The following is a 144,179-nucleotide window of genomic DNA, read 5'->3' as shown; positions in this document are numbered from 1 at the left end:
AGGAGGAGTACTGGCAGATGAGGGGGGCTGGCAGAGGAGGGGGACTGGCAGAGGTGGGGGGCTGGCAGAGGAGGGGGCTGGCAGATGAGGGGGGCTGAAAGAGGAGGGGGCTGGCAGATGAGGGGGGCTGGTAGAGGAGGGGGCTGGCAGATGAGGTGGGCTGGCAGAGGAGGGGGGCTGACAGAGGAGGGGGGCTGACAGAGAAGGGGGGCTGACAGATGAGGGGGGCTGGCAGAGGAGGGGGGCTGACAGAGGAGGAGTACTGGCAGATGAGGGGGGCTGGCAGAGTGGGGAGCTAGCAGAGGGGGGAGCTAGCAGAGGAGGGGGCTGGCAGAGGAGGGGGGCTGGCAGATGAGGGGGGCTGGCAGAGGGGGGAGCTAGCAGAGGGGGGAGCTAGCAGAGGAGGGGGCTGACAGATGAGGGGGGCTGGCAGAGGAGGGGGGCTGTAAGATGAGGGGGCTGGCAGAGGAGGGGGGCTGGCAGATGAGGGGGCTGAAGGTTTGGGGGGCTGGCAGAGGAGGGGGGCTGGCAGAGGAGGGGGGCTGACAGAGGAGGAGTACTGGCAGATGAAGGGGGCTGGCAGAGGAGGGGGACTGGCAGAGGAGGGGGGCTGAAGGTTTGGGGGGGCTGGCAGAAGAGGGGGGCTGAAAGATGAGGGGGGCTGGTAGAGGAGGGGGCTGGCAGATGAGGGGGGCTGACAGAGAAGGGGGCTGACAGGTGAGGGGGGTTGGCAGAGGAGGGGGGCTGACAGAGGAGGGGTACTGGCAGATGAGGGGGGCTGGCAGAGGAGGAGGGCTGGCAGATGAGGGGGGCTGGCAGAGGAGGGGGCTGGCAGAGGAGGGGGGCTGGCAGAGGGGGGCTGGCAGAGGAGGGGGGCTGGCAGAGGAGGGGGCTGAAGGTTTGGGGGGCTGAAAGATGAGGGGGCTGGTAGAGGAGGGGGCTGGCAGAGGAGGGGGCTGGCAGAGGAGGGGGGCTGACAGAGAAGGGGGGCTGACAGATGAGGGGGGCTGACAGATGAGGGGGGCTGGCAGAGGAGGGAGGGTGACAGAGGAGGGGGGCTGGCAGATGAGGGGGACTGGCAGAGGAGGGGGGCTGGCAGAGGAGGGGGGCTGGCAGATGAGGGGGGCTGAAAGAGGAGGGGGGCTGGAAGATGAGGGGGGCTGGTAGAGGAGGGGGCTGGCAGATGAGGTGGGCTGGCAGAGGAGGGTGGCTGACAGAGGAGGGGGGCTGACAGAGAAGCGGGGCTGACAGATGAGGGGGGCTGGCAGAGGAGGGGGGCTGACAGAGGAGGAGTACTGACAGATGAGGGGGGCTGGCAGAGGGGGGAGCTAGCAGAGGGGGGAGCTAGCAGAGAAGGGGGCTGGCAGAGGAGGGGGGCTGGCAGATGAGGGGGGCTGGCAGAGGGGGGAGCTAGCAGAGGAGGGGGCTGACAGATGAGGGGGGCTGGCAGAGCAGGGGGGCTGTAAGATGAGGGGGCTGGCAGAGGAGGGGGCTGGCAGATGAGGGGGCTGAAGGTTTGGGGGGGCTGGCAGAGGAGGGGGGCTAAAAAATGAGGGGGGCTGGTAAAGGAGGGGGCTGGCAGAGGAGGGGGGCTGGCAGAGGAGGGGGGCTGACAGAGAAAGGGGGCTGGCAGAGGAGGGGGGCTGACAGAGGAGGAGTACTGGCAGATGAAGGGGGCTGGCAGAGGAGGGGGACTGGCAGAGGAGGGGGGCTGAAGGTTTGGGGGGGCTGGCAGAGGAGGGGGGCTGAAAGATGAGGGGGGCTGGCAGATGAGGGGGGCTGGCAGAGGGGGGAGCTAGCAGAGGAGGGGGCTGACAGATGAGGGGGGCTGGCAGAGCAGGGGGGCTGTAAGATGAGGGGGCTGGCAGAGGAGGGGGCTGGCAGATGAGGGGGCTGAAGGTTTGGGGGGGCTGGCAGAGGAGGGGGGCTGAAAAATGAGGGGGGCTGGTAGAGGAGGGGGCTGGCAGAGGAGGGGGGCTGGCAGAGGAGGGGGGCTGACAGAGAAAGGGGGCTGGCAGAGGAGGGGGGCTGACAGAGGAGGAGTACTGGCAGATGAAGGGGGCTGGCAGAGGAGGGGGACTGGCAGAGGAGGGGGGCTGAAGGTTTGGGGGGGCTGGCAGAGGAGGGGGGCTGAAAGATGAGGGGGGCTGGCAGATGAGGGGGGCTGACAGAGAAGGGGGCTGACAGGTGAGGGGGCTGGCAGAGGAGGGGGGCTGGCAGAGGAGGAGAGCTGGCAGATGAGGGGGGCTGGCAGAGGAGGAGAGCTGGCAGATGAGGGGGGCTGGCAGAGGAGGGGGCTGGCAGAGGAGGGGGGCTGGCAGAGGGGGGCTGGCAGAGGAGGGGGGCTGGCAAAGGAGGGGGGCTGAAGGTTTGGGGGGCTGGCAGAGGAGGGGGGCTGAAAGATGAGGGGGGCTGGTAGAGGAGGGGGCTGGCAGATGAGGGGGGCTGGCAGAGGAGGGGGGCTGACAGAGAAGGGGGGCTGACAGATGAGGGGGGCTGACAGATGAGGGGGGCTGGCAGAGGAGGGGGGCTGGCAGAGGAGGGGGGGTGGCAGAGGAGGGGGGCTGGCAGATGAGGGGGACTGGCAGAGGAGGGGGGCTGGCAGATGAGGGGGCTGAAAGATGAGGGGGGCTGAAAGATGAGGGGGGCTGGTAGATGAGGGGGGCTGACAGAGAAGGGGGCTGACAGGTGAGGGGGCTGGCAGTGGAGGGGGGCTGGCAGAGGAGGAGAGCTGGCAGATGAGGGGGGCTGGCAGAGGAGGAGAGCTGGCAGATGAGGGGGGCTGGCAGAGGAGGGGGCTGGCAGAGGAGGGGGGCTGGCAGAGGGGGGCTGGCAGAGGAGGGGGGCTGGCAAAGGAGGGGGGCTGAAGGTTTGGGGGGCTGGCAGAGGAGGGGGGCTGAAAGATGAGGGGGGCTGGTAGAGGAGGGGGCTGGCAGATGAGGGGGCTGGCAGAGGAGGGGGGCTGACAGAGAAGGGGGGCTGACAGATGAGGGGGGCTGACAGATGAGGGGGGCTGGCAGAGGAGGGGGGCTGGCAGAGGAGGGGGGGTGGCAGAGGAGGGGGGCTGGCAGATGAGGGGGACTGGCAGAGGAGGGGGGCTGGCAGATGAGGGGGCTGAAAGATGAGGGGGGCTGAAAGATGAGGGGGGCTGGTAGAGGAGGGGCTGGCAGAGGAGGGGGGCTGACAGAGAAGGGGGGCTGACAGATGAGGGGGGCTGGCAGAGGAGGGGGCTGATAGAGGAGGGGGGCTGGCAGATGAGGGGGGCTGGCAGAGGAGGGGGGCTGGCAGAGGAGGGGGGCTGAAAGATGAGGGGGGCTGAAAGATGAGGGGGGCTGGCAGAGGAGGGGGGCTGGCAGATGAGGGGGCTGGCAGAGGGGGGAGCTAGCAGAGGAGGGGGCTGACAGGTGAGGGAGGCTGGCAGAGAAGGGGGGCTGTAAGATGAGGGGGCTGGCAGAGGAGGGGGCTGACAGATGAGGGGGCTGGCAGATGAGGGGGACTGGCAGAGGAGGGGGGCTGGCAGAGGAGCGGGCTGAAAGATGAGGGGGCTGAAAGATGAGGGGGGCTGGTAGAGGAGGGGCTGACAGAGAAGGGGGGCTGACAGATGAGGGGGGCTGGCAGAGGAGGGGTCTGATAGAGGAGGGGGGCTGGCAGATGAGGGGGGCTGGCAGAGGAGGGGGGCTGGCAGAGGAGGGGGGCTGGCAGATGAGGGGGGCTGGCAGAGGAGGGGGGCTGGCAGATGAGGGGGCTGGCAGAGGGGGGAGCTAGCAGAGGAGGGGGCTGACAGATGAGGGGGCTGGCAGAGGAGGGGGGCTGTAAGATGAGGGGGCTGGCAGAGGAGGGGGCTGACAGATGAGGGGGCTGAAGGTTTGGGGGGGCTGGCAGAGGAGGGGGGCTGAAAGATGAGGGGGGCTGGTAGAGGAGGGGGCTGGCAGAGGAGGGGGATGGCAGAGGAGGGGGGCTGACAGAGAAAGGGGGCTGGAAGAGGAGGGGGGCTGACAGAGGAGGTGTACTGGCAGATGAGGGGGGCTGGTAGAGGAGGGGGACTGGCAGAGGAGGGGGGCTGGCAGATGAGGGGGGCTGAAAGATGAGGGGGCTGGCAGATGAGGGGGGCTGGCAGATGAGGTGGGCTGGCAGAGGAGGGGGGCTGACAGAGAAGGGGGGCTGACAGAGGAGGGGGGCTGGCAGAGGAGGGGGCTGGCAGAGGAGGAGTACTGGCAGATGAGGGGGGCTGACAGATGAGGGAGGCTGGCTTGGTGCTGGGGGAAGAGAGCAAACAGTGAGCTGCAGCATTCAGGATTCAGCGACGGTGAGAGGGACCAGACCAGGTCCGACTCACCACTGTCATCATTCACCAGTGGCAGTGAAACTGCCAAAAATCATTAGCCCTACTGAAGCAGGGGAAGGAGGGGGGCCCGGGGGAGCGTGCTGCTGGCGGGAGAGGCTGCATTTGCCGATCGGTATTAACACACTGAAGGGGGAAGAGGTGGATGGAGGGGAATGCTCACCAGTGAAGCCACACAGGACAGGAGCCGTAGAGAGGGGCAGGTGATGTTGGAGAGTGTGTATCACTATCCAGCGACAGGAGGGGGGCACGCTGCTGCCGGGACACAGGACGGAGTACAGTAAACTAAAGCAGGGAGGGGGCTATGCTGCTGGTGGGTGGAGGTATGAACACCCACTTCCCACACTCGCTGGAGCCTATGCTGCTGTGTCCGGGTTTCAGGAGGAGAGAAACCCGGGCATAGCTATCAAAACCCGGACTGTCCGGGTCATTCCCGTACAGGTGGCAACCCTACGAATGGCGGCAATAGTACGCCGATCAGCCGAAATTCGCCGCGAAACGACGCCGGGCGAACTGTTCGGCCATCCCTAGTCACCATTGCTCCTTAACAGAGTAGAGTCCACCTAATGTAGGAAGTTTATTTATCACAAGGTAATAATAAAGGAAAAAAAAAACGAAATAAGGAAAACTATTGCAGTCACTACATATATGTATTTGTAAGCTGCAAAATACACTTTTAGCTATAATTTGGGGTTTAGATGCGCTTTATGATGAAGCTCAAAGTGAAACTTACATTTTGTGAAAAAAAATCTACTGCATGTGGATTTTAGCAACTTTATGGAAGAGTTGAGCTGCTTCTGTTCTTAGTATATTATATCCTTTCCCTATGTGCTACTGAATTTGAACTACAGGCAAAAAAGTGACATTAAAGAGGAAGTAAACCCTGATGAGTTTACTTCCTTTTTCATTCCCTGCAAAGGTAAAGCATAATGGACTACTATGCATCGCATAGTAGTTCATTATGTGTCACTTACCTGACACAGGAGCCAGCGAAGTCACCGCTGTCCCCTGTAGTCCTCCGCATCCATCTTCTCGATGGGTCTTGCTGCTCCGCCGCTGTCATTCGGCGAAGCCGCAATGACGTCACTCCTGCGCATGCGCACGGGAGCCGCCACTCGCGGCATATCGCTGTTGAACGCGGCGCACTCAGTGCGGTGCCTGACTTTCGGCAAATATCTCCTAAACCGTGTAGGTTTAGGAGATATTTCTTGGACCTACAGGTAAGCCTTAATCTAGGCTTAGCTGTAGGTCAAAGTGTGTTGTAAGGGTTTACTACAACCACTTTAAACACTGAAATACTTATATGGGAGCTGTTTTTACTGCAATGTGTTTTTGTCCATCCAGTCCTGGGATAATTACAGTTGTTCCAGGACTGGCACCCTGACTGCTGCCATTCCAAATGATATTTTGTCACTTCCCTGCCCCTGGCCTGTGAATGAAATTTATATTTCAATAGTTTTTTTTATTGAGGGTTTACAATACAGAACAAACAGAATTCTCATCAATGCGGTTCATTATTACAACTAGTACAGTGCACAAATCAGTTATTCATCAGTCATTTCTTTGAGACACTCTTTCGGTAACATTGCAATTTCTACAATACCATCCAGCGTCCACTACAACAACCCAGCGGGGTCGGCAGTGGACACCAGTCCGTCTCCCACTATGAAACATAATTCCAACCTGAAGAAAGACAGTGGTGATTCAAGCTATCAACACCTCCGTACCCCGGGAAGGTTTCACCCCCCTCACATCAAGAGTGGTCCTGGGATCTACCCCGGGCAAGTACCAATTACTCTCTGTCACACAGGACTTAACCTGCCGATGATCATTAACCATTTTTATATCTGATCGTGCAACTATCACTGCTCAATAAGAGATGAGTAGGGAGCAAAGAGAAGAGGAAAAAGAGGGGAAAGTCCAATAGAAAAGGGGGTAGAGATGAGTGAAGAACAGGGGAGAGTGGGGGAGGAAAAGGATTGGAGGAGCCATGGTCCCGTGTCATAAAGCCCATACTGCTGTAATACGATTAATCAATACGTGTCCTGGGGTCATTATTTAGGTAAGCAATCCATGGGTCCCATATTCTGTGAAATAATCCCATCTTGTTCTGTGACAATGCTGACAACCACTCATTAATCATTACCCATGACATCTTATGTTTGAGCTGTGCAATCGGCAAGGCAGCAGACCTCCAGTTTTGTGCCATGGTAATCTTGGAGTCTCTTCTGGAACTTGGAGGCCTCCACCACCTTGCCGCCCAAGAGGGCTTGCTTAGGCGACTACTTCAGGTTCAAGCCCGTGATTGTATAGACAAAGTTATACACTCTAATCCGGAACCTTCTAACCTTCGGGCATGACCACCAAATATGTTAGGTGGACCCCACCTGGCCGCAGCCCCTAAAACATTGGGACGTTGCCCCTGGTACAAAGGTGGCCAATCTGGTTGGGACCATGTACCACCTTAACAAAACCTTATAGTTTGCCTCTATCATCGAGAGATTGATAAGTGATCGATATGCTGTCTCAGAGAGTGCATGCCAGTCATCTAGATCAAAAGTTTCCTGAAGGTCCTGTTCCTATTGGATCATATAATTCAGCTTCCTCTTGGTACCTCTTAGTATGATATATATAGCCGATAAGTGGCCCCCAATTTTATCGTATTGTCTACTTAGCTGTTCCATGGGAGTTAGGGACACCAAGTCCCCCGTGCAGGCCACAGTCTGCACATAATGGTGCAGTTGGGCATGCCGATACTTCTCTGAGGGCGGCATATCGAATTTGTCTATCAGAGCACGTTCAGAAAGCATACCCCTATTGTCACATAAATCGGCAATGCGTAGCAACCCTTTATTCGTCCACCACCCAAATTGTTGAGGAGAGAGGCCCGGGATGAACTCCTTATTGTTTAATAATGGCACCAGTGGATTGTGGGGTGACTTGAATTTGTGTAGTCTCGACAGTCTGTCCCATATAGCCAATGCTAGGGAGAGAGTGGGACACAGTATTAGTGGTCTGTCCTTAATTGGAAGCCACATGATCTGTGAAATCTGCGCAGGACAACAAGAATAAGATTCCATAACCATACATATAGCATGTGGTTGGTGAGAGTGGTATCTGGAGAGGTGGGCCAGCTGAGCCGCATGAAAGTATTTGTGCAGATCAGGCAGGCCCAGCCCCCCATGTCTTTTTAGAGTGTACATCGTACTTCTGTTCACCCTGGGCCTCTTATTTCCCCAAATGAACCGGAGAATCCCATTTTGAAGCAACTGAAGATCCCTTCGTATCAAAGCCACCAGCAAGTTGCAAAACAAATATAATATCCTGGGCAACACGTTCATTTTAATGGAGTGTAGTCTGCCGAACCACGATGGGGGATGGACCTGCCATTTCGCTAGATCCTCAGTGATTTTTTTATAAAGTGGGGGATAGTTTTTCCTATACAACGTCTGAATCTTCGGGGTCAAATAGATACCAAGATATGGTAATGTCTCGGTTTCCCATTTGAATTTATATGACCGCTCTAGCGCCTTCTGTGTGGTGTCTGACAATGAATTGATAAGATTGAGCGCTCTAGATTAATTTTAGCCCCCGAGATTTCAGAAAAGGGTTGCAAGATCGCATGCAAATTGGGGAGGGAAGTAACTGGCGATGTCAGCGTTAGCAGTAGGTCATCCGCAAAGCGTAAGCATTTGTGCTCCCTGTCTCCGCAAGCGATCCCCTTAACATCCTGGCACTCCCTGATCTTGATAGCTAATGGCTCTATCGCGAGGACAAACAGCAGCGGGGACAGTGGGCACCCCTGCCTCGTGCCTCTTCTAATCGGAAGAGGCCGAGAGGAGTAACCCCGGAGCATCAGTGATGCTGACGGAGTATCATAGAGTGTTCTGAGCAGAGTTAAAAAGCGTTCTCCAAATCCATATCTGTGTAATACATCAAATAAGTATTCCCAAGAAAGGGAATCAAACGCTTTCTGAATATCCAACGAAAGCAACATACCCCGTCTAGGGCCCCCACCATCCCAGTCCGAATGGAACTGCTGTTATGAGATTAATTAATCTACGGGTTTGGTCTGATGTCTGTCTGTTTGGGACAAAGCCTGCCTGGTCAGGATGAATATAGCTTGGGAGGAAGGTGTTTAGTCTAAACGCCAAAACTTTAGTTAAAGTTTTTAAATCTGTGTTTATCAAAGAAATCGGGCGATAGTTTGCACAGTCCCCATGATCCTTATCAGGTTTTGGTATGACACTGAGATATGCTACATTTTCATGAGAAGGTATCTTGGTTCCTCTCCGAAGATCATTAAAATAAGAACATAGGTGAGGAATCAATATATCCTGATATTTCCTATAATAATGACCCGTAAAGCCATCTGGTCCGTGGGCCTTGGAGGGGTGTAAAGATTTGATCGCCATTTTAACCTCTAGGTCTGTGAATTCATCATCCATCAAATCAGCGTGGGCACGTGTCAACTTGGGTAGGGGAGTTTTGCGAAAGAACGCGTCCGCCTGATGTGGATCATATTTGGTTTGTGAGCCATATAGTTTGGAGCAGAAATCGTGAAATTCTTTCAGAATGAGTTCGGGGTTTTGAGTGGAGTGTCCCGTAGAGAGCCTCAGTTTAGGTAATGTGGGTGGATGGGGTCGGGGGACTAGTTTCCTGGCTAACATTGTGGTTGGTTTGTCTCCCATGGTATAATACCTATGCTTAGACCAGCTGATGTGTTTTTCTGCCTGAGTCGTCAAAATCAAGTTCAACTCCAGTCTAGCGTTCTCTATCTTATGCCTTATGTCGTATCGCGGGTTTGCGTGTTGTTCCTTCATCAACCGGTCTAAATTAGCTTCTAGTTGCTGTGTGAATGAAATTTAAAGAAGTAACAGTGCAGTGATGGTCTCATCCCCGTTGTACTTTCAGTGCTCCTTGCCTGCTCATATGCACTGCACTACACGTGGCTGACTCCTACACTGACCCTCAACCCCCCCCCCCCCCCACCCTTTCCCCACTGAGTGCTACTGTCCATTGGATTACAGTAGGCTGATATCCAGCCTAATTCTGAAACGTAAGGAATAATAGTGTAATGGTGCAGCGCCCCTAAAACTGAATATTACACGCTTAACCACTTAACAACCGCCCATTGCCGATTAACGGCTTCAGGGCGGTTGTTTAACTCTGAGAGGCCGTTAATTAACGGCCTCCCAGAATTCTGCTCTCGCGCGCCCCCTGGGGCGCGCACACGAGAGCATCCGTGACCGCTGGGTCCAGTGGACCCGGCGCATCACGAATCACGGTAAACGGCCGCTCATCGTGGCCGTTTACCACGTGATCGCTCCGTCAAATGACGGAGTGATCACTTGTAAACAAGCCGGCGTCATGTTATGACGCCGGTTCCTCCCTCCCCTCTCTGTACCGATCGGTACAGCGGAGGGGGAAGAGATCGGTGTCAGCAGCGATGTGGGCTGCATCTGCAGTGCCCACATCGCTGCTCACCGAAAATTAACCCCTCAAATCCCTGCAAATACTCTGCATTACTCTGCAATTCCCTGCAAATACTCTGCATTACTCTGCAATTCCCTGCAAATACTCTGCATTACTCTGCAATTCCCTGCAAATACTCTGCATTACTCTGCAATTCCCTGCAAATACTCTGCAATTCCCTGCAAATACTCTGCAATGCCCTGCAACACTCTGCATTGCCCTGCAACACTCTGCATTGCCCTGCAACACTCTGCATTGCCCTGCAACACTCCGCAATGCCCTGCAACACTCCGCAATGCCCTGCAACACTCTGCAATGCCCTGCAACACTCCGCAATGCCCTGCAACACTCTGCAATGCCCTGCAACACTCCGCAATGCCCTGCAACACTCCGCAACGCTCTGCAATACCCTGCAACACTCTGCAACACTCTGCAACACCCGCCAATACCCTGCAACACTCTGCAATGCTCTGCAACCCCCGCCGATACCCTGCAACACTCTGCAATGCTCTGCAACCCCCGCCGATACCCTGCAACACTCTGCAATGCTCTGCAACCCCCGCCGATACCCTGCAACACTCTGCAATGCTCTGCAACCCCCGCCGATACCCTGCAACACTCTGCAATGCTCTGCAACACCCGCCAATACCCTGCAACACTCTGCAATGCTCTGCAACACCCGCCAATACCCTGCAATGCTCTGCAACGCAGTACTCTGCAACACCATGCTCTGAGATACCCAGCCATAGTCGGTGATACCCTGCAATACCCAGCCATAGACATCTCCCGCCGCCCTCCGCCCTCCGGTGCTTCTACCGAATCGCTAATACGATCAAAGCCAGAATCTTTTTTTTTTTTCAGGCTTCCCAGCTTAGAGGTGAGATGTGGGTCTTATTGACCCCACATCTCACTGTAAAGAGGACCTGTCATGCCATATTCCTATTACAAGGGATGTTTACATTCCTTGTAATAGGAATAAAAGTGTTTAAAAAAATTATTTTTGGGGAAAAAAATGTCAAACTAAAATAAATAAAGTAAAATGAACAATAAAAAAAATGTTTTTTTTAAAGCGCCCCTGTCCCCATGTGCTCGCATGCAGAAGCGAACGCATGCGTAAGTCCCGCCCACATATGAAAACGGTGTTCAAACCACACATGTGAGGTATCGCTGCGAACGTTAGAGCGAGAGAAATAATTCTAGCCCTAGACCTCCTCTGTAACTCAAAACATATAACCAGTAAAAAAAATGTAAATCGTCGCCTATGGGGATTTTTAAGTAGCGACGTTTGCCGCCATTCCACGAGCGTGTGCAATTTTGAAGAGTGACATATTAGGTATCTATTTACTCAGCGTAACTTCATCTTTCACATTATGCAAAAATTGGGCTAACTTTACTGTGTTTTTTTTTTTTTAAGCACAAAACAGTTTTTTTTCCAAAAAAAAGCATTCGAAAAATTACTGCACAAATACCGTGCGAGATAAAAAGTTGCAAAGACCACCATTGTATTCTCCAGGGTGTTTGCTAAAAAAACATATATAATGTTTTGGAGTTCTATGTAATTTTCTAGCAAATAAATGATGATTTTTACATGTAGGAGAGAAATGTCAGAATTGTCCTGGGTGCTCCAGAACACCTGATGGCGCTCCCTGCATGTTGGGCCTCTGTATGTGGCCACGCTGTGTAAAAGTCTCACACATGTGGTATCACCATACTCGGGAGTAATAGCAGAATGTGTTTTGGGGTGTAATTTGTGGTATGCATATGCTGTGTGTGAGAAATAACCTGATAATATGACAATTTTGTGAAAAAAAAAAAAAAAGTAAAAAGAATCTTGATTTTGCAAAGAATTGTGGGAAAAAATGACAACTTCAAAAAACTCATCATGCCTCTTACTAAATACCTTGGAATGTCTTCTTTCCAAAAAGGGGTCATTTGGGGGGTATTTGTACTTTTCTGGCATGTTAGGGTCTCAAGAATTGAAATAGGCCGTCAGTCCTTCAGGTGTGATCAATTTTCAGATATTGGCACCATAGCTTGTGGACTCTATAACTTTCACAAAGACCAAATAATATCCACCAATTTGTACTTATTTTTACCAAAGATATGTAGTAGTATAAATTTTGGCCAAAATTTATGAAGAAAAAATTACTAATCTGCTAAATTTTCTAACAGAAACAAAGAAAAATTCGTTTTTTTACAGAATTTTCGGTATTTTTTCTTTTATAGCACAAAAAAAAAAACCCAGCGGTGATTAAATACCACCAAAAGAAAGCTCTATTTGTGTGAAAAAAAGGACAAAAATTTCATATAGGTCCAGTGTTGCATGACTGAGTAATTGTCATTCAAAATGCGAGAGCACCGAAAGCTGAAAATTGGTCTGGTTATTAAGGGTGTTTAAGTGCCCAGTGGTCAAGTGGTTAAATCATAATGTGCAAAAAACATCTGCAATGTTTAAAAATAATAAAAAAAAAATCAGTGTAAATAAAATCCAAAGCAAAAATATTCTTTTTCTAATTTATTTATTTATTAATAATTTTTTTTTTTGTTTTAGCGCTGATCTCTTTCTTATGTTAATTCTAAAACATAGTAATAAAAATACATAAAAAAATACATACATACATTTTGCAGAACTGCATTAATTGCTGTTTTTATCTGCCTTCAATTCAGCTTTAAAATGACAGCTGTCCAGTGTAGGGAGGATAAGACAATCAGCCTGTTGTTCTATGTGTGTGATGATTCTGCAAACTCATTAATTTGTTACTCTTGCTATGTCATGACTTAAAGGAGAAGTACAATCAAAGCTCATTTAGCTCTACTTCTCCTGTGGATCACAGGGTTGCAGTTTGTCCTGCACTCCTGTGACCCATTTTCAGCAGACAACGGGCTGAAGCCTGCTGTCTGCTGAAGTCACAGAGCTGGTCCTGCTGTCTGCTGAAGTCACAGGCTGGTCCAGCTTCTCCTGCCCCCTGTACAGCCCAGCTCTCCAGTGAGCGTGGCTCTCTGCTCATGGAGTACTGAGATCTGATCGATCAGCAGTGTTTGATTGCTCGGTTCTCAGCCTTATAACCTCCGGGGGACAGATGCAGCATTGGACTGATGCTGCATCCACCTAGTAAGTATAATTTTTTTTAAAAACATTTTTCATACTTCTCTTTTAAGCTGTCCATACATTATACAATTCCTATGTTCAATTTCCTTTAGATCTATTTTAAACATGTAGTACAAGGGCAAGTGGCAGCTGGTGCTAAATATTTCTGAGGGGGGGGGGGGGGGGGGGTTCAAACTAATGCCAGCCTCAGGCAAAAAAAAAACCATTGGAATCTATGCGCTAGGATTAGGGGGGCGCCCTTTATGGATTGGCGGCCACTGACAAGGGCCAGCCTGAGTCCACACACGATCGGATTTTCCGACAACATAATCCGATCTGACTTTTTCCATTGGGATTTCCGACCGTGTGTACCGGGCATAAGTCTAATGTAAGTTATTACAATAGAAATACAAAGGATGCATCAAGGTAACAATCTTCCATCACTCATGACTTTGATATTCCCTGGGAGTAAGACACGGAACTGGTATAATAATTAACATCTATAGGGTATTTTAAGAATTTATTGCCATACAACATGTTTTTCAGGTTTGTTTTTTTTTATTTTATTTTTATGGACATATGACATGTTTAATTTCTTTGCAAAAATGTATATTCTGCATGTATTTTTATTGTAAGTACACAAATTGACAAAAAAGTAAATTGTCATATTAGTCTATTCTATGGTAACAGGTTTCAGTAGCCTATTTTTCTGTCATCTTTCTCCAGAGATTCAAATGTGTGTAAGTTTTGGTATGTTTGATGTTAGTAAGAGGCCTTTTTCTAAACATTTTCACCCAAGATTTACACATTTTCTAGTTGGATTCAATTGGACTGGTGAAAAAACAGAGTGAAAGTTGTGTGAGCGTTGTCTAAAAACATTATAATAAGACCCTTACGTGTTATGTATTTTCTCACACCATATTTTCAGTTCTGTGCCTCTAATTCACCGGCATTAAAGCGTTCTTATAAAAAGAACGTATCTAGAAAAGTAGACACAGCGGAGTATTCAGTACATAGTATACCATAAAGCTGAAGCGTCTCTCTTTTTATTCAAAACATTTCTTTTCAAAGGGCAGAATCATTTTAAAAATCTTTAATCAATTCCCCCACCAACACAGTCAGTGTTGATGGGGGAATCGCTCCCGCAATGCTGTTGTGTTCTGGTGGCAGGGAGCCTTCCTGGTTGGCAGAACACAATGATTACTATTAGCGGGTTGCAGAACACAATGCTTACTGCTAGCGGCTGGCAGAACACAATGATTAATGCTAGCAGCCGGCAGAACACAATGATTACTGGTAGTGGCCGGCAGAACACAATGCTTACTGGTAGCGGCTGGTAGAACACAATGATTACTGCTAGGGGCTTGCAGAACACAATGATTACTGCTAGTGGCTGGCAGAACACAATGTTTACTGCTAGCAGCTGGCCGAACACAATGCTTACTGCTAGCGGCTGGCAGAATACAATGATTACTGCTAGTGGCCGGCTGAACTGAATGCTTACTGGTAATGGCTGGTAGAACACAATGATTACTGGTAGTGGCTGGTAGAACACAATGCTTATTGCTAATGGCTAGTAGAACACAATAATTACTGCTAGCAGCTGGCAGAACAAAATGATTACTGCTAGCAGCTGTCAGAACACAATTCTTACTGCTAGCGGCCGGCAGAACCAAATGTTTACTGCTAGTGGCTGGCAGAACACAATGATTACTGCTAGCGGCTGGCAGAACACAATGTTTAGTGCTAGCGTCTGGCAGAACACAATGATTACTGCTAGCAGCTGGCAGAACACAATGATTACTGCTAGCAGATGGCAGAACACAATGCTTATTGCTAGCGGCTGGCAGAACACAATGTTTAGTGCTAGCGTCTGGCAGAACACAATAATTACTGCTAGCAGCTGGCAGAACACAATGATTACTGCTAGCAGCTGGCAGTACACAATGATCTCTGCTAGATGCTGGCAGAACACAATGCTTATTGCTAGTGGCAGTACATCCGACAGACTGGTTATAGTCAAGTCGATCATTGGACCCGGCTGCCCATAAATGGACTGGTCCCTGCTAAATCGGCCAAGATTCGATCCGTCTATGACCAGCCTAACTTTAGGCACATTAAAAATAACAATCTGTTGCTCTTTCTTGGGAATAGGTTAGCACATAATGATATTTGTCTTATTCTGGTATCATTGTGTGTCTGACTCAGACTCCTACAATCCTCCATTGATTTAAATAGAAAACACATTAAACACAAAACTGCAAAGATGAGTGATTAGAAATCAATATTACAAATGAACTCCACACAGTGCAATGCATCAGGGGTTATTTACTAAAGGCAAATACACTTTGCACTGCAAGTGCACTTGGAAGTGCAGTCGCTGTAAATCTAAGGGGTATAACGGAAATGAGGGGAAGCTCTGCTGATTTTATCATCCAATCACGTGCAAGCTAAAATGCTGTTTTTTATTTTCCTTTCATGTCCCCCTCGGATCTACAGCGACTTTACTTCCAAGTGCACTTGCAGTGCAAAGTGGATTTGCCTTTGGTAAATAACCCCCATAGTGTACATAGTTAATTATTTTTACAAAATAGCAGCATCCGTTATATCAGCTTCCTATAGAAGGACTTGAACCTTAAATGCTCCTCCAAACACTGAATGGCATGATCATCTACCTTTGGGTCAAATTTGTTGCCAAAGAAATGATGCTGCTGGAGCATCCAGTGCAGATCCCCAGTGCCATACACACATACATCTCTTTTGTGCTTCCCAGTGCATGCGGAATAAGGGGCTCCTTTCTTAATGTCCCCTTCATGGCCTCCCCATTTCACCAATCTTGCTAGTGCATTCAGGTCGGATGTGTCATATTTTCTGTGCTGGGGGACAGATCCAGGCATCGCTGGAACCCTATGAAGTGTAGCCCAGAGGAACTCATCAGGACTGTAAGTGTCCTTTGCCCAGTCCATAAATTCTCTTGCAAAGTCTGTTTTAAACAAAGATTTCACAAATTCTCTGGTGACCACTATATATGCATTGCCACTGAATATAGGCACATTTAAGGGTGGTGGATTTTTCCTAACATCAGTCCTCACAATGTAATCTGTAACATCAAAGTGGTATTCCCATCTCACTGTTTTATGTCCAGGTGGTTGTTCAGACTCCATACTGTTTTTCCCCTTCAATAATTTTAAGGCTGTGACTATTTCAGCATTGGTCTTCAACGGGAAATCTGCTCCGCAGGTATTGATAAGGTATTTCCATTCTACAGTACTATTCAGTAAGTCTTCCATGCAGTTCAGATCAGCCTGGACACGCGACCATGAAGCATATACTACCCTTTCCAACTTAGATGCAACAAACACATTGTCAAAGCAGGAAGCTATGGCTTGTACAGCCTGGTGAAAAGTGTCTGGAGATTTCCGATCTACATGCACACAGTAAATATTCTGGGGAGTATAAATTGATCTTAATAGTCTCTCAAACATTTCAATGTCCCCATGGATCACCATGGAGTAGGCAATGGGGTAATGCCTTTCTTCGTCGCTCAGACTAAACTGAACATACTTCTTCAATTTTTTCAATGTTGTGCAGTCTTTGGCTAGATTTATGTAGTCTGTATCATTGCTAATAACTTTTTTTTTTGTAATATCCAAATTGTCGATTAAAGTCTTTCTTACCTCATCCCAGTCACCTTCAATAATTTTAGAACAGTTCTTTCTACCATTGGCTGACAGGTTCAAGGCCATGTAGTATTGTCCCCTACATTGAGCAATATTCAGATCTCTAGTTTGGATGGCTTTATCCAGGTCACAGTCCAAGGAGGAATACTTTAAGACCATAGTGAAGACAAATAAAAAGCACACACAAGATAGACCTTGGCTTGAATACAGTTTCCTTAGTTTCTTCCTAAAATAGTTGTACATTGTGGTTGATGTTAATATTTCCTTCAGGCTCCGGTAAGCACATCACATCTTGCAGCACAAAAGACTAAGACTGAAGCAGCTTGTTCAGAGGCTTTTGATACATGTGTAATCTCGAGATAACTGTCCAATAAATAGGTAGGAGGCGTTGTGTCTATTGTAAAGAACCTGTACATCTGGCTTTTCAGGTTTCCAGCCTTATCTTATCTTATTTTACCAACTTTCAAACTCAGTGGCTGCTTTACATAGAAACATTGAAGCTGCATTCACACCTGAGCATTTTCAGTTCATAAAACGCTCGTAAAACATTAAAAAAAACGCCATAGAAACACCCAACAATCAAAATCCCATTCATGTCAATGGCACTTGTTCACATCTGAGTGTTTTGTCACCTAAAGCAAAATACCTGAAAAACACCTTAGCCCTGGTTCTCATTGGTGCAATTTGACATGCGAATTGACATGTCAAATCAGCGGGCAATTGTCGGTGTTCTGTCGAGAAGTGCCCCCCATCGAATCGCAGAGCCGCACTTCAGATGATTTGCCGATCAGCTGGAGTGACGTGACCAGGACGCAAGCGCACATCGTAGGAGGCATCTCTTGATGGGAGATACCATTTCATGGCCACAATTGAAACCTATACAAACAGCGTGGAGGGTACTATAGTTCTCACATCGTACCTTGCTGTTGCGGGGCAGCTTTACAGTGTGCTGATGGCCCGGTTTTGTCTGTGTTGCAGGGCGGATTTACTGTGTTGAACGGCTGGTTTTGCTTGTGTGAAAGTGCGGGTTGCAACACAAGACAAAACCACTACTTCAACAGCCACTAGCTGTCCCCCCAGCCAGCAGCAATGCACAATCTGAGTAACTATGGTCTCCCCCACTGTTTGTATAGGTTTAAATTGTACCTGTGAAATGGTATCTCGCATCGAGAGATACCTCCAACGATGTGCGCATGCACCCTGGTTACATCAGCCCAGCTGATCGTCAAATCAGCTGTTGTGCTGTTGCGTACGGCGCATGCGCAGTACATACCGAGCACTATTCGATGGGGGGCACTTCTCGACAGAACACTGGCAATGGCACTGTCCTAATCGGTACAACACTGCATTTGCGGTGCCACACCAATTTTAAAAAGTAGTTTCTGTACTATTTTTTGCAATTTCGGCCTGCGATTTACATTGACAACTGTGCAGAAACCCACACAGATTTCTCTGAAATTGTGTCCGAAATCGGGACAAACACGCGGGAGGGAAATTGTGCGAGTTCATCTGAACTCGCACGGCTTCATTCCCACAGCTCCGTATGAACCTGGGCTTAAAGGGGTTGTAAACCCTCGTGTTCCTATGCATTAAGGTGAAAAAAACATTGGCTCCTGTTGCTGTCAATCAAATCCAATGATGTGGGTGCCGGAGGGGGGGGGGGGGGGTGGCGAGTTCGGCATTCTGTGTCTATAAACGAAAATGCTCGACTTGGCAGCACTCCCACAAGGTAACCCCCCCGGGAGAGTGCTTCTCCTATGGGGTTTACCGATGCGAGGCGGAGCAGCGAGTGCCACCGGGGGACCCCAGAAGACAATGATCAGGGACACACTGTGCAAAATGAACTGCACAGTGGAAGTAAGTACGGTATGACAAATTTGTTATCCAAAAAAAAAAACGAAGGTTTACAATCACTTTGAGCTCAAAAAAGAACATGAGCTTCTTTGAGGCAAATTACAAGTGTTTTCCTGCTTTTTACATTGGTGACCTGTACAAAAAGCAACAAAAACATGGCAAAAACGCTGTAAAATTGCAGCACAATCGCAGTAAAAACGTGCGACTTTGAAGCGCTTAGGTGTGAATGCAGCCTGAAAAGTGGCAGGAGGAAAAGACCAAGTGTTCCACTGAGTTTGTCTCTTTTCTAATTATTTATTTTACTTTTGTCTAAAATATGTTTTATACATGGCATTACCCAAACCTGGTTTTACAGCCCTCTAATTTTTTTTTAACTAATCTGGTTGCTTTAATAAGAATGCGTTGTGACAGGGTATGAAAATTTGTCACTTCTAAACTGCTTTTCATTTTTTTTTACAGTTTTTTCACAAAAAAAAGTGAAAAAACTAGCCTAGCCGAGAGGTAATGCTGGCTTAGAGCTCCATTCTCAGCAGGACAACGGAGCCATATAACGGCGGAGGTAACTTGATCCTCCGCATATATATCATACCAAACGGTAGATAAATATCCCTACCTTACATTGGTGACATTTGGGGGGGTCAGAGGAGACTCATGAGGCAGAAAATTAACAAGAAAGCGCCGCGCACACACACAGCAGTATGGCACTGAAACCCTCCCCCTCTGAGGGGAGACACAGTGAGGAGAACAAACAGACAGCCCCTTCTGCTGCTTTACATAAAGATGTTCTCTCATTAAAAGCACATAGTCTCTCTAACCAAATACCTGAGAAAAATATGTCAGTTCTGGAGAATTTAGAACTTTCCACACAAAAAGACTTATCCCCTCCTGTAACGCTGAAACAAATAGAAAATCTGCTTCAAAAATCACTAAAAACCACTGCAGATATCATCACCACAAACCTTACCAAAGAAATTAGAATACTTGGTCAGCGTACATCAGCACTGGAAATTAGAGCAGACGATCTGGAAAATTATACATCTAACATTGCCTCAGAAATTGATTTTCTTAAAGAGGAAAATGACATATTACAATCCAAATTGGAGGATTTCGAAAATCGTGCAAGACGCTCCAATATACGTATTAGAGGAATACCCGAATCTGTGACTGATTTAAACGGTGCTATTACTGCACTTTTTCAAGAATTACAACCAGCTATCCCACTAGAGCGTCTTGAAATGGACCAGGTTCATAGAGCCCTAGCAACAAAGAAAACAGATGGTCCTCCCCGTGACATTATCGCAAAATTGCATTTCTACCGCACTAAGGAACTACTGCTAAATACAGCTAGAAATAAAGATCCCCTAATTTTCCAGGGTCATAAATATCAATTATTCACAGACCTCTCACAGATTACAGTCAACAAAAGAAGAACCCTGAAACCACTACTGCAAATATTACAGCGAAATGACATAATCTACCAATGAGGCTTTCCTTTCTCAGTGCGTTTTACTTTCCAAAGTCGCAAATATATGTGCCGAACAGCTAAGGACCTGCAAACTACTTTACAGAAACTAGGGATGATAAACACATCAAGAGATGCTAAGGACACTCGCCAAAAATCATCCTCATATGTTGATACTCCCTCCTCTGCTTCCAGAAGAGAAGAAGACTGCAATCCACAGAAAAGAAGTCGCATACAATCTCCACCTCCAGATCTGGCTGACACTATGGACTGATAAACACTTGTACTGAAGCTACTATCTTGCCTTTTCAACAGAATGGCTACTGCCGAGTTTTTTCTCTGACTTCCAATCAATATTTTTATCATAATCTTATTTAAGAAATGTTCCTAATAATTTAGGCACCTTATTATAACTTTTTTTTCTCTCTCTTCTCTTCTTTGTTTCTGAGGTTGCCTTAATCTTACATTTTTATTTTTTGCTTGAAAAATGAAATTATATGATTGGCTCTTGGTGTCCTGCAGGGAAGTTCCTTGCACCCTCTCTTGCTACCCTCAGCAGCTCGGTGCACACCGGGCAGTTGACAGTGGCTCATGTACCCTTGGAGGGAGAGTTTTTCTCCTCCCAACGGACACATTAAGAACATAGATATGTTAAGATATATTTCAATATTGTATATTAATTGTATTTTCTTTTTCAGTCATTATCTCCTTTCCCCTCCCTCCCTCCACCCCTATACTCTGGAGACAAATAATTTCTTATATGACAGGCGTTCTAACCTAAACACCAACACATATTTACTTTTCCCAACTCCATGGCCCCATTAAACATCATATCATTAAATACTCAGGGACTAAACGTTCCACACAAACGCACTAAAGCCTTCCGCACATTTTCATCCAAGAAAGCACATATAGTTTGCCTCCAAGAGACTCATTTTGCATCACAATCCACTCCCAAATTTTTCAGTAAAGACTACCCCCAAGTATACACAGCTTCGGCCTCCTCTAAAAAACGAGGCGTGCTTATAGCTTTCCATCGCAATACACCATTTTCACTAATGAAGCAAATCAAGGATCCAGAAGGTCGTTACTTGATTCTTAAAGGACACCTACTTGATACCGCTATCACCATTACATCATACTACGCTCCTAACAAAAATCCTATTTCTTTTCTTTCTCATTTATTTCAAACTATAGAACACCACAAAATAGGTACTACAATTCTATGTGGAGATTCTAATCAGACCATATTCCCATTTTTGGATAAATCACCAATCCCACAGTCACATACAGCAGACAAACAACTCTTATCAAAACTAATTACAAAACATAACCTAGTAGATACTTGGAGAGAATTGAATCCAACCAAGAGACAATACACACATTACTCGTTCCCTCATCGCTCATTCTCTAGGATAGACCATATATTTATGTCCACAGGGCTAATTCCAGAAATAATATCTACAAAAATTATTCCCATCCCATGGTCCGTTCATAGTGCAGGCTACATTACGGTTGCCTCTATAATTCCAAAAAAAAAAAGATCCAACATGGATATTAAGAGATTTCCTACTCAAAAATCCAGCTCATAAAAATAATATTGAAATTGCGCTCAAAGATTATATAAAATATAACTCCACACCTGACGTCTCTCCGACTACATTATGGGAAGCACACAAACCTGTTCTCCGTGGCATATGTCTACAGCAAGCAAACATATTCAACAGAGAGCGGAAAATCCTTTGTCAGACTTTAGAAACAAATTTCAATAAATGTCACACAGCATTCCAAAATAACCCTTCTTCTTTATCTAAAATAAATCTTGACAAAGCTAAATTGGAATTTGATCTATTCCTTACTGAAGCAGCGCATAAAACCATCAAGAGATCACAACACAATTTCTATATCAATGCGAATAAACCTCACACACTATTAGCCAGGGCATTAAAATCCTGCCAGAACCCAACGAAACCAATACGTCTGAAAATCTCTAGGGGGGTATACACAAATAATCCTTTAAAAATATTACAAAAATTCAAAACACAATTAAAAAATGTATACTCTTCTAATAATGAATTGGACCCTTCTAGAGCAAATGATTTTTTCTCTCTAAAACACAAATGGAAATGATGGAGGAACCAGTGTCAATTATAGAGGTATCTGAAGTTATCAAAAATCTGAAACTAAATAAAAGGCCAGGTCCTGATGGTTTTTCTGCGCTGTATTACAAAACGTTTGTAGACACCCTATCTCCAGTCTTGACAAACACTTTTAATTCCCTTTTGGAAGGTCATTCTTTTAGAAGAGAAACCCTAACTGCAATTATCTGTATGCTCCCTAAACCTCACAAAGACGATTCAATATGGTCTAATTATCGCCCTATTTCGTTATTAAATTTGGACATAAAAATTTTAGCCAAAATTCTAGCTAACAGATTAAATACTATTATAGGCAATCTAATACATCGTGATCAAGTGGGCTTCATTCCATTACGTCAAGCAGGAGATAATATTAGACGTGCAACACTCCTGTCACATGCCGCTAAAAAAAGACGTATTCCCACTTGTTTTCTTTCTTTAGATATTATGAAAGCTTTTGACACAGTATCTTGGTCATATATGAACTATACCCTTTCCAAATGGGGATTCGGCCCTCATTTTTTACGATGGATCTCTAGTTTGTATCAAGATCCCAAAGCTTATATCAGATATGCAGGGTACAAATCGGACGAGTTTAATATACTGAGGAGGACTCGTCAAGGATGTCCACTTTCGCCATTATTATTTGCTTTACTCATTGAACCTTTAGCACAAAGAATTAGGATGGAACCCACTATAACAGGTATTGAAATGGGTGGCTTTCATCATAAGCTCTGTTTATTCGCAGACGATATTCTCCTTTTTCTATCTTCTCCACATGTTTAGGCCCCAAATCTTATGGTTGTACTACAAGAATTCTCATTTATTTCGGGCCTTAAGGTCAATATTCAAAAATCTTCAGCATTAAACATTTCACTTGTCGAAAAAGATAAACAATCTTTACAAAATTCATTACCCTTTAAGTGGGTAGATCATAGCCTCCCATATCTGGGTGTGCAGTTTACTCCTAACCCCTCCGATTTATTTGCAGCTAATTACCCAGCTCTATTAAAAAATATTACAAGGTCGTTATCTAATTGGTCATCAATGCTGATAGCATGGTTTGGGAAAATCAATATCATAAAAATGTCTGTTCTTCCGAAATTTTTATATTTATTCAGAACTCTCCCGATTCATATTCCTGCATATTTTCTTAGGCTGATTCAACAAAAAGTAACGAAATTTACTTGGGGGAAAATAAAACTCAGACTTCACAAAAAAACACTTGTTCTCCCCAAAGCTTTGGGTGGTTTGGGATTCCCAGACTTTAACATATATTATAAGGCAGCTCAATTATCTCAATTAACAAAATATCACTCTTCTACAGAGATTCCTTTATGGGTCCTTATTGAAGCTGTAGACTGTGATCCTCTTCCTATAAACAATATATTATGGTTACAACCTGCGGATCGTAAGTCTATAAATAACCCCATTTCTAAGCACTCTCTATCTATATGGGATAGGTATAGAAATTCACATGGTCTGCAATCTCCACAAAATCCGCTATTATCTTTCCACAAGAATCCGACTTTTTACCCAGCCTGGAAATATCCCAAAACCTTTAAAGCTTGGTCTAAGGCTGGTATCACTTGTCTATATAATTTAACTTCAACTACATCAATAAAATCTTTTACAGATCTATGTGAATTATATAAGCTTCCACAATCAGAAATATTCAGATATCTCCAAATCAAAGATTTTTATACTCCTCTTCTCAATTTAAATGTAAACTTACATAATATTTCTCAATTTGAAAGATTTTGTCTCAAGGAACCACATGCTAAAGGTCGTATTACATCATTGTATACACAATTGATATCTAATTCTAATACTGTTATACCTAAATATGTGGCCAAGTGGGAAAAAGATTTGGATTGTACGATCGATTCTAGGTCTTGGTCCAACATATGGTCTTTCACAAAATCTTCCTCTATAAATATATTGGCGTCTGAATCATCATATAAAGTTCTCACACACTGGTATTTGGTTCCTGCGAGAATCGCCAAATTCTCAACAGACAACACTGGCCTCTGCTTTCGTGGCTTTCCAGAAAAAGGTACCTATATACATACCTGGTGGCATTGCTCAATTGTACAATCATTTTAGAAAAAGATCTTTCTGATAATTACAAAATTTTTTGATCGTCCAATTTTTCCAGACCCAATTATAGCTCTTATTAATTTAAAACCAGCATTTCTGAATCAGAAACAATTCAAATTAGTTCTTACACTCCTGATAGCCGCAAAGCAGACTATAGCCAATGCGTGGAAAACAGATGTGGTGAATATTGCAGAAACCAAACGTAGAATGAATCAATCTTTCATCCATGCTAAAATGGACGCTATAGATAAAAACCAGATGACAAAGTTTGATATCATATGGAAACCCTGGATTAAATATTATATGTCAGATAATATTGACAACCGAGTTTTATTGTTATGGTGATTAAGATTGTTTATAGAATTACAACATTAGATGATATATAAAACCTCCACCGGAGAATTATTCCCTCCCCTTCCCCTCCTATATACCTTTTATGTTCTTCCCTTACTATATAATACTTACTATAAACATACTTTAGAAGTTATGGTCAAAACTTTAAAATCATATATTTTCTTTTAGACATATTTATATTTTCTTGGGATTAAAATGTTTAAAACTCAGCTATAAGAATGTTTTCAAATTCTAAAATATATAAAGGCCATTTATTGTCATTCCCACGAGAATATCTTGAAATTCTTCTTTGCTTTGTATCATCCGTACTTCAATATGTTTACTTTTTATTTCTGGTATCACATAATTTGTCTTATATTCTGTACATGTAATTTATTTTAACATAAAATAAAAATTTTTGAACGAGAAATTAAAAAAGTACCGTATATACTCGAGTATAAGCCGAGATTTTCAGCCTCTTTTTTGAGGCTGAAAGTGCCCCCTCGGCTTATACTCGAGTCATCGCCACCTGCCTGCCCGATCAGCGTGTCGAGCAGACAGACGGCGGACATTCTACTATTCAAAAGCCGCGCCTCCGTCTGTGATAGGCGGAACACTCAATTTCCCAGCAGTCAGTGGTCCGCCTATCACGGACATCCGCTCATCCTCATACTACGGACGAGGATGAGAGGATGTCCGTGATAGGCGGAACACAGACTGCTGGGAAATTGAGTGTTCCGCCTATCACAGACGGAGGCGCGGCTTTTGAACAGAGGAATGGCCGCCGAGGCGCCGACGAAGAGCGGCGATCCTGGCATGGCAGAAGGACGGAGGCTCGGCACGGGACGGAGGCACGGGACGGAGGCACGGGACGACGGAGGCACGGGACGGAGGCACGGGACGACAGAGGCACGGGACGGAGGCACGGGATGACGGAGGCACGGGACGGAGGCTCGGGACACAGGTAGGCTGGACACACAAGGCTGCACGGGCACACACACAGGGATGGATGGACACACACACAGGGATGGATGGACACACACACAGGGATGGATGGATGGACACACACACAGGGATGGATGGATGGACACACACACAGGGATGGATGGATGGACACACACACAGGGATGGATGGATGGACACACACACAGGGATGGATGGATGGACACACACACAGGGATGGATGGATGGACGGACACACACACAGGGATGGACGGACACACACACAGGGATGGACGGACACACACACAGGGATGGACGGACACACACACAGGGATGGACGGACACACACACAGGGATGGATGGACACACAGGGATGGACGGACACACAGGGATGGACAGGCATGTCTCACCCTCGGCTTATACACGAGTCAATAAGTTTCCCAGTTTTTTGGGGGTAAATTGGGGGCCTCGGCTTATATTCGGGTCGGCCTATACTCGAGTATATACGGTATTCAAAAACAACAATCAAATACTCAAAGAAAATCGAACACAAAACAATGAACTGAAATCACATAAACTAAACTAAATACACTACTTGGAACACTATGTATTTTCTTAACCACTTCAATACCAGGCACTTAGACACCTTCCTGCCCAAAGCCAATTTTCAGCTTTCAGCGCTGTCGCAATTTGAATGATAATTGCGTGGTTATGCTACACTGTACCCAAACACATTTTTTATCATTTTCTTTTGGTGGTATTTGATTACCTCTGTGGTTTGTATTTTTTGTGCAACAAATAAAAATAGACCAAAAATTTTGAAAAAAAAACAAGTTTTTCTTTCTTTCTGTTAAATTTTTTTGTGAATAAGTATGTTTTCTTCTTCAAGAGAAAGGGTTAAGGTTGCGCTATGGAGCAAATTAGTATAATTGTGGTATGAGCGGCCTCTATTGAATTTCCATCCAGTGTGGGTGAAACAACTAATGAGATAAGAAAGGGAAATAGACTTGGCGCTATACCTTTGGTTTGAAAAAAATATAAATTATAATTTGTATAAATTTTCCAGCATACTGGTAAGGGATAAAAACTATCTATTCGTGCCCAACAATAGTCTCTAGTGATTATTTATATATAAAAAAACAAAAGGAAAGAAAACATATGCATCTATATAAATGCCATAAGGTGCAAACAAACCATAAATGAACATGCAATTCCTATGATTAGTATTAAAGTGCAAGTGCCAATTATGTAAAAATCACACGTGAAATTTGAGTATTAAAATTCACAAATTCAAAAGCATTTGAAATAAATATTCCTATAATTGATTTTCAGGTTTACGTGTCATATATCAATTAGTGAACAGATCTTACTATTGCTTAATCAATGTGCTAAGTGACACGGCTAAATAGCATGTGACTAATGACCAGTGAAAAAATGGAAAGAAATAAGATATATAAAAGTCAGGATCGGCTCTCCTCTACTCGCTTTTGTCAGATGTGAGTGAGGAAAAGCCGATCAATGGCTTTTCCTGTTGACATGGTGATCAGCCATGATCGTACAGGGCTGATCACGTGGTAAAGAGCCTCCGTCAGGCTGACACACCACACCACCGATCTCTGCGATGCGCACCCCCACAGGCGTGCGGCGGATGTTATCCAGGCGGGAAGTGGTTAAAGAGGAACTGCAGTCTGCTCACATAATTTGTAATAAACATATCTTTACCATTCTGAAGCTTCCCTTAAACCCAGAGGCATAACTAGAACCTTCAGGGCCCCGGTGCAGGAAACCTTGGAGGGCCCCCTTGCCCCCTTTTCATTTCATTGGTCCCAGGCTCTTTTCTCTGGTCCCATGGCACTCCCCACTGATCCCGGGGCCCTTTACTCCTCTATTATGGTCCTTCAGCGGGACCCTTTTGCCGCGCACACGTGGTCAGATTTTCCGACGGGAAATGTTTGATGTGAGCTTGTTGTCGGAAAGTCCGACTGTGTGTATGCTCTATTGAACATTTGCTGTCAGAATTTCCGCCAACAAATGTTTCTTAGCAGGTTCTCAAATTTTCCGCCAACAAAAGTTCATGCATGCTCAGAATCAAGTACGAGCCAGAAGCGATTGGTCTTGTAAAACTGGCATTTATAATGGAGATAGCACATTCGTTACATGGCAAATTTTGAAATCTCTCAATGCAGTGCATTCTCTTCTTCTTTATAATACTAGCATAATGTTTTTTTGTGTTGTTGCTGATAGTCACAGAGTTCTGACAAACTGAGTTTTTATTTTTTCTCGTGATCTCATGGATAATCTTTGTTTTTTTTTCTCACAATCTCCATATTTTTTTTTTTCTCGTGATCTCCAGAATATATGTATTTTTTTATTCTAGTGATCTCCATAATATTTTTTGGCGTCTTGTGTGTCAAGTTACCACAACACCATTATTGTATTTTTTAACCTCAAAGAGATACAATTACGTTGGTGTCCCTTGTTCATTTGACATTGCATTTTTGAAATGTACCTGCCTACTCACAAACTGTCCTTTTTAAAGTAAAACACATAGGCAAGTATTTGTCAAAAAAAAATAAATTAGATATTTAATAGGGGTCCTAACAAAATAAAGAGGAAGGCAACGGTGGAGAAACAGTTGGAATTGGTGAAGCCTTTGTATCCCAGGGCAGACATCAATTATTTGACTGGCAAAATTGGTAACCTGAGGAGTACATTTAATAGGGAGCACAATCCAGCCCAGGACTGAGAGATTGGGAGCAGCAGCAGATGACATATATGTCCCAAGGTTGTAGTCTAACAACAGTGTGGTCTTTTGCCAGACCACACCAAACCCAGGCCATTACTATCAACACTTCCTTCCACGCTTCCTTCCTTGCTGCTGTGGTGGGTTGGGTGGCTGTGTTGTTGGTGGTGTTGCCGGAGGTGGTGGTGGTGTTGCTGGAGGTGGTGGAGGAGTATGGTCCAACTCACAAAGGTGGCTTTTATTTGTGAGTTGGCCCCTCACCCCCTTGTTTAGGGCCTGAAGAATGATATCCTCACAGATGAGGCGTTGGCCCTCCTCCATGCATTCCAGTTTACTCACTGTCACACAGCCAAATGACTCGGGCCACCAAGGGTCATTGTTAGTACCGCAGTAGCCTGGCAAATTAAAACAGTCGCTGACTCCTCCAGGTTCCTCGCCTTCCTGGTCCTTTTGGTTGGAAGGCGGAGGGGAGAAACCTGGGATTCGGTCAGTCTGCTGGGCACGGCCACCTCCTGGCTGCCACTTTCCACGGCCATTTCCTGGCTGCCACTTTCCACAGCCACCTCCTGGCTGAGACTTTCCTGTATATGAAAATTGTACATAGTTTTAGTTTTTTGTTCATCAATCACACACAATTTTGAGCTCACGACTGTCGCAAATCGAATGTTAACAAATAGAAAAGCGTATCATTCTGACCCCAGCATATTTCATTCCCAATCATTTTTGGCCACTACTGTCTATTGATATGTAAACTACTTTGTTAAATCAGAAATTAGTGACCAATAACATCTAGTTAACATCATTCAATTTTTGACAAGAAATATGTTCAACAATGCTATACCTGGCTCATGCCGGGCTCTTGCACATCTTCTACCTGTGTGGAAGGCCCAGGTGGCACTTCAGGAGCCTCATCTGATGTTGAAGGAAGTGTAGATAGTGATGGCCTGGGTTCACTCTGGTCTGACAAACAACGCAGTCTGTCGTAGTACCACAGCCTGGGTACATATATATGTCATCTGCTGCTGCCCCCGATCTCATGGAAACCTGGACCTTTTTGCGCTCCCTATTATATGTGCTTTGCAGGCTACCAATTTTGGCCTTCAAATAGCTGATGTCTGCCGTGGGATACACAGGCTTCACCAATTCCATCAGTTTCTCCAGCGCTGCCTTCCAGTTTTTGGCTTACCAGAGACATGGCAGCTCCCTGTACATGTCCAGGAATCTTGGCAGGAAGTCTGGGTCAGTAAATTTATTAACCATTTTCTCTGTAATACACAACACAAGACAAACCCTAATGTCAGGCTAAACTCTCCCAATCTTGTCCCAATATAGGCCTCAATCTCTAAAGCAGTATAGGCCACTAACCACTGATGCCTCATGTTAAAATGATACCTTCGTTTGCATGATCGGCGCTTTACGACCCTGTCAGGGCTGGGCTCACCCTTCCTTCTCTGAGCTGACTGCACAGCTGTTGGCTGATTTCCAACTCCCATCTCTCTCCACAGTTACCCAGCTGTTGTTGATTCTGCTCGTCAGTCCTGCCTACTTAAAGTTGTCCAGCTCACTTGATCTCTGCCTTCGCCCTGGTCACATCACAAGAAACCATCTCCTGCGTTCCTGTTTAAAGACTGGCTTTACTGACATCCCTGCTGGCTCCTTATTCTGCTTGATGTTCCTCTACTTGGATCCCTGACTTCTGGCTTGGCTGATTACCTGATCTGGTTACTGAACACTGAAATATCCTCATAACATTACTCAACGTATGAGAGACAGAATGAAAGTCTTATAGAAAAGGTAAACATGGATAGCAGCATTCAACAGTGATGGATTCCTCTATGTTGAAAAAAAGCGCACATAGATGTCCTTATAGTGTCAACAGACTCAGTGATTCCACCACCAGACAGCCCAACTGCTCAACTCAAATAATAGACCCCTGATTCAACAGATAGGTCAAACATACATTCGCCACTTTCAGTGGACCCACATCAAGATTCCAATGTTTCGGACAAATGAAACTTGACCTCCTGGGTAACGTTATGATGTCATCTATGGTAACTCGTATTCCAAAGTGCAGTATCATAAAAATCTGAAAAAATATATATAGTGCAGACCGTATGGATAAAAAAACACTAAATTTATTAAAATAGACAGGTACTCACATACGGAGCACTAAAGCCTAGTGCTGGTTTGTAAACATGGACAAGAACATTCCATAAAGTAAAGTGCAATAAGGTGGTTGCAGTGACAATCCAGGGTCCTCCCGTACGCGTAGCGTCCTAAACGGGACTTCATCAGCGGATATAGAGGCCCACCCAACCTTTCACCTATTTATAGCCACCTCCTAATTAGTATCACCTGATAGATTGACCAATTAACCAATCAAAAAACAGACTCAAGCAGGTCATATACATCCTTCCTATCCGACCAACCAAGCAATCAGAAAGCAGGCTCGCACAGGTCATTTAACTCCTTCTTAACATGAAACTATATGCCAGTGTCATCCCACATTGCACTATATTGGCCACCTCCTAAAAAGCAGTAAGGCAAAACTAGTAGGGATTAAATGTCAAATCATACTCTCATTTGCTGAGATTGATATTGTTACTTACATTAGCAATCTGCCATTAATGGTCCATGTATGCTTTGCATAGCAGACTCCCTATCGTCATGTGACGAAATCACATGACAAGAAAGGGGTCACCTAAAGCGCTATCATCACGTCACCGTGCTACTCAGCCAATAGCAATTACCCATGCTGCATCGCCAGCGTCATTAACAACATGACGCAATGTAGTGCAGCAAGATGACTGGCTCGCGGTCACATGATACAAAGCAAAAACGTGACCGGAACCATATCTACATCACCAATCAACATCCGCCTGGAAGAAAATCACCTGGCTTTTAGGAAAAAACTCAAGACCTTCCTCTTTTAGCAGATGATCAAAGCTCGCCACAGCGCCTAGAGGCGATTCAGTTCGCATTGTGCGCTATATAAGTATTTCATTCATTCATTCATTCATCACATCCGCCCTCACTGCACAGTCAGCGTCAATCCATACAAGGCGTGACGGAATGCTGACTGGGGCGGCCGCCTCATCACTATTCATATTTGTTTTCGCCCTTATAGCTATAGCCACACCCATCCGGGCATGACACACGGCATTAGTAAACAAAGAGGCGGAATCCACACCGGCATAGCCTGATATTATGACACACGGACAAACTACCCACAGCAAATAAAAAAAGGGGGGAAAACATCATCCTTACCCTAACGAAATACAGTATACTTAATAAAAGCAGGGAGGAGGACAGGCACATCCATACCTAACTAAAACTCCTCAAAGCTGATTAGAAAAGGACAACAATATCACCCTTAATATAACACAGCACAAAAAATAAATAAAGACAGGGAGGGGGATAGGCGAATCAACACTTAACTCACAGAGCATCTCATAAGCCCAACCTTCCCCAAACTCATAAATCATGTTACATTCCCTATCACGGTCAGCGTATGTGTTCAATCAAATGTCATCATCACTACAGATAAACATATTAATTAAAAGATATATTTCCTGTACTGTAATTACAGATTATGGGAAAAAAAATTCCATCAACAATCTAGAATTAAATTCAGAAATTCATAATATAGATACTCATAAAATTAAAATTCAAGACCCGGTGTCACTGCAACCTCCTTTTACATCATAAAGATAAAAACAACATTTTACATACATTAACGGTCAGATATAAAACAGTTCAAGTCAAACTCCACGTTGAGTCCCGTAGGGACCCCCACTTGGGTCTCATATACCCAAAAGGACTCCCGGCGACTCAACTGCCTTATAAAGTTACCCTCACTCCAATGGCAGGTAACCTTCTCTACACCCCAAAATTTTTGTCATGGAACAGCTTAAAATGCTTAGAAACATTATGTGTAACCTCACCTTTTTTGATGTTATTAATGTGTTCTCCTATTCAAATGTGCAGTGGTCGCGATGTTCTTCCCACATACTGCAGACCACATTCTCATTCCATCATATAAACCACTCCAGACGTGGAGCAGGTAATCAAATCTTTAATCTGATACATTTTATTGGTCACTGTTGCTATAAATTCTCTCTTTTTCTTCATATTGTTCCTAGCTTTCCTACTCGGCAGACATTGTCCAAATGCGTAAAAACCACTTAGGCCGCGTACACACGGGCGGACTGTTCGCCCAACTTTGTTCGTCAAACAATCCGACAAACAGTCCGCTCAAAATTTGCATGAACGGACTTGACCACACACGATGAACGAACAGTCCGCTGAAAGCGTGCGCGATGACGTGAACGGCACGTACGATGGGACTAGAAAAACGACGTCCTATACACTGCAATGCAAGCTTCGGCCGTGTAAACCCTTTCTGAGTATGCGCGATACTTAGTCCGTCCAACTTGCCTACACACGAGCAGACTGTCCGCTGAAACCAAGTTTGGACGGACAAAACCAAGTTTCAGCGGACTGTCTTACGGAAATTCCGAAAAACTTTGTTCGTCAGACTGTCCGCTGAAACTGTCCGCTGAAGCCCACACACGAGCGGACTGTCCGCTGAAACACTGTTCAGCGGACAAAGTTGGGCGAACAGTCCGCCCGTGTGTACGCGGCCTTAGGAAGTTAAAAATCCTATTCCCATGAAGAATGGGTGGATCCACCACTCCAGGAGCCAATCTATCTCAAAGGGACTGTGCTTTTTTGTGAACAAATTGGGGAAAATCAGAAAGAGCAGGTCCTAATATTTTATCCTGTTTAAGAATGGGCCAATGTTTACGCACAATTTTTTGAAATTGTTTGTGCTGCACATTATAATCAAGCACCATTCTGATATTATTAGAACTGTTAATTCTATCTTTGGAGCTATCAGATACCAATAGGACCCTATCTATTTTTCTAACAACTTCCACGTCCTTATCTACAGTAGATTTGTCATACCCTTTCTGCATGAAACGGGCTGATAGAACCTGGGCCTGGGAAAGATAATCCGATTCGTACGTACAGTTACGTCTTATACGTACAAATTGTCCCCTTGGGATATTGCACAACCACTGTTTGTGGTGGCAACTCCCAAGGGGAATATATGCATTGCGGTCAGTAGGTTTAAAACAGTTAATCGTTTTAATATTATGCCTATCTTTGGTAATATCAAGATCTAGGAATATAATCCGATCTGTACTAACATTACAAGATAGAACTATATTCCTGTCATTACCATTTAATCTCTCCATCAAACATTACAAATTCGATTTTTCTCCATCCCAAACCATAACGATATCATCGATATATCATTGATAACAAATGAGCTCAGGGGGTCTATTTTTAAAGATAAGGTCTTCCTCCCAGTTTGCCATAAATAAATTGGCAACACTAGGAGCAAAACGAGCCCCCATAGCAACACCTCTTGTTTGCAAATAAAACTGTCTGTCATACCAAAAATAACTCCAAACAATCTAAAATGAAATTTTTATGCCTCCTTGGCAAACCCGATGAGCAAAACGCCCATTTAACTGCAGTCAAAGCATCCTCATGACTAATAATAGTATATAAGGAGCTTACATGAGCCGTGATAAGGAAACTAGTTGGAGAGATAGGGAGGGCTTCTAAGATTTTGATCGCATGTTTTGTGTCTTTAAGAAAAGATTTAGTCTCTACCACCATAGGTTGAAGAAAAAAATCGATATATTGACCCAATCTCGATGAGACCGAGTCAATACCATTTACAATCGGTCGACCAGGGGGGTTTATACTATCCTTGTGTATTTTCAGAAGGAAGTAAATTACCTGGGTACGGCAGAAAAGGGGATCCAAATATAATGCTTCTTTAGAATTCAGAACACCAAGATGTTTACCTCGGGATAGCAGAGAATGTAGTTCATTTTTAAATTCCATCACTGGGTCATTATTAAGTTTCACATAGGTATTATAATCTTGAAGTAAGTTCTCCATCTCATTATTATAATATGCTTTACTTAACAGAACCAAACCCCCTCCCTTGTCAGCAGGTCGTATCACTATATCCTTTCGTGCAGACAAGGATTTAATACCCTTCTTAATAAACTCTGGGTCTTTAACTTTACAAATCTTCAAACATTTTAGGTCCTTATTGACCATATTTTTGAAGACTTCTGTATGTTTAGAATCTAGATTTGGAGGGTTAAAAACTGACTTATTCCGCAAAGTGGAATGTGAACCTGACGTTAGAATTTTGTCAGATTCCATCCTAACATTAGTGTTTGATAGATGGTATTTTTTTATATTTAAATTCCTAAAGTACTTTTGCAGACTAATATATGTCTGGAAATTTATTTAAATTACGAACAGGAGCATATTTGAGACCTTTGCCCAAGACCTTGATCTCATTTTCATCAAGGACTACCCCACTTAGGTTATAGTTCCCTGTGCCTACTGGGGTTTGATTTTTTTTAAATCGCTTGCCTCCTCTCCTACCTCTCAGAGTTTTCTTTTTTGCATTGATACATTGTTTGAATTGTGAGTGAGAGGGACCATATCTATCCTTCCCCCTGGGTTGGGGGGGACAAAAAGGGCCCCTCTCCCCATGCCCCTCCGTGCCCTGTGAAAATCCCCACCCATTTGGTGGCCAGTTTGTAAGGGTGCAAAATGGTTATGGAGGGGCACAGGGTTAGGGAAGGGGCGCCTCCATCCCCCTCCGTTGTTATACATATTAAAAAGTTGCATGTTATTTTGTTGTTCATTATAACTGAAACCTACAAAATCACCATGTTGGCCCCAATCAGGATTAACCCTGTAACCATGACTCCCATACGGGCCAGAATCCTCATGTGTGGGATTCCATGGGTATTGTCTACATGGTGATTCGAAATCACCTCCCTTGCGCAATTGTCCTCCTTTATGCTTGTCTTTCTTATTCTGTACAACCTTATACCTCCCTCCATTAGGAGGGGTTTCAGTGCCGGAGTGGTCATAGGAAAAATCTATTTCAGTGGCCTCTCTACTTGTGGCCAACGGTATATAAGGGGGATTAGAATTGGAGGGGCCAGGGAGAGAGTGTGCTTTGACTGGATCATTAGACCCTAACTGCCATTTAAATACATTCCCTTTAGCAAAGTCGTCCGAATCTCTAATACATTTTTTCTTTTTCTTATTTTGGGTTTCTATGTCCCATTTAATGAGTCTATTTTTTAGTTCTGCAGATAGTCTCAAAAACTCAGCTGACTCACGGGTTTCCACCAAACTTTTTAATTCTCTGATTTGAGCTTCTAAATATTTCATTTTTTGTTGCTTCCTTATTAATAGAAATTCCATTAATTCCAGTGAAGAACTCACCCCATTCTTTCATAGACTCTTCATCAAGAAGGCCGTCATTGGGAGGCACATCCCATCTTAAACATCTAGGGATTCATTTAGCAGTCAAATATTGCTCGAAAGACGTGATATCCCACCACGTCTTCACTTTTTTCTTGAACAAATGACTCAACCGCTTAAAAACATGGGCTAGTTCGTTCGCCTCTCCATTGGTAGGAGTGTTAGAAAAAACATCACCCAATTTAGCTTCCCTTTTTTCAAAGTACTGGAAAATTTCTATTATAGTGCTGCTAAACTGTATTATATTAAATGGAACAAATGAAGCATGAAGTCAGTCAGCGCAAAATAATATATGTTCAAAAAATAACACAGCTGCTGAACACTCAAGGTAAATATAACAAACTCCTCAGATACACATTATAAAAGAAAGTGCAGCGTTGAAATATCCTCATAACATTACTTAACGTATGAGAGACAGAATGACAGTCTTATAGAGAAGGTAAACTTGGATAGCAGTGTTCAACAGTAATGGATTCCTCTGTGTTGAAAAAAAGCGCACATAGATGTCCTTATAGATTCAGTGATTCGACCGCCAGACAGATTCAGTGATTCCACCACCAGACAGCCCAACTGCTCACCTCAAATAATAGACCCCTGATTCAACAGATAGGTCAAACAGACACTTTCAGTGGACCCACATCAAGATTCCAATGTTCCGGACAAATGAAACTTGACCTCCTGGGTAACGTTATGATGTCATCTATGGTAACTCGTATTCCAAAGTGCAGTATCATAAAAATCAGAAAAAATATATATAGAGTAGACCGTATGGATAAAAAAACACTACATTTATTAAAATAGACAGGTACTCACATACGGAGCACTAAAGCCTGGTGCTGGTTTGTAAACATGGACAAGAACATTCCATAAAGTAAAGTGCAATAAGGTGGTTGCAGTGACAATACCGGGTCCTCCCGTACGCGTAGCGTCCTAAACGGGACTTCATCAGTGGATATAGAGGCCCACGCAACCTTTGACTAATTTATAGCCACCTCCTAATTAGTATCACCTGCTAGATTGACCAATTAACCAATCAAAAAACAGGCTCAAGCAGGTCATATACATCCTTCCTATCCGACCAACCAAGCAATCAGAAAGCAGGCTCGCACAGGTCATTTAACTCCTTCCTAACATGAAACTATATGCCAGTGTCATCCCACATTGCACTATATTGGCCACCTCCTAAAAAGCAGTAAGGCAAAACTAGTAGGGATTAAATGTCAAATCATACTCTCATTTGCTGAGATTGATATTGTTACTTACATTAGCAATCTGCCATTAATGGTCCATGTATGCTTTGCATAGCAGACTCCCTATTGTCATGTGACGAAATCACGTGACAAGAAAGGGGTCACCTGACGCGCTATCATCACGTGACCGCGCTACTCAGCCAATAGCAATTACCCATGCTGCATCACCAGCGTCATTAACAACACGACGCGATGTAGTGCAGCAAGATGACTGGCTCGCGGTCACATGATACAAAGCAAACACGTGCCCGGAACCATATTTACATCCAGGGCCGGATTAACATAGGGGCTATTGGAGCTGCAGCTCCAGGCCCCTTTCTCAAGATAGGCCCATTTGCCCAAAAAAAAAAAAAAATCAAAAAAAAAAAAGATCGACTTCGAGGATTGTAGCTCGGCGATCAGGAGTCACAGAGACCCCATATTTGGGGGGTAGGTAGCTAAAGACCCACTCCAGCACTGGTTAAAATATGGGGCTGCTATCATCTATGGTTCCGGAGATACAGGGCTCCTTGCGCAGCCTGTCAGAAGCTACATACAGAGCGGTCAGTATAAATACAAGCTGGAACACTCTGCAGCAGACTGAGAGGATGAACTCACAGTGCTTATAATAATTATTTGTATATTACTTATGATAATTAACCCCTTGGCAACCAGGCCCATTCTGAGACTTCTCTCCTACATGTAAAAATCATCATTTTTTTATGCTAGAAAATTACTCAGAACCCTCAAGCATTATATATTGTTTTAGCCGACACCCTATGGAATAAAATGGTGGAATTTGCAACTTTTTATGTTGGAAAGAAACTGTTTCATTCATTAAAAAAAAACACTAAAGTTATCACGATTTTTTGTTGTGTATTAAGCCATGCTTTACATTTTTTTACAGGTTACATGTTTAGAGTTACAGAGGAGGTCTAGTGCTAGAATTATTGCTCTCGCTCTAATGTTCTTGGCGTATGTAACCTGTGTGTATCTGGCTCTGATACTAACCAGCGCCTACCCAGGGACTGACTAGTATCTCTCCCCAGCTTGTCCCCACACACCCTCTCACCTGCTGACCTGTGAATGGGACAATCACTCCCGCAGTGTTATTGTGTTCTGCCAGTGAATACAATGATTAGTGTTGCTAACTATAGCTGGCAGCACTGATTGTTTTGGGGAAAACCTGACAGGCTGGTTGTACTCAAGTCGGTTAATAGGTTGACTTGTGTAAAACCAGCTAGCCCATACATAGATCGACTATGGCTGGTCTCTGCTTAATTGGTGTAATTTCAATCCATGTCTGGCCCGCTTAACCACTACGCAGTCCCTAAACATCCTTCCACAAACCTTTACATTTTTCCTTCCCAGATTACTTCATCCTCCTCTCCTATACATAGTGCCCACTGTCATACTCTCCACACTTCTCTCCTATACATAGTGCCCACTGTCATACTCTCCACACTTCTCTCCTATACATAGTGCCCACTGTCATACTCTCTACACTTCTCTCCTATACATAGTGCCCACTGTCATACTCTCCACACTTCTCTCCTATACATAGTGCCCACTTCCATACTCTCCACACTTCTCTCCTGTACATACTGCTCACTGTCATACCCTCCACACTTCTCTCCTATACATAACGCCCGCTGTCATATCCTACACACTCCTCACCTGTACATAGTGCCCGCTGTCATACACTTCTCTCCTGTACATAGTGTCCACTGTCGTACCCTTCACACTCCTCACCTATACAGTGCCCACCGCCATACCCTCCATACTCCTCTCCTATACATAGTGCCCACCTCCATACCCTCCATACTCCTCTCCTATACATAGTGCCCACCGCTATACCCTCCATACTCCTCTCCTGTACATACTACTCACTGCCATACCCTCCACACTCCTCTTCTATACATAGTGCCCACTGCCATACCTCCAACACTTCTCTCCTATACATAGTGCCCACTGTCATACCCTCCACACTCCTATCCTGTACATACTACTCACTATCATACCCTCCATACTCCTCTCATATACATAGTGCCCACTGTCATACCTCCAACACTTCTCTCCTATACATAGTGCCCACTGTCATACCCTCCACTCCTGTACATACTACTAACTGTCATACCCTCCATACTCCTCTCCTATACATAGTGCCCACCGTCATACCCTCCCTCCACACTCCTCTCCTGTAATTACTGCTTACTGTCCTACTCTCCTGTACATAGTGCCCACTGTAATACCCTCCACACTCTTCTCTTATATATAGTGCCCAATGTCATACCCTCTACACTCCTCTGCTGTGCATACTGCTCACTCTCTTACCCTTCACACTCCTCTCCTGTACATAGTGCCTTCTGCCATACCCTCTGCACTCCTCTCATGTACATAGGGCCCACTGTTAGACCCTCCACATTCCTCTCACTCACCTGCACATACTTCCCACTTTTATACCATCCATACTCCTCCCCTATGCCTCTTACCCACAAAAACTGTTCTTTAAAATTATATGTTAAAATTATATGTTCCTTAATGTTACCAGCTCTAGAATGGGCACTTTTGTCAGTTCAACTAAAGGAAATCTCACAGTCCTCATATTTGTTCTGCCCCATTATTAGTACTTATTTTATTTTGTAATTACTATTGTGATGTATAGAGGAACATAGGGGGATGTCAGCTACTCAAAATATAGCACTTGCAAAAAAAGCGTCCCTGAAAATATTTTTGAAATGTTGACAACCATGTACTTAGGCACTGCCCAAGGGCCACAGGGTCAGTAGGGGCCCCATGAGAGGCTCCTGTGATAGTAAAGCGGTAGTAAACTTTTCTAACAGTACTACTTTTTAGAGGCCCTTGGGTAGGTTATGCCATAATGTACAAGTATCCATCTCTCATCCTCCTTCTCTCTCTTTAATTTAATTTGTTATAACAAAAAATAGTTAGCATTTTTATTTATTTATTGTTTATAAAAGGCCCCACCAAAATCCTCAGCACCAGGCCCACGATGTTCTTAATCTGGCCCTGTTTACATCACATCCACCCTCACTTCACCGTCAGCGTCAATCCATACAAGGCATGACGGAATGCTGACTGGAGCGGCCGCCTCATCACTATTCATATTTGTTTCTGCCCTTATAACTATAGCCACACCCATCCGGGCATGACACACGGCATTAGTAAACAAAGAGGCGGACTCCACACCGGCATAGCCTGATATTATGAGACATGGACAAACTACCCACAGCAAATAAAAAAAGGGGGAAAAACATCATCTCTACCCTAATAGCTGTACTATTTCTTTTATAATGTGTATCTGAGGAGTTTGTTATATTTAACTTGAGTGTTCAGCAGCTGTGTTATTTTTTGAACATATATTATTTTGCGCTGACTGACTTCATGCTTCATTGGTTACTGAACACTGGCTTGGCTGATTACTTGATCTGGTTACTGAACTCTGGCTTGGCTGATTACCCAATCTGGTTACTGAACTCTGGCTTGGCTGACTACCCGCTCTGGTTACTGGACTCTGGCTATGCTTTGACTATGCTTACTCTATTTGCCTTTTTATTTTTATTAATAAACAAATAAACTTCTGTCTCGGTCTGGGTCATGATTTCTGACAGATCCTCCATCCTCCACTCACAGATCATACATACGATGCGTGTTATGCTTTATATACACTGCGCATGGCTGAAACTCCACCCATGTCTTCTTTCTAGTGTGTTTCCCCACCTCTTCTCTTACGGGGCAGTGGGAGAGCACATGGTGGAGATACAGAAGGTGCCTGCAGAGAGCAGCAACGATGAGGATGAGGAAAGCGTGGAGCAAGGCAGTTCCAGATCCAGGACGAGATATAAGGCCTCAAATATGTCCTTTGTAGAGATGGTGGAGATGGTGGACATCTTGAAGAGGGCAGACTATGATGGGAAGTATGGACCGTACAGCAACCCTAATGTGAGAAAGGCCAAGATCATGACTAAAGTTGTGAGGCGTGTGCACAGGAATTTTGGGGTATGACGAGCCAAGGAGCAATTGAGGAAAGACTGGTCAGACCTGAAAATGAGGGAGTGCGATCAGTATAGAAAGATTAGGAAAGGTATTCTTAAAAGTAAGTATTTGTCGTATGTTCCTATTATTATTAGTACTTTAGTGCTGCTCCATATGCTTTTCTTTACTGTTCTACAGCTTAAAATGGCAAGTTTAAGGTTCCTGAGCACAGTAATCGTTCGTAGTAAACATCGTTTGTTCGACCACTAATACAAAATTTTTGGCAGATGCAGGTTAACTACATTTTTTCATGCCTATTTGTATGAAAAGAAGTTTAGTACCTTGTTGTCTAGATGTGTTTGTAACTATAATGAGATGCAAACAAGATTCAGTGTGCGGAGAGGACACTCAGCAGCTGTTTACACATCTGGACGCAGGAGTTTACACATCTGGACGCAGGAGCATTAGTGTGGGGGGACACCATAACAACCTTTTTATGGTGTCCCACGCAGGTGCTCCAGTGGATACTATGGGTCTCTCCATGTGTAAAACTTGCACAAAACAGGTAAGCATTCCAGTTTTTGAAAGGAAAAAAAATCATGTCTTTAGCTTGGAACTCTGACAAAACAGACAATTGGAGCACTTCCAAGCAATGTTTCATATTACTATTTCTCGCCTCAAATATCTGTCTGCTAAGTATACCTTTTTTGTATTCACATAGGGGAGAAAAGAATCAGGAATCTGAGGATACCAGGAGGATACCAGGAACCCCACATCTCCTAAAGAAGGGGAATCTGTGGATGTGGATTCTGAGGTTCAGGAAGTGGGCGAAATGGTGACCACAACAGGTCAGTGTCTGAGTCCACAGCTTCAGGTAATAGATGTATGCCTGCATATGTATAATACATTGTGTGTTTTTTTTTATTTTTAGGTGATGTGGATGTTGTGGAAGAAGAAATTTACTTCAACAGTGCAAGTACACAAATCCTCATCAGCGCAATAATGGCATGCAATCAGGATTTAGAGAAGATCAAGGAAAACATCAATGATTTTGAAAAAAAGACTGACCAACGTCATTGATGTTTAAGCCAAAAATAAAAAATAAAATGTTGTTGTTATTGTGTATGAGAGTGCTTTGGGTGGGAGGGAGGGGGGGGGGGGGGCAGGCCAGAACGGACAGGTTCAAGTGCCTGCATGTTTTAGTCCAGTGAGCTGGCCTCAGTCGCAACTGATGCCAGATAGTTGGCTGCATTTTTTCTTAAAAAATTGTGCAAGATGCAGCAGCAAAGAATAATGTGGTTTAGTTTATATTCTGCCATATTTATTGAAGTGAGGAACCGGCGGAACTGGAACAGTCAGTAGTTAAAAACCCTCTGGTCCCGTATGAGGATCCTCATAGGTTATTGCTGCATCAGATGGCCCCCCAGCACAAATACTTCATCTGCTACAAACACAAATGGGAGGCCCCCCATCTGTAGAATTCTGTCTGGGCAATGACTCCACCATCCAACATCCGGCCATTCTTCCACGCGTCCACATAGAGGAATTCGTAAGTTGCCAACACCACAGCCAACAACACAATACTACTATACCCCTTGTAGTTAAAGTAGTACGACCCTGAGTTGGGGGGTGAGACGATGCGCACGTGTTTCCCATCTATTGCACCACCGCAGTTGGGAAAGTCCCACTGCTGGGTAAATTGGGAGGCCACAGTCTGTCATTCCTGTGGGTTGGAAGGAAACTGTGGAGTCAAGCAATAAAAAGCAAAACATTTACTTTTGCACATAACATTGCAAGCAGATTAGACACAAACATTCTTGGCCAACATAAGTATTACATTTATTGAAATGAGTATTTAAAGTCAAAAGTATAAAGTCCACTTATCAGATTCCTCACCCCCTATGATGACCCATTGTAAAAATGTTATGGTGGGGGGAGATGTTTTGGACAGGTAACCCTCTCCACTTCATTGAGAGCTGAATGCATTAATAATGTGTATTACTTTGGCCAGACCCTTCTTACTTACACTATTGGCAGACCACTGGACAGGTAAGAAGTGTCATAATCCAAAAATTTTAATACACACTGTGCAAATTGAAGCACATTTTTACATTCTGCAATTACATATCAAGATAATAGGAAAACAACACTTTAAACAGTACCATTTGAAAGTATTCAGGCGGGCCCTTACACTACATGCTTTGGTGAATTCATCCATAAATCTGACCACAAAAGAGGTAGGTATAGTGTGTATGGGTTTGGCAAAGGCAGCAGATAGAGTATTGTTATCGGTTGAGTTAGCGGTTGGGGAGAGGAAGGATTCAAAATGAGTTTTGGCCCCCAAAAAGGCCTCTTGCACTCTGCCTGAATGTAAGGACAAAAATAACAGTTGACAAACAAGATATTTGGGGGGCACACCCTAAAAAAAATGCATAAAGATGGTGCTGCCATAAGACCATACAACAGAACAAAAATATTGCAGTGCACGCATGCAAAACTAACATTTACCTCAAGCAAGGCTTTTTAAAAACACCTAGACATCTTCAAAAAACATTATCAAAAAATATGGGGATTTGGTCACACCATATTGCTATATGGTGCTTAAGCCAGGGCTTGACAAACCCCGGGCGACAGGTCGCATGTGCGAATAGAATTAGCGACCTGGCGCTTGGGGCGGCACAGCTGGGGGGTATCCTGTCTCTGTGCACCCCTCTGGCGTGATCTCGTTGGGCCACGCCACCGCCAGCTGGTAATTGAGGCTGCCGGTTTGAAGCCTTCTGCGGTCCTATGCTTCCTTCTGAAATCGGGAGCCCTCTTGTGGTGGCCGTTGGTATGACAACCAGCAATGCTAATGGAGCTTCCCCTGCCTGTTTTCACTGTCTGCCCATCTCCTTCCCTTTACTTAGAACCCCTAAACATTATATATATTTTTTATTCTAACACCCTAGAGAATAAAATGGCAGTCGTTGCAATACTGTGTGTCACGCCGTATTTGCGCAGCGGACTTACAAGCGCACTTTTTGGGGAATTTTGTTTTTTACTTCATTAAAAAATAAGACAACAGTAAAGTTAGCCCAATTCTTTTTATATTGTGAAAGATAATATTACACCGAGTAAATTGATACCAAACATGTCAGGCTTCAAAATTGCGTCCGCTGGTGGAGCGGCGACAAGCTTTTACCCTTTAAAATCTCCATAGGCGTCGTTTAAAAAATTCTACAGGTTGCATGTTTTGAGTTACAGAGGAGCGTCTAGGGCTAGAATTATTACTCTTGCTCTACCGATTGCAGCGATACCTCACATGCATGGTTTGAACACTGTTTTCATATGCTACTCACGTATGCGTTCGCTTCTGCATGCAAGCTTGGCAGGATGGGGCGCGTTTAAAATGATCATTTTTCTTATTATTTATTTTAACTTTTATTTTAAATTTTTTCACTGTTCTTTTAAAAAAAAAATTGTCACTTTTATTCCTATTACAAGGAATGTAAAAAATCCCTTGTAATAGAAAAAAGCATGGCAGGTCCGCTTAAATATGAGATCTGGGGTCTCAGATCTCATATTTACACTAAAATGCAATTTACAAAAAATGTGTAATTTGAAAAAAATAAAAAAATAAAAAAAAAGTCCCTCTAAAAGCTATGGGCAATGACTTGGAGACAGGGGGGAGGTCCGGATCGCCGTTACCGACCTGACTCCTAACTTTTTTAGCTGGCTCCTAGATTCCAAGCAAATTTGTCAAGCCCTGGCTTAAGCCCACTTACTGCAACAAAGTACCCCATGATTAGTGGGTTCTACACTATCCATAGATTGGGAGATCCTGCTTCTCTGAACCATGGGAGCTATACTCCTCTATATGGGAGAACATAAGGTCTCCACCATGACACAGGTGGCCACTAATTAGAGGTACTTACTGAGGGAATGTGGTGCTCCACCCAAAAGGATTTGGTCAGAAACCATACAATAGACAAACAAGATATTTGGGGGCACACCCTAAAAAAAATGCATAAAGATGGTTCTGCCATAAGACCATACAACAGAACAAAAATATTACAGCGCACACATGCAAATCTAACATTTACCTCCAGCAAGGCTTTTTAAAAACACCTAGACATTTTCAAAAAACATTATCAACAAATATGGGGATTTGGTCACACCATATTGCTAAATGGTGCTTAAGCCCACTTACTGCGACAAAGTACCCCAGGATTAGTGGGTCCTATACTATCCATAGATTGAGAAATCCTGCTTCTTTGAACCATGGGAGCTATACTAAAAGCTTACAGCATGCATGAGGACAAAGAGAACATTCACAGCATATTACAATCATGGTAATTAGGGAATGTTGAAATTAATACAATACATTAGCAAACATTAAATACATAGAATGTGATGTTAAAGGCTATAACTTACCTTAATATAGTCCTTTTGCAGGACCTGAATTATAACAGAGCAGGTCTCTGGAATAATGATTCCCAGAGCCTGGGGGGAGATCCCAGTCATGAACTTAATATCCTGGAGACTTCTCCCCATTGCCTAGTACTACAAGGTGGCGATGAGCCTTTTTTCAGGAATGATGGCTTACCGCATGCAGGTGTCCTGCTTGTTAAAATAGGGGGTAAGCAAAGCCAACAGACGGTGAAAAACGGGGTCCGTCATCTGGAGATAATTCCTGAAACCATCATGATTATTCTCCTGGCTCTACCGAAGCAAAGGCATGTGAGAGAATTGGTGAGAATTGTGACAACAAAAATACAGCTTAAAAAAACTGACCATGCCTCTTGTTAAATACATTGGACTGTCTACTATCCAAAAAATTAGATCTATAACTTTTACTTTCAGATTAAATATTAAACACTGATTTGGGTTAATTTTTACCAAGGAAATAGCAAAATACATTTTAGCCTAAATTTATGAAGAACGATTATGGCACACTGGCTAATAATCTTCCTTTTTATAGTCCCAGCGTACGTGTTATACGTCACCACGTTCTCACATTCAGAATTTTTGGCCAACGTTTGTGTGACCTTGTGTATGCAAGACAAATTTGAGCCAACATCCTTCGAACAAAAATCCACGGTTTTGTTGTCGGAAAATCCAATCGCGTGTACGTGGCATTTCATGTGTTCTACAGTGGGCCCCCTTCCTACAATCTTGGGCCCACTGCACGGTGGCAGAAAACAATAGACATGTCACCAGCACACTGTGGAACTCCATATAAGGGTTCAACGTAATGGAAGAACTACCAGCGTTGCAAAGGTCACACTTGTGACCAGGCCCTGGCATTCTGGCACCATGGGCATCCCCAGCCTACTCTTAATGTGATGCCCCTGCTATTGATAGCCCTGGTCTGGTGTCTTTGTCTCCATGGCAGTGGGGGCAGTCTATTAGGACCCAGTCCTGGTTACATTATGGGGCTGATGGATGCATGTGGGGGAGGGCTGGCACTATTGGTTGTAGACAGCTGAGCCCCCCTGCCAGTCACCTAGAAGCAGTACTGCTGCATAGCCTTCTCTGTTGTCATCCTAATCGGGATGTGACTCAGATGATGTTCCCAGTTGGATCTAATAAACACAGTATTTATAAGAATGAAGAGTACAATCACCTATATATAAACCATATGTTCTGCAGCCATGTGGACTCCATGCCAGTAAGGTGGGGGCTCTGATCAATAAACTCACTATCACATTAGATCTGACTGTGAGCAGCACCTGGATTGTATCCCAATGAGCATGTCAGAGAATGCTATGCTGTGCCACCGCTGCTAATCGTCCTGCAGGGAGGCTCAGCTGTCTACAACCAATTGTGCTGGCCCTCTTGCGCATGCGCCCATCAACCGCATAAAGTTACCAGCACTGGGTCCCATTGCGCTGCCATGGAGACAGTGACCAGCGCTGTCAATAGCAGGAACAGCAACTCTGGTTGCTCAGCCACTGGTCGCAGTGGGAGGATTCCCCCATCCACCTAGAAAGTGTAGATGGGGAAAATGTTTTCAGTGTAATGCCGAAGGAAAAAAAAACATCAATGTACAGAGGGGGAGGGAGACAGATGGGGGAGAGAAAGGGACAGTTCAGTGATCAAAGTGTAATGCAGAGCTCACTTATTCGAGGGACAAGGCTGGAAGTTGATGGCTCAGGCATCATTCACACAGCTTGGAATGTGTAGCTGTGACTGGTGTTCTTCATATCTCCCACTCAATCTCCCCTCTTTCTCTCCTGCACACAGCTGTACATCGGGATAGGAGAGTGGGCGGGTTGGCCAGGCACAGGGGGAACAGGGAGGAGGAGCAGCTGTATCTGTCGTTTGCCACTTTGCATATTATTTTATATATACTATGATTCTGTACTTGCCAAATATGCCAGAAATCTCCTTCCACTGAGTATGGCTGTGGCCATTTTAACTGTGGGCAGCTGAAGCTGCTGCCTGTTCACTTCCTGGGTTTACACAGAGGCACACTTCCAGCTCTGCAGCTCTCATTGGCCCTCTTATGACTCATCCCCTCTCCCCTCCTAGCAAACTCTTGTGAGAGTGAGAGAGAGGGCGGTGCATGATGTCATAAGTCTAGGCTTTTTAGCAGACAAGAAACAGGAAATGGGCGGTAGAAGATATTTACTGGCAGAAAAAAATGTTTTACTATCCAAAGTTAAAAAACAACAAAGGCAGAAGATTTAATAGATGGAAAGATGAAAAAAAAACTGAAGGTCCACTTTAAAGACTCTAAACATAAAGTATGCAAAATCCATTATGTGGATTACCTCATTTCACTATATTTCCATTTCCATTATATCAAGCAATATTTTTTGTTTCAATAGTTTTTTTAATTGTTTTTGCATTAAATTAACTGAGATACAATGTACACATTGTACAGTGATTTTCATTAAAGTGTACATGTAAGTGCAGATAAAAAGTTAAATATCTGGTTATCAAGATAACAGAAAACATGGAACTGTCATAATCGTAACTAGAGTAACTAAATGTTAACCATAACCAGAGTGTTCCTCTCCCAGGAACCCCCTTGGGAACTCTTTTGTTACCCGGGGGAGGAACACCTCAGGTGGGTGTTATCCATCTTATAAAGGATAAATAGCAGAAAGCATTAATAGCAGAAAGTGTTAACATTGACTTGTTGCCACGTCAAGAGAAGTTATCTGGTTTGTATGTAATAAAGAAATGTCGCAGACCCAGACTACAGCTCCTAAGGTTTTCCACAGTCTCGTTATACACAGTCTCGCAGCCAGCAAAATGTGGGTCATCTCATGTCTATGCTGCGGGGGTACAGAGTCAATATTTAGGTTCAGTATCACTAGATCAGGTGAAGGAGGCATGTCTTGGTGTGAAATGTCTGATAGTATTTGAAAAATTGTGGTCCAGTACTTCTGTATTCGTGGGCATGTCCAGAAGATGTGGAATATATCTCCCTTGGCTGAATTGCATCGCCAACATTGGTCACATGTGGAGGAGTTAAATTTAGTGAGCTTGGAAGGGGTCCGATACCATCTAAGTAATAATTTTTGGGTGGTTTCCCAAAGTGTGGAGCATTTTGTTGCTTTGTAAATCGAATGAAGTGCCCATTTCCATTTGTGTTCTGTGTAGGTCTGTCCAAAGTCGCGTTCCCAGTGGATGTGGAGGGGGCTTTTTAGTAAATTTAAGCTTTTGGTGTAGGATATTATAGAATAAAGAAATCCCTTTCATTTTGGTAGAAGAGGACGTTAGATAATTCCATGCTTTGGAGTGTACTGTGTATAGAGGAAGGTGGATTTCCTTCAGGCAGTGTGTGACGCGCATGTAAGTGAAGAGGTCTGTGTGGGGTAGGTTGAATTCGTGTTGGAGGGAGAAGGGTTCTGTTCTATCATTTTGGAGAGCATCTTGGATGTTATGGATACCCTTTTTGGACCACTGGGCCACAACGTCGGGTATAGGTCAGGTGAGAGGTGATAAAGAGATTCGATCGGGATTGGAATGGGAGGGGTGCTAGGTGTGTCACAGTAACCTTTTCCATGCCGTGACCAATGCTAACATGGTGGGAGGTGTTGCCGTTGATAGTTTTGGGCCCCAGGGTGAGCTCATCACCCAAAATTTTAGATTTGTATGAAGTAAAGTTGAGTTTTCAATTGAGCTCCAGAGCTTACTAGGGCTTGCCTGGACCCCACTCAGTGAGTTGATCCAGTATCGACGCTGTGTGGTAGTCTTCAAAGTCTATCGTTCCCAAACCACTGGCCGATCTATGGTATCTAAGTGATGAATGTCCACATCTAGGTTTGGTTCCATTCCATATGGATTTGTTAAACATTGTTTATAGAGATTTAAAGTAGTGTTTGGGTATAGGGATGGGACAGTTCTGAACAGGTAAAGGATTTGAGGCAAATGGAGCACTTTAAATACTTCAAGTCTGCCAGACCAGGAGAGGTTGTTTTTGGTTAAGGCTTGTGTTTCTATCTTTAATTTGGCAAGGAGAGGTTTGAGGTTGGCTGTGAACAGGTGTTTGACTGATTTTGTGAGCTGTACTCCCAGATATGAGATGCTATTGTGTGCCCAGATGAAGGGAAATTGGGCCTGTAGTAGGTTTCTGGTAGTGGTAGTTCTGGTAGTCTAGTTTAATGTCCAAGATTTGTGACGTAGTTACGTTCAGTTTGTAGCATGATATTCGTCCAAACTAGGGATGAGCTTCGAGTTCGAGTCGAACTCATGTTCTACTCGAACATTGCCTGTTCGCCTGTTCAGCGAACAGTGAACAATTTGGGCTGTTCGCAGCAAATTCGAAAAGCCGGAACACCCTATACAAGTCTATGGGAAAAATCTAAAGTGCTAATTTTAAAGGGTAATATGCAGGTTACTGTCCTAAAAAGTGTTTGGGGACCCGGGTCCTGCCCCAGGGGACATGGATCAATGCAAAAAAAAGTTTTAAAAACGGCCGTTTTTTCAGGAGCAGTGATTTTAATAATGATTAAAGTGAAACAATAAAAGTGTAATATTCCTTTAAATTTCGTAGCTGGGGGGTATCTATAGTATGCCTGTGAAGGGGCGCATGTTTCTGGTGCTTAGAACTGTCCCTGCACAAAGTGTCATTTGTGCAGGAAAAAAAGTATTTTAAAATCACTTGCGGCTATTGTCGGGTCCCGTAATACAGAGAACACTCAATGAGTGTTCTCTGCATTAGCCGACAATTCATTCATTCATTGATAAAAAAAAAAAAAAGCGTGGGGGTTCCCCTAAATTCAATTACCAGGCCCTTCAGGTCTGACATGGATATTAAGGGGAACCCCGTGTCAAATTTAAAAAAAATTGACGTGGGGGTCCCCCTAAATATCCATAACCAGACCCTTCAGGTCTGATATGGATATTAAGGGGAACCCCGCATCAAATTGAAAAAAAAATTAACGTGGAGTCCCCCTAAAAATCCATATCAGACCCTTTATCCGAGCACGCAACCTGGCAGGCCGCAGGAAAAGAGGGGGGGACGAGAGAGCGGCCCCCCTCCCTCCTGAACCGTACCAGGCCACATACCCTCAACATTGGGAGGATGCTTTGGGGGTCTGTGACCCCTCAAAGCACCTTGTCCCCATGTTGATGAGGACAAGGGCCTCATCCTCACAACCCTGGCCGTTGGTTGTGAGGGTCTGCGGGCGGGGGGCTTATCAGAATCTGGAAGCCCCCTTTAACAAGGGGACCCCCAGATCCCACCCCCCCCCCCCTGTTTGAAATGGTAAGGGGGTACAAAAGTACCCCTACCATTTCACAAAGAAAGTGTCAAAATGGTTAAATAAGATAAACACACTTTTGAAAAATTCCTTTATTAAAAATTAAAAAAATAAAAAAAAGATTCCAGCGGTGCTAATCCACTCTTGCTATCCAGCGACGGGTCTCCGGGGTCCAGCGATGGATGATCATATCCAGCGACGGGGAATCTCTCAGTCCAGCGCTGTCCATACATCCTTCTTCTGTCTCCACTCCGGAGACACTGCAGAGATCCCAGCGCTGATGTTTCTTATATTAGGAGGGCGGGGCCACCCGTCACCTGACCCCGCCCCTCTGACGCTGGAGAGGGAAGCCAGGGGTTCCCCAGTGACGTGTGGGTGACCCCGCCCCCTCTGATGTAACGCAGGTTTAAATTTGACACGGGGTTCCCCTTAATATCCATGTCAGACCTGAAGGGCCTGGTAATTGAATTTAGGGGAACCCCCACGCTTTTTTTTATTTTTTTATTTTATTTTATTTTTATCAATGAATGAATGAATTGTCGGCTAATGCAGAGAACACTCATTGAGTGTTCTCTGTATTACGGGACCCGACAATTTAGCCGCAAGTGATTTTAAAAGACTTTTTTTCCTGCACAAATGACACTTTGTGCAGGGACAGTTCTAAGCACGGGAAACATGCGCCCCTTCACAGGCATACTATAGATACCCCCCAGCTACGAAATTTAAAGGAATATTACACTTTTATTGTTTCACTTTAATCATTATTAAAATCACTGCTCCTGAAAAAACGGCCGTTTTTAAAACTTTTTTTTGCATTGATCCATGTCCCCTGGGGCAGGACCCGGGTCCCCAAACACTTTTTAGGACAGTAACCTGCATATTACCCTTTAAAATGAGCACTTTAGATTGTGAACGTTCGAGTCCCATAGACTTTAATAGGGTTCTAAAGTTCACACGAAGTTTAGGTCTGTTCGCAGGTTCTGGTGCGAACCGAACAGGGGGGTGTTCGGCTCATCCCTAGTCCAAACCAATAAAGTGTTTTTTGGGCTTCAGTTAGAGAGGAAGTTGGGCTAGTGAGTATCAGTATGACATTGTCTGCGAAAAGACTAATCCTGTATGAACCTTTGCCTATCTTTTTCGTGATTAGGGGGTTTAAACATATGTGTTCTGCCAATGGTTCCATCGGCATATTGAAAATCAGTGGGGATAATGGGCACCCCTGTCGAGTGCCATTTGTTATGTGAAATGGCTGTGACAATGTATCTGCGGAGTAGACCTGTGGGGGTAGTACCGTATTTTTCGGACTATAAGGCGCACGTAAAAGCCTAAATTTTCTCCCAAAAATGACCGTGCGCCTTATAGTCCGGTGCGCCTTATATATGACCTGTTGACATCGCTGGAGTTCTTTGTTAACAGTATCTGTCATCTTGACGTAAACCTTCGGACTATAAGGCGCACGTAAAAGCCTAAATTTTCTCACAAAATCGACCGTGCGCCTTATAGTCCAATGCGCTTTATATATATGGAAATATCCATTTTATCAGCCGGTCGTTGCTAGTGCGCCTTATAATCCGGTGCGCCTTATAGTCCGATGCGCCTTATATATGGAAATATCCATTTTATCAGCCGGTCGTTGCTAGTGCGCCTTATAATCCGGTGCGCCTTATAGTCCGAAAAATACGGTATATAGTGCCATTATAGCATTGTAGATTGATCTTTGAAACCAAACTTGGTCAATACCTCTTTTAAGTATGTCCAGTGGACTCTGCCAAACAGCTTCTCTGCATCCAGAGAGAGTAGAAGAGAATGCGTTCCGCTAGATTCAATATGGTGTATCAGGTTGATCATCCGTCTTGTGGCTTCAGGTGCTTGTCTACCTTTAATAAACCCTGATTGGTCCTTATGAATGAGATCAAGCATAACTGTCATCAGGTGTCTGGCAATCGTTTTGGCATATATTTTCAAGTCGAGGTTTAGTAGGGAGATAGGGCGGAAGTCTTGAGGGGTGGTTGGATCTTTCCCTGGCTTTGGGATGGTAATTATAAGAGCATTCAATGATTTGTCAGTGAACTTTGAAGAGAAGGCAACACTGTTGAAAAATTCCGTCCAATGAGGAAGTAATTGGTTTGAGAAATATTTATAGTTTTCTCCTGATCGTCTGGACCGGGAGCTTTGGTCAAGGGTAATGTTGAGATTGTGTCTAGGATTTCTTGTTCCGAGAATGGTTTGTTTAATGAGGACAGTTGAGTGTCTGTCAGTGTTGGGAGTTTAATTTGGTGAAGAAAGTCAGTAATTTCGTCAGATGATGGTTGGTAGGTATTAGGGTCATGTTTGATGTTGTACAGGTTGCTATAGTACTCACTAAAGTAATTCGCTATGTCCTGGGGGTTAGTCAACTTGTCGTTGAAGTGGGGGTGGAATAGGTGGGGTATTCAGGATTTGATTCTTTGTACTTTGAGTTGCTCTAGTCTCTTACCAGCTTTGTTGGATGTGGAGTAGGTGTTGGCCTTGATTTTGCATTGGATTAGTTCGTATGAGTGTAGGAGTAATGAACGTAAATCCCGTCGTAGGGTCAGCAGTTGGGCCAGGAGTGTCGGGTTTGGGTTGGTCTTGTGTTGGGATTCAGGAGTTGCGATTTGGGATGTAAGGGTATTCTTCTTACATATGGAACGTAATTTCATTATAGTACATCTAATAACCACTTTGTGCGCATTCCACACCATGACAGGGTCCCCCACCGAACCTTTATTTAAATCAAAGTATTCTTGACGATGTTTTTTAATTTCTTGGGAGTAGATGGGGTGTTGTAGAATGTAGTTGTTCACACGCCAGAGGAATGTATTCTGCTGGGGTGCAGTGTTATTAATGGAAATAGTGATTGAAGAGTGGTCTGACCACGTTATGGTGTGGATTACAGATATGCCAATGTTTTGTAGCAACCATTTATCTGTGAGAAACATATCAATTCTGGAGTACAATTTGTGGAGGGAGGAGAAGTAGGTGTAGTCTTTCTCAGACCCATGATGGCATCTCCACAAATCAAAGACATCATGTGATGCGAGGAGTTGCTTCAGGGGGGATTCTCTTCTTTTCGCTGCTGAAGTAGTGTCCATGCTACCATATTAAAGTCACCGCAAATTAACAAATGGCCCTGAAGTACCGCTTGTGCCTTGTTTAAAGCTTCTATAAGAAAGTTTTTCTGTCGGGTATTGGGGGCATATACTGTGCATTCATTAAGGTGTAGTTGACCTTGTTGAGTGTAAATATTAGAATGAGGTAGTGACCATTGGGGTCAGAGATTTCTTGGAGAAGTTGGAAGTCAAGTCCATTTTTTATTGCTATGAGGACTCCTCTTTTCTTGGAGTTGTAGGTGGCATGGTAAACTTGGGTATATTTGCTTGTGGAACATAAGGCTGTTGACATGGGAAGCAGATGGGTCTCTTGGACAAAGAGGATGTCACTGTCTAGTTTTACAGCTGTGTGCCAGAGGCAGTGGCACTTTGCCGGGTAGTTTAGACCCTTGGCCTTAAGGGATAGGATGTTACACATCATGGCCAGTGGCTAAGAGTAGAGGTGGTGCGAGGGGAGGAGTAACACTTACAATTAGTTGCATATAGAGATCGATGAGTAGGTGTCACCTTTTTTGAAGTTGAGTAGCCTCTGGAGAGTCGATGTTGTGTTGTTGAAGTCCTGGAACAAAAGCTATGAGAGAGATATGGGGGAAAACAACAAGTCAACAAGTGCAGAGAACAAAGTGGCATGTCTTTTTTTTTCTGGAACGCACTGGAACTGATCGCACCGGTGTGAACTATGCCATTGAAAACCATATAACCTACTATCGATGTTTTTGATGCAGAAAAAAATGCACTGGACTGCATGTGGTGTGAACCGGCCCTCAGATTAATTGACTTATTTGCATTATCCTCTACCTCTCACTTGTTTTAAATCCTGTATGCTGGCAAATACATCACATGTGACTTCAAAGGACATGAGATTTTTTTAAACTCATTTTTTTTTAACGTGCACCGTTTAGGAGATATTCACATTGCATGCAGCCAGTGACATCACGAACGCTTGCGCTCTGAAGGTCCGGCATACCTTTCCGGAACTTCAGAGCTTTGTGACGGAACTGAGGACTGTGTGGGAATGAAGTTATCGTGGCTCCAGCCAATCACACAGCCGCAGCACATAAACCCGTAAGAAATACCAGGGGAAGATGTCAGCCTCTAAGCAGAGACAGTGCGCCACGGGAGGGCTTTGTTTCAATGTCGTGTACACACGACTGGACTTTTCGACAACAAAGTTCAGACGGAACGAATCCTTCGGAAAATTCGATCGTGTGTGGGCTTCATCGGACCTTTTCTGTCAAGAAATCTCACGGACTTTAGATATAGAACATGTTTCAAATCTTTCTGCCGGAACCAGTTCCTATTGAGAAAACAGATTGTCTGTATGCAGGCCCGACGGACCAACAATGACGCAAGGGCAGCCATTGGCTACTGGCTATTGAACTTCCTTTTTCTAGTCCCGTCATACATCATCGTGTTAAACAATCTGACTTTGGTGTGATCATGCGTAAGCAAGTCCATTTCAGCTGAACTCCGTCGGAACTCTGTCAAAAAGTCTGTTGAGAGGTCCGTCAGAGGTCCGGTCGTGTGTACGCATTAGGTAAGTATTTAATTATGTGCTAGTATACGATGCATACTAGCACATTATACAAATGCCTTACATTTTTTTTTTTACCAGCTGTGGTTTACAACCTAAGCAAAGGGGGCAGGTATAGCAGTGACATCACTGCCCACATGCCACTGGCCATATTTGTATAATGACATTGACCCCACAACCACTAGCCAGGGTTGTTAGGTAGAGGCCCTTGTCCTCGCCAAAGTGGGCACAAGGTTCTTTGCCAGAGAGGACATGTGGTCCAATATGATTCGGGGGGGGGGGGGGGCAAGTGTGTAACCAGCCAGGATGCATGCTCAGATTTTTAGGGGAACCTCTCACTTTATTTGTTTTTGGTTTATTTTTGTTTGGATTCCACTTAAAATCTTTGCCAGAACCGAAAGGATCTGGTATGGATTTCCAGGGGCCCTCGCACATTTGTGTATGTGTGTGACTCAAAGGACTTGATATGTATTTTGGTGAGGGACTCCACACCACACCAATTTTTTGTTATTCTTGCTGTAGGATGTGCTACAGCAAAAGTGACCCTTACAAAAAAGATATAGTTTAAATTGTAGGCAAATGACAGCACACAGAGCCCTGCAAAGGTTCCCCAAAATACACAACTGATCTGACATTGACTTGTTTCTTCTTGGCAATTTTAAACACTTTTTTCCTTTGTAAATGTCAATGATGCCGCAACATTTTCTGTACATCACAGAGAGGGGCCCCTTCATTTGCATGATTGGGACAACCCCCAGGCATGTTAAAGGAACTGGACATTTTTAATGTTTAACTTTAAGTATTTACAAAAATCTCTACCCCTGGCCAAATGGAATGTTTCATTTTTTTTGTTGCATTGGTACATGTTCCCCAAGGCAGTGCCCAAATCTTCCTGTTATTTTTTCACACCCCCTTGCCTATTAGCCCAAAAAAAGGGTATTTTGTATGGGACAGATTCGGTTTCCATTGATTTCACTGAGGTTCATTTCTTTGAAGTGATCTGAGCCCTGCTAGAACTAACCCATTCAGTTTAGCTCATCCTTTTTTTCAACATACTGTATATGGCAATGTGTCATGCTCATGACTGATATGTGACTCACTGTCACATTTCAGGCATCTATTTGGTAATACTTTTTTAGTTCCTCATAGCTCACATATATCTCACCATCTGACTTATTTCTACAAACTGGTCAAATAGTCAGTATTAGGTCGGTCAGTGCTGTGATCAAGGCTATATGCGAAACGCGTTTGATTTTTTAATACTGACTATTATGTATTAATAAAGAATTTGTAATGGACTCTGGAGCTGCCGGCTACATTCGTTTTGGAGTGATTTGCATAATAGATGGAGGCCATTCAAGCCAGAGCACCCAGTGAAGGATTCCATTCCTTATTTATGAGGAGCTTCCCCCCAATGTGAGCGCTGCACCTGTGTTTGTTTTTCCAAAGTGGTCAAATAAAAACGAATTGCTGTGTAGGTAGAAACTTTGCTACCAATTATTTGCTTGGATTGACTACGGCATCCTGTTAAATGTTACTCATGCTATAAATGCATTCTGTATTTCCACGTATGCAGTAAATGTTAATACACTCCCTGAAAAAACACACCATCTAATTAAAGGAAAAAATAATGTAAGTTGTTTTCTTTTCCACCAAATTTCATATAAGCAACTCATAAGCAAAATTGAAATTTTTTGTTGACTGTGAAGCTGGTAATTTTAAGGTGAAATTAACATTGCATCAAAACCGGTTTTATTTAATCAATTCACCCATTCCAGCTGACAAGGTGATGCAGGACACAGGCATACACAAGGTCGGACTGACCCACCAGTGGATAATCTTCCAGTGGGCTCTGCCTCTCGTGGTTCTGGACCTTATCTAATAAGCATTCAGATCCAGACCTATAGCAACCTTCCTAGAATCCTCAACTGGGCTGCATCACCCAATCAGTACATCAAAAGATCTCAAAAGCCTCACCTACCTCCACCCTCGGGTGCTCATTATCAGGCTGGAATGTAAATACTAAAAGTGGTTGAACTTCAGGTATGAAATATAAACAAAGCATACCCCTCTATAGTGTTTGCACCCTCCACTGGCACATTTAGCACTTTTTGGGGTGAACCGTTAGCTAGTTTTGACAGGTACTTGCTCCAACTTCCGGGTCAGATCGCCATGGCGATCTATGACAATGTCCAGCCACTCCTGCAGGACCATTCAGAAAGCACAGCGCAACTCGCACATGCACAGTAGGAAGCCAGATATGAGGCTGTAAGGTTAAGCCATCCGGAGCCTGCACCCAAAGGTGATTGAAGTATCTGTAGCTGTTGAATTTTAATGTTTTGGGGGGAGATTGGAGAAGCTCTTTAAGGGCACTAAGTGTTTCTCTGCTTCTTCATTCTTCTGCTATCAGCATGAATCACATCTTACAGGTTGTCCTGACACCAAGAGAAAAAAAGTGACAGAGGAGAAAGCTCCATCATGAGCTCTGTACCTGTGTGCTGAGTATCTCTTCCCTCCAATCAGCTTCCAGAGCTCTCCTAACTGAGCTCTGCAGACTGCAATGTCAGCTCTCGGTCCCCTTTTTTCTGAACTCTCAGACAAGTTTTATAAATGCAGTACTTTGAATGGATATAGAGAAGCGAATACTGCAGATAAACAGTTACAACTTATGTAGGAGGATTTGCTTCATCCCTGTGTATCACGTGATGCCGGTCACCTCACTGTGTACATGTAAGGGTTTAACACCACTTTAAACTGCATTTGGTATTTGGCTATTAAGATGTGTTGGGGCTAAGGTGGGGAGGGTGTAAGGTATATAGAAAAGAAGAAATATTTATCATAAGGAAACATAAGTGAGTGCCTAGCGACATGAGGATTTAGGGGAGTCCCTCTACTCAACAATCTAGCTGCAGATGCAGGAAAAAGAGATTGAACAAAATGGGTTCCATGCTCCTGCAAGCTTTTTGCATGTAGACTGTATGGTGCATTCCCAGGGTGATGAGGATCAAATTAGATGTCAGCCTCTCAGCAGCTCAAAGAATCCTGCTGTATTTATTCCTACTACTACCCTCTACTCCCAAGAAGCATAAAATTGCAGTACTAGTAGCCCTCATCTGCAGGCTACACACATCAACGTTCTAATGTCCTCTGCAGGCCTTTCTGTACATGTTAATACTAGATCATAAGACATTTTATGATTTCTGTTTCTATGGGACCTTCTATACAAACTGAAGGTCTTTTTTCTGCTGCCCAAACAAAACTACCTGCAAAAGACTTAAGGTCAAAAAAAATTACCTTGACACTGATGATTTCAAGAACAGGTTATATTGCACCACCCCAACACTGCCTTCTGGAAATTCCAAAACCTATAAGAAAGTAATAATGCAATGGGCTGAAGAGCATTTATGTGGGCTTTTAAGTGACTATCAATCTCAGGAGGCAGCAATGACATCACCCAGATTGTGAAATCTTTTATTTTTAAGTTTTTTTTTTTTTTTTGCATCTAATTCAGTTTGGGTGACAGAAGGCTAACAAGACAGTGGGCCTTGCACTTTTCATGGGAAGCCTGCTTTAAGTGTTTGGAATATTATTATTATACAGGATTTATATAGCACCATCAGTTTGTACAGTGTGTACGGTGATTTTATAAAATAAAGGCAAGACAGTATAGTTACAATACAATTCAATACAAGAGGAATCAGAGGACCCTGATTATGGTTGCCAGTTCAGTCTTTGAATGATGTATCCGGGGTTCCATCTGCCTGAATCCCGGACAAATAATTTGGCTCTGTGTTTACACACACACACACACACACACACAGGAGTAGGGGGGGCGAGGCACACGCATTGATCGAGGTCTGTAGAAAGTTTATTATACTTTTATATACTTATAGCTAATCCCGAAAACGAGCCAAAGGTTCCTATCAAGGTCGTAAAGGGAGGTTAGTGATTGAACTTTATCCCCAAGGAACAACAAAGTGTCTTCAGTGTCTGCCGCAGTCCATCCATCCTCTGTTTCCACTGGCGGAGACATGCTGGGATCCCGGCAGCCTGACATTTCTTATATGAGGAAGGCAGGGGCATCCGTCACCTGACCCCGCCCCTCTCTGAGGCAAGTGGGAAAGCCTGGCTTCCCCAATGACGTGTGGGTGACCCCGCCCCCCCCTCTGATGTAATGCAGGTTTCAGAACTCGAAGCTCATCCCTAGGGAACAGTTCAGCTAATATTTGTTTCCCTGTATCTGAGTATATCAGAGGCAATTTTCATCCTAGGAAATTAACCAGTGTAGCAGCAGCTCCTGAAGAGCACGCGTTATGCGTTTTTCAAAGTTAAACTTTACCTAAACTGCTGCTTGGTTTGGATATACGTTGTCTAAATTGGACTTCTGCATCAGTTTGACTGGACTGTGAGATGTTCAGGCTGGCCACAGGGGGCACTGTCTCTTGTGGCAGGCGTGGTACTATGGTCTGTTTAGGTGCTTAAGCTACTCTCTTCTGGAGCCAGGTCAGTGGGAGTGGCCCTCTCGCTGTGCCCTCTAGGAGAGGGTATTTAAGATGCGGATGTCACGTGCTTCGGGTTCTGGTCCAGTATGATGTGCTGATCACATGGTCCTGGTCCTCCTGACCAGCCCCTAGGAAGGCTATGGCCTGGGGTGCGGATCCACCTGACTTTAATGTCTTGGGGCTGGCTAGCCCGAGGCAAGGAAACTAAAGGAGGATTCTGAGGTGGAAGGGTGCTGTCTCCGGTTCGGGAGAGACCCAGGGTACTTCAAGCATTCCAGGGGAGGACTCTTTAGAAGAACACCACGTACGGGTTGGTTTTCTTAACTAGAGCCTGGAAGGGCTGAAGTAGCTGAGAGAATACGGCCTTGTGGATATCACCAAGTGGGCTGAAAGATCCAGGTATCCTACAAGTGCAAACAAGACAGGGACTGTGTAGGTTTGTTGTGTTAAGTAGAATCTGTTTGTAATTTTCAACTGGTACATTTTTAAAGTGTAGCGCCAGTCAAAAAATCTATTTTTAAGCTTTTTGGAAAACATAGGGAAGGGTTATCACCCCTGTATAATTTGTTTGGCGTCCATCTTTTTTCATCTCACTTGCTGTTGTCTCCTTCCGTTTGCAAGTAGGAGATGTTTGTAAGTTAGATGTTTGAAAGTAGGGGCCTGCCCTATATGCTCTGCAGAAATGGAGGCCTAAGGTGTTGGTTTTGCCACAACACTGTAAGCCCTCAAAGTGACTCTTGGTGGGCACTGGAGCGCCCTGCTGTGAATGATTATATCAAGAATTGTAATTACATGCCATTGTTGAACAGCGGTAGAAAAATTGGGCCTTTGGTGGTTGTGGTGGTGGAGCTGGTGCCACAACACTATAAGTCCTCATAGTTACTCTCGATGATCGCAGGAACAGGCCCTGCTGTGAAATATTATATCAAGAATTGTAATTACATGCCCCTGGTAAACAGGGGCTGAAAAATTGGGCCTTAGGCACTGCTTGCTGGTGCCACAACACTGCAACCTCTCCCAGGTACTCTAGTTGGAGTGCAGTAATGAGCCCTGCTGCAAAGCATTGCATCAAAAATTGTAATTACATGCCACTGTTAAACAGGGGCTGAAAAATTGGGGCTTAGGCACTAGTGCTGGTGCCAAGACACTGCAACCTCTCCCAGATACTCTAGTTGACGTGCAGGAATGAGCTGTGCTGCAAAGCATTGCATCAAAAATTGTAATTACATGCCGCTGTTAAACAGGGGCTGAAAAATTGGGCCTTAGGCACTGGTGCTGGTGCCACGACACTGCAACCTCTCCCATATACTCTAGTTGGAGTGCAGGAATGAGCTCTGCTGCAAAGCATTGCATCAAAAATTGTAATTACATGCCCCTGTTAAACAGGGGCTGAAAAATTGGGCTGGTGGCGTCAGCCAGAACCAAAAATGTTCTTCCCAGCTACCAACTTTCAGACATTTATGAAAAACAGAATTTAATTTAACAAGAGGGGAACCAGACTCATGTATGAAGAAACTGGAACTCATTGGAGGCCTAAGCAGAAAAAATGTATTCACTAATCTAACTGGACAAATAGTAGGAATACTACAGACGTCCAAATGGATCCAATTGTCCCTTGCCATTTGGTCAGTTTTTGACCTGTTAATAAATAACCTTAAAGAGCTATTACAAACAATAATATCTGAGGCTTGAATATCTATTAATTCTGATATTCTAAGAGCAGCAAAAAATAAAATAGAAAATACCGTCTGAAAAAGCACTGACTCAAAAGATGAAAAACAAACTTGATCTGTCACTGAACACAAATTACCCAGGATATCTGGAGTAATAGATTTACGAGGATCAGCTGTAAAATATTTTTTCTTATAACCGTTCAAGGCTTGTTTAACTGAAAAGTATTGTAAACAAGATATAATAGGAAATAATTCTAAAAGAACTATATTTTTCAAGTAACCTTTAGCTTGCCAACTAGAATTCCATTTGTCTGCGCACCAATGGGTTCTCCAAATTGCAGCAAAACCCAAAGATCCAGCGGCATCTGTGAAAAGAAAAAATTCCTTATCCAAAATGAATTCCTCTTGCCACAGATCCCTATCATTAAAGTGAGCAAGAAACTGCAGCCAAACCAAAAGGTGTTCCCTCATGTCATGAGAGATTCGGATATGAGAAAATGGAGATTTCAAGCCAGAAATAGAAAGATAAAGTCTTCTATAAAAGACCTTACCGACCGGCATAAATCTTGAAGCAAAAGCCAGAAGACCCAGGAGAGATTGCATTTCTCTTAAACACACTTTTTTCTTGCGAAGTATGGTCAGCAATAAAGTCCTAAGTTTATCTATTTTTTCTTCGGGAAGACGAAATTCCATTAAATTGATATCGATAGTGATACCCAAAAATTCCAAACAGCTCATAGGCCAGACTGTTTTTTCAAAGGCTAATGGTACACCAAAGTGTGAGCAAATTTTAAAAAATACCTCCAATGAATTAGAACAATTTGTAGAATTAGGAGAGCCTAAAAACCATCTAAATAGTGAATTAATAATTGGGACCCGGATTCAGAGATAACTACCCATTCCAAAAAAGAGGAAAAAGATTTGAAATAAAAACAAGACAGGGAGCAACCCATTGGTAAACATTTGTCAAAATCATTTTTTTTTTGTTAAAAAGGAAACCTAAAGAGTTAAAACATAAAGGGTTTATTGGAAAAGGCGAAAAGCCAATTCTATATCAGCCTTTGCCATAAGAGAACCTTTACCTAAACCCGACAGCTTTTTTAAAGCATCATCAAATGAAGCATAGGAAACGGATGATAAATCATCATCAATTTGATCATTAAGAGATAAACCTTTGGGAAAGAATAAATGGTGAATAAGTCTAAAGGATTTTTTTTCTTTCTTAGGGACAATACCTAAAGGGGAAATCCTAAAGTTATCAAATGGAGGGGAACTAAACGGACCTTCTACCCTACCTTCTTGAATTTCTAAATTCATTTTTTGTAAAACTGTCTCAGGGAATTTATCAACCGATTTTAAATTGTTTACCAAAGTACACCCCTGACTTGAAAAAACAGGTAAAGAAAAACTGTCCCTAAAACCTCCAATGAGGAGTTGAGCCTTCAGGTGGTCTGGGAATGCCCTGAGCCATGGAAGCATATTTGTTAACTTCATTGGTGTTATAGCTTTTTGAAAAATTGCCCGACTGCTGATTGGATGCAGACATTTTTTTGAAGCATTTTTGCACAGAATGGGACCTGGAGCAAAAGGCGTACTCATGCCTATATTTGGCCATCTGTACTGGCTATCATTAAAATTGAAGCAGATTCCTTTCTTGTAACCGGAATTGCTTGGTGATGGAGAATTTGGGTGTTGCCTGGTATAAACTGATCTTTGGGGGAGAAAAAGATTGAGCCAAAGCCCCAAATCCTTAACTCCTCATTTCAGTGTAGAATGAACAGCTAATTTTTGACGAAAAGCCTCATCATACCACCGAAATTCCTAAATGCTTCAATAACAATATCCAAATGCTGAAAAAGACCAGCGCTTTTATCAGGGATTTTTCACATAACATTCCTGAATAAATACAAAATGCCTGTAACCAATTATTAAAAGATTTGGAAATGGGTTTTCGTCGATCCTCATCTTCCTTCCTTTCTGATTTAGAAAATTCTTTGGCAGACAGAAGCAATGACAAAATTTCAATAAATTCTCCCCGCCAAATTTTTTCTTTCACTAAATGAGATGAATGAAAACCCGACAGAGTAACTTCACACGTAATAGATTCCTTTAAACAGGTTTCAGGCAAATGACGAAATGTAGCAGACTGATAAGAAGAAATACATGTATTTGGAATAGCTTGAGATGTTTGGGTGCAATCTGCAGAAACACCACTAGATGGCGTCCAAACTCCCATTGCTGAAATGTCATTAAAAGGAACAGAACAATTAGACAAAGCTCCAGACTCACCATTACTGTAAATCTTTAACCACTCTAGATAAAAGATCAGCTATGTTGTCTAATACATTAACAGATGTCAATGTACCCATACCTGCAGTTAGAGAATGATGGTCAGGGTTAGAGAATGCAGCAGACCCAGTGGCGTTGCTAAGCAGTTGCGGAGGCTGCGGGCCACACCCGGGTGACACCCGCCAAAGGGGTGACACCCGTGGGTAGTGGCACTGCCAACACCGCCTGCTGCACTGTGTCCCGAGCCGCGTCTGTGTCCCTCAGTGGAGCAGAACAAAGCTGCCTCCCCCTCCTCTCTGTTTACATTCACAGAGGAGGAGGAGCCAGAGCTCGAGGGACACACACCACTGTGTGTGTATGATTATCTGCTGTTCTGAGGTCTGTAAGGGGGGTTGTCTGTACTGCTGGAGGTGTCTGCAGGGGGGGGGTGTCTTGCACTGGGGGGTCTGCACTGTGGGGTGTCTGCACAGGTGTATGCACAGAGGGGTGTCTGCACTGGGGGGTGTCTGCACGGGGGTCTACACAGAGGGGGGTCTGCACAGAGGGGTGTCTGCACTGGGGGGTGTCTGCACAGAGGGAGTCTGCACTGAGGGTCTGCACTGGGGGCGGGTGTCTGCACTGGGGGGTGTCTGCACTGGGTGGTCAGCACTGGGGGCGGGTGTCTGCACTGGGAGGTCTGCACAGAGGGGGGTGTCTGCACTGGGGGTCTGTACTGCTGGGGGGGTCTGCACTGGAGTGTCTGCATGGGGGTTTGCACAGAGGGGGGTGTCTGCACTTGGGGGGTGTCTGCACTTGGGGGGTGTCTGCACTGGGGGTGTCTGCACTGGGGAGTTTGCACTGGGGGCAGGTGTCTGCACTGGGAGGTCTGCACGGGGGTCTGCACAGAGGGGGGTGTCTGCACTGGGGGGTCTCTACTGCTGGGGGGGGGTCTGCATTGGAGTGTCTGCACAGAGGGGGGTGTCTGCACTTGGGGGGTGTCTGCACGGAGGGGGTGTCTGCACTGGGGGGGTCTGATTCCCCTGGGAGTGTCTGCACTGGGGGGGTCTGCACTGGGGGAAGTCTTTACTGCTGGGGGGTCTGCACTGGGGGGGTCTGCATTGAGGGGGGTGTCTGCACTGGGGGGGGGTGTCTGCATGGGGGTCTGCACTGAGGGGGGTGTCTGTACTGAGGGGGGTCTGCACTGGGGGGGTGTCTGAACTGCTGGGGGGTCTGCACTGAGGGGGGTCTGTAACTGAGGGGGGTCTGCACTGAGGGGGTGTCTGTACTGTTGGGGGGTCTACACTGGGGGGTCTGTAACTGAGGGCGGTGTCTGTACTATTGGGGGTCTGCACTGGGGGTCTGCAGTGAGAGGGGGTGTCTGTATGAGGGGGGTCTGTACTGAGGGGGGTGTCTGTAATGCTGGTGGGGTCTGCACTGAGGTAGGGGTGTCTGTATGGAGGTGGGGGTGTCTGTACCAATGGGGGGTCTGCAGCGATGTGGGGGTGTCTGCACCGAGGTGGGGGTGTCTGTACTTATTGAGGGGTCTGCACTGAAGGGGTATCTGTTTACATTCACAGAGGAGGAGGAGCCCGAGCTCAAGGGACACACACCGCTGTGTGTATGATTATCTGCTGTTCTGAGGTCTGTAAGGGGGGGTTGTCTGTACTGCTGGAGGTGTCTGCACTGGGGGGGTCTGCACTGGGGGGTACCTACATGGGGGTCTGCACAGAGAGGTGTCTGCACTGGGGGGGTCTGCACTGGGGGGGTTTCTGCACGGGGGTCAGCACAGATGGGGGTCTGCACAGAGGGGTGCCTGCACTGGGGGGTGTCTGCACTGGGGGGGTGTCTGCATGGGGGTCTGCACTGGGGGTGTCTGCACAGCGGGGTGTCTGCACAGAGGGGGGTCTGCACTGGGGGGTGTCTGCACTGGGGGGTCTGCACTTGGGGTCTGCACTGGGGGGTGTCTGCAATGGGGGGGGGGTGTCTGCACTGGGGGCGGGGGTCTGCACTGGGAGGTCTGCACGGAGGTCTGCACAGAGGGGGTGTCTGCACTGGGGGGTCTGTACTGCTGGGGGGGTCTGCACTGGAGTGTCTGCATGGGGGTCTGCACAGAGGGGGGTGTCTGCACTGGGGGGTCTGTACTGCTGGGGGTGTCTGCATGGAGGGGGTGTCTGCACTGGGGGGGTCTGCACTGTGGGTGTCTGTACTGCTGGGGGGATCTGCACTGGGGGGTGTCTGTACTGCTGGGGGTCTGCACTGAGGGGGGTCTGTAACTGAGGGGGTGTCTGTACTGTTGGGGGTCTACACTTGGGGTCTGCACTGAGGGGGGTGTCTGTACTGTTGGGGGGTCTACACTGGGGGGTCTGCACTGAGGGGGGTGTCTATACTGTTGAGGGGTCTGCACTGGGGGTCTGCAGTGAGAGGGGGTGTCTGTACTGAGGGGGGTCTGCACTGAGGGGGGTGTCTATACTGAGGGGGGTGTGCACTGGGGGGTGTCTGTAATGCTGGGGGGTCTGCACTAAGGTGGGGGTGTCTGTACGGAGGTGGGGGTGTCTGTACCAATGGGGGTCTGCAGTGATGTGGGAAGTCTGTAGTGAGGTGGGGGTGTCTGTACTAAGGTGGGGATCTCTGTACCGATGGGGGGGTCTGCACCGAGGTGGGGGTGTCTGTACTGATAGAGGGGTCTGCATTGAAGGGGTATCTGTACAGAGGGGGGAGGTTTATACTGAGGGGGGGGGTCTAAATTGATGGAGGGTGGTCTGTATTGAGGGAGGGGGATCTATACTGCGGGAGAAGGGTCTGTAGTTAGTGGAGGGAGGTTTGTACTGAGGGGGGACTATAGTTGGTGGGGGGGTGACACAATTTTTTCTTGCACCGGGTGACACCAACCCTAGTGACGCCACTGAGCAGACCCACCAGCGGTCCCTGTTTCAATAGCTGACGGCGTCATACTTGCCAAGGAGACAGCTCTACTTGCTGAGACGAAGCCTGCTCCTCTGATAAGGCTCCGCCGCCTGTTCCGCCTTCTGTCATACCTGCTGAGCTTCCGCTTGTCATACCTAAAGCTCCGCCCACGGACCTTCTTTCAACTCCGCCCCCAGTCGCTCCTCCTGACAAGACTGCCGCTGCCTCCGCAGGGCTCCCAGCCCCACCTCTGGTTCCGCCTCCCGCTGATCTTCTCCGCTCTGAGGGGGGACGCCCAGCTCTTCTTCCTAACGCTGAACGAGGCGGGAAGGGGAGTGGATTTGGTGTGGAATGCGCCTTCTCTTCAGAGCTGCTTCCCTGTGGGCAGGACTGGCACCTCCTCTTCTTCACAGGGCCGGAACTTCCTCCCGATTGTCTTCCTCCGGATGCGCCGAGGACTCCCAGCTGGCCATATCTTCGCCAGACCTCTCCTTGCTCCTCTCCAAAGCGGACCTCTCCTTGCTCCTCATCAGCAGGGATCTCCAACCCCACTAGACCTTCAGTCCTCTCTGAAACCTGCACTGAGAGGAATGAAGGTGTAGAATTAGGTGTGTCACAGCCAAGTACTTGCGGGCACTCTGCTAGCAGTACACCAATGTCCGATTGTACCAGGCAAATATCCCTGACCCAGCTGCTGGACTGTCGAAAGAAGTTCACTCCCAGCCATCCACATGCCCAGCGGTTGAATGCTGTCTGACAATGCAAACATGGTTTGGGAGCATGTGCTGACCTTCTACTCTACTCTTTGATCATTGTTTAATCATGTACACAGAAATGCAGCTTCCATCAGAACATGGTCACCAATGTATGTATATGTGTAGATTTGTGGGGTGGTAGCAGGTGTTATATTTTGAACATGTGACTTTTTTATTATGTTGGAATACTTTGTAAGAATAATGACTGTTAAGTACAGTATGTTTCTATAATCTTGCAGATAAAAATGTGACGTGTTGCCCGGTATGCACTGAAAGTAAAGCTGTGTTCACTCTAAGGTTTGGACAATTTTTTAGATTGTAAGCTCCTATGAACAGGACCCTTAAAACCAATTTGCTAACTGTTTTGATAAATGTAGCACCAGATACCCTGTAGAATTTTTTTTAAGCTAGTAAATGAATTTGCATCATATTGTTTCTGCTGGCAAAATAAAAGTACATTATTGAGCTTGTTTGTTGTGTGTTTTTTTTTCTCTCTTTTCTTTCTTCTTTTTAATTAATTTTGGGGGTGGTGGTTTTGGGGACATGTAAGAACTTTTATATCTTGGGCTGCTTTCACACTGGAGGTGCTTTGCAGGCGCTATAGCGCTAAAAATAGCGCCTGTAAAGGGCCTCTCCTCTCATTCCAGTGTGAACTGGCCCAGATCCTAGGTTCACACCTATGGATTTTTTTAATGCGTTTTGCAATTTTCAGAAACACTCCACAGTCCATTTAACATGGTTTCCTATGGTACTAGTTCACATCTATGCGTTTTAGCGGCCAGTGCTTTTTTGAAACGGTCTGGACTTTTTTCACGCGATTTGCGGGTAATAGATTTCAATGGAACCATGCCAGTAACGTATTTTTGATGTGATTTTTGATGTGCTTTGCGGTTATTATTTTAACACTGTATATAGCTGGTTACTAACAGAGGGCCAGGAAGCCAGCTGCTGCATCCTTAACCAATAAATCTTCAGCTGTCAGCGGCTTCCCCACTGAAAGTAAAAAAAAAATGCCAGCCAAAAAAAAGAATTGCAAAAAAACTGCATGGGGTCCCCCCAGATCTACATCAGGCCATTTGGGGCTAGTATGGATTCGGAGGAGACCCCTATTCCAAAATTCCACAAAAATTGTGTGGTGTTCCCCCCAGTCCATTACCAGGCCCTTCAGGTCTGGTATGGATATTAAGGGGAACCCTGCATCAAAAAAAAATTGTGTCGTGACCCCCCCCCCCCCCCAAATCCACATGAGGCCTTTCAGGTCTGGTATGGATCTTAAGGGGAACCCTGCACCAATATTTGAAAAAAATGGTGTGGGGCCCCCCAAAAATCCATATGAGACCCTTATCAGAGCACTCAACCTGGCAGGCAGCAGGAAAAGAGGGGGGGGTGAGAGTGTGCCCTCCCTCCTGAACCATACCAGGCCACATGCCCTCAACATGGGCAGGGTGCTTTAGGGTCCCCCTAAAGCACCTTGTCCCCATGTTGATGGGGGCAAGGGCCTCATCTCCACAACCCTTGCCTGGTGGTTGTGGGGGTAGTCGGAAGGGGGGCTTATCGGAATCTGGAAGCACCCAGCCGAGATTCTAATCATCTATGGCTGGCTTTACACTACCCTCTCCACAGGTTGACGGTACTGCTGTCCAAAAGTGTCGCCATTTCTCCTCAACAGAGTAGAGTCCACCTAATAGAGGAAGTTTATTTATCACAAGGTAATAATAAAGGAAAAAAAAAATGAAATAAGGAAAACTATTGCAGCTAGTGGTGGACGAACTTCCGATGGGACGTTTCGCAAACGCGGACCGCAAACGCGGCCGATAGTTCGCGAACTGTAACGTTCACGGCGGGCCCCATTGACTTCAATGGGAGGCGAACTTTGCAAACCTACAGGTTAAATTTGCAGCCACAAAATAATTACTAGCTGTGCAAACATAGTCCCACCACATGGCCAATGACATAACACATGTATGAGGTGAATCTGGGATCGACAACTACAAGCATTCTTTTTTTATAAGTGAAATTGTTGTGACAATTCAGGACTGTGGAGCGCATGGAGGAGAGGGAAGGTCAGGGTAGGCAAAGAAGAGGGTGCAGGAGATGATCACCAGCAGCGTGACATACAGCAATGAAATCTGCACCGTGATAGAGTGATCTGACACCAGCACCATGATAGAGAGCACTGACAACAGCAGCGTGACATACAGCAATGACATCTGCACCGTGATAAAGTGATCTGACACCAGCATCGTGATAGAGAGCACTGACATCAGCAGCGTGACATAAAGCACTCACACCAGCACCGTGATATACAGCACTGACACCAGCACTGTGATATACAGCACTGACACCTACACCGTAAGCAGCCCCAGGAGGAAGTCAGCATAGCACAGGGATGGTGGGAGCCCCTCATAATGAGCATAGCACAGGGATGGTGGGAGCCCCTCATAATATGCACAGCAGAGGTACAGCCCCAGGAGGAAGTCAGCACAGCACAGGCATGGTGGGAGCCCCTCATAATAAGCAGCCCCAGGAGGATGTCAGCATAGCACAGGGATGGTGGGAGCCCCTCATAATAAGCAGCCCCAGGAGGAAGTCAGCACAGCACAGGGATGGTAGGAGCCCCTCATAATAAGCAGCCCCAGGAGGATGTCAGCATAGCACAGGGATGGTGGGACCCCCTCATAATAAGCAGCCCCAGGAGGAAGTCAGTACAGCACAGGGATGATGGAGCCCCTCATAATGAGCATAGCACAGGGATGGTGGGAGCCCCTCATAATATGCACAGCAGTGGTACAGCCCCAGGAGGAAGTCAGCACAGCACAGGGATGGTGGGAGCCCCTCATAATAAGCAGCCCCAGTAGAAATATGACACCGCTCAACCTCTTCAAACAGGAGGGTACGGACATATAGTACGGTGTGCTTTTTTTGGACAAGGAAGTGAGACAAATGAAGAAAGAAGGTCTGTGTGCTTGATTAAAAAAATTGTTTATAGACATATACATGGTCTACTGCTCACGTGTTGAATTCCTCCGAGATCCATGCCTCATTCATTTTTAGAAATGTGAGGTAGTTAACACTGTCGTGAGCTAGGCGAGTACGCTTATCGGTCACGATCCCCCCTGCTGCTCTGAACGTCCTTTCGGACAGGACACTGGACGAGGGGCAAGCCAACAGTTTGATTGTAAATTGGGCAAGCTCTGGCCAGAGGTCAAGCCTGCCCACCCAGTAGTCCAGGGGTTCATTACTCCTCAGAGCATCCACATCGGCCGTTAACCCGATGTAGTTGGACACCTGACGGTCTATGCGTTCCCTGATGCTGGATCCGGATGACACCTGTCAATGGGTCGACTGAAAGAATGACCTCATATCCGAAGTCACCAACACATCTTAAAACCGGCCTCTTCTTGCAGGCGCTGTTGGATTGGTAGCCGCAACTCCTTCTCTGGGAGTGGGAATTGCTCCTCTGCCAGCGCACGCAAAAGCAGAATGCAGCATTTCTCGAAGCAAGGCCTGGAAGTGCTCCATTCTGACAGCCCTCTGTGACGGCGGTAACATTTCCGCCATTTTGTGTTTGTACCGGGGGTCTAAGTACGTTGCCACCCAGTACTGGTCCTTAACCCTTATGCTTTTTATACGGGGGTCCCTATTAAAACACTGAAGCATGAAGGCCCCCATTTGCACTAAACTGGAAGCGGTGTGGTGGCCTGGCTCCTGCTCATCATCCAGGATAATGTCATCCTCTTCATTCTCCTCTCCCCATCCACGCACAACAACAGGGATCCCAGAAAGGTTTAAAGCATGCTCCTCTTGCTCCTCCTCATCCGCCCCAGCACCATCCTCCTCTGACTCCTCTTCAGACTCCTGTTGTTCACTTGTCTCAGATAAAGTAGCCCCCCCTGGGAATTCATCCAGCATTGCGACTTCCTCATCTTCCCGCTCCTGCTCCTCCACAGCTTGATCAATGACACAACGCAATGCACGCTCCATAAAGAAGGCATAAGGTACCATGTCACTGATGGCGCCATGGCTGCGACTGACCAGTTTGGTGATCTCCTCAAATGGCCGCAGAAGTCTGCATGCATCGCACATGAGCAGCCACTGGCGCGGTGAAAAAAAACCCAGCTCCACAGAACCTGTTCTGCCGCAGAGTTCATACAGGTAGACGTTAACTGCACGTTTCTGCTGGAGCAGCCTATCAAGCTTATAGAAGGTTGAGTTCCATCGCGTCGGGCAATCGCAAATAAGACGTCTGACCGGCAGATAAGACGTCTGACCGGCAGATTGTGTCGCCGCCGAATGTCAGCAAGGCGAGCCATGGCCGTGTAAGATCTTCTGAAATGGGCCAAGATTTTCCTTGCCTGCCGCAAGATGTCCTGGACCCCAGGGTATTTGACAACGAATCGCTGCACGACCAAGTTTAAGACGTGTGCCATGCATGGCACGTGCGTAATTTTGCCCTGTTTCAATGCGCTAAGCAGATTGGCACCGTTGTCACACACCACTTTACCAAGTGTTAAATTGAGCGGTGTTAGCCACTGATCTGCCTGTGAACGCAAAGCTGAAAGGAGTGCCGGGCCAGTGTGGCTCTTGGCTTCCAGGCACAAAAGACGCAGCACGGCATGGCAATGTCGAATAGGTTCTGGGGAGCTTGGGTGGCGCAGCGTAAGAGACGCTAGCAGCGGAAAAGGAGGAGTCAGCCGAGGAGGAGAGGGAGGAGGATGGAGTAGGAGGAGGAGGAGAAGAAGAGCCAGGCCTGCATGCAATCCATGGCAGTAAAGCCAAATCTACACGGGTGCCACGGGTTACATGCTTGACGGCCGTCAGAAGGTTCACCCATTGGGCAGTAAAAGTGATATACCTTTCCTGCCCGTGTTTGCTAGACCACGTGTCTGTGGTCAGATGTATCTTGGCACCAACACTGTGTGCCAGAGATACATTCACTTGCCGCTGAACATGGCCATATAGCTCTGGGATGCCCTTCTCTGAGAAATACTTCCTTCCTGGGACCTTCCATTGAGGTGTTCCGATGCCAATGGCCACAAATTTTCGAAAGGCCTCCGAGTCCACCAGTTTATATGGCAGTAGTTGGCGGGCTATCAGTTCTGACAAGCCAGCCGTCAACCGTTGGGCAAGAGGGTTATCCGGCGTCATCATTTTTTTACGCTCGAACATTAGGCCCACGGAAGCCTGCCTTTTTGCAGAAAAACGTTAGCTTGGCGTGATGGAAGGTGGAGTGGAGGACAATTGTGAGGAGAAGGAGAAGTAGAAGACGAGGCTAGACGGTGAGAGCCTGGAGTGTGGCTTTGTGTGTTCCGTTGCTCCCACTGGGCTCGGTGATGGCTGCTCATGTGCCTTCTTAAGGCGGTTGTCCCTAGGTGAGTGTTAGGCTTACCGCGACTAATGCGTTGACTGCAAAGATTGCAGATGGCAACGCTATTGTCAGCAGCGGACACGTTAAAAAAAGCCCACACTGCGGAGCCATGTGCCGGTGTCCTGGGAGCGCCAGATGTGACCGTACATGGTCGATGACTCGCTCCTGATACATTTGCAGTCTGCTTTGTTCCTCCTGTGCAATGTAAGTTATTCATGCTTCTCCTCCCTATCTGCTGGTCCATATCTCCCTCTGAACTCCCCTCCTCTTCCTCTCTTGTGGGCACCCACGTGACATCACTAGACACGTCATCATCAACGTCACCTTCCCCACTGCTATAAGTAGAGATCTCGGAGTAGGCAGCAACAGCGGGGACCAACCTCCTCCTTGGGCTGATCTGGGTACTGTCGTCAGACTGCTGAGTGGCGGCTGTTGCAACCTCCTCTTCCTGATCCAATACCAAGAGTGGCTGCGCATCAGAAATGTCTTGATATGGATCGGAAAATAATTCCTGTGACTCAAGCGGAAGGTATGTGGTGGTGGTGGTGTTGTTGGTAGTAGTGTCTTTGGGGGTGCACATAGTAGAGAGTGAAGAAGAGGGTGCAGATCGAGAGGATGAGGAGGGTGCAGAAGAGTAAGGCTGAGTGAGCCACTCAACCAAGTCTGGTGCGTCCTTTAAAGTAATTGAACGCACCTTCTGCAACTTCCCACTTTGGCTCAAGCCTGTTGCTCCTGCCCTACCTCTACCACCCCTGCGGAAGGGCCTGCCTCTTCCTCTGCCTGTCATTTTTTAAATGACCCTGTGACAAAACTCTCAGTCCCTATACTGATAAAGGACTGCTGCAGCAGAAGGGCAGCAGTCAGCAGTAGTGCACCTCAACCCTATGTATTGTGGACCTATACCAGTCCTTAAGGAATAGCAGACTGTACCTCACTCAACCCTATGTACTGTAGTACCCTATACCTTACCAGTCCTTATAAGGACCTTTGTGGAACAAGTAGGTTGTGAATGATTAGCAGACTGTACCTCAGTCCCTATACTGATAAAGGACTGCTGCAGTATAGGGCAGCAGTCAGCAGTAGTGCACCTCAACCCTATGTATTGGGGACCTATACCAGTCCTTAAGAAATAGCAGACTGTACCTCACTCAACCCTATGTACTGTAGTACCCTATACCTTACCAGTCCTTATAAGGACCTTTGTGGAACTAGTAGGTTGTGAATGATTAGCAGACTGTACCTCAGTCCCTATACTGATAAAGGACTACTGCAGCAGAAGGGCAGCAGTCAGCAGTAGTGCACCTCAACCCTATATATTGTGGACCTATACCAGTCCTCAAGGAATAGCAGACTGTACCTCACTCAAGCCTATGTACTGTAGTACCCTATACCTTACCAGTCCTTATAAGGACCTTTGTGGAACTAGTAGGTTGTGAATGATTAGCAGACTGTACCTCAGTCCCTATACTCATATAGGACTACTGCAGCAGAAGGGCAGCAGTCAGCAGTAGTGCACCTCAACCCTATATATTGTGGACCTATACCAGTCCTTAAGGAATAGCAGACTGTACCTCACTCAAGCCTATGTACTGTAGTACCCTATACCTTACCAGTCCTTATAAGGACCTTTGTGGAACTAGTAGGTTGTGAATGATTAGCAGACTGTACATCAGTCCCTATACTCATAAAGGACTACTGCAGCAGAAGGGCAGCAGTCAAGTATAATATTCTTTCTATATTTGGAATTAAGAATATTATACGTGTACACGCCTATTACCATACCAGTCCTGAAAAGAACCTTTGTGGACCTAATAGTAACAGCTACTGATTAAACTGACTGTCCCTCACTGCCTCACACACAGCTTCCTGCCTGTCCCTATTTAAACTGACAAAACAGAGGCTGCTGGAACAATAACTTGAATAGCACTTTTGTGGACCTTATAGTAACAGCTAATGATTAAACTGACTGTCCCTGCAGCACACAGCGTCCTGTCCCTCTCTCTACACTGACAAAAGACAGGCTGCTGCAAAAATCAGTAGCACAGCAGTGTCTCAAACCTATATCCTGAACTACACCTACCACCTATACCAGTCCTGAAAAGAACTTTTGTGGACCAAATAGCTAGTTATTTGGGTCACTGCAGTCTCTCCCTGCTCCACACAGCAACCTCTCCCTATAGTGACAGAAGAAAGAATGTAAAATGGCCGCCGGATCGGGTCTATTTATAGGTTAGGGGGAATGTCCAAGTGTCCATGTGCTGTAATGTCTCAATTGGCTGTCCTGTACCCCATGATGGATGTGTCATCATAGGTCAAAGTTCTTTTACACAGTAAACACGGAAGTCCGCCGGGCGAACGGAGGCAATAGTCCGCCGATCGGGCGGACGGCGAACAGCCGAAATTCGCCGCGAAACGACCGCCGGGCGGACCGTTCGGCCACCCCTAATTGCAGCCACTACATATATGTATTTGTAAGCTGAAAATACACTTTTAGCTATAATTTGTGGGGTTTATATGCGCTTTATGATGAAGCTAAAAGTGAAACTTCAATTTTGTGAAAAAAAAATCTTCTGTATGTGGATTTTAACAACTTTATGGAAGAACTTTGCTGCTTCTGTTCTTAGTATATTATATCCTTTTCCTATGTGCTACTGACTTTGAACTTCAGTCAAAAAAGTGACATTAAATACTGAAATACTTATATGGGAGCTGTTTTTATTGCAAAACAATGTGTTTTTGTCCACCCAGTCCTGGGATAATTACAGTTGTTCCAGGTTGGCACCCTGACTGCTGCCATTCCAAATTATATTTTGTCATCTCCCTGCCCCCAGCTTGTGAATGAAATTTAAAGAAGCAACAGCGCAGTGATGGTCTCATCCCCGTTGTACTCTGAGTGCTCCTTGCCTGCTCATATGCACTGCACTACACGTGGCTGACTCCTACACTGACCCTCAACCCCCAAACCCCCCCACCCCTCCCACCCACACTGAGTGCTACTGTCCATTGGATTACAGTAGGCTGATATCCAGCCTGATTCTGAAACGTAAGGAATAATAGTGCAGCACCTCTAAAACGGAATATTACCAGCTTAAATCATAATGTGCAAAAAACATCTGCAATGCTCAAAAATAATTTAAAAAAATCTGTGTAAATAAAATCCAAAGCGAAAATATTCTTTTTTAATTTTTTTTTTTTTTTTTTAGCGCTTATCTCTTTCTTATGTTAATTCTGAAACATAGTAATAAAAATACATTAAAAAATACATACATACATTTTGCAGAACTGCATTAATTGCTGTTTTTATCTGATTTCAATTCAGCTTTAAAATGACAGCTGTCCAGTGTAGGGAGGATAAGACAATCAGCCTGTTGCTCTATGTGTGTGATGATTCTGCAAACTCATTAATTTGTTACTCTTGCTATGTCATGACTTAAAGAAGAAGTACAATCAAAGCTCATTTAGCTCTACTTCTCCTGTGGATCACAGGGTTGCAGTTTGTCCTGCACTCCTGTGACCCATTTTCAGCAGACAACGGGCTGAAGCCTGCTGTCTGCTGAAGTCACAGAGCTGGTCCAGGCTGGAGAAAGATCATTACCATTAGGTCGGAATCCACCCAGGAGAGCCCGAGCCAGCTTCTCCTGCCCCCTGTACAGCCCAGCTCTCCAGTGAGCGTGGGGAGAGCCGGTGACTGACAGTCACCGGCACTCTGCTCATGGCGTACTGAGATCTGATCGATCAGCAGTGTTTGATTGCTCGGTTCTCAGCCTTATAGCCCCGGGGGACAGATGCAGCATTGGACTGAGGCTGCATCCACCTAGTAAGTATAATTTTTTTAAACATTTTTTTCCATACTTCTATTTTAAGCTGTCCATACATTATACAATTCATATGTACAATTTCCTTTAGATTTATCTTAAACATGTAGTACAAGGGCAAGTGGCAGCTGGTGCTAAATATTTCTGGGGGGGGGGGGGGGGGGTCAAACTAATGCCAGCCTCAGGCAAAAAAAGAAAAAAACATTGGAATCTATGCGCTAGGATTAGGGGGGCGCCCCTTATGGATTGGCGGCCACTGACAAGGGCCTGGCTGATTGCATGCAAATTTAAAATGTTTAGTTTTGACTTCATATCAAATGATTTTAGTAAATCTAAAGGAAAATCGTACAAGAGAATTGTATAATGTATGTAGCCTTATGCCTTGTACACACGGTCGGACATTCCGACCACAAAATCCGTCAGACTTTTTCCGACGGATTTTGTCCGAAACTTGTGTTGCATACACACGGTCACACAAAGTTGTTGGAAAATCCGATCCTTCTGAACGAGGTGAGGTCAAACACATACGTCGCGACTATAAACAGGCCAGTAGCCAATAGCTTTGTCCGTCGGAATTGTCTACACACGATCGGAATTTATGCGATCGGATTTTGTTGTCGGAAAATTTTAGATCCTGCTCTCAAACTCCGACAGAAAAAGTCTGATAGAGTCCACACACGATCGGATTTTCCGACAACATAATCCGATCTGACTTTTTCCATCGGGATTTCCGACCGTGTGTACCGGGCATAAGTCTAATGTAAGTTATTACAATAGAAATACAAAGGATGCATCAAGGTAACAATCTTCCAACACTCATGACTCATCTGTCTATCATGTATAGGATAAGGAAATGACATTTGATATTCCCTGGGAGTAAGACACGGAACTGGTATAATAATTAACATCTATAGGATATTTTAATAATTTATTGCCATACAACACATTTTTCAGTTTTTTTTTTTTGTTTTTTTTGTTTTTTTTTAATGGACATATGACATGTTTAATTTCTTTGAAAAAATGTAATAAATATTCTGCATGTATTTTTTTTGTAAGTACACAAATTGACAAAAAAAAGTAAAAAAAAAAAGTCATATTAGTCTATTCTATGGTAACAGGTTTCAGTAGCCTATTTTTCTGTCATCTTTCTCCAGAGATTCAAATGTGCGTAGGTTTTGGTATGTTTGATGTTAGTAAGAGGCCTTTTTCTAAACATTTTCACCCAAGATTTACACATTTTCTAGTTGGATTCAATTGGACCGGTGAAAAAACAGAGTGAAAGTTTTGTGAATGTTGTCTAAAAACATTATAAATAGACCCTTACGTGTTATGTATTTTCTCACACCATATTTTCAATTCTGTGCCTCTAAAAAGAGCGTATCTAGAAAAGTAGACACAGCGGAGTATTCAGTACATAGTATACCATAAAGCTGAAGCGTCTCTCTTTTTATTCAAAGCGTTTCTTTTCAAAGGGCAGAATCATTTTAAAAATCTTCCACATGGTGGAATGAAAGAAAATTGCTCAATTCCCCCACCAACACAGTCAGTGTTGATGGGGGAATCGCTCCCGCAATGCTGTTGTGTTCTGGTGGCAGGGAGCCTTCCTGGTTGCAGAACACAATGCTTACTGCTAGTGGCCGGCAGAACACAATGATTACTGCTAGTGGCTGGCAGAACACAATGATTACTGCTAGTGGCTGGCAGAACACAATGCTTACTGGTAGCGGCTGGTACAACACAATGCTTACTGCTAGCGTCTGGCAGAACACAATGCTTACTGCTAGTGGCTGGCAGAATAAAATGATTACTACTAGCATCTGTCAGAAGACAATGCTCACTGCTAGCATCTGGCAGAACACAATGCTTTCTGCTAGCAGCTAGCAGAACACAATGCTTACTGCTAGCAGCCGGCAGAACACAATGATTACTGGTAGTGGCCGGCAGAACACAATGCTTACTGGTAGCGGCTGGTAGAACACAATGATTACTGATAGGGGCTTGCAGAACACAATGATTACTGCTAGTGGCTGGCAGAACACAATGTTTACTGCTAGCAGCTGGCCGAACACAATACTTACTGCTAGCGGCTAGCAGAATACAATGATTAATGCTAGTGGCTGGCAGAACACAATGCTTTCTACTAGCAGCCAGCAGAACACAATGCTTACTGCTAGCATCCGGCAGAACACAATGATTACTGGTAGTGGCCGGCCGAACACAATGCTTACTGGCAATGGCTGGTAGAACACAATGATTACTGCGAGCGGCTGGCAGAACACAATGCTTATTGCTAATGTCTAGTAGAACACAATACTTACTGCTAGCGGCTGGCAGAACACAATGCTTACTGCTAGCGGCCGGCAGAACACAATGTTTACTGCTAGCATCTGGCAGAACACAATGATTACTGCTAGTGGCTTGCAGAACAAAATGTTTAGTGCTAGCGTCTGGCAGAACACAATGATTACTGCTAGCAACTGGCAGAACACAATGATTACTGTTAGCAGCTGGCAGAACACAATGTTTAGTGCTAGCGTCTGGCAGAACACAATGATTACTGTTAGCGGCTGGCAGAACACAATGTTTAGTGCTAGCGTCTGGCAGAACACAATGATTACTGCTAGCAACTGGTAGAACACAATGATTACTGTTAGCAGCTGGCAGTACACAATGATCTCTGCTAGATGCTGGCAGAACACAATGCTTATTGCTAGTGGCAGTACATCCGACAGACTGGTTATAGTCAAGTCGATCATTGGACCCGGCTGCCCATAAATGGACTGGTCCCTGCTAAATCGGCCAAGATTCGATCCGTCTATGGCCAGCCTAACTTTAGGCACATTAAAAATAACAATCTGTTGCTCTTTCTTGGGAATAGGTTAGCACATAATGATACTTGCCTTATTCTGGTATCATTGTGTGTCTGACTCAGACTTCTACAATCCTCCATTGATTTAAATAGAAAACACATTAAACACAAAACTGCAAAGATGAGAGATTAGAAATCGATATTACAAATGAACTCCACACAGTGCAATGTATCAGGGGTTATTTACTAAAGGCAAATACACTTTGCACTGCAAGTGCACTTGGAAGTGCAGTCGCTGTAAATCTAAGGGGTATAACGGAAATGAGGGGAAGCTCGGCTGATTTTATCATCCGATCATGTGCAAGCTAAAATGCTGTTTTTTATTTTCCTTTCGTGTCCCCCTCGGATCTACAGCGACTTTACTTCCAAGTGCACTTGCAGTGCAAAGTGGATTTGCCTTTGGTAAATAACCCCCCATAGTGTACATAGTCAATTCTTTTTACAAAATAGCAGCATCTGTTATATCAGCTTCCTATAGAAGGACTTGAACCTTAAATGCTCCTCCAAACACTGAATGGCATGATCATCTACCTTTGGGTCAAATTTGTTGCCAAAGAAATGATGCTGCTGGAGCATCCAGTGCAGATCCCCAGTGCCATACACACATACATCTCTTTTGTGCTTCCCAGTGCATGCGGAATAAGGGGCTCCTTTCTTAATGTCCCCTTCCAGGCTTCCCCATTTCACCAATCTTGCTAGTGCATTCAGGTCGGATGTGTCATATTTTCTGTGCTGGGGGACAGATCCAGGCATCCATGGAACCCTATGAAGTGTAGCCCAGAGGAACTCATCAGGGCTGTAAGTGTCCTTTGCCCAGACTATAAATTCTCTTGCAAAGTCTGTTTTAAACAAAGATTTCACAAATTCTCTGGTGACCACTATATATGCATTGCCACTGAATATAGGCACATTTAAGGGTGGTGGATTTTTCCTAACACCAGTCTTCACAATGCGATCTTTAACATCAAAGTGGTATTCCCATCTCGCTTTTTTATATCCAGGTGGTTGTTCAGACTCCAGGCTATTTTTCCCCTTCAATGATTTTAAGACTGTGACTATTTCAGCATTGGTCTTCAATGGGAAATCTGCTCCGCAGGTATTGATAAGGTATTTCCATTTTACAGTACTATTCAGTAAGTCTTCCATGCAGTTCAGATCAGCCTGGACACGCGACCATGAAGCATATACTACCCTTTCCAACTTAGATGCAACAAACACATTGTCAAAGCAGGAAGCTATGGCTTGTACAGCCTGATGAAAAGTGTCTGGAGATTTCCGATCTACATGCACACAGTAAATATTCTGGGGAGTATAAATTGATCTTAATAGTCTCTCAAACATTTCAATGTCCCCATGGATCACCATGGAGTAGGCAATGGGGTAATGTCTTTCTTCGTCGCTCAGACTAAACTGAACATACTTCTTCAATTTTTTCAATGTTGTGCAGTCTTTGGCTAGATTTATGTAGTCTGTATCATTGCTGATAACTTTTTTTTTTGTAATATCCAAATTGTCAATTAAAGTCTTTCTTACCTCATCCCAGTCACCTTTAATAATTTTAGAACAGTTCTTTCTACCGATGGCCGACAGGTTCAAGGCCATGTAGTATTGTCCCCTACATTGAGCAATATTCAGATCTCCAGTTTGGATGGCTTTATCCAGGTCACAGTCCAAGGAGGAATACTTTAAGACCATAGTGAAGACAAATAAAAAGCACACACAAGATAGACCTTGGCTTGAATACAGTTTCCTTAGTTTCTTCCTAAAATAGTTGTACATTGTGGTTGATGTTAATATTTCCTTCAGGCTCCGGTAAGCACATCACATCTTGCAGCACAAAAGACTGAGACTGAAGCAGCTTGTTCAGAGGCTTTTGAGATGTGTGTAATCTCGAGATAACTGTCCAATAAATAGGTAGCAGGCGTGGTGTCTATTGTAAAGAACCTGTACATCTGGCTTTTCCGGTTTCCAGCCTTATCTTATCTTATTTTACCAACTTTCAAACTCAGTGGCTGCTTTACATAGAAACATTGAAGCTGCATTCACACCTGAGCATTTTCAGTTCATAAAACGCTCGTAAAACATAAAAAAAAAAAAAAAAAACGCCAGAAAAACACCCAACAATTAAAATCCCATTCATGTCAATGGCACTTGTTCGCATCTGAGTTTTTTGTAGACATGTGCATTAGTTTTCGTCCGAATGCATTTTCATCCGAATTTCAGTTATTTTTGTTTTCGTTTTGACAAACGATAACGAAAGTGCAGAATCCGATAAATGAAAGATCCGACATAAATAAATGCTTTATTTTCCTTTTCGTTGTTACAACAGTTCGATATAGAATAGGAGATTTGACGTGACTCTGGCAATAACAATCTGTGTCTATTGAACCTGTGGTCAAATGTGCCTAACCTTACCTCTATTAGTCCAACATTATATAGAGAAAATATTCGACAGAGAGAAAAGATTCAACAGAGGGAAAAGATTCTGGAATTGGGTGGGGGAAGTAAAATAAAAATAATGATGATGATGAATGTTATTGGCTGATTGTAACCAAAGAGGAGGAGCAGTAAAATAGCTAGAACTAAGTAGACACGTACAGCCAACTTACTTTCACTTACGATTGCTAGTAGAGAGAGACACACACTGAATCATTTCAGAAGACAGTCAATCTTAGCTGTTCCGTTTGAATTGTCACTTGTCAGAGAACCCAAATTATTATTAAGACCCCTTTTACACCAGGGTGTTTTGCAGGCGCTATAGTGTTAGGAATAGCACCTGCAATCCGCCCAAAAAAAGCTGCACCATTGTCTGTAGTGTGAAAGCCCGAGGGCTTTCACACTACAGCGGTGCGCTGGCAGGACATCAGGGAAAAGTCCTGCCAGCAGTTTCTTTGGAGCGGTGAAGGAGCGGTGTGTTTACCGCTCCTCCACCGCTGCTCCCTATTGAAATCAATGGGGCAGCGCTGTAATACCGCTGGCAAAACGCCACTATTGCGGCATATTGCTGGCTGTTTTAACCCTTTCTCGGCCGCTAGCGGGGGGTAAAAGTGCCGCGTTAGCAGCCGAAATGCGCAGCAAATCTGGCGGTAAAACGCTGCTAAAAATAGCAGCGTTTTACCACCCACGCTATGGGTAGTGTGGTGTGAAAGGGGTCTAAGCATAAGCACAGCAGCAGAACAATAGTTACAGTTCAACTTAACTTTTTCCTAATAATCTGCTGCTATTGTGTTAGTGTGAGAACCTTATAGCGATACTAGAGTTGCTGCCAGTGGTGTTGTGATAGCCTCAGAGGCTGCCTGTGTTGTGGGGGGGGATTTATTATTATAGAATCTTGTTACCTTAGTAATATATTAGAATGGGGTATTTGGCTCTACCTAATTCTAAAACTGGACCCCAATATTTCTAAGGATCCAGATATCCCATCTATTTATTAATTTATTATAGTGCAGTGACCTTTCTCCTGATACCTATATAAAGTCTATATCACAACTAACGTGTCTATAGAGAATAGAATCAATAATATGTGATGGTAGGTGGGTACAATGTACCTATAAAAAAAGTGCTTTTACAGATAAAGTGCAAAGTAATAACAAAGTGCTCAGTGGTAAAGTGCAATTAATTCTTACAAGTCATATAAGTGGTAGATTATTTTAAGTCCTAACTAGACCACCTATAGTATAAAACTACGTAAGATAGACTTATCAAAGTATAAAGTGCAAGTGTGTAAAGAAATGAATGAATTCATTAATTAATACCATTAGTGACTATAAGAAATATGAAAGTATATGAGTATATATAAAACCTATACTCAGACCCACATAAATATGATGGTGCAACAAACACAGACTAAAGCAGACTAATGGGGAATTAAGAAGAAAAATAGTAAAACTAAAATTAATAAGAAATATACATATAATGTATAAAAATATATGTCAAAAAATGTATACAACTCAAAAAGTCAAAGAATCAATCAAGAAATCAAATAAAATCAAAAAAATCAAAGAAAAATAAAAAAAATAATAATAAATCTTAATGTCCAGTGGAGCTAGAGCATAGATTCCCCAGGGTGCGGAGTCTAAGAGCCAGCAGGTGTTCACCAGAGCCTCCAGTGGTGAGGATGGACTTCGCTGCAGTCTGGCTCCAGGTCGCAGCCCCTAGGGTCTCACAGCTCACACTCACAGTAGACCACAGGAGAAGGAAGGCTGGAACAACAAGAATAGTAAGAGGATAAGGCAGAGGTCAGGGCAACTAGCAGACAGGAACAAGTACACGCCAAAGGTTCAGGGTCACAGGCAGACAGGGATGGTCAGGGACATGCCAAAAGGTCAAGGTCACAAGCAGACAGGAATCGTTGAGAACACACCAAGGTCAGTAACAGAGACAAACATAGAGCACACGGCAAACAGGAAACAGGAAGCCAAACACGCTGAATACACAATGGTTGATCAGCACCGCTGGCTTGAAGTGCACAGGTTAATATAGGGTTCCCTGATAGGGTCTGGGGTGGAGCCACGCTTAGAGGAGAGGTTATAAAAACCACCAGGTGGAAGTGGCTGGCCTCTTAGTCAGAACACATGAGGGGAGATAAGCAAACAGAGGAAGATCACTGCATAACCATGAAATATAAAAATGACAAAAGTTCTTTTGAACAGCACAAAAACACTAAATATATCCTTCAGTGTCCTCATTCAAGATAAAAAGTGAACCGTGCAAATAGGTGCAAGGAAAGTGCAAAAAAGACTAAAAGTCAAATCTAAGTTCAACCAATAATCGCATAAGGATGCATGTGTATTCACTACACGTATCCAATATTGGTGTTTTGGCTGATGATACTGCCACCGCAAAATACTAGTGCAAACAGTGCGGGTCTTCAATGGGAAACCTTCATCCCCGGTGCGCCACTCAGTGTTATAATATGTAAATGCTCTCACCAGAACTTACGCCCCTTGTGGGGCTGGATAGAAAGTTCCATTGTACCAAAAATAATTAGAAGTCATTGCCATCCTTAAGCCTTCAATAATGTATTTTATCTGCTCCTGTTTTAAATCCGATTGTTGTTGCAGTGCCCACTCAAGGGAGTATAATTACCCCTATACCTATCTTGTTCATGTTCCCCTGATATCCTCCCCTCGGGCCTCCTGTACATTGGTGTGTGGGGGATATCAGTTCTTACTGTTCTATTCTGTGTTTGTGTGGGTTGGTCCCACTGTTGTTCATTGCCTTGAATTGATCAGACGCCAACACAAATTAAAGAACATAGAGACTTAAACGGATTTAAAACAGGAGCAGATAAAATACATTATTGAAGGCTTAAGGATGGCAATGACTTCTAATTATTTTTGGTACAATGGAACTTTCTACACACAAACGAAAGGTGTAGCAATGGGGGCCAAGTACGCTCCGAGCGTAGCAAACCTGTTCCTGAACCAATGGGAGGAAGAACAAATATATGGAGTACACAGGCAAAATTTAAAATTATACCGTCGGTATATAGACGACATCGTAATCGTATGGGGGGGCACGCCAGAACAACTGCAAGATTTTTTTGATGAGATTAACAATAATATATACCAGATCAAATTTACAGGAAAATATAACAATCAGAGTGTAGATTACCTGGATCTACAGATTTACAAACATGAAGGAAACCTTGGCACCCGTACCTTCTTTAAGGCCACTGACCGCAATGGGTATATTCCCACAAACAGCTGCCACCACCCACGGTGGCTAGGGAATATACCCAAGGGTCAGCTTCTGCGACTGTATAGGCGATTCAGTTCGCATTGTGCGCTATATTTCATTCATTCAATTGCAGCAAGAGTGACGATTTTGACAAACAGGCGGAAACCATCAAGGAAAGATTTAAGAAGAAGGGGTATAAGGAAGAAAACCTCCATAGACTGAAAAATGAAGTAAAGCGTATGGAGAGGAAAAAATTGTTAGAGGATAAAAAAGAAAAACCAAAGCAGAATAATCTGGGAATTGCGTTCCTTACTGGGTACAATAGACAGTATAAAGATGTGGAACATATCATCAAAAGACATTGGCCGATCTTGCAGGCGGATAGCTCACTCCATGCCATATTACCGAAAAAACCCCGGTTCATCTACAGAAGGGCCCCAACGCTCCGGAACAAACTAGTGAAAAACGTGGTGGACCCACCAAAACAAATAAGAATCTCAGAGACCTTGAAAGGATTCTACAAATGTGGAAAATGTCTTCCTTGTAGAACCAGCAAAAAGACAGACAAAAAGAAAACCACCTTTAAATCAACCTCTAATGGAAAAGAATATAAGATCAAAGAGCTGATCACTTGTAACAGCTCTCACGTCACCTATGTCATTGAGTGCCCATGCCGTAAGCAATATGTGGGCAGAACCACCAGGGAGTTAAGAATCAGAATAAGGGAACATATTGCAAATATCAAGAAGGGATTCCAGAAACATAGTGTATCCAAACACTTCAGGGATTTCCACAACCGGGATCCTGGACAAATGGTATTTTATGGAATAGACAAAATAAGAGGCCACTGGAGAGGGGAGGATAAAACAATTAAAGTATCTAGGAATGAAACTAAATGGATTTTTAACCTAGACACTCTCCAGCCAGGGGGAATGAACATAGATTTAGACCTCAATTGTTTCCTAACCAATTTCTAGTAGTAAGTAGCCCACTAGTCCCAATATTAGATAATCTACCATCTTTATTCCCATTTTTTGCTTGGGGTAGAACGTTTTCAGTTTGGGTCGAATGTTATGTATGCAAAAAACCAGTGCACATGTCAGAATGCACTTCCAGGAACTTTTGAAAAATACTGATGTTAAACATGGGTGACCATATATCATATACCAACATGAAAAGAGCATACCAGATACATAAACACCCCATGGGTGACAGGGCATACCTTCGATCTAAACCTTACACCGGGGCTAAATTACTGGGCACATTGGAGGAAAGAACTGCCCCTTAATCCTTACCTAGGAGCAACAATAATCTAATAGTACAGTCACAGACACTGGTTCCTGATTTGGATCCAAACTGTCTGTAGTTGGGTAACACACAGTTAAAAGAATTATAACCACTATAGGTTGAGGAATCAATAAAGTCCCAAACAGACCTCCCATCCCATTTATATATACACAAAAAGCCCCTTGTTCATCAAAAGGTTTCTTAATTCAAAAGAAAAAAACTTTTTTTATAAAAAAAATTCTTTTGTTTTTGTTCATTTTTATATTTATATATATTTTTTCACATATTTTTGTATACATTTTTTTATATATTTCCATATGTCCCCCTCGACATCAATCAGGTAATAGGATGTTATATGTTTAAATAAAAAATTCTCTTTCTGCTTGAGAAAAATATATAAGTAACACCAGGGGCCCTCCTCTCTCTCCCCCTTTTTTATTTGGGAACTATTAGATATATATATCTAAGTTACGTTAGGGTTCCCCCTTTTGGAAGTAACCATATACACTTTCCCAAGCCTACATTATCATATATTTGTTTGAATTGGATTTCAAATAGTGGGTTTAGCAGTAGTTTTATAATAAATATATAATTTTAAGATATGTTTTAAAATAAAAATAACAGCTGAACCCTATATTGGATATCGCTAGTGGATGTCAATAATGTGGGATGATGTTCATAGTTCATATACGGAGGTAGGCTGCAGTGCTCCAAGGCTGATATGATTTATTACCACTAATGTGAGATCCGATATAGATACGATCTGGGTTTACCTCCGGGGTATTACGTACCCAGGGGGAAGAAATTGAGACCGGGATGGTTAGAGTAAGGGCATCCCATACCTAAAATGGCACTGTTAGTTTGGCGCAAGCGCAGTGGAGCACTGCAATATGGCCGCTCCAGAAGACGTCAGAGTGACGAAACGCGTAGGGCGTGGCCACGTTGCGTGCACCCATTCCAACAGATAGAGACGGCCGGCCGAGATTACATGCATGTGTTTTTAATACTAAATGTGAGTAGTTTTAAACTTAAATAAACAAAGGTTTCTGTTTAAAAACGTACTACACTATGGATGTGTCTTTCCTCATGTATACCCTTTAATGGAGATCACACGAATGGAACAGTGAAACTTTCCCAGTGCACCAGCAGCAGCCAGACAGCGACACAGTGGCTTACATTGTGAAGGTCCATCCAGCCCCACAAGGGGCGTAAGTTCTGGTGAGAGCATTTACATATTATAACACTGAGTGGCGCACCGGGGATGAAGGTTTCCCATTGAAGACCCGCACTGTTTGCACTAATATTTTGCGGTGGCAGTATCATCAGCCAAAACACCAATATTGGATACGTGTAGTGAATACACATGCGTCCTTATGCGATTATTGGTTGAACTTAGATTTGACTTTTAGTCTTTTTTGCACTTTCCTTGCACCTATTTGCACGGTTCACTTTTTATCTTGAATGAGGACACTGAAGGATATATTTAGTGTTTTTGTGCTGTTCAAAAGAACTTTTGTCATTTTTATATAAGAACACAATATCTATTATGATCTATGTGAATATTTATCATATGAATTTTTGGGGGGTTTTACTTATTGTAAGATGGCACTTATATGATGGTTTAATACTGATTTTACTTTATATTTATTTTTATTCAATTTTCCAAACATAATTAGGAAGTATTTGCACTTCATTCTATATAGCACTTTTTATATCACCAATCTTGACGATAGGTCATTACGAGCACAATTATTTGGGTTTAGCGCCATAACCTATCTATTTGATTTCTTAGGTTTCATGGATTGGTTCAGCCTTCTAGCAAACATAGTGGATGATGTATTACTATATAATAAGAATCTAGCCTTGGACCATCTGAGAACCTTTTCTGTGTCAGATGTTAATAAAGTGTCTAGGGTCATACGTTTTTCTTGGATTTGTTTAAGTATATCGCCTGTGGGGGATTGATTGTATTTATGGTATAATTTATCTAAATCTCTGGTTAGTGTTTTAAAGTGGTTGTAAACCCTTACAAACCACTTTGACCTACAGGTAAGCCCTGAGCGCGCCGCTGTCAACGGCGATATGCCGCGAATGGCAGCTCCCGTGCGTATGCATGGGAGTGACGTCATCGCGGCTTCGTCGAATGACAGCGCCGGGGCAGCGAGACCCACCGAGAAGATGGAGGCTCCGTACACAAGGGGACAGCGGTGACTTCGTTGGCTCCTGTATCAGGTAAGTGACACATAATGGACTACTATGCGATGCATTGTAGTCCATTATGCTTTACATTTGCAGGGAATCAAAGAGGAAGTAAACCCATCAGGGTTTACTTCCTCTTTAAAGTGATTCATATTTTCTTTAAAGACAATACACAAGACAAAAACACTAATGTCAGCCTAAACTCTCATAATCTTATCCCAATATAGGCCTCAATCTTGAAGCAGTATAGGCCACTGATGTACCAAAGTTAAGATTTTGCCCTTGTTAGAAGGTTCCCCCAGCACAGCGATCATACATACGACACACGCGTGTTACTTTTTATATACACTGTGCATGCGTCGCCTGCCCCTGACGTTCTTTCTAGTGTATTCCCCGCCCATTCTCTTTGACGTGCAGTAGGAGCGACATGGCAGAGACACAGCAGGTAACAAGGAGGAGGAAAGCCCGGAGGAGACGATTTAAGGCTACAAATATGTCCTTTCTTGAGATGGTGGAGATGGTGGACATCTTGAGGAGGAACGACTACGATGGCAAGAATGGACCGTATACCAACCCGAATGTGAGAAAGGCCAAAATTATGACAAAAGTTGTGAAAAGTCTGCACACAAATTTTGGGGTACGGCGATCAAAGGCGCAAATAAGGAAACGATGGTCAGACCTGAAACTGAGGGAGCTGGATAAGTATAGGAGGATCAAGAGAGAGCTTAGAAAAAGTAAGTAGTTGTCATGTGTTACGATTCTTTTTTATTACTTGCTTGCTGCGCCATGTGATTTTCTTTACTGTAGGACATTTTCAAATGGCAAGCTTTAGGTTAGTGGGCACAGTTATCTGTCGTAGGAAACATTGTTCACTCATTAAATACAATGTTTTGGGCAGATACAGGTTAAATACATTTGTCCATGCCTACATATCTGTGTGCTAAAGAATACCTTTTATTTCCTTCTCATAGGGGACCAAAGACTCGGAGGACACCTCTCAACAAAGGACACCAGGAAACCCCCACCTGAGAAAGAAGGGGAACTCCAAACACCCCACCCGAGGATCTTGAGGAAAGAGAGGTGGAGGAACTTGGCGAACTTGTCACCACAACTGGTGAGGGTCTGACACCCCAGCTTCAGGTAATATATGTATGCCTGCATATTTATAAGACATGTTTTTCCAATTTTTTTTAGGTGATTTGCTGGTTGTGGAAGAGCAAGCTCAACATTTCACAAATGCAAGTGCACAACTCCTAATCCAGGACATCATGACATGGAATCGTGAAATCAACATCATAAGAAACAAACTAAATTTTATGGAGCAACAAATGAAGAACATGATTGATGTGTTGGGGAGAATTTAAAAGATCTTCAAAGTACAACCATTTTCTCAATTGTTGTCTTATTAACCACTTCCCACCCGGCCAATGTACATATACGGCCGGGTGGGAGCCGTCTACTTCTGATAGGACGTTCAGGAACGTCCTTCAGAAGGAGCGGGATCGCGTGCGCGCGTGCCAGCACAGCGGCGCTATCCTGATGTGCTCGTGTCACCCGGACACGGCGCATCTCCTGATCACATGATCACATGACGGCCGTGTCCAATCATGGCCGTCGTGTGATGTAAACAAACAGCCGGTTGCTAGGCAATCGGCTCCTCCTCTCCTCACACAGAAGTCATCGCTGAGGAGAGGAGAGCAGATCGCTGCAGCCGGCTGATGATCAGTGAGTATGAGCTGTTTTTTACAGCTTTTTACTCACTGATCACCAGTCTAGTGTAAACACACAACACACCACACAGTATAAACACAGTCCCCACATATGTCCCCAAAACACACATGTCCCCAAAACATACATGTCCCCAAATAATAAAAACACATGTCCCTAATAATAAAAACATTTCCCCCACATATGTCCCACTAAAATCACATGTCCCAATGATTATCTGCAGACATATGTACATGATCACCTGCACACTTAGGCCTCTTTCACACTGACGTCCCGTTCAGGCCCGCCTGTCAGTTTTTCAGGTGGTCCTGAACGGGTGCTCCATAGACCTCTATGGAGCGTCGGATGTCAGCGGTGACATGTCCGCTGACATCCGACCCGCTCCGATCCGAAAAAGTGTAACGGAGGAAAAAGCTATTTTTCCATCCGTCTGCGGATCGGATCGGGTGACGACGGGCACTGCGGTCCGTCGTCATCCGATCTCCCATAGGGGAGAGCGGCGCTGTGACAGGTCCGTCCCTGCGCAGTGTGCAGAGACGGAGCTGTCATCTCCCTGCTCAGCAGGGATCGGCGGAGTGATCCCCGCTGAGCAAACGGATATCCACGGGGCGGATCAGAACTGATCCGCCCCGTGTGAAAGGACCCATATGTACATGATCATTTGCGTACATATGTCTGTGATCACACAAACCAATTATTATACACTTAACGGAATTTTTTTTTACCAAAAACATGTAGCAGAATACATTTTGGCTTAAATTTATGACAAAATTGGATTTTATTGGATTTCTTTTAAAATAGAAAAAAGAAAATTATTTTTTTCCAAATTTCCGCTTTTTTTGCGCTTATATTGCAAAAAATAAAAAACGGAGTCGTGAATAAGTACCACCAAAATAAAGCTCTATTTGTGCGAACAAAATTATAAAAATTTAATTTGGGTACAGTGTAGCACGACCGCGCAATTGTGATTGAAAGTGTGAGAGCGATGAAAGCTGAAAATTGGGCTGGGAAGGAAGGGGGCGAAAGTGCCCTGTATTGAAGTGGTTAAAAATACTTTTTTTCAGGAATTAGTAAAAGCCAAATTTTGAAGCTGCACACAGTGTGTCAACGTGTGCTATCTGCCATCAGGTGATCTCAATGTATGCGTTTGGTGGATGCAACTCCTTCCTCCCAAATGAAGTAGGTGAGAGGAAGGGGTTGCCTCCCCCCAAAACACATCCATTGATCCCCAATGATGGGAGATAGCACTTGTTGACATTAGGCATGGGATCAGGAGGAAAATCCCCAATGTGTGTGCATCTTCAAAATTTGGCTTATACAGAGGTGACATCACCCCATCTGATGAAGGCAATATCAAAACACTTTGGACACTAGAATGTCTGATATTGCCTTCTGTTTTTGTACTTTGAACTTTGTAAGTTCCAGAGTTTTGTATGTCCTGTTATTAAACATGTCTACTTACAACAAAAAAATAATAATTTTCACAAAAAAAAAAAAAAATAATTGTTGTCAACAAAAATGTAATAACGCACATGTGTGAATGTGCACACAGTAAAAAAGTTGCTAATCAACGATGTACGGCTTCTTCTTTTAATTCTACCACTTTTTTAAGGAAATTTGTGTTTACAGTGGCAATGGGCTTTATTTACTAAAGGAAATCCACTTGGCACTACAAGAACACGAGAACCTAGGATACAGCCACAAACACAAGCAATGAAGAAAAATCAAGATTTTATCAGATAATATTTTTGTTTATTAAAAAAATTTTTAGACATTGTCTGGCATAGCAATGGCCCCCCTACCCATAAAATAATTTACATATTTCCCCCGAACTTCACAGGAGCTTTGGGGGGCCAAGCCAGGTTAGCCAGTATCCAGGCCGTCAGGGGATTCTCTGTAATAAGTCCGGCCCAACTGAGAAAATATAATTTGGGGAATTTTTTTATTAAATAATTGTGCAGTATGCAGCAGCTTAGGATGATGTGGTTGATTTTGTAGTCCGTCATATGGATTGCTGTCAGAAACAGGTGGAACCGGCTGGCCATTATCCTGAAGGTATTCTCAACGACTCTTCTCGCTCTGGACAGCCAGTAGTTAAAAACCCTCCTCTCCGGGGTGAGGGTCCTTTGGGGGAATGGCCTCATCAGGTGCTCGCCCAGACCAAAGGCTTCATCTGCAATAAAGACGAAGGGGAGTCCTTTCACGTTATCTGCATCAGGTGGCAATGCCAGGCTACCAGTCTGGAGACGCTGGTAAAACTCCTTCTGGGCAAAGACTCCTCCATCCGGCCATTCTTCCCCATGTCCACATAGAGGAACTCATATTGTGCCGACACCACCTCCATTAACACTACACTATTAAACCCCTTATATTTATAATAGTAAGACTTTGAATGGGGTGGTGGCATGATGTGGATGTGCTTCCCATCTATAGCCCCTCCACAGTTGGGAAAGCCCCAAATGGGAGGCCACAGTCTGCCATTCCTGTGGAGTTGAAGGAAACTGTAGAGTCAAACAGGAAAAAAAATATAAGTACTTTTGCAAATAATATTGCAAGCAGATTACACAAAAAACATTCTTTCACAACATCAGTATAACATGTATTTTAACCACTTAATAACCGGCCTATAGCCGATTAACGGCTATAGGTCGGTTTGCTATCTCTAAGAGGCCGTTAATTAACGGCCTCCCGGAGAATCGTTCGTGCGCGCCCCCCTGGGGCGCGCACGCCGGAACATCCGTGCTCGCCGAGTTCACGGGACCCGGCGCAACACGGATCGCGGTAAAGGACCAATGGCAGCGGTCCTTTACCACGTGATCGCTCCGTCCAATGACGGAGCGATCACAAATGTAAACAATTCGGCTTGCCGGGTCAAGCTAAGGTCATCAGTCTCCTCTCCTCACACCGATGCAGCGTGAGAGGAGAGGAGAACATCCCAGTGAAAAGAAAAGATAACCGTGAGTGCCCAGCAGTGCCCAGCAGTGCCCAAATAGTGCCACAACAGTGCCAGAACAGTGCCAGACCAGTGACAGACCAGTGCCATCTATCACCTGTGCCACATCTGTGCCACCTGTGCGACCTGTGCCACCTTTGCCACCTCTGTGCCACCTCTGTGCCACCTCTGTGCCACCTCTGTGCCACCTCTGTGCCACCTCTGTGCCAGCAGAGCCACCCCAGTGCCACCCCAGTGCATACCAGTGCATACCAGTGCCACTACAGTGCATACCAGTGCCATACCAGTGCCACACCAGTGCCACACCAGTGCCACCTGTGCCCATCAGTGCCACCTGTGCCCATCAGTGCCACCTGTGCCCATCAGTGCCACCTGTGCCCATCAGTGCCATCTGTGCCCATCAGTGCTCATCTGCGCCACTGCAGTGCCACATCAGTGCCGTCTGTGCCCACCAGTGCCGCCTGTGCCCACCAGTGCCGCCTGTGCCCACCAGTGCCGCCTGTGCCCACCAGTGCCGCCTGTGCCCACCAGTGCCATCTGTGTGCTAATCAGTGCCACCAGAGCCACACCAGTGTCACCAAAGTCACTATAGTGCCCATCAGTGCCACCTGTGCCCATCAGTGCCACCTGCGCCCATCAGTGCCACCTGCGCCCATCAGTGCCACCTGTGCCACTGCAGTGCCCCATCAGTGCCGCCTGTGTCCATCAGTGCCGCCTGTGTCCATCAGTGCCGCCTGTGTCCATCAGTGCCCACCTGTGCCCATCAGTGCCCACCTGTGCCCATCAGTGCCCACCTGTGCCGCCTGTGTCCATCAGTGCCCACCTGTGCCGCCTGTGCCACGACAGTGCTCTGCAGTGCAGCCTCACCAGCCACAAGAATGGCAAAAAAATATTTTAGTAGTGAGGAAGCCTACAAGCTTCTAAGTATGACCAGCGAGAGCAGCGGGGAGCTCTCTGAGTCTCAGTCTGATACGGATTCGGCCTATGAACCCGTTACAAGCAGCGGGTCTGATACAGAATCAGAAGAGGAATGTGTGCCAGTGAAAAGAAGGCGTTCTGGTGTGGAGCCGCAGCCTACTACCATGGACGGCAGAGCAGAGCCGTCCACCTCGAGAGCAGAGCCGTCCACCTCAAGAGCAGTGCCGTCAACCTCAAGAGCAGTGCCGTCAACCTCAAGAGCAGTGCCGTCAACCCCGAGAGCAGTGCCGCCAACCCCGAGAGCAGTGCCGCCCACCCCGAGAGCAGTGCCGCCCACCCCGAGAGCAGTGCCGCCCACCCTGAGAGCAGTGCCGCCCACCCCGAGAGCAGTGCCGTCCACCTTGAATAGGGGCCATGCCAGCCTTCCCTATGCCCTTCAACACCCCCTGTGGCTGCCCTCTAATTCCGGAGAAGCAAATATCCCCCCCTTCACCGCCCAGCCAGGTGTCCAGGTGAACACCGATGATTTTTCAATGCTAGATTTTTTTCATTTGGCTTTCACCGAAGACTTACTATCATCCATTGTGGCCCAGTGCAACCTCTACGCACAGCAGCACATAGTAAGCAACCCTGGCTCTAGTTATGCCCGTCCCTTTCAGTGGAGAGAAATAACCGTAGAGGAATTCAAAATTTTCTTAGGCCTAACTTTTTCAATGGGACTTTCAAAAAAAAACCAATTGTACTCCTATTGGTCTATCAAACCTGTCCACCACATTCCACTCTTCTCATTCCATATGCCAAGATCACGATACCTAATGATTTTGCGGTTCCTCCACTACAATGACAACACCCAGTGCCTTCCCCGAAATGACCCAGCTTTTGACAAATTATTTAAAATTCGGCCACTCCTAAATTATTTCTCAGAAAAATTTCCCCAATTATATACCCCCGATCAGAACATTTCCGTGGATGAGTCCCTTGTAAAATTCTCAGGCAGGCTTGGCATCAAGCAGTTTATCCCCAGCAAAAGGGCCCGATATGGGGTTAAAATGTACAAACTTTGCGAACGAGCCACGGGGTACATCTACTCCTTCCTGGTGTACGAAGGAAAGGACTCCCAACTGCACCCCCCTGAATGCCCAGACTACATTGGAGCCAGCGGAAGAGTGGTCTGGCAGCTTGTCTATCCACTCCTTGGAAAGGGATACCATCTTTATGTGGATAATTTTTATACGAGCTTGCCCCTCTTCCGCAATCTTCACCGGAGAGACACCCCAGCATGTGGTACAGTGAGGGCCAATAGAAAGGGCTTCCCGCAAAAACTAGTCAATGAAAGGCTACAACGAGGGGAGACAGCATCTTTGCGGAACCAGGAGCTATTGGCTGTCAAGTGGAGGGACAAACGAAACGTCCACATGCTGACGACAATACATAATGACACCTACATAGAAGTCTCCAGAAGAAACGGCCCAATCCAGAAACCAGCCTGCATCTATGATTACAATTTGTTTATGGGAGGAGTGGACTTTAACGATCAGATGATTGAACCCTACCTTCCCACAAGAAAATCCCGCCACTGGTATAAAAAAGTGTCCATTTATCTTTTCAGTTTGGCCATGTATAATACTTATGTCCTTTACCAAAAATCTACAGTGAACCCCGTATCCTATCTGTACTACCAAGAAGAAGTTATTTCCGCCCTTTTGTACCCTGAAGGCCCACCAGAAACTATTCGCTCTGATTGTGTGAGCAGACTCCACGAGCGCCACTTTCCTGACAAAATCCCCCTCCCCGAAACAGGCCACAGGCGTCAGAAGAAATGCCGGGTGTGCTCCAGAAGAGGAATTAGAAGAGACACCACGTTTTATTGTCCCGATTGTCCTTCCCAACCAGGCCTCTGTATAGGTGAATGCTTCCGCCGTTACCATACTTCTCTACATTATTAGGGAAGTATGGTAAACGTAATTCTCATTTCCTGTCATTTTCCTCCACACCCTTTATGCCACTGCACTGAACTGTACACATACCTCTGCCTTCTCCGGAACTGACCCTTGCCTGTTATACGACCAAGCTCCTGCCTAACGCTAAACGTACCTCTGCCTTCTCCGGAACCGACCCTGGCCTGTTATACAACCAAGCTTCTGCCTAACGCTAAAATACTTCTGCCTTCTCCGGAACTGACCCTGGCCTGTTATACGACCATGCTTCTGCCTAACGCTAAACTGTACCTACCTCTGCCTGCTCTGGAACTGACCATGGACTGTTTGACCACGTTTTTTGCCTGCCTCTTGGATTGATCTTTTACCCTGCTAGGCTAGTGGGAACAAAGGGGTCTCACATATGTGAGGGGCTCCAGAATTGTTTTCTGGGTGAAGAAAACTAATTTTTTAGTTTTCTCATTCCCGGATTAGGGTCTGGAGACTCGGAGGCTTCAAAGAGATTTGGGCGGGAGAAGCCTCTACCCCTGTCCCCATTATTTCATAGCCTGCTACTCGGACCATGTCCCTGCTTACTCCCAGGATGGACAATATTCCTGCCTGCTACCTGGACAATTCCATTTACTGTCGCTGACCATGTCCCTGCCTGCTGCCTGGATCAGGGCTCTCCTGCGGACAATTGGACTACTAAAACCACAGGTAATTTTTTTTGTTTACCCCTTACTCAGAAGAATGTATTTTAGGGTGTAATTATTGGTATGTACGTGCTATGTTAGAAATATGAAGGGCCTTCAAAAATGTGATAGATTGTAAGGAAATTGGCTGCACAATTTATGCTCCTAGAACGCCTGAAGTTGCTACGTCAATGTTGGGCCTTTGTATGTGGCCAGGCTGTGTAAAAGTCTCACACATGTGGTATCGCCATACTCAGGAGGAGTAACAGAATATATTTTGGGGTGTCATTTTTGCTATGTACATACTATGTGTTAGAAATATCTTATAAATGGACAAATTTTTGTAAAAAAAAATGCATTTTCATTTTTGTCCACATTTTCCAAAAACTTTGGGAAAAAAATGAACCGTTCTAAAGACTCATTATGCCTCCTAGATTATACGTCGGGGTGTTAGCTTTCCAAAATGGGGTCACTTTGTGGGCGTTTCCATTGTCCTGGTGCTCCAGGGCCTTCATAAGTGTAATAGGTAGTTGAGATATTAGATGTGTAATTTATGCTCCTAGAACGCCTGAAGTTGCTACTTCAATGTTGGACTTGTGTATGTGGCCAGGCTGTGTAAAAGTCTAACACATGTGGTATCGCCATACTCAGGAGGAGTAGCAGAATATATTTTGGGGTGTCATTTTTGCTATGTACATGCTATGTGTTGGAAATATCTTATAAATGGACAACTTTTAGTAAAAAAAAATGCATTTTCATTTTTTTCCACAATTTCCAAAAACTTTGGGAAAAAAATGAACCGTTCCAAAGACTCATTATGCCTCATAGATTATACATCGGGGTGTTAGCTTTCCAAAATGGGGTCACTTTGTGGGCGTTTCCATTGTCCTGGTGCTCCAGGGCCTTCATAAGTGTAATAGGTGGTTGAGGTATTAGATGTGTAATTTATGCTCCTAGAACGCCTGAAGTTGCTACTTCAATGTTGGACTTGTGTATGTGGCCAGGCTGTGTAAAAGTCTAACACATGTGGTATCGCCATACTCAGGAGGAGTAGCAGAATATATTTTGGGGTGTCATTTTTGCTATGTACATGCTATGTGTTGGAAATATCTTATAAATGGACAACTTTTAGTAAAAAAAAATGCATTTTCATTTTTTTCCACAATTTCCAAAAACTTTGGGAAAAAAATGAACCATTCCAAAGACTCATTATGCCTCATAGATTATACGTCGGGGTGTTAGCTTTCCAAAATGGGGTCACTTTGTGGGCGTTTCCATTGTCCTGGTGCTCCAGGGCCTTCATAAGTGTAATAGGTGGTTGAGGTATTAGATGTGTATTTTATGCTCCTAGAACGCCTGAAGTTGCTACTTCAATGTTGGACTTGTGTATGTGGCCAGGCTGTGTAAAAGTCTAACACATGTGGTATCGCCATACTCAGGAGGAGTAGCAGAATATATTTTGGGGTGTCATTTTTGCTATGTACATGCTATGTGTTGGAAATATCTTATAAATGGACAACTTTTAGTAAAAAAAAATGCATTTTCATTTTTTTCCACAATTTCCAAAAACTTTGGGAAAAAAATGAACCGTTCCAAAGACTCATTATGCCTCATAGATTATACGTCGGGGTGTTAGCTTTCCAAAATGGGGTCACTTTGTGGGCGTTTCCATTGTCCTGGTGCTCCAGGGCCTTCATAAGTGTAATAGGTGGTTGAGGTATTAGATGTGTAATTTATGCTCCTAGAACGCCTGAAGTTGCTACTTCAATGTTGGACTTGTGTATGTGGCCAGGCTGTGTAAAAGTCTAACACATGTGGTATCACCGTACTCAGGAGGAGCAGCAGAATGTATTTTGGGGTTTCATTTGTGGAATGTATATGCCGTGTGAGAGAAATAGCCTGGTAAAATGACAATTTGGTGTGAAAAAAAATTAAAATAAAAAAAATCTTTATTTTGCAAAGAATTGTGGGAAAAAATTACAACTTCAAAAAACTAACCGTGCCACGTACTAAATACCTTGGAATGTCTACTTTCCAAAAAGGGGTCATTTGGGGGGTTTTTGTACATTACTGGCTTGTTAGGGTCTCCAGAAATGAGATAGACTGTCAGTACATCAGCTGTGATCAAATTGATACATTTTCAGTGATTGGCACCATAGCTTGTAGACCCTATAACTTTCACGCAGAATAAATAATATCCACTAATTTGGGTTATTTTTACTAAAGACATTTAGCAGTATACATTTTTGGCCAAATTTATGAAGAAAAATTACTTATTTGCAAAAAATTTTAATAGAAATGAAGAAAAATGCTTTTTTTTACAAAATTTTCGGTATTTTTTCATTAATAGCACAAAAAATAAAAAACGCAGAGGTGATCAAATACCACCAAAAGAAAGCTCTATTTGTGGGAAAAAAAGGACGAAAATTTCAGATGGGTACAGTGTTGCATGACCGAGTAATTGTCATTCAAATTGTGAGAGCACTGAAAGCTGAAAATTGGTCTGGTTATTAAGGGTGTTTAAGTGCCCAGTGGTCAAGTGGTTAAGGAGTATTTAAAGACAAAAATATAAGGCCCACATATCAGATTCCTCACCCCCTCTGATGGCCCATTGATAACATTTTAGGGGGGGGGGGGTTTAAGGTGACTTTAGGAGCCGAAAATAAAAAAGCCTCCAGCACTCTCCCTGAATTTAAGGACACACATAACATTTGTACACATTTTAGTAGGGGGTGTTTCGGGTTAAGTACTACAATGGAGCTGACAAAATACATAGTTAAGGGTCTAGGCTATAGGTGTATATGGGCCCAGGATAGCATGCTGGGGAGGTTAGTGAAGGCAAATATGCATGTAGGCCAAAAAGGAACATTAAAAGATTACAGCATGCATGAAGATAAAGGGGGCATTCACAGCATATTACAATCATGGTAATTAGGGAATGATGAAAGAAATATAATACATTAGCAAACATTAAATACATATAATGTTAAGGGATAAAACTTACCTTAATATAGTCCTTCTGCAGGACCTGAACAGGTCTCTGGAATAATGATCCCCAGAGCCTGTGGGGAGATGCCTGTAGAGAACTTGAGGTCCTGTAGACTTCTCCCAGTCACCAAGTACCGCAAGGTGACGACTAGCCTCTGCTCCGGTGTGATGGCTTGCCTTATGCAGGTATGCTGCCTGTTGATATAAGTGGTAAGCAAAGCCAACAGATGGTGAAAAACAGGGTCTGTCATCCGGAGAAAGTTCCTGAAATCATCAGGATTATTCTCCCGGATCTCACGCAGCAGAGGCATGTGCGAGAATTGGTCACGTTGGAGTAATTAATTCTTGGTCTATGAACTCCTCCTCGCCCTGTTCATGGACTTGGCTTGGGTCAAAGTATCAACCCCAACACCAAGCCCCCACACAGCACAAACTGTATGACAAGTATGAAGCTACAACATGGTTTCAAAACAGTCGGCTGGTCAGAACGAACTTAACAGAATGCACTGAAGAACAGCAAGGCCTGTGAACAGCGAGATGAAAACGAGCGGACAAGAATGCACTGAAAAACAGATACGAACTGACTGCACGCACTAAAGACCAGACAGAAACCCATAAGCACAAACTGAACAGCAGTAAAATGGTCTGAAAGCGCAAATTGTCTCTAACCAAACTTCTACTAACACATGATTAGCAGAAGGGACCCAAAGCTATACGTCACCACGTTCTTGACGATCGGACTCTGGTGTGATCATGTGTACGCAGCACAGTTTCAGCGGAATCCTGTCGGAACTCCGTCGGAAAAACCTTCAGAGTTTATTCTGAGGGGAAAACCAGTTGTGTGTGCAGAGCATTACAGGTATTGTGAAATCATAAAAAAATTTGAAAGTGTAAGTAACTTTAGACAATAATAAACCATGGAGTCATTGGAAATATACTGTAGAATATCTTCTTTTGAAGCTGTTTTGGTGTTTAACAAGAAGTAGATTGGGGGAAATATAGAATTGGCAGGTCCATGTTAGCTTTTTTTTTTCTTTCTTTACAATCTTTCTATTACTATAAATCTGTCACCCACTGTGAGCACAGACCGGAATAATCAGAAGTTTGGTGTTTGCATTGCAAATAACTAGGCGGCAAGTTGTGTAAAAGTAAATAGAGATAAACCTGAGTCATGTACTTGGCTATGGATAATGACTGGAAGAAATTTCTCCGGTTGACCACATTGATTGTGTGCTAAAGGGTATCCCACAGAGGGAAAATTAAGAAAAAACAGCACAATCGGCATGGGGGTGGTTTACTAAAGAATAGACTGTTCCCTTTAAAAAGTGTATTTTCAAACTATAGTCTCACACATACTACTTTCAGCATGCTTATCTATTCTCAGACACTGGAAAGACCCACATATCCCAGAGGTTGCAGAAGTTATTCAAACAACCCACACTCATGGTACGTACGAGGTTCTGTTCTCGTCCAGTGTGGGGAACTTTGAAACAGGTAAGAATAGTCTATGTTCATTTTTCTTTGTAGTTTAATGCTTTGCACATTATCTAAACATTTTATAAAAATCTATTGAAATAAAAAAAAAGTGCAAAGGGAATGTTCACTTAGCTTGCTGAATATGGTAAAGATGTTGTCACATAATTGGTGGGAAATTGAGCTGAAGAAAGGGCTTCTCTTGTACCTTTTATACAACAGCCCTGGTAGTGGTGACAGGTGTGTGAGGACATAATGGCTAATGTTGCAGGTATTACTGGCTGTCAGATATAGAGGTCCGATGACTGTGGACCATAGAGTAAAAACCAGATGCCGGACCACGCCAACATCCAATCAGAAGGCAGGACACAACCCAATGGTTGTCAACAGCCAGGCAGAGAGGTGCTAAATCAGAAGACAGGCACAGTGTCATTATACAAGTCAAGGTCAGCAATCGCTGGACAGAGAAGTAGAGGAAGATAAATCAGGAGCAGTATGAGGATACCCTAAGGTCAGTTAGCATCCAGGCAGCACAGTATCAAATCAGAAGGAAAGAAACAGAGCCCAAAATACAGGCCAAGGATACAACTGGCTGACATGGATCTGGTGACAGGTCAAGGGCAAGCTGGGTCGTGCATGGTAAGGCAGAAGTAGCAGATTGGGTCAAAGGTTATTTAGGAACTAGCTGTAGACCCCTCAACAAACTGTCCATGTCACATTCTAATTTATATAGACTATTTGGCACCAATACCAAGCATGCAAGTGCGTTAGCACATACTAAGCTTAGTGTGCACACTAATACATGTGCACATGTTAATGCATGTCAGGAAGTGACCCTATGCACAGGACCACACACATGGTCTTCTCATACTTGAACACACTGAACATCCTTTAAAATGCCCCCCCCCCCCCCCCCCCCCATGGACAGCTTCTGGATTCCCACCTGAGACATATTTTCAGGGTGGGCCTGAATAAATATTTGTATCAGACTCAGGGCATATACGTTGGTTTCCAGCTCCCAGGAATTCTCTCCTGGAACATAGCCTTTCTATTTACTTGAATACTAAATAAGACTTCTTCTCCTCCAGCAGTCCAAAAAAATCTTGATTGCATATTCCTTTATTGCTACTGATCACTGTAGGTAGTACTGATGGTCCTGAATCACATTCAGGAAATTGGTCTGAAACGGCATGCTTTGACATAGATACAGTATGAAAGATGATCAGGTGAATCTTGTATATTTCCAAAAGTTCATAAACTGCTGGATTAATATTTCTCTTAATAACAATTGAGCCAATATATCTATGCCCTAATTTATCAGATGGTCATACCAGTCTTAGGTTGGCAACAACCAAATCTTGTCTCCGGGTTCAATATTTAGGTCACTTCTGCTTTTCATGACAATGTTTTCTTCTTGGGCCTTAGTAATACCTTTTTGTGATATCTTGAAATTTGACTGTAAGATTTGCAGCTCCAGCCTTTCCTGGTCTGCTGGAACAGAAGAATCAGGTATTGTGTAAGGTTATAAGGATGGAAACAAGCCAAAGTTTGAGAAGAATGGGGCCTATCTGGTGGCAGAGTGAACTGCAAATATTGTAGGCAAATTCTTCCAAGGGGAAAAGCAATACCCAGTCATCTTGTGAAAATGATGAGAAGCACTTAAAATGCTGTTCTAGTGTTTGCGTGCTTTGTCTGTAAATTTATTTGCAGGTGCCTGCAAAATTCCTTCCAGAACCTGGAAGTAAATGGTACTCCTTGATCTGAAGTGACAACACTAGGTACCCATGAAGTCTTAAGCCCTGTATACACGATAGGAAATGCCACCAGCAAAAGTCCAATGAGAATTGGAAAAACAAGTAGAAGTGGCGCTGGCCCCTATTATCTCAAAATGAAAAAAATAATAAAATATCCTATGCAAAAGCTAGTTTGCGGGGTAAATGCAAAGCTGTATGTGTGAGAAAAATATTCATGTAGAGAAAATGAATTTATGAATTTACCTAGTGTTGGAACGTCTGTCGGGTATTGGTAAACACTAGTGACTGTGTATATTGAACCTTCTAGTGTATTAGACCAACAGAATGTCTAAGTACTTCCAATCACCTTATATATCATAACCAGTGGGGTGATTGTTTACATCAAAATGAAACATCCTCAAAAGAAAAATTCTAAAAAATTCTAAAAAATAAAATAAAATAAAACTTATAAGCTTTAAATGATGTGTGGAATCCAAAGTAATGCTTCTCTTTTTTTTTTTTTTTCCCATTCAAATTTTTATTGAACATACTTGAAAATACAGATCGTTAAGGTACAACCTTATAGACAACAAGGGTATAGTGATGGATATACAAGCATGTCATACATATGCCAGAAATAGAGTCAGTACATATCAATACTCTAACAATAATAACCATGTGCTGTAAACGATCTAAAGCAAGATTGACATGAAAGCTCTTTATAACAGACCTTAGATATTGTTTGTAAATACAATGCACCAGGGATTATCTGCTTTGGTGGTAATGCTTCTCTTTAATACGTTTACAGTGAAATGTGTATCCCCTTCTATTAAACATGCAGGTGATCTGAAAAATTAGAACGTGTGGAAATATTTGTGTACTATAAATATGAAAGTGAAAGAAACGTGCTAGAAAAAATTAAAAAATAAAATTAAAATGTGCTTAAAAAAATATTTAATTGCATTTTTTTATATTTTTCAGAAAATTGTTAGTGTGCTGTACCCTCTGTCGGGTATTGGGGAAACCTGTGTAGTGTCTATCTCCAATTTTCTAGTATATAACTATAAATGTTCACCTAGCGATATACCTTCTACTCCAAAAAATAAATTAATTCTGTTTGGTGTTGGACCCCCTGGGGGATGAGAAAAAAAAAAATCGACTAAATTGGTTATGCAAACAAAGAGTACCGCTAGTGCATGATCAAGCAAATATATATTACATATACTACTAGGTGCGATTAAAGTCCATGAACATGTGAGAGGTGACTTGTGCCCAATTTGATAAAAGGTTCTGTGGTTATTTCTTTATATGCTGGAATAAAGGTGCCGGTGCGCTTATCCGTGCAGGCAGTGGTGATTTTGCACTCACCAGATGCCTTGCCCCAATGGGGGCAGTGGCGCCTTCACAGTGTAAGCCCCTGTGTCGCTGTATGGTGCTGTTCCTGGGACCTTTAATTCTTCATCTCGCTCAATGTAACCATGTAGAAAAGAGGAGTGTACATAGCGCAGTATTGTTTATAAACTCTAGTTTATTTATTAAAAGATGTACTCACATTTGTTTAAAAATGACAGGCAGCATTCGCTGCAGCAGCCGCCGATTAGCGTGGATCTGACCAACAGTGAGCGTGTGTACGTCCTATGGCCATGCCCTACGCGTTTCGTCATCAAGACATCATCCGGACATCCAATGAGAGCTTTTGGTCAGAAATTCCGACCGTGTGTATGCTCCATTGGACTTTTGCTGGCGGAATTTCGGCGAGCAAAAGATTGAAAGCAGGTTTTCTATTTTTCCGATGGAAAAAGTTCAGATCGGAAATTCTGATCGTCTGTAGCAATTCCGACGCATGCTCAGAAACAATTCGACACATGATGGGAAGCATTGAACTTCATTTTCTTGGCTTGTTGTAGTGTTGTACGTCACTGCATTCTTGACGATCGAAAGCTCAGAGAACTTTTGTGTGACCGTGTTTATGCAAGCCAAGCTTGACTGAAATTCCATTGGAAAAACCATCCAAGATTTTTCCAACGAAAAACTCAGATCGTGTGTAGGGCATTACTATTTCTTTGATAAATGTATGTGTGTGTATGTACAGTCCCTAAAGCAGAAGAAGTCCCCATTGTATGAAATGTGACATCTTGGATAATCTGTCAATTACCACAAAAATGGCAGTAAATCTTTTGGATATAGAAAGTGCAACAATATAGTCCATACTAATCATTTCCAAAGGCGCTCAAGCAATGGGTAAGGGTCTTACCTCTTGAATTGGTTTTGTCAATCAAGGTCATTCATTATCAGATTTCACGAGTCTTCATCTTGGCAATTAGACCTTATGCCGTGTACACACGGTCGGAGAATCCGACGGAATGCGTCTTATCGGACCGTGTCATCAGATAATCCGACTGTGTGCGGTATGCATCGGACTGATTCCGTCCGAATCTCCGTCGGACCCAATTTTCCAACATGTTGGAAATATTTCCCGACCAACTGGGCCGGTCGGACGTAATCCGATCATGTGTAGAGAATTTTGATCGGACCAAGTGCCACGCATGCTCAGATCAAATTCCTACATCAAAGCTATTGGCTACTAGCCTGAATCTAGTCCCATCGTAACGAAATTACGCCATCACGTTCTGAAAGATCGGATTTTTCGACAACTTAGTCCGACCGTGTGTATGCAACAGTTTCGGACACAATCCGTCAGACTAAATCTGACGGACAAAATCCGATGGATTTGGTTGTGGAAATCTCCGACCGTGTGTACAGGGGCTTAGACTGGGCCACCAGGAGTGCAAATGCCAAAGTTCTACAGTCTTATGTACACCAAAGTGTCCCGCCAAAGTATGATCATGACACAGACTAAGTATTCTGTGATACATATTTGTGGCACAGATATCTTCCAGCTATGTGGAATGAGTCCTTCTTGTTCCTGAAGACAGACATGCTATGGTAAAACATATTTTACGGGGGCGTGGCCGGCGCGTGACCAAGATGGCCGCTTGAGGAGAGAGCTCTTCACACCGACGGCATCTAAAGCGACTTTCGGCGAACCCGTTCCGACTTTTCAGCCTCTGACATCCCGGGAGAACTCCCGCTCCACCTCACAGCGATGTCGCTGAAGCGCAAAGACGATCGGCTTCCCCGAAAACTTACGGCGTTCATGTACCAGCCGTCCGCACGGAAGATCCAAAATGGCGCCGGCGCGGACTTGCGGAGCACACAGGCAGAGGCCGCGTTTCACGCGAACGGAGGAGGAGACCCATATGTACCGACACAACCTCCGGTAAGCAGGGGAGACCCTTCCCGCTCGCCACCAGGGACACCCACAGCCCAAAGCCCAGCCAAAGCTAAGATGCGCCTGGACAACACAGGCATAGCACACTGCAGGGACCCCACTATTGGGACGCCTCAGGCCTTCCCTCAGCAGAGCCAGCTACCTGACGCCATAGCAGCATTCCCTACCATAGGGCAGGCTGTCATGGACACCACCTTAAAGGACATGCTCATGTCTCTAAGGAGCTCGCTGCAATCTGATCTGTTCTCTCTCATGCACAGTTTTGGTAGTAAACTAGGAGCAATGGATGACAGGATCACACAAATGGAAATTACTGCAGGAGACATTACAGGAACAGTGAATGACATTATTGATACTCAGGAGGCACAGACTCAGGATATTACATGGATAAAGGACAAAATGGCGGATTTAGAGGACAGAGCCAGACGAAACAACTTTAAAATCAGAGGAGTCCCGGAATCTGTCCAAAATACTGAATTGCCTGCCTATGCAAAAGGCCTTATTAAAGCTGTGCTCCCTGAGGCAAAAAATATTGAACTTGTCATTGACCGCATACACAGGCTGCCAAAACCCGCGTTTTTACCTGACGCTGTACCTAGAGATGTCATCCTTAGAGTGCATTTCTACCACATTAAGGAGCAGTTCATGCACAAGATGAGGGGGTTAGAAAATTTACCAGAACCATACAATCGTCTCCAAATCTATGCTGACCTCTCACAGCATACTCTGAGCAGAAGGAGGCAGCTTAATACGATCACCAAAGCCCTCCGCAATCATCAGCTCCAATACCAGTGGATAGCGCCAGCCAAGTTGTCTGTCCTCCGAGACGGGAGGAAATATGTTGTAACGTCCCTGCAGCAAGGTTTGCATCTCTTACAGAAATGGGGCATCGTCCCTGCCTCCCCTGGCGAGGCGCCTATGGATCAAAGTAACACAGGCTCTATAACGGCCCAACCTCTGCCTCCCAGGAGCCAAAACAACGCTTCCCTTTAATACTCAGGAACGGGCCCATACGTTCTATTTACCGTTTGGTGATGCCATCTGCTCATGCCAGGTCTTAAGACTCGTTACCCCAATTTTTGTGTTTCTAGGCGCTGTAGCGCTGAGGTGCATCCTCAACAGAAACACCTTTTACAGTTCACGGTTCTCAATACCTTAAAGCTTTCTAAGCTACACCTACCCGCAAATTGCATTGCTTTTTGGTCTACCTAGATAATATTGCGTGCCTTTTATTTCTTATTTTATTTTTTTGTTTTGTTTTGTTTCTGTGTCTCTCCCCTCTACCACCTCTATTCTTTCCCCACTTGTCTCTCCACCCTACACAGCACCCCGGAAGCCTCCACATATTGGATTGATCGTGCCTATTCTTGATCTACTCCGGTCTTCAACACAGCTAACTGAACTTTCGGACCCCTCCAGTTCACTGCCCTCCAAGGTAATAACCTTAGCGGTTCCTTTTTGTTCTTTTTTTTGGCAATTAAGCGCTCCACATGCCAATCACCATTGTAACAATCAATGCAAAGGGGCTTAACCACCCTGCCAAGAGACGATCTTTGTGGTCATTAACTAAACACACTAAGTGTGACGTTTTATGCGTACAAGAAACGCACTTCCAAGCCTGCAACCCACCGGTATGCACTCACAGGGAGTTCAGCAATATTTTCACCGCTAACTCGGAAAAGAAACGGAAAGGGGTACTTATAGCCTTCAAAAACACTTTAGCATTTCATCTTGTCCAGTGCACAACAGACCCTGATGGTCGCTATATCATATTGTCTTGCACCATCAATGGTGCTCCCTATACTTTTGTCACCGTGTATGCGCCTAATACACACCAATCTCGCTTTTTACGTAAGTTACATAAGAAAGTTGAAGCCCAAAAGCAAGGAGCTACAATCTGGTGTGGAGATTTTAACTGCACTCCTGATCCGGAACTAGATTCGACCTTTCAGCCCAAGAGACGCAGACTGGCGCTCAACCCTTTGTTGCACAATCTACGCCTTCTAGACATCTGGAGATGTCAGCATGCAGAAGAGAGAGACTACACATACTTTTCCCCAGGCCATAATTCTTACTCCCGAATTGACCTTTTTCTAACAGATCCCTGGACTCTTCAAACTGTATCCTCTTCTACTATACATCTAACTACATGGTCAGACCACTCCCCTGTGAGTATAACCTTGGAAGACAAAATCAAGCACTCACCAGCGTATCTTTGGAGAATGAATTCTAGAATTTTACAGGCGGAACCCTATGCTCAAATATTGAAAAACGAATTGGAGGAGTATTTCATTCGGAACAAAGACTCTGTTGCAGATCCGCATATTTTGTGGGCCTCGCATAAAGCATTTATGCGGGGAATTTTTATTCAACTTGGGGCTAGGGATGCTAAGCAAAGGAGGCAGCGGATGAACACCCTTCTTACACGTATACAAACAGTGGACTTGCTTAACAAAGCCCAGCCTACCCAGACACTTAAATCTGAACTAATCTCACTGAGACTGGAGCTCAGGGCCCTTTTACTAGAGAACCATGACAAAATCCAAAGGCGACATAAAATGACATTCTACGCTGCAGGTAACAAATCTGGTAAACTACTCTCCCACCAAATTAAAGGCCACATTACTAGATCTCCCATACCTTATATCCATCACCCAGACTCCAACTCCAAACTGACTAATCCGCAAGACATCGCTAACGCCTTCAGCGTTTATTACGGCAAACTATATAATCTAAAGACTGATCCCCACCAAACCCAACCCACTCATACGCAGATACAGGATTTTTTAGACTCAGTGAATCTCCCTCATCTGACTACACAACAATTGGAGATACTCAATGCCCCTTTCACACAACTAGAAATTCAATCCGCTATCCATACTCTTCCTAATGGCAAGGCGCCCGGCCCAGACGGTTTTGTAGGAGAGTACTACAAACAATTTAGTACAATCCTCACTCCACATATGACACCCATGTTTAATTCTGCTGCCTCCTCTGCTTCCTTTCCACAAGAGATGTTAAAAGCGTTAATTGTAACAATACCAAAGCCAGGGAAGGAACCCAATCTCACTCAAAATTTTCGTCCCATCTCACTATTGAACCATGATATAAAATTGTACGCTAAAGTTATTGCAAAGAGATTAGATGACATATTGCCACTGTTGATACATCCTGACCAATCGGGCTTTGTCAAAGGTCGCCAGACCTCAGATGCCACCCGGCGCATGATTAATCTTGTCCACCACGCAGTGACCCATCGAGTGCCTTCTCTGCTTCTTTCATTGGATGCGGAGAAGGCATTCGATAGGGTTCACTGGCATTACTTAAGATTGACCTTAGAAAAATTTGGATTTCAAAATCACATCCTCTCATCTATTTTAGCCCTTTACTCCAACCCTTCGGCCCAAGTTTATTGTTCCTCAATGTTATCGACTTCGTTTCATATCACAAACGGTACCAGACAAGGATGCCCCCTCTCCCCTTTGATATTTGATCTAATGATCGAACCCCTTGCAGCCAAAATCAGATCCCATCCCAACATTTATGGTATTAACATTGGCAATACAAACCACAAGATCAGCCTTTTTGCTGACGATGTCATCTTTTCCCTGACTCGTCCCTCCTCTTCCCTGGCTTCGGTACAACAAGTACTTGATGAATTTAGCTTAGTCTCATATTACAAAGTGAATGTCTCAAAATCTTATGCACTTCCCTTGGTTCTACCAGAACAACAATGTCTGTCCCTGAAAGACTGTTACCACTACGCATGGGCCACTGATTCTTTGACCTACCTAGGTATCACCCTCACTTCTCGTCCTAACGACTTGTTCAAGGCCAATTTCACCCCCTTTCTCACCCAACTCCCATTAGAACTCGACAAATTATCTAAATTGATGCTTACAAGCTCAGGTAGATTAGCAACATTCAAAATGATCCATCTTCCACGGTTACTGTACCTGTTTCGGGCAATACCAATCCCCATACCTGCACCCTTCTTCACAAGAACCCAAACGTTACTCAGGAACTTTGTATGGCAAGGGAAAAAATCTAGAATAGCATATACCACCCTACTGAAGCATAAAACGGTGGGAGGTATGGGTTATATCAATACTAGGGACTACTACCACGCAGCCATACTGGCACAACTCAAAGAATGGTTTACTCCTGATCTCAACAATCACTGGAGCTCCATAGAAGCCTCCCAAGTACCTGGTAAGAATTTACAAACGTGGCTCCTCTCTGCACCTAAATTGAAGGTGAGGGATACTACCCTCTCTCCCCCCATAAGAGCATCAGTGAAGGCCTTCGCCTATCTGGTCAAACACACACGCACAAATGCCAACAACTGCACTGTTCCTCTCCCGATAGATATCATCGGCCTACTGATTCCTTTCATGAATATACATTCTTGGAAAACCAATGGGATCACACACATTGAGGATCTCTATAAAGATGGCCTCCTAAAATCCTTCTCCTCCTTGAAACAGGAATTTAATCTATCTCCCCGCGACTATTTCAAATATTTCCAAATAACTCATTGCCTAATACGAAATCCCCACCTTCACGTACATATTCCACAACCATCCTGGAAATATCTCACAGGTACTTACTCTTCAGTCAAAGGTATCTCTCTGTTCTACGCCACACTTGGTGAAAAAACGTCCTTTGCCAAACTGCCCCCCATGTTACAATGGGAACATGATATGGACACCACGTATTCATCGCAACAATGGTCACTTGCTATAAAAGCTGTTAATTCGGCGACTAAATCTGCTAACCTCTGGGAACTCACATATAAAATTAATCTCAGGTGGTACCTTACCCCAACCCATCTTCACACCTACTATAAAAATACAGACCCAAATTGTTGGAGAAACTGTGGTCTCCCAGGAACCCTTTACCATACCCTCTGGTCCTGTCCCAAATTGATCCCTTTCTGGACTGATGTATTTAATCTTATATCGGAAGTCACACACATTGCTACCCCTCCAAACCCCGCTCTGGCTTTACTCACCATTGGCATTGAACATTACCCTTACAGGCTAAGATGCATAGTAACGCATATTTGCCTAGCTGCTAGATTAACAGTGACCCGCAATTGGAAATCCTCGGCCCTACTTTCCTGTGCTGACGTTATACGAACCACTCATCTACATGGGATGTATGAATGTATGTATGCTACTGCTGAGGGACACTTACCCAAAACTGCAACACTTTGGGGGGCGTGGATGGAGTGGTTCAACAACTCCCAACCCTTACTCATCTGAACACTATAACATGATAGGGCTTCCCTACTCGTTCCTTATGCCCTTGCTCTGTCATCTTCCTGGACCTTCCCCCCCCCCCTCGACGACGGGGGGAGGGGGTGAGGGAAGGGGAGTGTGGGAGATAGACAAGTCCCCCCCTCTCCCCTTTTTTTTTTTTTTTCTTCCTATTCCCCCCTTTTTTTGTGTGTGTTTTGATCTACCTTTTCTTTACTTATCTCTGCATTTTTCTTCAGTACACAGCTCTTAGCTTCCTATGCTTTATGCTTACCTGTATCCGGGCGTACTTATGATAATTGGTATGTGATGTTATGTTTGCCTCACTATGACCGAATGGAATTATTATTTGTTTATTCTTGAGGTCAATTTTGAGTGATTTGACCGGTTTAGTTACAACCTCAGGGATAATTCTTACTACTGTTTCCCTACATGCATGTTGATAGGTGACTGTCCTCAACCCTGGACACAGTGAGATCCCATTTGGGGTGTCTGGAATGAGGTCAGTCCTTGAGGCCTGATATTTTCTATATCTATTGTTATGTCGTAGTGTTATATTCAATCCTACAATCTGTTGATTATTGACTGCAACTATTGTGGACTATAAGGCGACTACATGTAATGTCAGCGTTGTCTTTCTTTTTTGTTTTACTTATTTTTGTGTTTTTGTTTCCTGTATTACCTTTAACTTCAATAAAAACCATTGAAACATAAAACATATTTTACTGATGTTAGTGTAGGGAAGTGCAGCATAGAACAGCAGCAGAACACTCAGAGTCCCGGTGCAGCAAAGGAACTGTATTGTAGTTGAAGTTACAATAAAACACAACTACCCAGCAGAAAGTCAACCCAACCGGCCACACTCAAAGAATGTTGCAGCAAAGGGTATTAACAGTAGGTCTCGAGTGCACCAACAGCATCTGTCTCAAAGGATAGAAGGAAGGAAGGATCTGTATGACCAAAGATGGTCACCAGAGTCACATAGGGTGGCAGCATCAGATACCTCCCCCAATGACCGAGGAAACCAAATTTTCCTTCCAACTTTAATGCCACTGCAGTTGAGCGCCACTTGCAGTAAGTGCCATCTTAAGAGCACTATAGGCCCCTGGGCAATACAGTGCACTGGAGCCCTGTCTACACAATTAGGCACGATTGCCCATCAAATGCAGCCTCACTGTACCCGCCAATGCAGCCACACTGTGCCCGTGAATGCAGCCTCACTGTGCCCATCAAATGCAGCCACACTGTGTCCATGACTGCAGCCTCACTGTGCCTGTTAATGCAGCCTCACTGTGCCCATGAATGCAGCCTCATTGTGCCCACCATTGCAGCCTCACTGTGCCCATGAATGCAGCCTTACTGTGCCCATTATTGCAGCCTCATTGTGCCCGTGAATGCAGCCTCATTGTGCCCACTATTGCAGCCTCACTGTGCCTGTGAATGCAGCCTTACTGTCCCCATGGATGCAGCCTCACTGTGCCCACCATTGCAGCCTCACTGTGCCCACCATTGCACCTTCACTGTGCCCACCATTACAGCATCACTGTGCCCATAAATGCAGTCTCACTGTGCCCACAATTGCACTCTCATTGTGTCCATGAATGCAGCATCACTGTGCCAATTAATACAGACTCACTACCGCCTGGTAGCACACACAGTGGGCATCTCCTCCTGTGAATCACGGAGCTGGCTGGTTCTGTGTTTGGCGGCTGCGCTGTAACAAGTAACAACTGGATTCTGCAACCTGTATATAGCACATGTCTGGATTCTGCAACCTGTATATAGCACATGTCTTGATCTGTAACCTATATTTGTAGTCTGAGTCTTCAGTTGCGACATACAGTAACCCTAATTACCAAGACCTGTGGTGTGCCTCGGTCTCGCTGAACTGTACGCCTAAAAGAGGGCATACCCCGAATAAGAGTAAGATGATATGTGTTGTGAATGAAATGAAAAGGAAAAAGGGGAATGGGAGGGTGGGGAACCAGAGCCGAGCCGACGAGGGACTTGTAGGAAGGAGGAGGGATATATACCCCCTCAGACTCCTCCTACAAATCAAGGCTGGCCTCCAACCAGCCTTCAGACTTGTAGTCTGAGTCTTCAGTTGCGACATACAGTAACCCTAACTACCAAGACCTGTGGTGTGCCTCGATCTCGCTGAACGGTACACCTAAAAGAGGGCAAAAGATACAAGATAGGTAAAGTATGCAGCTTTAATGATTCAAATGACAATTAATCCAACAACGTAACAAACGCCCTACTAACCTCTGTGTGAGGTTCGGGAATGTACCTGTTATAGCAGGATGACCTCCAATGACTCATATGCTTAATGATGTAAGACGGGACCCCCTGTTTAGAAGCTGCAGACGCTGCCCCGATCCTAAAAGAATGACCAGAAAAACGCCTTGGGTCTACATCCAACCAAGCAAGTAAAACCCTTACATAGGAAATGAACTGTTTAGAAGTAATGGGATGCGTGGGAAATGGGAGTAGAGGCCCATGAACAGGAGTTGCTACAAATAGATTGCAAAGTGCGTCGAGGACTTCTACTGGGCACCAAGCGCTATTAGTATGGTAATATTTAACCACGAACCCCTGACCAGTTTGTCTATACTTATTGTTAGGCAGCTGTAACTCATAGCACTCAGGGAATCTGGTGAGACTACCTTTGAGCAGAACCGGAGTATGACAGCTGGCTTGAGACACCTCCCCGGGTCGGAGAAACCCGAAGAAACTAAGATAAATGGCCGCCTTGAGCACTAAACTGGGACCTACCCTGAAAGGAGAAGAAGACAGTAGGTCTGACAAACCCGGGAAAATCTGACCAGTGATAGGTTGTCGAGACAACTAAACCCTCCCCTGGGTCCTCAGAATACCCCTGAGCATGGCTTTCAGAGGGTGAGCAGCAAAAATTGACACACTGTCAGGCGCCTGCAGGGATCTGAATTGTTGAATTCCCGATAAATAAATCTTAAAGTGGTTGTAAACCCTTACAAACCACTTTGACCTACAGGTAAGCCTAGATTAAGGCTTACCTGTAGGTCCAAGAAATATCTCCTAAACCTATAGAGTTTAGGAGATATTTGCCCGAAAACAGGCACCGCTGTCTACGGCGCATGCGCCGTAGACAGCGGCGCGCAGGCGCACTGAGCGCGGCATTCTCAACGACGGAGCTGCCGCGCGTGTCGGCTCCCGTGCACATGCGCGGGAGGGATGTCATCGCGGCTTCGCCGAATGACAGTGGCGGAGCTGCGAGACCCCACCAAGAAGATGGATGCTGCGGACTACAGGGGACAGCGGCGACTTCGCTGGCTCCTGTGTCAGGTAAGTGACACATAATGGACTACTATGCGATGTATAGTAGTCCATTATGCTTTGCCTTTGCAGGGAATGAAAGAGGAAGTAAACTCATATCTTTAATGGTACTGGCAGCCAACGCCAGCTCACTGTGGCAATACGCGGCGAAAGACATGACATGGTAGATGTCCTCAGGGCCATCGGAAGGGTATAAATCCGTAAACCTGAGGAAAGTCTTCCAACCCGTCATGTAAACTCTCAGTGTGTTCCTGGACAGAGACTTATTAGCCAGGTCGATCGCCTGAACCTGGAATGTGTTTAGTCCATGACCAACAGAGAGTATGAGGGGACAGGCCGGCCCGTCCGATCTGCCTCTGGATGCTGCAAGAAAAAACGAGGCATATCAAGACGGGATAAAGCATCAGCCGCACCATTGAGACTCCCACTGATGAATTCACCCCGAAAATGAAATCTGCAGCCAAATTATCAGTAAAGAAGATGACTGAATGACCCGACCAAACCGGACCCCAAGTGACTGCTGCTGCCAGAGTCGGATACATTTCAAACAAAGCTGAGGTCAGAGTAAACTTTGGCAGGGGGAAAACCTCAGGGGGCCAATGGCTGGCCAACCACTGATGACAAAAAATGGCCCGAAAAACCGACTGACGCGGTGGCGTCTGAAAAAATCCTGGGGGAATTACCCAATGGCTGGGGAATGAACATGGAGATGCCATTCCAGTCACACAGGAACTGATCCCACATGACGAGATTCGCTAGGGCATCAGCTGGAAACTTAACCACCGCTTCAGAATCATGATAAAGCGGAAGAAGAGCCAGCAACCTGGACACAAACGCCCTACCCTGCGGGATGATTCTCATCGCAAAATTTAACACCCCCAACAGAGACTGCAATTCTTTCTGAGAACATACTGGTGACCGGACCAACAGATGAATGGTCTGCCTAATTCTAACCAGCTTCTCCAATGGCAGGCTAGCCACCATGAGATTGGCATCAAGCGTAATCCCCAAAAAGGTGATGACTTTTGACGGACCCTCCACCTTGTGAGCAGCTAAAGAGACATTCAAATCTGAAAACAGCCCTGTAAGCGCATGCAGATCCCTTGGTGGTACATCAAGGTATCAAACAACTGAGGGCTGCTCTTTGACCCAAACGTTAATCTGGTAGCGAAATAATACTGACCGCGCCACTTGACACCATGCCATTGCCAGAGAGCAGGACTGATGGGAAGTAACTTAATCGCATCAGTAATATCCGCTTTGGACAACCAAACACTCCTGCCTAACTGCACCATATGCTGAATAGCCAAATCCACAGAGGAATACTTCAGTGAGAACTCTTCAGATGGGATGAGTGAATTAAGACTAGGGACATGAGATGAATGAGGCGCGGATAAGTCATAAATCAAGTGAAATTTATTCGAAAATTTCCCACAGACCACCCCAATGGGACTGACCCTCCACATACCAAACGGTGAAGATGGGAAAGGTCCAATCAGGAACCCCTTGGAAACTTCAACCTGAACCAACTCATCTACAATGGCAGGGTGATTCTCAGCTGACCATAAATTATTGCATTCAAATGACTCGGTAGGAAGAGTAATGAGTCCAGTGTGAAAACCTGAAGAAAAACCCTCCAGCAAAAATTGCCCAAAACCTGGGGATGGGTGGCCATCTAAGCAAACCCCCAGCAAGGAGATATTGACTTGGCATAGTCATGACGTGCTGAAAGGCTTAACATGGCAGGCGGACTTGGGGTGGGCTCTGAAACAATTAGCACAAACGTGCAACAACCTGCATTGGTTATAGCTGCACCCAGTGTAATTGTAATTATTGCACAGCTGAGCTTTGCCTAGATAACGGATAGGTCTACCCATCTTGTCCACCTGACCAGAACTACCGAAAGAACCACCCGCCACCTGTTTGGAGGACCCTGGTTGACTGGAGGCCTCACTGTTTGGACACCAAGCTGTGGTGTGAGCTGATGACTGGAAGTTGGCACATGCAGGGGACTTCTGATTAGCGAAATGCCTACAAAACAGTTTCCATGTCAACGTTGCCCCAACATGTCACCACCTGAAACTGGGCCCAAGTAGCCTCCACCTTTGCTGCAAAGGAACGATGATAATCGTAATACGTGAAACCCCCGTACTTGTGAGCCAAATCCACCACCTTATGAAGATATAAGTCCCTCCTCCCTGGACTGACCGAACAGACAATGTCTCTGAAGATGCCAAAAGCTAGAACAAATTCCACCACACTAAGTTTGTGACTAAGCCTGGGATCCTTGGTCTTGAGCACCACCGACACCTCCCCGCAAGCAAAAGACTTGTTCTCCGAAACATCCTGAGCTGCTATTAGCAGCGAGGCTAAATCGACATCTTTCCCTTCCAAAATATCTTTTTTGATATTGGCAGGAATGAAATGGGCAGGAGACACCGAAGGCAATACTGCCAATGGTGAAGGGACTGCCGAAGGTAAAGACAGTGCATTACCTGTAACTGGGCTAGGCAGGACCGGAGCTGGGGGTGCAGCGGACACCCCAATACTGGCCGTCACTGCCGTACTGACTGAGCGGGCTTCCATCACCTCCATCCTGTCCTGCAATTGCAGCATGGAGGCAGACGCAGGCACTGATGCAGGTTCCACGCTGGTGGATGCCAGCGCTTGAGACGGAGATGGAAACAGCAACCTGAAGAGTTATGCCTTCCTAGCTGTGGCAGGGAAAGGAATATCCTTCTGACTAAGCTCTGCCATCAGCCTGGGTACCGTCCAACTCCTCAATGATGGTGAACTGCCATGTTCCGAACCCCTACGAGGGGTAGGTGGGATGAACCCAAATTCGACACTCTCTGACATGTGAGACATACGGATATATATGAAGAAATTAACTGAGAAAAAATAAGAACGAAATAACACCCCCAAGAACCCCCCCCACACACACACAAACCCAGTGCCTTGCTAAACACAACGTGTGTGAAAAAGGTGACAGACCAACAGCGCGTGAAACTAGATAAGTGGCCCACCATCTTAAGATAAATGAAATGAATAAGCCAGAGAAAATCTGGTGGGTAGATATGAAATGAAATGAGGAGAAAGTGCAACGTATGACGTATGTTGTACAGCGAGACGATTGTGGTCCAAACAATCACTTAAAAACGAAACCTCAGCCTGTACAGGTCTGTAGACGTGACAGACCTTGAAATGTACCTATATCTGCCTAGTACCTGTGGAAAACAAAACAACACGCACCTTTCTGTTATAAGCAGAAAAATCCAGACCTGAAATAATGACAACACCTGCAATGAACCCACCGGACGTAACAAAATATGACAGACACGAGCGTATAATGAAACGAAACATAGTCGTAACCCCAACGATGAAAACACCAGAAAACTCAAACGAGCATGGCCATACCACCCATTACAGTCAGCGAGGCTCAGGCCCAGCTGGTAACTGACCCCCCCCCCCCCACCCAAGAAACCTTCCGTGGGCCTGCGAAGCCAGAACAGAAAAGACCCCATGCAATAGAGAAAACAAAAGACAACACAAAAAAACTGACATACAAAAAACAGAACACACGATCGACTGCATGATCATACTACCGCCCACCTAAAAACTGCGAATAACACCAGCAGTAATTTACCATGCGAATGGGATTGGTCCCTGAAAAAAAACCTGGGGGACCCCACATCCACCCCTGTAACGATATCACGTCTGAGCCAGGATATATTGTAACTAGTTGCCATTTTGTGTGGAAAGCAGCCATGACAGTTTGGCTGACCTTAGAATAAACTTACAGAATAATCTAAACTCCCCCCCTCCCTTGTTTTAGGAATTCCAAAAGCTCTTAAAATCTTCAAAGGGAAGAAAGGTTATCTTAGCAGAGAAAACAAGGCTCAAGTTGCCTGGCAGATATTCCGGCCTGTCGTAAAACTGTCACTTTCTCCATGCAGACAACCAACAGATACCCGTCGTAAATACTTCCAAACAGATAGCGTGCAAACAGATTAGTAAAGTGTTGAAAACTTTAACATTTTTTATAACTTTCAAAGCCATCATAGCACAGCCATAATATGGATATATTTAGTTTCCTTGGATAATTTCTAACATTTCAAGTCCAAACACCCCTATGCCAGGTCATATGGGAAGCCACTGGGACCCCTTACTCCTCCAAGGTAACCCTGAAATGGGAAACCTGTCATGTGTGGACTCGTTTTGAAGCAAATATCATGCTGATCACTAAAATGGATATCTGCAGTCTATAAACCATAGAGAGGCAGAGATATGAATATGTATAACAAAGTGTACCTGGGACAGGGTCATGAGTGTAGACACCTCCCAGCAACCAACCCCTAAACAAGATGACCAGACGATTGGTCACTGGTCGCTGTCAACACCCCCTTTGATTTGACAGAAAAGAGGAGAGGCCAAGGCAATAGGCAGTTCTCCTTTTTACCATCCAAGAAAGAACATCTGCCAAGTTGAGAACCGATTACCTTTGCTTATCGATTGAACTCTGATCAACCCTTGGACATTAACTGCAAGTATGCTTCCTTCCCAATTCTACCTTATTTCTTTGTGGCTGTATATTGTCTTTATTTTTTGAAACATCCTTTTTCTGTAAATGTTTTATTCGCACCAACCTTGACCTTTTCATAATAAATCCTTATGTTGAAAAGTGTTAACCTTGTCTTTAAAGCTCTTGATGCAAACTATAAACGAACCTGTCTCTTAAAAGGGCGCTACTGTGATAGAGTAAGGCGCTGAGCAGACCTGTCTGTGGTGGCAGTGTGTGTTGCAGGCGCTTATTCTAATTGGTGTTGCTTAAATTACGAGTCCCCCCGGCTCTGTCTTTAAACGGGGGTGGTGGCAGTTAAAGGGTTAATTGTGTAATTAGCCCAGTGACAATCGCTCTCAGGCTGCCTGCACCTAGATTGTGGTCCCGCAAGCTGGAAAATCTTTGTGCTGGGTGCAGCTGAGTGTGGCATTGTTACGTAAGTGACAGCGTGGGGTTAGGTTGGCCGGTCCTTTGTCGCCAGTTAGCGAGGAGGGCAGGGATCTGACACCAGCGTTCGTCACATATTGGTGGCAGCGGTGGGATAGTTTCGCATTAAGAGCATTCAGTGCATTGTTAGGAATTAGCTCTGCACTGAAGGATTGTAACCTTTGTGGAAACAGTCCTTAGAGACAAGCTGGTGCACATTATTTTTTTTGTTTACTTTTTTTTTAAAAAGAGATATACAGCAACAGCTCCTTTCTACACCTTCTTCCTATATCTGCTTTCTGTTCTATCTTTTCTGCTTGCAACATGTCTGGGGTATCAGCATATAAAAAGATGAGCAAAAATGAACTGACTGCTGAGTGCACAGAAAGAGGAATTGATGTCGGTGGCAAAAACCGTGATGGCTTGATACATGCCCTACATGAGTTTGATATCCGTGCAGAACAGAACCTGGGGGAAACTGGACCAGAAAGGGTTTCCGCTACTCCAGAGCCCAGTGGTTCAGAGGCGGCCTCACCAGATGGGCATGCAGAGACTGACACTGGACTACCACGGATTGTTACCTCCAAGTCATCGCCAGAGCAGGCCAGCATCAGATTGCCTGGAACCAGAATAGACTGTCCTCAAATGCAGGAAACACTACAACACCTCAGGGAGACGGATCCTGTGGCGTACCTGCAGTTTCTCGAGCGCCAGGCTGAGAGAGAGGAACGCAGGGCTGAGAGAGAGGCTGCGGAACGCCGGTCTGAGAGAGAGGCTGATCGTCGGCACGAACTGGAGATGGCTAGGCTCCAGCAGCAGCGACAGGTTCAGAACCTCGGATCCCTAGAGCACAGGGATGACTCTCTGCCAGTGACCCCGGCAGCCAAATTTCCAGTTATGGAAAAGGACAGTGACATTGACGTGTATCTACTGTCGTTTGAAAAAACTTGCCGTCAGTACCATCTGCCCCCAGCACAATGGGCCCGGTACCTGACGCCAGGGCTACGAGGCAAGGCCCTGGATGCTTATGTAGAACTGTCAGAAGAGCAAGGAGGTGATTATGAGGCCCTAAAGGCTGCAATCATCCAAAAGTTTCAGCTAACCCCGGAAGTGTACCGGAAGCGTTTTAGGTCCTTGCAAAAGGGGCCTGGGGACTCATACCTGGATGTGGTAAGTCGCTTACGCACCACATTCCGGCAGTGGACTAAAGGCTTGAAAGCCGATTCTTTTGAGTCCTTGGAAGATCTTATGATTGAAGATCAACTTTTGCATATCTGTCCTACAGACGTCAGACAGTTTGTGCTGGAGCGAAAGCCAACCTCTGCCAAAGCAGCAGCAGAACTGGCAGATACCTATATCCACTCTCGGGTATCTGACCATCGCAAGGCTCCTCCAAATGGCTGGAAAGGAGGGAAATCACACCTGGCAACCCCTCCTCTACCTACCAACCAAGTTCCTCAGCGGCCGGAACCTGCAGCTCCTGGAGCCAAAGCCTTTGTGACTGACAACCGCAAATGCTATAACTGTGGGAAAGGCGGACATCTCCGGACACAGTGCCCTGAGCAGAAGAAGACGACAATCCCTGGCCATCCGGCCAGCAACCCTTCTGCTGTGCTGCTCGTCGGTGGAAAACCTCCAGGAACCAATGCCAACTTGCAGCCAGTCATTGTAGGCCAACGAACTGTAACAGGCTTTCGTGACACTGGAGCCGAAGTCACTTTGGTCAGACCAGAGGTGATAGAAGAAACAGACATCATCCCAGAGAAGTACCTTTCCCTGACTGGAGTTGGGGGAACCTGTTCCCATGTACCTCGTGCCTATGTTTTCCTGGATTGGGGTGCCGGAAGTGGGATGAGAGAGGTGGGTGTCTCTGAGGAGATCCCCACTGCTGTGTTGTTGGGTTCTGATTTAGGTACCCTTGTTTCTTACTATGCCCCTGCTAAGAGCACCCAGGATGCTCCCACGGAACCTTCTGGACCTACCAAGGTACTGTTTACAGATGTTGGGGTAATATCTGGGCAACCTGTGGATGGACAGAGGGAGGGGGAGGGTGGAGTTGAAGTGCAAGGTCCTCCTTCAGAGACAGGAGAGGAGATCCCCTTGCTAGTGAAGGTACCTGATGTATGTTCCAATGTTGCTGAACTGATAAAGGTTAAATGTGATGATGATGATGACAATGATGATGATGATGATGACAATGATGACGATAATGATGATGATGATGATGATGATGATGATGTATTGCCAGTCTTGGTGGTCACTCGCAGTGCTGCAAAGGCAGCCGAGGTGCAGGCACTGATCGCAGAACAGCAGGAGGAGGTCTCGGGGCCCTCTCCCTGTTCTGACCCAGTGGACTCCACCTCTGTTGAGCCTCAGCAGCCGTCCTCGTTTGCCACAGGACTGCTGGCTGAGAGTTGTGGTCCCGCCTTTGAAACAGCACTGCAGACAGACCAAACACTAGCACAGCTCAGAAGTCTAGCTGATCGCCCCCCTGCAGAGAATGACAAACAAAAGGTCTACTGGGACAAAGGGAAACTGTATAGAGAAAATTTGCCTGCAGAGGGGAATGAGGCTGACATAGGTGACAGACAGCTGGTGGTACCCAGTCAATTTAGGGGACCACTGCTAAAAGTAGCCCATGAGATTCCCCTCGCAGGGCACTTGGGGATCACTAAGACCCGAGGGCGGTTGGTACATAACTTTTATTGGCCCAGGATGCTTGCTGACATAGCTGACTACTGTCGGTCCTGTGTTACCTGCCAGCGAGTTGGCAAGGTAGGGGATGTCCACAAGGCTCCACTAAAACCTTTGCCTGTGATTGATGAACCTTTTAAGAGGGTGGCAGTGGATATCGTTGGGCCTTTGGCCATCCCTAGCAGTTCAGGCAAACGTTATATCCTTACAGTTGTCGACTATGCCACACGTTATCCAGAGGCGGTGGCTCTCTCCTGCCTCCGGACAGACAAGGTCGCTGATGCTCTCCTGGGAATCTTCACAAGAGTGGGATTCCCAGCCGAGCTCATTAGCGATCAAGGCCCTCAGTTTGTGTCTGACTTGATGCAAGCTCTCTGTCAGCAAATACAGATGACGCATATCATGGCCAGTCCTTATCACCCACAAACAAACGGCTTGTGCGAGCGCTTCAATGGCACCTTGAAACAAATGTTGCTAACCTTTGTGCACTCCCAGGGCAAGGACTGGGAACGGTATCTGCCTCATCTGCTGTTTGCTTACAGAGAGGTGCCTCAGGAGTCCACAGTCTTTTCGCCATTTGAACTTCTGTATGGAAGGAGGGTAAGAGGGCCCCTGGACCTAATCCGTGAGACCTGGGAGGGCAAGATTGCCGACCCAGAGGTCTCTGTTGTGGATTACGTCCTAAAATTCAGGGATAAAATGGAGACGCTGGTGGAAATTGTGCGGGAAAATATGACCCAGGCCCAGACCAGGCAGAAAGAGTGGTATGACCGTAATGCTAGGGAGCGGACCTATGACATTGGTCAGAAGGTGTATGTTCTGCTTCCCCTGCGGCAGAACAAACTCCAAGCAGCATGGGAAGGCCCGTACACCATCACCCAGCGTCTGAATGATGTCACCTACTTGGTCAGGTTGGGAGAAGGGAGTAGACGGCAGAAGGCCATTCATGTGAACATGATCAAAGCCCATCATGAACGCACGGCCTATGTCATGCCCGTCTGCAGCAGGCCAGAGCCTGAGGAGGCTGATCCACTTCTAGACCTGCTAGCTGACACCAGGGAGGTAGACTCAGAACTCCTGATAAACTCCAATCTTACCCCCAACCAGGTACCTGGACTGAAGCAAGTGCTTGCAGTGCATGGTAGCAGGTTTACGGGAAAACCTGGGAGGACGCATCTCGCTGTCCACCAGGTGGACACTGGGGTACATCCTCCCATTAAACAGTCAGCCTATCGCGTCTCCCTGGAGGTGCTGGCTGACATGAAAAGGGAGGTGGAGGAAATGCTACAGCTGGGGGTGATTCAGAAGTCCCACAGTGCCTGGGCGTCCCCAGTAGTCTTGGTCCCCAAAAAGGACCAGACGACCAGGTTCTGTGTGGACTACCGGAAACTGAATGCCATCACCACTGCAGATGCCTACCCCATGCCCCGGATTGATGAGCTGTTAGATAGGCTGGCGGCTGCACACTATATCACAATCATGGATCTGAGCAGGGGGTACTGGCAAATTCCTTTGGCCCCTGAGGCTCGAGAAAAGTCGGCTTTTATCACCCCATTCGGCTTGTTCGAATTTACCGTCATGCCGTTTGGGATGAAGAACGCCCCAGCTACCTTCCAGAGAGTCATGAATGACTTACTGGAGGGGCTGGAAACCTTTGCAGTAGCCTACCTGGATGACATCGCCGTGTTCAGCCCTACCTGGGAAGAACACCTGGTGCACCTGTCACAGGTCCTGGACCAACTGACAGCTGCCAATCTGACCGTCAAACCCAGTAAGTGTCAGATTGCCATGACCAATGTGCAGTACTTGGGACACCGGGTAGGAGGGGGCACCCTGAAACCCGAGACCGGGAAGGTTGATGCCATCCTGGCATGGCCTACCCCCCAAACCAAAAAGCAGGTTATGTCTTTCTTGGGGACCGCTGGCTACTATAGGAAGTTTGTATGTAACTATAGTAGCCTGGCTAAACCTCTGACTGACCTAACCAAAAAGAAACTGCCCAAGGTGGTGTCTTGGACACCAGAATGTGAGCAGGCATTTCAGGCCTTGAAGGAGGCGCTGGCCCGCGCTCCTGTGCTACAGGCTCCAGACTTTACCCGCCGTTTCCTAGTGCAGACTGATGCCTCTGCCTATGGATTGGGTGCAGTCCTGAGCCAGGTGGATGATGCTGGAGAGGAGCATCCCATCCTCTACCTGAGCCGAAAGCTGCTTCCCAGGGAAGTAGCATACGCCACGATTGAAAAGGAGTGTCTTGCGATCGTGTGGGCTCTCCAGAAGTTACAAACGTACCTTTTTTGGACGGCACTTCACTGTGATCACAGATCACAATCCCTTGAGCTGGCTAAATCGTGTGGCTGGGGAGAATGGCAAACTTCTTCGGTGGAGCTTAATTCTTCAGCAATACGATTTCACCATCCAGCATAAGAAAGGCAGCACCCATGGCAATGCTGATGGGCTGTCGCGACAAGCCGAGCCTGCAAGAGTCGGTTGCGTCAGGAGGGAAATTGTAGTTCCCTCCCATGCAACCACCTAAGGAGGGAGGTGTAACGATATCACGTCTGAGCCAGGATATATTGTAACTAGTTGCCATTTTGTGTGGAAAGCAGCCATGACAGTTTGGCTGACCTTAGAATAAACTTACAGAATAATCTAAACTCCCCCCCTCCCTTGTTTTAGGAATTCCAAAAGCTCTTAAAATCTTCAAAGGGAAGAAAGGTTATCTTAGCAGAGAAAACAAGGCTCAAGTTGCCTGGCAGATATTCCGGCCTGTCGTAAAACTGTCACTTTCTCCATGCAGACAACCAACAGATACCCGTCGTAAATACTTCCAAACAGATAGCGTGCAAACAGATTAGTAAAGTGTTGAAAACTTTAACATTTTTTATAACTTTCAAAGCCATCATAGCACAGCCATAATATGGATATATTTAGTTTCCTTGGATAATTTCTAACATTTCAAGTCCAAACACCCCTATGCCAGGTCATATGGGAAGCCACTGGGACCCCTTACTCCTCCAAGGTAACCCTGAAATGGGAAACCTGTCATGTGTGGACTCGTTTTGAAGCAAATATCATGCTGATCACTAAAATGGATATCTGCAGTCTATAAACCATAGAGAGGCAGAGATATGAATATGTATAACAAAGTGTACCTGGGACAGGGTCATGAGTGTAGACACCTCCCAGCAACCAACCCCTAAACAAGATGACCAGACGATTGGTCACTGGTCGCTGTCAACACCCCCTTTGATTTGACAGAAAAGAGGAGAGGCCAAGGCAATAGGCAGTTCTCCTTTTTACCATCCAAGAAAGAACATCTGCCAAGTTGAGAACCGATTACCTTTGCTTATCGATTGAACTCTGATCAACCCTTGGACATTAACTGCAAGTATGCTTCCTTCCCAATTCTACCTTATTTCTTTGTGGCTGTATATTGTCTTTATTTTTTGAAACATCCTTTTTCTGTAAATGTTTTATTCGCACCAACCTTGACCTTTTCATAATAAATCCTTATGTTGAAAAGTGTTAACCTTGTCTTTAAAGCTCTTGATGCAAACTATAAACGAACCTGTCTCTTAAAAGGGCGCTACTGTGATAGAGTAAGGCGCTGAGCAGACCTGTCTGTGGTGGCAGTGTGTGTTGCAGGCGCTTATTCTAATTGGTGTTGCTTAAATTACGAGTCCCCCCGGCTCTGTCTTTAAACGGGGGTGGTGGCAGTTAAAGGGTTAATTGTGTAATTAGCCCAGTGACAATCGCTCTCAGGCTGCCTGCACCTAGATTGTGGTCCCGCAAGCTGGAAAATCTTTGTGCTGGGTGCAGCTGAGTGTGGCATTGTTACGTAAGTGACAGCGTGGGGTTAGGTTGGCCGGTCCTTTGTCGCCAGTTAGCGAGGAGGGCAGGGATCTGACACCAGCGTTCGTCACAACCCCTACCCAAACCGAGTACTCCCCATCTAACACCACCCTCAGAACTTGCCCCTGTAGCCAGTTTAAAACCCAATGGTCCATGCCAACTAACCTTACTTGTACAGAATGATTAACTTGCACCGAATGCTATGCAACATCCAGGTACACCATGCCTATGCCTTCCTTTAACTAACAAAACCCCCATACGCAGGTCACCTATAAAAGGTGCAATCAGCATAGTGCACAGAAAAACAGCAGCCTCTAAACCTATAAACACACATTTAAATGTTTATTTATGTTTTCAAACATGACCACTTTGAGCCTTAGCTGTAACTCCAGAAATGTCAGATCATTTTAATATTAAAAAGAAATCTGAAATGTTATTCTGCTGCATGCTAAGCTCAGTGATAACCTGTAGATGTCACTGTTTCTGCCCATGGAGAATAGCAAGACATAAGAAAGACTTGGGGGCTTATATACCCATTTAAATGTCAACACAACTGCCGCCGCCACCCCCCCCCCCCCCCGACAGGCACTCACGCATACCAGCTCCCACATACCCCCACACATGCCCACATGCCCTCATGAGCCCACATAAAAACATGACACATGAAACCAGAACACCTCTGCCCCCAACCGAGGCCACCACGGGATCCCCCGCAGTAGCCTGCTCCGCAACGATGAGCCCCCCCACCCCGCAGCTGGGATACCTTGCTTCGAGGTGACCGAGAGAATGAGACTTCCTCCGGCGATCCCACCACCAGTCGAATAGCGTGCGCAAATGACGTCAGCGAAAACCCAGAAGTGACGAGCGTCAGCTGCTACCACGGAAACCAGGGAACCAGAGCCGAGCCGACGAAGGACTTGTAGGAAGGAGGAGGGATATATATACCCCCTCAGACTCCTCCTACAAATCCAGGCCAGCCTTCAGACATAGCACATGCCTGGAATCTGCAACATGTACATAGCACATGTCTGGATTCTGCAACCTTTATATAGCAAGTCTGGATTCTGCAACCTGTATATAGCACATGTGTGAATTTTGCAACCTGTACATAGCACATGTGTGAATTCTGCAACCTGTATATAGCACATGTCTGGATTCTGCAACCTGTATATAGCACACGCCTGGATTCTGAAACCTGTACATAGCACATGTGTGGATTCTGCAAAGTGTACATACCACATGCCTGGATTCTGCAACCTGTACATAGCACATGTGTGTATTCTGAAACCTGTACATAGCACATGTGTGGATTCTGCAACCCCTCCCCTTATCAGGTCAGCTTCCTATACCTGGGTGGTGGTGGACACAGCAATTACCCCCCCCCCCCACCCCCTTCTCTGTCAGACCAGCACAGTCAGGGTGGAGGGCAGACACAAACACTCCTCCAGCCTCTTCTCACAACCCACACACACCCCCTATCACCAACTCACCTCGGGCTCTCAGCTTCAGCTGGAGGGGTCCGGACTCTGGAAGACTGAGTGGACACAGTGTGTACCAGCAGCCGCCCCCCGCGCTAAATGATAACACATTAAACTCGGCTGCTTAGCAGTGGTGGGTGGAGCTAGCAAGGGTAAAACAGTAATCAGACCATACTATTTTGGCCACGGCGCTGGGGGTGTTCCAGCTGAAAAAAAAACTACTAAACAGAGCAGTCAAAGCTATTGATGCCCTGGGGATTGTCAGACAGTGTCACCTGACCTGGGTGCAGAGTGCATCCATAGAAATTTGGATTTGACAGCACCACTCTCACTGCAGCACGGGTTGTTTACACTCAGGGCTAATGAGAAATATGAGACTCTGGGCTTTTTGGGGATGCTGGGCAGGTGGGGCACCCCAGGCAAGTATGGCAACTGTCCAGTGTGCCCATGCGAAAAGATGGCCCTGTCTGCAGTGGAAAAAGTAGACGGCACCAACCTACACTTGCTTGAGCTGGGTAATTAGGTCTGTTTGAAATAGCATGAAACTTTGGGCTGCCAGAATTGTGTCTGATTGATGAGGTTCCTCAACTTCTGGAAGGTAGAATATACAGTTCTGAGGACCACAGGAAAATTATAATCATATACATGAAAAACAGTGTCTAACACCAAAAACTGTGAGATAAATTAGGGATAGTTTTCTGCATTTTACACACTTGTTATTGACTCCCCAAAGTTAAATTATAAGAGATATATGCTTGTATATTTTAAAATACTGTTCTAGGGAGCCCCGTAATGATACGCCTAGAAGGGGAGGGGTAATGGAGGGGTGGGCATGACCGGGTGCCTAGAGACACCTGGAGAGGAACAGGATAGGTGGAGGAGAAAAATGTGTGAAGGGGGAGGAGCAATATATAAAAGGGGAGGAGCCAGAGCGGGACCAATCACGCGTGTGGAAGCATCGGAGGAGGCAGCTTTTGTTCACTGCTCCTCCTCAGCAAGCATTGCAGCGATAGACCTGGTGTTGGAGCGGCTGCGGGCACAGGCGGAAGTGCGGGGGACGGCGTGGCTGACGGAGCAGGTGGACAGGCTGATGGGTGACCCGGAGCGGGAACAACTAGCGGAGAGCCGGTGCTGCGGGCCCAGAGGTCTCGACCTCCGGCGCGCTTCTCGCCGGGCCCCGCCCCTCGGCCACCTCGTGACCAGTGGAGCCCGGGGGAGGACAGGTCGGTCCCCCCGCCAAACGGAGACAGCGGGACACTCGGGGCCTAGGGCGGTCGGCACGCCGCCGGCCTACCCCGGGGGGCGGGGCCGCAATGGCACCGGCTCCCCGCCGTCCAGCCCGGCAACCGGTCGCGTGGGGAAAAAGTGGATTCGGTCTACCGGAAGTCGCGGACGGGGGATGGGGGACGCCGAGCGGAAGCGGGCCTGCCTGAGGGACACAGCGGAGGACTGACGCCCAGGGGTGGTGTGGGGGGGCGCCCCAGGTCTGGTTCGCTGCGCCAGTCGGGGAGCAAGGCCCCTGTGGGGAAGGCTCTTCCCAGCCACCCGATTGCTGCGGACTCTGGGGGTGAGTCGCCCAGGGGGCTTCTGGCACCAGTGGAGAGAGAGGCGAAAGACCGGTCGGAGGGGGAGCTATCCGCTGAGGAAGAGATGGCGGATCCGGTGGTGGAGAGCGGCAGCGCGGCTGTGGGACGTGTTCCTGGTCGGCCCGGTAAGTCGGTAACTGATGTTTTTTCTGATGCTTTGCAGGGGTTGCTGGGGGTTGTGCAGGGGGCGGCTGGTTCGGCGGCGCCGGAGGCACCGCTGGGTGGGGTGACAGGGGCGGGGGTCGGGCGGACCCGGGGCCCGCGCGGCTGATGCAGGGTCTGTTAGAGGGGTTGCGGGCATTAGTGGACAGGTTCGGGGGGGGGGGGGCCGGGGCGCTCCTGCCCTGGCGGTGCCTTGGGGTGCTGGTACGGTCACTGGGACAGCGGCGGTTCCGCCGGCTGCGGGTGGGGAACCCCCGGTGTCCACGACGGCGGGGCCGGTGGAAAGTGGGGGGCCCAGTAGTGAGAAGGCGGCGGACGTGACGCCCAGCCGGACTGATGTGGTTCGGATTGGGGATGCGGCGAGATGTGAGGTGTACGTCTGCTTCGAGGGCCCGCTCGGGGCGCACCTGAAGCCGGAAGTCCGGGAAAAAATTGCGAAAGGTGAGTATGTGGAGATTCTCGCTACTCCCGTTGGAGAAATTCAATTTGGATCGGGTCAAGCCCAACGACACGAAAAAAGATGATGAGGCGAAGAGGCGGTATAGGTTGATCCCGCAGACGTTTGCAAATTGGTTGCAGGTGTTTGCGATTTTGGCGAGCGTCATTGGCGAAAAGAACCCCGAGCACTGCTCGGCGTTGTTTTGCTATATGGACGCCATTGGGGAAGCGCACCGGGTGTACGGGGGAGGGGCATGGCTCCGGTACGACGAACAGTTCCGGCAGCGGAAGGCGGTGCGTCAGGAATTTACGGTGGGATCACAAGGACATCAGCCTCTGGATGAGGCTGATGTCCTCCGCCCGGGCCCCACCTCCGTTTTTTCAGGGGGGGGGGCCGGGGGTACACCCTCCTCAGGACTGTCTGCCGGAAAGAAGTGGGGAGTGTGCTGGTCTTTCAACGAGGGCGCCTGCAAGTTTGGGGGTGCATGCCGGTTCAAGCACGAGTGTTCCGGCTGCGGAGGGGCCCACGCGCTGTCTCGGTGCTTTAAAAGGGGAAAGCGTCCCGGCGACGCTGCTAACAAGAGGGAAGACGCCGGTGAGAGTGGAAAGGATGCTTCCTTTCCTAAATAGGTATCCGGACAGGGTGGCGGCGCGGCTGCTGGCCGAGGGGTTCCGGGATGGTTTCCGGATACCCTGCGGCCTTGCTGCACTCTACGGTAGTGGACGAAAAATTGGGGAAGGAGGTGGCCCTGGGTCGGATGGGGGGGCCATTTGTGGGGAAGCCGTGGAAGACGCTGGTGGTGTCTCCTTTAGGGGTCGTCCCCAAGAAGGAGCCAAACAAATTTCGGCTCATACACCACTTGTCGTTTCCCAAGGGTGGTTCGGTCAATGACTTCATCGACCCGGATGTCTGCGCGGTGTCCTATACGTCATTCGACGCGGCTGTCCGGTGGGTACGGCGTTACGGCCGGGGGGCGCTCATGGCCAAAGCGGACATTGAGTCGGCTTTCCGGTTGCTACCGGTGCACCCGGACAGTTTTCGCTTGTTGGGTTGTCATTAGCGGGAGCAGTTCTACGTGGACAAGTGTTTGCCTATGGGCTGCTCCGTTTCGTGCTCCATTTTCGAGCAGTTTAGCTCGTTCCTGGAGTGGGTGGTGAGGGATGTCTCTGGCATTGAATCGATCATTCACTATTTGGACGATTTTCTCTGCATTGGCCCCCAGGCCTCCGCTGTGTGTGCGATTCTCTTGTCTACGTTGCAGCACATCGCAGGCATTTTTGGGGTGCCGTTGGCGGCGGAAAAGACGGAGGGCCAGGTGGGGGTGTTGAGTTTTTTGGGCATAGTTATAGATTCGGAGGCCATGGAGTGCAGGTTGCCGGAGGACAAGTTGGCGGATTTGCAGAGGGCCATTCGGGAGATTCAGGGCCGTCGGAAGGTTCAGTTGGTGACATTGCAGTCCTTACTGGGAAAACTGAACTTTGCGTGCCGCGTCATTCCAAAGGGGCGGGTGTTCTGCCGGCGGCTGTCGGCAGCGACAGCGGGGGTGCGGGCACCGAAGCACTTCATTCGATTGACGGAGGAACACCGGGACGATTTGGGTGTGTGGCATGATTTCTTGTCCTCTTATAACGGCAGGGCGGTTTGGATGTTCGGGCCGGTGAGCAACTTCGATGTCGAATTGGTCACTGACGCGGCCGGGTCTACGGGCTATGGTGCGTTTTTTCAGGGCAGGTGGAGTGTGGAACCTTTGCCGCGCTCGTGGAAGGAAGCGGGTTTCCTGGGCAACCTGGTGTTGCTGGAACTCTTTCCGATAGTGTTGGCGTTGGAGCTGTGGGGGGAGAGTTGCAGGAATTTGAAGTTGCGCATCAACTGTGACAACATGGGGGGTGGTGCAAGTGGTGAACCGCATGTCTGCATCATCCCCTCCGGTTATCAGACTTTTGCGCCAATTGGTCCTTCGGTGCCTGCGTTTGAATGTATTTCTGTATGCTGTTCACATACCTGGGGTGGAGAATTCCTTGGCTGACTCCCTGTCTCGTTTCCAGTGGGACAAGTTCCGGGAATTGGCGCCTGGCGCGGCCCCAGTCGGGATTCCGTGCCCGGGGTGGATTTGGGCGCTGCCCTTGGAATCGCCGCGGGTTGGATACGCAGGTCTGTAAGTCGGGCTACATGGACGGCATACGTGAAGGTATGGTGGGAATGGCAGGGTTTGGTACGAGAGGTGGACGGGGCTGGGGAAGCCGGGGACTGGCGCCTGCTGGTGCTTTATTTTGTGGTCTGGAATGTGGAGGGCAGGCGCTCGGCGGCCGCGATCGACAAAAAAAATGGCAGGCTTGTCATTCCTTTTTAAGTTACTGGGGTCGGAGGATTGGTCAAAGGATTTTTGGGTACGTCAGATGCTGAGGGGTTTTCGGAAACAGACAAAAAGGGGGGGACGCAAGACGTCCGGTGACGTTTGGGATCTTGGTGGCCATTTGTGGAAAATTGGGCTCGGTTTGCACGTCTCCGTTCGAGGTGCGGTTGTTCACGGCGGCCTTTTCGTTGGCATTTTACGGGGCTTTTCGTATCGTGGAGTTGGTCAGCCCGTCCCGGAAAGTTCCGGGGGGGCTGTGGGATCTGGATGTGCGGGATGAGGGGGATGGAGGTGAGTATAACTCTTAGACGATCAAAAACGGACCAACAGGGTAAGGGTGTGGAAATTTGCTTGTTCCGTTTGGCGGGATCGCATGTTTGCCCGGTGGAAGCAGTTCAGAGTTACCTTGAGGTAAGGCCGGGGAGTCCGGGGCCATTACTTATCCACGTGGACGGGTCTTTCCTGTCAAGATTCCAGTTCGTGTCGGTTTTTCGACGATGCTTGACGCTTAGTGGTTTGGTGGGGTCGGAATATGCTTCACACTCCTTCCGCATTGGAAGCAGCCCGGTGCGGGTTGGATGAGGCAGCGGTGCGCAGGATCAGTCGTTGGGAGTCTCGTAGGTTTCGGTCATACGTTAGACCACAGTTGGCGGTTGGGCGGTCCCGGGAGTGGGATTGTCCTTAGTTAATTTCCTGGTTTAGACATCAAAAAAAAAAAATATATATATATAAAAGGTTTTTCCACGGGGGTATTGTTAGTATCTACGTGGGATGGGTACGGTCAATGTGGTGGTGTTTTTCTTTTGAATGGGGTCTTTTTTTTGTCGGGGGATCAGCAGGTTCTGGTTTCTCGTTTTAGATGGAGGTACAACACGCCTCGTTTGGATCGTGGGCCACTCCTACGTTTGTTGGGGGGCCAGGAGAGGAGACATGAGACCTGAGGGGAGGCAACTGGGGATTTCCAGGGCCGAAGCGGAATTGCACTGGTTGGGGATACCAGGAATGCAGTGGGAAAGGGTGATGAGTGTGGTGGAAAGGTACGTTTGGCTGCATAGGCCCCCGGATGTGTTGGTTATACATGCTGGGGGGAATGACCTGGGAGCCCGGAAGGTCAGGGATTTGCTGACTGACATTAAGGCTGATTTTCTTAAGCTGTGTGCAAGGTTTCCCAGTACGATCCTGCTGTGGTCGGACATTGTCGCAAGGACACAGTGGAGATGGGCGAGGTCGGTGGCAAGCATTCAGAAGACGAGGATCCGGGTGAATAAGGTGGTGGGGAGATTCGTGGTTCAGAATGGAGGGTTGGTGATCAGACACAGGGAGCTGGAGTCGAATGTGGGTTTGTACCTGAGGAAGGACGGGGTTCATCTCACGGATGTCAGGATCGACCTATGGTCTTTGGGTTTGCAGGAGGGGATCCAACAAGCTTTGAGGGTGTGGGGTTGCCCTCAAGGGTAAGGGGGTCACCCTTTCAGGCTGTGGCGTGAGATTTCTGGTGGTCTTTGACGGTGGCGGTAAACAGAGGTGATATAAAAGGGTGGGGGGCTCATTGGTATTATGGGCCCCTCCGGTGTATTCCCGAACGGTGGACGGAATACTGGGAGGTTTTTCACTGCAGGAATTGGTTGTCTCTGAGCGGTCACAGCTTGAGGCCTGGTATGGTAAAAGGTAAAGCAGTGAGGTTGGTGTTTGGAGTTAAAGTGGGTCACCGTCAGAGATCACCAGACTGGAGTTGCTAAAGTTGTTCAAAATGTTTTGTTTACAGTTGTAGATATACATTTATATATTTATGGTTGGAGCCCTCCGCTGTAAGAGATGAAAGAACACATAAACACGTCACAAGACTAACAACATAAAATAGACCTGAATTGTGCCCTTGGTCTGCTGTAAGGTAAGCCCTGGTGAGCTGGGCGGTGAGCCCTGCTCTGCTGGGCAATATGCCAAGAGAAGGCCGCATACCTTAAGAAAGTAAATGGATGTGCTGTAGAGAAACGTGTTTTAAGTGAAGTACTCTAAGAAGGGAAATGGGTGGGTGGGTACCTTGCACTGGAACCGACACAGACCGTTGTGGGTGGTCTGATTATATACCCTCCGGGCTCCTCCCATAATTACGGGCCACCATACTGGCCCTCTTATTTATGGTTGGAGCCCTCCGCTGTAAGAGATATGAAAGAACACATAAACACATCACAAGACTAACAACATAAAATAGACCTGAATTGTGCCCTTGGTCTGCTGTAAGGTAAGCCCTGGTGAGCTGGGCGGTGAGCCCTGCTCTGCTGGGCGATATGCCAAGAGAAGGCCGCAAAAGATTTGGTGTAGGGAGGTAATTATTAATTTATGTACAGCAAGACACTACGGGGCAAAGTTTCTGAAGGCTCAGGACATTTCCACTTGTGGATTGGAGATGTATCGAGTAAAGCAGGTGTATTCCCGCCTGCCCATCTTTGATCGCGTGGACTGGGACCCCGTTTCGTGAGGCTGCTGATGCTGCTCCAATGCGAAAGAATGTCCAAGAAAATGACCAAGGTCCTGGCCTAATGTGCTCAAAAGGAACCTGACGTGACTAATGAACTGGTTGCTGCCTGGGGTACTAATCGAGAACGGTAGTAATGGGCTGTCCTGCGAGGGATCAAACATATGGGCCAAAAATTGATCTAGGATGGACACGGGGCACCAGGCTTTGAGAGTTTGGAAAGGTTTTAGGTCAACCCCTGGACCGGACTATTGTGATTTGGACACGCTGAGGAGCAAGATGAAGTCTGATGGCGTGTGAGGTGGCGTCTATGTAACACTTTACAACTGGGATGGTCACAGTATTCACTGGGGCGTAAGAAGCTGTAGAAAGCCAGGTAGATGGCTGCTTGAAGGACCAGGCTGAATTTAGCCAAAAGGGGAATGTGACAGGATGAAAAGACATGTCTCGGAATATGGCGCCGGTGACGGGTAGCCGTTTGATACTGATTTGGGGTCATTGCCTGTGAATACCACACAACATGGTCTTGACCGTATGGGCGGCGAACAAGACGGTTTGTTAGGATCTCATAAGGGGATGAAATACTGGATGTCAGCTGAGTGGGATCTAAGGTATTGTGTGACAATGCCAACTGTGTGCGGTGGCATAATATGAAGACCAGGATGTGATGGAGAACTCTTGGTATTGCTCTGGGTTTTGAGGCTAGTAACCTGACATAGAACCTCTAGGCTGCCGGTAGGCCTTCAGGGTGTTGTGAGATAGTGAAAGATTAATAAGGCAGGTAGCGTCGTGAAAGTGTTGTTTGAATCCGAGGTTAGCTACGACCAGTGTGGGATAAGAGACATGGTCGGGTCGGTTCCAGGTTCCTGCAAAAAATAACGAAGCAAAGTTAACGGGTAGTGCGTCGGCCAGATTATTGCATTTGTCTGGGATGTGGACGCATAGGACGTTAGATTGGTGCTGTGGGGATAGTGGCACCAGCCTGCACAGGAAGGCCACGATGGCCAGCTACTAGGACCTCCTTTATTGGTTTATTGGCTTGGTTGTCTGTGGCGAACGTCACTGTTTGTCCTGCCCAGTTGTTGCACCAGACTTGAGCTGCTGCGACAATGGGGTAGAGGTCGAACAAAGAGGAGGACTAACTGAACCCAGGAATCAAGAGGATTTCTGACGGCCATGGCCCTATCAACCCAATTTGACCAAAATTGAGGCGAGGACCTGTGGAGGCTGCGGTGACCATGACTACCTGAGATGAAGAGAGAGATGCTGAGGGAATACACATTGGCATGCCATTCCAATTTGTGAGAAATTCGACTCTCATGGGCAGATCTGCTATAGCTGGCACATCTTAATTTAAGGATTTAGTCAGGGTCTTTGCCTGGAAGAGAAACACTAAAAGATGGGAGGTAAAAGATCCCCTTGAGTCTGGCTGCTGCCTTGGCTGAAAATGAGCAGTGATAGTCAAAGGATGGGCACCCTGCGTACTTGTGACCTGCTGCGTGCAGATACGGGTCCAATTCTACCCTCCTGTTGGGGTTGCTCTGCCTAGTATGTCTCTGACTGTCCCCAAGGCCCGCACAAACTCTGTGACAGTGAGCTTGCGATTAAGTAAAGGGTCTCTGGTCTTCAGGATGACGGAGACATCTCCCTGCGAATATGATTTTTTCTAGGCCAAGTTGTGTACTGCTATGAGGAGGGATGCTAAGTTAACGTCGTTGTCATCCAAGATGTCCTCCTAGATGCCCTGCTAGGACAAGGTGTGCAGGGAAGACGATGGTGCAGAAGTTGGGTGTATCTGTAAGTGAAGGTACGGGAATGACGGTGGTGACTGGAGCTGGTAGGGGCATGGCTGGGCGTACCTCCAGGGCTGTCACTCTGCTTGGACTTCGGCGACTGCTGCTGACAGTGTGGTTACCCAGGAGTGCAGCTGAGTAGTCGCAAAGAAGATAGACTGAAGTGGTGCCTAGAAGGGCTGCCACTGGTGGTGGAAACAGTAGCCTAAAGGCTTGGTTTCCTGGCTGCAGCAGGGTAGGATTTACTCCTGCGACACCGTTCTGTTATGAGTTTATATATATTTTGTTTGTTTGTTTTGTTTATTTGTTTTTTATTGGTCCAAGCTCTTGTGAGACTAAACCGCCGCTTGCTGAGCCCGAAAAGGGTGATGGCAGGGCTGAGGCAAAGTCCTCACTGTCTGCCTGCGACATGGCGTCAACTAAAAGCAAGGGGGGGTATGTTTGAGGTAAGTTGCAAAGGTAGGAGCGGATAGTTGCGTTGGGTAGATAAGATGAAAGGCGGAAGGAAACAAGAAGAATAGGACAAGGAACGACAGCCATAGTGACAGTTGGTTTGCGCTCGAGCACTGTTGAGTGTGACTTTAGAAAACTCAAAAGAATGCGTAACAACCGAGGTGAGCCAGGAGGTGACTGGCTAGGTAACCGATAGCTCGGGTGTCAGTCTGTGCTCGGCACAGACTAATGAACCAGAGCGCCCCAGGGCGGACTGGGGTGGGTAGCTGAAGTCTGGTATACTAAGTAGGAATGTTGCGATCTGTAGTTAATTGACGTGGGTTCGGTCTACTAATGCTTGCACTGCCAGCAAGTATGGAGATTAGGCGACCTTGTCTGCGTATTGAAGGCTTGTGCTTCGAAAACAGAGTGAAGTGCACAGAAGTATGTGACAGTTGCTAACGCCTCAGGAGCAGGTCAAATTCTGTATGTGAAGTAAAAATATGTAGTGAAAGAGTGTTTAAGAGAAAGGGGGAATCCCATTGAACTACACACCTGACTTTATGCCCTAGTTGTGAAGTCGACTGGTTGGTGGTCGAGAACTGAGTTGACCGGGAGCCTGTAGTAAAGTGACATGAGAATTTCGTTTTGACGATGGGGATTGCAAAGAGCTGTTTGGGGCAAAGCTGGCCCCCTGGTGAGCAGCCGTGTTGCTACTGGAGACGATGAGTGGCAGTTTGAGCCATTTGCTGAAATGCTTGCAGCGATTGCAAGGAAGCGGCCTTATTTGAATTATAAATTGAATTATGAGGTGAGAATGAATGAATGAATGAATGAATGAGGTGAACAGCTGTGTTGCTACTGGAGACGATGAGTGGCCGTATTAAGCTATTGCAGAGATGCTTGCAGCGATTTGCAAGAAAGCAGCTTTATTTGAATCTATAAATTTAATTATAAGTGTGTAGGAATGAGGAGAGCAGCCGTTTTGCTACTAGAGATGAGATTTGAAAGGTGAAAGCAATGTTTTGCGGATTTATAAGTGTGTAGGTATGAGGTGAACAGCAGTGTTGCTACTGGAGACGATTGGCAGTTTTGAGCCAAATGCAGAAAAGACTTGCAGCGATTGCAAGAACGCAGCTTTGTTGAAAGGCAAAAGAAAGGTTATAGAGGAAATGTGATTATGTAGGAATGACCGTGCGCAATACTGAGCAAATTGGTGGAGAGAATTGTGTACGATCGTGTATGGATAGACTGAGAAGGTCAAATGTAAGTACTGCTGAATTCGTACAGTCGATGTGACTAGTTTGAACTGGGCTATAGCTATGGAATAGTCTGCGAAAGATTTGACTCATTTGAGTCGGTGATGCAACAGGATTCGGCTTGGTTGTTAGAGTTGCGTTTGGCAAGGACTGGAATCGTTGCGCCGACGCTGCGACTAAACTCGAATCCTCCGTAGATGCGACTGAAAGGCTCGTATATGGGATCCGACCGTATCGCTGAGGATATGGCTGGGTTCGGATTGATTGAATTGTGATGGTGGTTGAAGGGGCTGGTGATTGTCAATGATCCGAAACATAGAAGCGAAGTTGCGACTAGATTCGAGGTGACTACAGGGCTCGTATGACAGATCTGCCCGTGTTGCAGATGATATGGCTGGGTTTGAATCGACTAAATGGTGATGGCGGTTGAAGGGGCTTGTGACTGCCAAGGATCCGAAACATAGAAGCGAAGTTGCGACTAGATTTCAAATCGGCCGTAGATATGAGGTGACTACGGGGCTCGTATGACAGATCTGACCGTATTGCCGATGATATGGCTGGGTTCGAATCAACTAAATGGTGATGACGGTTGAAGGGGCTTGTGATTGCCGAGGATCCGAAACATAGAAGCGAAGTTGCGACTAGATTTCGAATCGGCCGTAGATGCGAGGTGAGTAAGGGGCTTGAATGTCGGATTTGACTGCATCGACCGTGAAGTGATCGGCTCGAGTAAACCCGCGTTGGGTAGAAAGGATGAAATACATGAAAGATGACATAGACTTACGGTGGCGTAAGTGCGACTTTGCAAAACGAACATGATAACGTAACTATTGGAGTTTAGAAGAGCCGTAACAACAAAGTCCTACCTGCGACAGCGAGTGTGTAGCGGTCCGAGCGTGGGACAATCGATGAAGATATACGACCGATCTCGAAGGTACAACTACGTGGACATGCAGTGAGTTGGCAGAGTCAGCCTCTGCAATGCATTTGACACGAATCAGCTCAAAAATGTATGAGATGAATCTGATATAAATTGGCAGTAAGGAGTATCTGATACGAATTGGTTGTAGAGTATGCCCTTCCTTACTGTGAAACCAAACACCTATCAACCACCCATCCCCCCAGGCTAGTCAAGTGCAGGTAAGACATCAGGTGGGTTTAATTACACCTCAATCAGCCACAGAAACCCATACAAACAATACCTGTTTATCTAAAAAAAGGATGAGAACAGTGAATTTTATAACCAGTGAAGCCTATGGCGAGTGATAACGAGGAACAACTGATAGCGACTCGGCTGTGCCGAACAACGTCGGGACATGAGTGTCAACAACTCAGAGGTAGGTTTTGCAAAAGGGGTGCAGAATAGTAAGCATGATAAGCCGCAAGTTTGCACATGATATGAAAAGATTCAGATACTACTTATCTGCGACCATGAGCGGGAACCGCCGACGAAGACCACGAATGAAGAAGCCGAAGTGCACCTACGATTGGACACACAGATAGACGACCGTGAGGGAGCTGAGAAGAGCCGGCCCCTTGATGTGCAGTACCTTGCACTGGAACCGACACAGACCGTTGTGGGTGGTCTGATTATATACCCTCCGGGCTCCTCCCATAATTACGGGCCACCATACTGGCCCTCTTATTTATATACATATTTTGGAGGGAGTAAAATATTTGGTTATGTTTAATAAAGGCTGTTGTGGCCATTTTACTCCAAAGAGAAGGTGTGGTCTCATTATTATAGATATAAAAGGGCTGGTAAGGGGCATTGTTAAGAAAGGGACTGTTGGGCTACGCAGGTCATGCAGTCTTTCTGATATAACTATGGTTTTATATGTACTCAAGGCAGACTTAGGCTGGCCATTGAAGGATCACAATTTGTGCAGTTGAGCACAGACCGGATGCATTTAGATTTATGTGTGGACTTCCCTGTTTAACAGAAGTCGACCTCCAGATTGAGTTATGAGGTACGCACAAGCTGGAAAATGCAGCAATCAGATGATCAGTGTATTCTGACACCAGAAATTAGCACTATTAGAATGCAATATCTCATCTGGGATATTCATCCATCCACCGTGCTTGTGTGGATGGAGGAAAAAATAAACAATGGACTTAACAAAAATGTAAAAAAAATTAACCATCTATAGCCAGCTTTAACCTCTTGTTGACGTACATTTACTGTTGGGTGGCAGTTTCTGTGAGCAGAATCACATACAGGTATGTGGTTCTGCACTTCCGGGTCTGAGGCGCACACACGCCCGCCGCCGGCGACCCACTGTGTTTGGGGTGGAGACTGTGAGCCAGGCCTTCTTGTCCAACATCAGTGCCTGACCTCATGAATGTGCTTCTGGAAGAATGGTCAAACATTCCCATAGACACTCCTAAACCTTGTAGACAACCTTGCCAGAAGAGTTGAAACTGGTATAGCTGAAAAGAGTGGGCCAACTCAATATTGAACCCTACAGACTAAGACTGGGATGCCATTAAAGCGGAGGTCCACCCTAAAGTGGACCTTCCGCTCATCGGAACCCTCCCCCCCTCCGGTGCCACAATCGGCACCTTTCAGGGGGGAGGGGGGTGCAGTTACCTGGATAATCCAGGTAACTGCACCCACTTCCCGGGACAGCTCTCTGCGGAAAGGGGCGTAACTTACGCCCCTTTCCGCAAGTGCCCGCCCCTTCCCGCAAGTGCCCCGCTGCCTGCTGGGAAACACACAGCTTCCAGAGGCAGCGGGGAGCGTCCTTATTGCGCAGCGCAATTCGCGCATGCGCAGTAGGGAACCGGGAAATGAAGCCGAAAGGCTCCATTTCCTGATTCCCATACCCAAGATGGCGGCGGCAGGACCCGACAGACGACCTAGCGATCGGCTTCGGGCGCGCTGGACAGGTAAGTGCCACTATTTTAAAAGTCAGCAGCTGCAGTATTTGTAGCTGCTGGCTTTAAAAAAAAAAAAAACGCGGAGTCCCGGTGGACTCCCGCTTTAAAGTTCATGTGTGTTTAAAAGTAGGTGTGCCATTACTTTTGGTAATATAGTGTATCTTAGGATCTAAGTCTATGCGGATTTATGCTGTCTATTAGGCTTGGCCAGTACCTGAATAATGTGGGGCTTTTCCACAGCATGTGGAGTAAATCCACAGTAGACCCGAAGACCTTGGACATTCAGGTGTGTCACGCCAACTCCAGTTAAACAACTTAAGTGGAGTCCTATATGAATGATGAACAGTTGTGATAAACACTGCTGAGGCGATAAACACACAGAAGGCACCTGTTCCAATATATTTTACCATACATCATGAGAAATATCTCCCAGATCTTTCTTCCATTCTTTCCTACCCAGGCAAGCAACCACCCTCTGATGCTGTCCTAATAGGTAACTGTATATGGAAGAGATAAGGTCCTCAAGGGAATCTATAAGAGGCACAGGATGTACATCTGATTTAGTATGTTTGGACTGGGCCTGTACGGCATGCTGCAATTGTAAATATTGGAGTCTGCGAGAGGACAGTGGGTATGTCGCCTGTAAGTCCTGGAATGTTCTCATTTTGAGAAAACAACTGAGCAATACACAGAAGTAGTGACTGAATAGGGTCTGTGCAGTTCTCAACCCCCCACCCTGCAATGTAGTTAAGGAGCCCAATTTTTATTAGATTTGCTTGTCCTACCACTGACAGAGGCAGTTTGGTCAGACCTGGCCCTTAGTCCTGAACGTATTAAGGATAGGAGTCAAATTATAATGTAAATAATCTTACACTTTGAGATAAACCCAAATGCCTAGATATTTGAAGGATGTCACATATTTAATTTGTTAATCTGCAGTAGAGAACACATCTAATGATAATGGGACAGGCTTATCCCAGTTGATAGCTAATCCCGAAAATGAGCCAAAGGTTCCCATCAAGGTCGTAAGGGGGGTTAGTGATTGAACTTTATCCCCAAGGAACAACAAAGTGTCTTCAGTGTCTGCCGCAGGCCATCCATCCTCTGTCTTCACTACGGGGATCCCGGCAGCCTGACATTTCTTATATGAGGAAGGCGGGGCCACCCGTCACCTGACCCCCCTCTGACGCAAGTGGGAAAGCCTGGCTTCCCCAATGACGTGTGGGTGACTCCGCCCTCCTCTGATGTAATGCAGGTTTCAGAACTCGAAGCTCATCCCTAGGGAACAGTTCAGCTAATATTTGTGTCCCCTTAGTATATCAGAGGCAATTTTCATCCTAGGAAATTAACCAGTGTAGTGGCGGCTCCTGAAGAGCACGCGCTATGCGTTTTTCAAAGTTAAACTTTACCTAAACTGCAGCTTGGTCTGGGTATAATTTGTCTAAATTGGACCTCTGCATCAGTCTCACTGGACTCTGAGATGTTCAGACTGGCCACAGGGGGCGCTGTCTCTTGTGGCAGGCGTGGAACTATGGTCTGGTTAGGTGCTTAAGCTACTCTCTCAGGTCAGTGGGAGTGGCCCTCTCGCTGTGCCCTCTGGAAGAGGGTATTTAAGATGCGGACGTCACGTGGTTCGGGTTCCGGTCCAGTATGATGTGCTGATTACATGGTCCTGGTCCTCCTGACCAGCCCCTAGGAAGGCTATGGCCTGGGGTGCGGATCCACCCAACTTAAATGTCTCGGGGCTGGCTAGCCTGAGGCAAGGAAACTAAAGGAGGATTCTGAGGTGGATGGGTGCCGTCTCCGGTTCGGGAGAGACCCAGTGTACTTCAAGCATTCCAGAGGAGGACTGTTTAGAAGAACCCCACCTACGGGTTGGTTTTCTTAACAAGAGCCTGGAAGGGCTGAAGTAACCGAGAGAATCCGGTCTTGTGGATATCGCCAAGTGGGCTGAAAGATCCAGGTATTCTACAAGTATTCTACAGCTTAGTTTCCCTGCACGTTCTGCAACGTCTGTGACAAAGACTTTGTTCCTGAGTAGGGATGAGTCAAACACCCTCCGGTTCGGTTAGCACCAGAATTTTCGAACGGATCGCAAATTGGTGCGAACTTTAGAACCCCATTGAAGTCTATGGGACTCGAACATTCAAAATAAAAAGTGCTAATTTTAATGGCTAATATGCAAGATATTGTCCTAAAAAGGGTTTGGGGAGCTGGCTCCTGCCCCAGGGGGTCAAAGCCAATTTTTTTTAAAAAATGAACGTTTTTTCGGGAGCACTGATTTTAATGACGATTAAAATGAAAAAAAAAGTGAACTATTCCTTTAAATATTGTGCCTGGGGGGGCGTCTATAGTATGCCTGTGAAGTGGCACGTCTTTCCCGTGTTTAGAATAGTCCCTGCACAAAATGACATTTAACGGAAAAAAAAGTCATTTAAAACTGCTTGCGGTTTTAATGTCATGTCTGGTTCCGGCAATACGGATGAAAATCATTGAGAAAAAAATGGCATGGGTAGCCCCCCTGCCCATTACCAGCCCCTTTGGGTCTTGTACGGATATTAAGGGGAACCCTGTACCTAAATTTAAAAAAACCCTATATATTAAGAACAGCAGTATACAGGCGGTGCAAACAAGACAGGGACTGTGTAGGTTTGTTGTGTTAAGTAGAATCTTTTTGTAATTTTGAACTGGTACATTTTTAAAGTGTAGCTCCAGTCGAAAAATCTATTTTTAAGCTTTTTGGAAAACATAGGGAAAGGTTATCACCCCTGTATAATTTTTTTGGCCGTCCGTCTTTTTTCATCTTACTTCCTGTTGTCTCCTTCCGTTTGCAAGTAGGAGACATTTGTAAGTTGGATGTTTGAAAGTAGGGGCCTGCCCTATATGCTCTGCAGAAATTGGGGCCTAAGGTGTTGGTGTTGCCACAACACTGTAAGCCCTCAAAGTGACTCTTGGTGGGGGCTGGAGCACCCTGCTGTGAACGATTATATCAAGAATTGTAATTGCATGCCATTGTTGAACAGCGGTAGAAAAATTGGGACTTTGGTGGTTTTGGTGGTGGTGCTGGTGCCG

General features: G+C 45.7%; 3 protein-coding genes across 3 annotated transcripts; 1 reads left to right on the top strand and 2 right to left on the bottom strand.

Annotated features, from left to right (window-relative positions):
- Positions 1-14,013: 14,013 nt before the first annotated feature.
- On the bottom strand, positions 14,014-16,911 carry LOC143963793 (beta-1,3-galactosyl-O-glycosyl-glycoprotein beta-1,6-N-acetylglucosaminyltransferase 3-like). The gene has a single exon (XM_077473525.1). The coding sequence runs from the start codon at positions 16,826-16,828 to the stop codon at positions 15,509-15,511; it is 1,320 nt and encodes a 439-aa protein (XP_077329651.1). The 5' UTR covers positions 16,829-16,911; the 3' UTR covers positions 14,014-15,508.
- A 62,285-nt stretch (positions 16,912-79,196) lies between these two features.
- On the bottom strand, positions 79,197-81,155 carry LOC143963391 (beta-1,3-galactosyl-O-glycosyl-glycoprotein beta-1,6-N-acetylglucosaminyltransferase 3-like). Its single transcript, XM_077473020.1, has one exon. It carries the CDS (start codon positions 81,053-81,055, stop codon positions 79,736-79,738), a length of 1,320 nt encoding a protein of 439 aa, XP_077329146.1. The 5' UTR covers positions 81,056-81,155; the 3' UTR covers positions 79,197-79,735.
- Positions 81,156-119,833: 38,678 nt separating this feature from the next.
- Positions 119,834-133,535, top strand: LOC143961975 (uncharacterized). The gene is made up of 2 exons (XM_077471320.1): positions 119,834-124,215; positions 133,431-133,535. The coding sequence occupies exons 1-2, from the start codon at positions 120,028-120,030 to the stop codon at positions 133,533-133,535; spliced, it is 4,293 nt and encodes a 1,430-aa protein (XP_077327446.1). The 5' UTR covers positions 119,834-120,027.
- The last annotated feature ends 10,644 nt before the right edge of the window (positions 133,536-144,179 follow it).

This window comes from Lithobates pipiens, unplaced genomic scaffold (assembly GCF_037356315.1).
Source record: "Lithobates pipiens isolate NorthernLeopardFrog02 unplaced genomic scaffold, aLitPip1_a1.2 Scaffold_8, whole genome shotgun sequence".
NCBI classification, from domain to species: Eukaryota; Metazoa; Chordata; class Amphibia; order Anura; family Ranidae; genus Lithobates; species Lithobates pipiens.
This window is presented reverse-complemented; position numbering and strand designations above follow the sequence as displayed.

Coding starts and splice junctions, on each gene's coding strand:
- LOC143963793 (XM_077473525.1), bottom strand. CDS start 16,828: ATGTACAACTATTTTAGGAAGAAACTAAGGAAACTGTATTCAAGCCAA.
- LOC143963391 (XM_077473020.1), bottom strand. CDS start 81,055: ATGTACAACTATTTTAGGAAGAAACTAAGGAAACTGTATTCAAGCCAA.
- LOC143961975 (XM_077471320.1), top strand. CDS start 120,028: ATGTCTGGGGTATCAGCATATAAAAAGATGAGCAAAAATGAACTGACT. Junction 124,216..133,430: donor TGCAGTACTTGGGACACCGG/GTAGGAGGGGGC, acceptor GCTGTGTGCAAG/GTTTCCCAGTACGATCCTGC.